General features: G+C 42.3%; 3 protein-coding genes and 2 pseudogenes across 7 annotated transcripts; all 5 read left to right on the forward strand.

The window, feature by feature from the left end:
• Window positions 1-1,525: 1,525 nt before the first annotated feature.
• nfyal (nuclear transcription factor Y, alpha, like) lies at window positions 1,526-25,453 on the forward strand. 4 transcript variants are annotated; one of them, XM_034172255.1, is made up of 10 exons: window positions 1,526-1,646; window positions 4,537-4,641; window positions 4,965-5,051; window positions 10,704-10,850; window positions 11,410-11,541; window positions 11,644-11,746; window positions 11,862-12,013; window positions 12,732-12,905; window positions 20,210-20,320; window positions 24,524-25,453. In XM_034172255.1, the coding sequence occupies exons 2-10, from the start codon at window positions 4,561-4,563 to the stop codon at window positions 24,584-24,586; spliced, it is 1,050 nt and encodes a 349-aa protein (XP_034028146.1). In that variant the 5' UTR covers window positions 1,526-1,646; window positions 4,537-4,560; the 3' UTR covers window positions 24,587-25,453. The 4 variants fall into 4 exon arrangements, with proteins under 4 accessions (XP_034028146.1, XP_034028149.1, XP_034028147.1 ...); XM_034172258.1 differs by having other exon boundaries at window positions 24,530-25,453; XM_034172256.1 differs by having other exon boundaries at window positions 4,965-5,048.
• Window positions 11,939-32,006, forward strand: LOC117512250 (heat shock 70 kDa protein 1-like). 2 transcript variants are annotated; one of them, XM_034172254.1, is made up of 2 exons: window positions 11,939-11,945; window positions 29,738-32,006. In XM_034172254.1, exon 2 carries the CDS (start codon window positions 29,761-29,763, stop codon window positions 31,678-31,680), a length of 1,920 nt encoding a protein of 639 aa, XP_034028145.1. In that variant the 5' UTR covers window positions 11,939-11,945; window positions 29,738-29,760; the 3' UTR covers window positions 31,681-32,006. The 2 variants fall into 2 exon arrangements, with proteins under 2 accessions (XP_034028145.1, XP_034028144.1); XM_034172253.1 differs by lacking the exon at window positions 11,939-11,945 and adding an exon at window positions 28,301-28,455.
• Window positions 32,007-39,482: 7,476 nt separating this feature from the next.
• LOC117512253 (heat shock 70 kDa protein 1) lies at window positions 39,483-42,209 on the forward strand. Its single transcript, XM_034172260.1, has 2 exons — window positions 39,483-39,630; window positions 40,231-42,209. Exon 2 carries the CDS (start codon window positions 40,254-40,256, stop codon window positions 42,171-42,173), a length of 1,920 nt encoding a protein of 639 aa, XP_034028151.1. The 5' UTR covers window positions 39,483-39,630; window positions 40,231-40,253; the 3' UTR covers window positions 42,174-42,209.
• An 11,693-nt stretch (window positions 42,210-53,902) lies between these two features.
• Window positions 53,903-66,880, forward strand: LOC117512254 (annotated as a pseudogene).
• On the forward strand, window positions 55,243-67,662 carry LOC117512252 (annotated as a pseudogene).
• Window positions 67,663-110,019: the final 42,357 nt, after the last annotated feature.

Below are 110,019 nucleotides of genomic sequence, written 5' to 3' on the forward strand. Positions count from 1 at the left end.
TGACCTCCCTGTTCTTACACACATTAAGTTTAAAGCTGCAGTGTGTAAGATTTAAGGGTGTTTCACAGCAGAAATGAAACACAGCATTCATAACCATCTGTTCATTACTGTATAATTACAAGCAACAATGACTTGTGTTTTCATAAACTTCAAATGAGCCTTTCACATCTACATGGCCAACTCATGGAGGCCGCCATGTTGACACAGATGGCCAAAAGGGACATACAGTATGACCCTGCATTTTGAGCATACTTTAATAAAGCCATGAGTTATTGCACACGGGATTATTAGCAAGGTTGGGTAGGATTACTTTGAAATGTAATCCAAAAGTAATCAGATTACAAGTAATCCAAATGTATGTACATACATACATGTAATCCTACCCAACCTTGCTTATTATTATGAAACAGGGGACAGGGAACAACCCTGGGGAATCCCTGTATTTAATATCAGCTCATCAGAGAAACATTATTTCAGGTTGACACAATTAAGTTGGTTGCTTAAAAAATTACTGACCCACAAATTAAGGTGGAGTTGGCTTTCTGACAACAATACACCCAATACATGTATTTTGATGTTCTGTGTTAAAAGCTGGTGAAAAGTGAAAAGTCCGTCTGTGAAAAGTGTTGTGATACAGTATGGAGCATGCATCCACTACCCCCGCTTCTATCTTTGATGTTGGAAGTTGTTTGTATTCTGCATATAACATTTTACATACATTTACTATGGGATAAGGACAATATGCCAAAGTTAGTCATTACTTTGGCTCTTGGATTCATAGGTAAAGGGATGATTGTGAATGTTTACCAGATGATATGACAATGCCAGTCACTCTGTGCACACTGTCATCGGCAACCAGAGGAGCCTGTTAAGCCCCAAAATGTGAATCAGCTGCAAATCGTGAATTATCCGCAAACCGATAACTGCAAAATGTAAAATGCAAGACCAACAGACTGAAAAACTCCTTTGTCCCTCAGGCCATCAGACTGTACAACTCCTCACTCAGGGGAGGAGGCGTAACAGGAAGACAGGGGACAGGAAGGAGAGGAACAGATCAAATCCATTGATTTATATAGCACCAAATTACAACACAAGGCAACCAGTTACTCATAAAGACCAGTGTTAATACTGAACAAGTGTCCGTTCAGTGGAACACTAAAGAGCATGAACCTGTTATATCCTCTAACTTATATAGTGAATTTTATCAAAGGTTTCGTCTCGTCAGTGTGTATATATATCCAAGAAAAAATACATTAGGTTGAGGATAGTATAATGAATGAATATATATATATATATATATATATATACTAATGTATTTTTTCTTGGATCTATTTTTCTACAACTTATACTGCTAATTATTTACGTCTTTTTTTCTACATTTTAATGTTCGAAATATACGAAATCAAATCAAATATTCACCAAACAGTCGTGGTCGGGAAAGCACTTTGAACTGAAGTGAGAGAAATAGCGACATCTGCTGGGCGGCACTGAGCCTCGCACTCTGCCGTGTCCGCTGCGTGTTTGACGCACCTCCAACCTGACTCCCGTTGTTTCATTTGCGCCATTTTGTCGGCTCACTGTTGTTGATTGGGCTTTAGCGAGCTGTACTGGAGCCAATCAGAGGGGAACCGGACAGCGAAGACACGGTAAGGGAGAGCCGATTGAAGCCATTGGTAGTTCTGTCAGCACGGATTGGTTTGTCAGGGACCAACCAAATTACCAACTCTGATAATGCCCCGAAAAAAAATAATGAAGCGACACAGTTTGATTTGGAGCGCTCTTTCTTCGGCTGCTTTAGTGCTTCTTGTTGTTCCTCATGTTGGCCTTTGTGAGGAAACGTGATGTGCTGCGCTCGATAAGCTCGAGCTGAAGCTAACATCAGCTAAAGACTCAAACAAAGGGATGGTGATAAAGATACATTTTGAGCTGGCAACGAGCAACTATCTGTAACATTATGATCAAAAGCTCACTTGTAGTTGAACAGTTCGATAACTCTGCTTTATTTCTGTACTTTGTGTTATTGGCCATGACGTTTAATTTTCTTATGCTAAGTAGCCGTGTTAGCTTCGCCACAATAACATGTCAACCCGTCAGTCAAAACCAGCGCCAGAGTCATTTCATAAAGTCGAACGAATAGCACCAGAAATGTTAAAAACCTAAAGAACCAGTCTAAGCTTTTTTCTTTGTTAACTCATGAATTAGCCATAGTGTCAGCTAAAGGTCACCCGGTGACTGGTATTCACGTTTTGAAGCAAATTCTCCTTTAGACACTGAGACCATGCCTGATTAAAAAGAGAATAATCCCATTTTCAATTCTCAGAAGATATTAGAATTATTGCGCACTGATTAGCTCATTTGGGGGGGTAAACATTGTTCTCTCATTGACTTCCCAAAAGTCAGTGTGGTCAGGTTGAGCTAAGTGTGTGCGTGTGTATTAATATATATATATGCGCGCGCACACACACACACACACACCAGGTTTGCAAATGTGGTCATACTTGCTCCACCTGACCACAGTGACTGGAGAAGTCAATGGCTTACAAAGCCTGTACTGAAAGGTACAGACGGTTGCCCAGTTCCGGATCACCTTTTTTAAAGTCCCGCTATACGGAGCCATAACGCAACTGAATATCCTTTATTGGGTACTGTTGTATTGGGTATTTGGATGTTATCTAGCTGAAGAAGTCTGGATGGGGTAGCACTTCTACTTAAAGTGTGAAGCCGCAGTATGTATGGTGCAAATATTTGCCTGAAATGGATCACTTTGCCTGCTTCTGGATCATGACACTCTGTCACTTTGGGGGCATTCCTGGCATCTGGCTGGAGCCCTTCTAATGCAGAATGATACACACTGTGTATGTGAATGAGTTTTGAACACAAAATGATATAAATTATACTTATTAAATGAGAATTTACTTAGTTTCAGAAGGCACCGTTATACATTTTTACGAGCAAAAAATTAAGTATGGAGGTGAGATTTCTCCCGAATTAAAAAGTAAAAGCCCCCACATTCATGCCCATTTGTGATGTTGAGATGACTCCCAAAGTGCACATTGCTCACAAGTACTGACACGAGGCTGCTGCTTCAGTGATCCACAACCGGCAAATTTTCACGTCAGAGATAAATGCGCACAGTAATTAAAGAGCAAGACATAACACACTGATAATTTGTACCAAAGTAAGTATTTTCCCACTCTAGAACCAATGACACCGAATGGCTAACTCACCTTTGCTACGTCTTAGAGATCGTTACTTTCAAACTTGCAGGAGTGAGTGAGTGAGAAAAAGTGCGCACACCACAGACACCGGGATGTTTTGATTCCTCTGCTGATCACAAGGACGGCTGGATCCAGTCGAGCTTGTGGTCGTTTGTAGACAAAACATCAGTCTTTCTATTGGTACCAAGTATTAGCTTATTCACGCTGATTACGAGAAACAGCGGCGCAAATACTAAGCAGTGATCCGGAATTGGCAATGATCCGGAACTGGGTAAGTGACTGTACTGTACATCTATACACCAATCGCCTGTTTTTGCGCTGTCCCGTTCCAATACAGTTTTGTCTATTTGACTCTTTTTACTTCTTATTGTCTTATTGTTTATGTACCAATAACACCAGATCAAATTCCTTGTATGTGCAAACTTAGACAATAAATTTGATTCTGATAAAAGTGGAAAAAAAAGTGGAAATACTTACAAGTATGAAGTCCTACAGGACAGTGCAATGAAAATATCTATGCAAATATATGATAAGAATATAAGATGATTGTATTGCACGGATAAATTAATATTGAGGTAATGTTTAAAGCAGAGCAGCAGTGACAATGGTACATGTATTGCACATTGTACCTTATATTGATGACTGGGGTCATTGCATGTGAAAGTTCAGGGTGGTGATGGCTCTCGGAAAGAAGCTGTTTTTTAGCCTGTCCTTGCTTTGATGCACCTGTAGCGCCTGCCAGAGGGCAACAGGTCAAACAGCTGGGAGCCGGGGTGTGAACTGTCCTTGATGATGATCTGAGCTCTGCTGAGGCACCGGGTGGTGTAGATGTCCATCAGGGAGGGGAGAGGGCAGCCAACAATCCTCTGCGCCACTTTGACTGTCCTCTGAAGCCTCGTTCTGTCTGCCTCAGTGCAGCTTCTGTACCACATGAAAACACAATACGTCAGCAGGCTCTTGATGGATGAGTGGTAGAAGACCAACAGCAGCTTCCTGTCCCGGTTGTTCTTCCTGAGGACATCCAGCCAATTCTGAATGTGCAAAAAGAATAACTAGATACAACACCTGTTTAATTTCAGAAGACTGTGCAAGGCGTGCAAAGCTACCTCGAGGTGCCGGGACTCAGGCCTTGGTCTTGGGACTCACATTTTCAATACCTAGTGTGTCCCAGGACTCAGGGGCCAAAAATTCGAATACAAACCCAGATGACCTTAACTGTAGAAGCTGGTTGCGCAATGATAAAATGGTTCATAAGATTATTCATTACTTTGCTTTGAAACATATTCTAATATGCATTTTGTGTTCCCATTATGTCAAGTGAGGGTTGTGTCTATATCAAGTCATGGAACAGTACACCACTGCCACTACGACAGCTGGGGAGCAGATCGTGGTGCAGACAGCTAATGGACAAATCCAGCAACAGGTGAGTTCAAAATTGAAGGTGGCTTTAAAAAGCTCACCCTTCCACCTCAGATTCACCATCTCCAGTTCAGGGGTGGGCAACATGAAGTGGCAACACTGTGGGTTTTTCGTCTGTCCATTTTCCTAAGCTGGTGATTTCACTCATGAGTTCTTCACCTCAACTCTCATATTTGAAATCACATGCTGAAGCAATCATTCAGACTGAAAACCCACAGACTGTCAGCCTTTCATTGCATAAGGTTGCCTGTCCATGTTGTAGCCAATTCCAGCATCAGTTTTCCCAGTAATTCCTGTTTTCAGACTGTTATCATGCCTTATCTGCAGACACAGGGCACAGTGACGGCTGTGCAGCTGCAAACAGAGTCGCCAGTGATGACGGCCTCAGGCCAGCAGGTGCAGACACTCCAGGTAGTGGTGTCTCCGCCGCCCTGTTGTCAGTCCCATGACAGTGCTGTGCGTTTGCATGCTCCAACCAGGGCTGGGATTCATGACCTGTTTCAGTACTGTTTGGTTCATCCTCCTTCAAAAGCATGTCGTACAGCTGCCTGATCTGCATGTTTCTCAGCACAGTGTGTTGTGTTTCAGCTACAGGTGTCTGATTGTGTGCTCATGGCTACCAATTGCTAAGTGTTCCTCTGGATTTAAAAACGACATTTATAGATTAATGCTTCTTCAAGAGGAGAATGCCATGGACCCTTTCACTAATTTATGCCACATCAGTTATGCTTGAGCACAAACACCCCAGTGGGTGGAAAGCGGGCACCTGCTAACTGTTGTAGTTACTTTGTTCCTCGGGAGTGTAGCAGTGAAGGATGCTTCAAGCTGTCAAAATACTTGATTTATGTGTAGTTGGCTGTTCAGAACATAGGGATGAAAGTCAAAGGTCAGTGGGTAGGACTGCATGATGTGATGAAAAAGTTGGTGTTTTAATAATGTGTGTTAGTCCAGGATAAAGTGGTTCACTTTTGGACAGGATTGATCAAATGTCAGGGCCACACCGAACCATATATTATGGTGTCAATGAATCACACAAAGTATTAATTCACATGGATCAGCAAATACATTTCTTAATAAATGTTTCTTGCATTTATGATGTATGGAGAGTTCTATTAGATGATCCTTAGGGTTTTGCATGACATGTATAGTACTCACCAGCTCGCAAACATCACGGTTGCTGTATGGTTCTCTGTCCTATTAAATGCCTTCAGAGTTCCTTTGCCATCCCCACAGAAGTAATTGTACATTTGGAGGAAGTCCACCTTGGTAAAATAGACCAGATTCTTGTCACCATGGCTACAGCCCATTTATTTGTGCTTGATCCAGAGCATAGGTGTCTCAGTACTGAGGACAGTAGTGGCTGGAGAAGGCCAAGGGGACCCACACACACACTTCACTTGACTGCAGCGATGGGCAGTTACTTTTGAGAGGTAGAGAAAGACCACTTGTCTGCATGAGTGGTTACTATCCAGGACCCAAGGAGGTTCCATGGGGTGGTGAATGGCAACTTGCAGCACCAGCATAGGCTGCTAAACTTGGTCACTTAATGGCAAGAGTTTGATGGTGATAGCCTATGGACTGGTAGCACATGAGGGTCTGCCGGCCTTGATTCCAGGCTGAGTTCAGGGTTTCACTGTCTTCCTGTGGAGTCTAGCTTGCTCTTGTGATGTTTGTGTCTTAGTTTTCTTCACATTGATCATAGGTTTGGGTGGGAGGCATAATGCTAAAGTTGGCAAATCCTTCTGCAGAAGCGACTGTATGTCTCATGCATGGTCAGCCATGCTTGTTGCCAACAAACTATTTGCCCACTAGATGTGTTTGTGCGCAGATGCAATTGACACAGGAACAAATTTGTGAAATGGTCTGATTAAAATGTGTCACACTGATTCATACTATGTCTTGCAGAAGAATGTTCCTGACTTCATCATAGAATTTTTGGGGGGATCTGTATTCAGTACAGACATGTTCACTTAGATCCCGTATGCTGGTATTATATATCACAGCAAAATGACAACAGGTTTGTCATTGTAGTGTGTTACAACAAGCTATCGGTTGCAAATTGTATTAACTTGCTCTTTCATGGACATCAGTGCCTGTCCATTTTTACACTTGAATACAAATTACCATATTTTCCAGACTATAAGTCAAGCTTTTTTTAAATTTGTTTGGCTCGTTCTTCAACTTATATTTTGAAACACCATACGGTACATCCGGAAAGTATTCACAGTGCTTCACTTTTTCCACATTTTCTTATCTTACAGCCTGATTCCAAAATGTAGTAACCCCCCCCCACCTCAAAGTTCTACTCACAACATTCTATAATGACAACTTCAAGAAAGTTTGTTTTTTTAATGTTGCAAATTTATTAAAAATAAACTAATAATGTAAATAAGTTTTCACAGCGTTTGCTCAATACTTACAGCCTCGGGTCTTCTTGAATATGATGCCACAAGCTTGCTGCGCCTATCTTTAGGCAGTTTTGCCCATTCGTCTTTGCAGCACCTCTCAAGCTCCATCAGGTTAGATGGGGAGCGTCGGTCATTTTCAGATCTCTCCAGAGATGTTGAGTCTGATTCAGGTCTGGGCTCTGGCTGGACCACTCATGGACATTCACAGTGTTGTCCTGAAGCCACTCCTTTGATATCTTGGCTGTGTGCTTAGGGTCATTGTCCTGCTGAAAGATGAACTGTCGCCACAGGCTGAGGTCAAGAGCGCTCTGGAGCAGGTTTCTGTCCAAGATGTCTCTGCCACCACCATGCTTCACTGTAGGGATGGTGCCTGGTTTCCTACAAACATGACGCCTGGTATTCACACCAAAGAGTTCAATTTTTGTCTCATCAGACCAGAGGATTTTGTTTCTCAAGCCCCCGTCACACATAGCAAGAATGTGGAGGAACCATTCCAACACGGCAAATAATGCCATAATCCGACGCAGTCGGGGAAAAGAGGCATGGTCAGCCGTGGTCCGAACGCATCTGGACTACCTTGTGCACACCTGCAGGATGCAGCCAAACATATTTCAAACAATCAGATGACACAGACTGCTGTCAGATGGCACCGACATTGGAGCTGTCACTCACCCACTCACTCACGCAATCAAACCTCTGCTTGTCCTTACATTCCCAGTGCTAAACTGACCTCTCATCAGTGTGTGTCTCAAATGACGGAGTGCGTGCGTGTATGTGCGTAGAACAGGTAGTCCGAGTGATGAGTGTGTGTCCACTCAGCTGCGCGCATATGTTCGCAATGGCTGAATGGGCCGCGTACACCTGCGTGTGTAGAACAGGTGATCAAAGCAGTGTGCGAGTGTGTGGCTGAAATGTTCGCTCAGCTGTGTGTATGTGTTCATAAATGCTGAACCAGCCACTTGGCGTGTGCACGTGGGGCGTACGTGCACACCCATGCACAGGACCTGTCCACCCACAGAGCACACAAATAGGCTGACAGCTGTCAGTGATCGCCTGCTGTTGTACAGTCCAGTGAAAAATCCGTTTAGGTGTTTGATCAGTATATACTTGCATTGCTAGATTTTATTCGTCTGGCTAGACTCTGTAACTGCTGACTGTGCTGGCAGTGTGCCAACTTCTCACATGTGTGCAACTTTCAGATGCAGCCAGTGGACCTTCTCTTTTCTCTAAACTCTTTTTTTATTGTCATTTTACTTGATACGCATCATAACACAACTCCAATTGCATTATCGTTGTGGGATAGCGCTTCGCATGGGATTTATTTATACCAGAGGTGGATTATGCTTTTGTCATCTGATCGACATTGCCAGTACACAGTGCAGCCGGGTGAAAGGGACTTGACCAGCTGTCTGTGCTGTGCTGTGGAACGCCGGGTACCGGAGGTGAGTTACATGTTTATTTATGTCGGCATTTGCTAGACAAACATTTCCACATCATTCCTTCTACAGACTTAGGAGGTGTGTAATAATGTTACAGTGGTGACATCCCTTTCAGCTGCGTTGTTGGGCGCTGCACCGAGCCTCTGACGTGTGCACAGTGCCACATACATGTTATTACATAACATTTCCTTCGCCCTTCCCGGCCAGGGTCCAGTGGAGTTGGACAAACATTGCACAACATGTCGTCAAGCTTTGCTGTGGCCGATCGATTTCAGAGCTCAATCAACCGTGATCAGATTGTTTCAGATGCTGTTTTGATGCCGTCAGAATATGTAAATTGCGGTCAGATAGTCCTCCAATTGCACATGGATTGCTGTCGGATAGGTGTCCCATCTCGACAGCGCCCGGAGAGTTTTGAACATGTGTGTCACACTTGAGCCGCCGGTCAATTTTGACCAACTGTGTCGACTTCCGCAGATGGCTGTCAGAACATTATGGAACTGAAATCCGACACTTTTCAAATATGCGCTGATTCATAATTCCGACGCCACTCTGCATGATACCGGCTGTGTGATGGGGGTGTCATGGTCTGAGAGTTCTTCAGGTGGCTTTTGGCAAACTTCAGGTGGGCTGCCATGTGCCTTTTACTCAGGAGTGGCTTCCATCCAGCCAGTGCACCATACATGCCTGATTGGTGGATTGCTGCAGAAATGGTTGTCCTTCTGGAAGGTTTTCCTCTCTCCACAGAGGAATGCTGGAGCTCTGACAGAGTGGCCATCTGGTTCTTGGTCACCTCCCTGAGTAAGGTCCTTCTACTCCAGTCGCTCAGTTTAGATGGTGTGTCCAGCTTTATAAAGAGTCCTGGTGGTCCCAACGTCTTCCATTTATGGATGATGGAGGCCACTGTGCTCATTGGGACCTTTATGTACCCTTCCCCACATTTGCCATTTGAGACAATCCTGTCTTGGATGTCTACAGACAGTTCCTTTGACTTCATGCTTGGTTTGTGCGCTGACATGCACATGGAATCAACTGTGGGACCTTATATGTAGACAGGTGTGTGCATTTCCATGTCCAGTAAACTGAATTTATCCCAGGTGGACTCCAATTAAGCTGTAGAGACCTGAGCTCAATTTTGAGCTTCATGGCAAAGGCTGTGAATACTTAGCTTCATGTGATTTCTTTTTTTTTATATATATATATAAATTTGCAAAAATCTAAAAAAAAAACTTTTTTCACATTGTCATTGGGGGGGTTGTACATTTTGGAATAAGGCTGTAACATAAAATGTGGAAAAAGTGAAGCGCAGTGAATACTTTCCAGGCGCACGGTATTTTGCATTATTATCAACAGCCACTAGATGGCATCTGACAAACTGCTTTTGTATATTGACGGAGTTACTGTCTGATCCATATTCTGGATCAGATAGTGGCGGTAATCCCAACTGCTGTAAAACAAGAAGATCTGAAAGAAGAGGATATGCTGGGTCTTAAAAAATTACTGAAACTAATAAATCATACTTTCAAACTTGAACACCACACTCTGCGTGTGGTTGCACTGTCTGGGGTAGCCAGAACAGCAACAAGGACCACAGCTAGGCTAAGGTAAGGCTGACTGTAATGTTTTAAAAATGTATAATCAGTTAAAGCTAATTTACATTTTGTGAGGTTAGCTTTTGCTTGGTAATGCAATATTTGCATTATAAATAAATAAACTATCGATTTAAATTATTGTTGCATGAAGCAGTAGCACCAAATTTCAGAAATAAATGTGGTTTATAGGCCAATGTAACATATACTGTATATTTTTTTTCTCTTCATGGCACATTTTTTGACAGATGCAACTTGTAATCTGGAAAATATGGTTTGGTTACAGTGCCTTGTCTAACTGCTTTTATGCAACTAAAGTTCAAATGATCTTCAGCTAACCTCTTAATTCAGCAGTAATATTCTGGAAAATGCACAACCATTGAATACAGAGGTAAGAACATTCTGGTTCAGTCCCTGACACAGAATGGCTTGGTTGACTGTGTACTATATATGAGCTACAGCAAAGCTGTGTAGTCTGTGATATTACTGTAAGTCATCATTGCTGCTATCCATGAGGTCATAGGTGGGGAAGTTTCTGATTTACTTTAATGTCAGGAATGTACCTGTTCCACAATCTCATGGTCCAGTCTTGACAGTGCAGCTCCAACAGTTGCTTGTGTCTCTGTGTAGGTCCAGGGGCAGCCGCTGATGGTCCAGGTCAGCGGTGGGCAACTCATCACATCATCAGGCCAACCCATTATGGTGCAGGCCATGTCGGGGGGCCAAGGTCAAACCATAATGCAGGTCCCTGTGTCTGGAGCCCAAGGACTACAGCAGGTGAGGAAAGGCTGTAGTTATTAGTTTAGATATACTTTAACAGAAACATGGGTTGGATAGAAAATATATGTTTTTATTGATTTTCCAGATTCATGGCACACATTTACCAGTTAGTGCTTTTGTAAGTTACATTATTGTTGCTAATGATAAATCCATCTGTCATATATATCTTTGTTTTAGCACAGCTGTTAGATGGCTTCACTTATGAGGGAGAATGATGCATAGTTTTTATATATTCACTTGCAGAATGTTTCTATGGTTGAGGTGACAAATTTAATTATTGTGTTATTAATTTACAATTTTAATGAGCATTTGGGGAGGTGATGGTCTAGTGGTTAAGTGTTGGGTTTGAGACCAGAGGATCCTTGGTTCAAATCCCAGCCTGATCAGAAAATCACTAATGGCCCTTGGGCAAGATCCTTAATCCCCTAGTTGCTCCTGGTGTGTAATGAGTACCTTGTATGGCAGCACCCTGACATTGGGGTGAATGTGAGGCATTATTGTAAAGCACTTTGAGCATTATTTGTAACTGTGTGTTTGTAACTGTATCTGTGTGTAGATACAGTTAGTGCAGCCGGGGCAGATCCAGTTACAGGGCGGTCAGACCCTCCACCTGCAGGGCCAGCAGGGTCAGCCTCAGCAGATTATTATCCAGCAGCCCCAGGCAGCCATCACCGCTGGACAAAACCAGGTGCTGAATTCTGTCCAGTCATGTTGTGTAACTGGACTGGCAAATCTGTTTAGTCAAATCACTATTACATAGTTATTTTTGAACTCACTTGTGGTTCTGCAGGGGCAGCAGATCAGTGTGCAAGGCCAACAGGTGGCCCAAACAGCTGATGGACAGACCATTGTCTACCAGCCTGTCAACGCAGACGGCACAGTACTACAGCAGGGTAACCACAATTTTTATGTGCTGCTGTATGTTTTCAGTTGTGTTGACATTATTAAGGGAATCACTGCTGACTGTGTGCAGAGAATAAGAATAATAATGATGGCCTATGTTTGTAGGAATGATCACAATACCAGCAGCCAGCTTGGCAGGTGCCCAAATTGTACAGGCAGGGGGTGCCAACACAAACACCACCAACAGCAGTCAAGGCACTGTGACCGTCACCCTGCCAGTCTCTGGCAACATGGTCAATGCAGGTGGAATGGTCATGGTAAGACCCTATACAGAGGTACACATCTTTGTTTTAAATAGTCTTACATGAGGGTGCACAGTGGGGGAGGTCAAACAACTTTTACAAGCATGAAGTGTAATTGTCTTTTATCTTCTTCCCTTCCTAATGACTTGCACAAGCATTATACTGTGTAGTGCTGTGGCCAAACTTGTCTTATTCTATTTACTGTGTTGGCTCAAATATGACATGTTTTTATTATTATTTTTCTTACATTTGGTTTCAAAAAATATTTTTCAAAAATAATCAGGGCTATCTTATATTCACACCAGTGTGGTAAGTGATAAATTCCTAATATACCATTCATCTGTTCAGTAATTGCATTTCCCTGTCCATAGTGCTTATACAACCCCTGGCAAAAATTATGGAATCACCGGTCTCGGAGGATGTTCATTCAGTTGTTTTAATTTTGTAGAAAAAAGCAGATCACAGACATGACACAAAACTAAAGTCATTTCAAATGGCAACTTTCTGGCTTTAAGAAACACTATAAGAAATCAGGAAAAAAATTGTGGCAGTCGGTAACGGTTACTTTTTTAGACCAAGCAGAGGGAAAAAAATATGGAAATTTTGGAATAAGACTGTAACATAAAATGTGGAAAAAGTGAAGTGTAGTGAATACTTTCCGGATGCACTGTAAGATTAATTTTCTTGTCATAGGTGGCAAGTAGTGATGCCTGTATGTCTTGGCCTCTTTCAGATGGTGCCTGGAGGTGGTGGAGTACCCACAATGCAGCGTATCCCCCTACCAGGAGCTGAGATGCTTGAAGAGGAGCCTTTGTATGTCAATGCCAAGCAATACCACCGCATCTTGAAGAGAAGACAAGCCCGGGCCAAGCTGGAGGCTGAGGGCAAAATCCCTAAAGAAAGGAGGGTAAAGCACCTTTGACATTATCTTTCACCATGTGGGTATCTTCAAACATTTACTGCAGACTTGCTAGCTCTGGTTCATGGGTCCATAGCCAGTTTTTAATGACTTGGAGTTAAGTAAGGTGGCAAAGCAACACTTCAGTCTCAGTGTACCATAGCTTACGCAAAAAATGTATGCTAATCTTTGCTAAGTGGCAACTATAGACACATAGGAGTAAATTAAAGATAGCAGGCAAATAAAACATTTGGAATTATCTAATCCCATTGAAAAGTATTTATTATTTCATCATAATGATTACAAAAAGGTATAGCGGGTACTGTCTATGGCCTAACGGTTTTGAGTTATAGGATTAAAAATGTCAGAAAGTGTAGCGATGGGCAATTTCAGTTTGCACAGGAGACACCCACAATATCTTTTTTACTTTGGGTAAAAAAAGATGGAAATTATTTGTTGATCTGATTGCATTTGAAAATGGAGTAGTTTTTACTATTTGGTATACTTGGCCTGCAAACGAAAGGGCAAACAGACACTCTAAGGATCATAAGCAAAATGCAGCATTTCCAATCCAATCCAATCCACTTTATTTATAAAGCACATTTAAACAGACTCGAGTCTCCAAAGTGCTGCACAGCAAAAGCATAGACACGCAAAATAGTAATAATAACAGTAAAATAGATAAGATAAAATAATACATAAATAAATAAAACCATGATAAAACAATAAATTTCAATAAAATAGAAATAAAATAAGACACAAGGACCGTACAACTCACGCGGTGTTAAAAGCCAAGGAATAAAAGTGGGCCTTAAGATGGGACTTAAAACACTCCACAGTGGGAGCAGATCGGACGTGTAGGGGCAGAGCGTTCCAGAGTCTGGGACCGACCACGGAGAAGGCTCTGTCCCCTCGAGTTTTAAGTCTCGTCCAAGGCACCATGAGCTGGGACTGGCCCTCGGACCTCAAAGCTCGTGCTGGAGTGTAAACCTGGAGGCAGTTGATGATATATTGCGGGGCCAGTCCATTCAAAGCTTTAAAAACAAACAAAAGTATCTTAAAATCAATTCTGAAACGTACAGGGAGCCAGTGCAGAGAAGCCAAAATTGGGGTAATATGCTCACGCTTTCTGGCCCTTGTTAAAAGTCGAGCCGCTGAATTCTGGACTAACTGCAGTCTGGAAAGTGCGTTATTTCATCAGTGTTTTATGTTTTGGTAAGCAAGACAATCGTATCAATTTGTTGTTAGCTGATGAACTCATACAGCAATACCTCCACTAGATGGCAGCATACAACAAAGATTTCCACTCTAGCTGGAAAGCCATGAAAGAAAGTTGCATCCAGGAATGTTCACAAGCAAAATGTTAATCAAAATGAAGTGGCCCCACAATAAATTAACCCACTTATTCACACTGGGAGCAACTGGGGATTAAGGACTTTACTCAAGGGCCCTTAGTGATTTTCAAATGGAAAAGCACTGTATAGATTTGTGTGTGTGTGTTCTCATGTAAAATAAGAGGATCTGGGTTATTTCTGTTACATATGTCACAGAGGTGTTAAACAAGCTATGACATAAATTCATCTTAAATCAGGAGAACATTTGTGGGACTTTGGAGATGTTATGCTTAAGAGGATTTTGCACAATATGACCATTTCATTGTTAAATCTGTCCATTGAACATTTAAATCTAGATGACAAGCATCATGAATCAAACATTTTTAAACAGGTTTAAGCCTGTCAGAGCTCAGTGTGGCTGATAGGAGACCGTAGTCTCATTTGAACCCTCTGTGATATTGTGGGATTTGACCACTTCCGAGGACCTCCATTTAATATATACACACTTCACACGGATAAATGGTGTACAGCTTTGTACAGTCAGGAAAGGGTGTTTTTTTTGTTTGTTTTTTTCCGGTTCCCGGTGGAGAGGAAAAGGTGGGAGGCGTCGTGTCAGTGTTAGCCTGCACAGCTAACCAGAGTAGCTCCTTTCCCTCACCTGAAAAACTGCCTCGACACATTTGTGCTCCGGATCACAAACAAACACACGTGTCACACACATGTCCATTTTCCCACCACATAGTCACTTTTTCTTTGCATTTTCACTTTGTTTGTGTGTAATTTGCCCAAAACCCCACTGTGGTTTGTACCCCGGAAGTAGAGAAATGACGTCATATGTGTCATATTTTACCCCTTTAGCTCCTGCCCCCAAACGAGACTGCACTGCCCTGTTAGCAATCATTAAAGCCAAACGCTTTGGTAAAGAAACAAATTCCCACAACTGAGATAAAATAATGACAGTTATTAAAGCAAGTTAACTTGGAAAGGTATTTAATGTGTACTTTACCTGCTTGTCTCGTTCAACATGAGGAAACATTAACAAGGCTGTTTTAACCACATGAACTAAGCCGCACTGTGGCTGTGCTGCTGCGTGAATTTCTTGCTGCTATTTAAAAAAATAAGTACTTCTAATCGGGTGTTTTTGTTTAAACTGTGCAAAAAGTGTCCAAAGGCACAGACATCTAACCCAGTTATTGATCTCACAAATACTTTATCTACTGACCAAGTCAGTGACATTGAAACAAAAGTGTGATCAATCGTGATTTTTTTTTTAATTAATGCTCTAATTAATTAATGTAAATTAATATGTTATTTTGTCAGCCATAATAAAATAAGTGATAATAACAAGAAATGATGTGTGATGGTGAAGCACTCACCAATGGCAGAAATGTCCAGCACAGTGAAAAACCTCCTGCCTGTCTCGTCGGTAAATCGACTTATTAGCTCGGAGTCCGAGCCTGCGAGCTTCTCAGGGGTTTCAAACGCAGCATTGATGGATGCCACAACCTCTGTTTTTCACAGTTGCATATGATGTAAAGTTTGTAAACTTGTAACATGCTGAGCACACCCGGAACACATAAAGGCTGCATTGAAAGCTCCGTTTTGTGCAAAATATTGAATATTGAGTCTGGAAGAGAAGATAGACTCAGACTCAAACAGAAAAAAAAAAAAAAAAAATCGCTCCTTTCCCCATTTGGCAGAGCATCACCCAAATCACCCTTATGAACAAGTCACTCCTGCTGAGCTCAATGAAATTGAATCCATGGAGGGAAAAGTCCCAAAAGCATGAGGAGGCGTATTCTGTAACCATCCTTTGCCAGCCCCATCTGGAAACATGGAAATGGGTGTACGAGGTGTATTAGAAAAGTATCCGACCTTATTTTTTTTTTTCAAAAACAATATGGATTTGAATCACATGTGATTGCGTCAGACAAGCTTGAACCCTCGTGCGCATGCGTGAGTTTTTCCACGCCTGTCGGTTGCGTCATTCGCCTGTGAGCAGGCTTTGAGTGAGGAGTGGTCCACCCCCTCGGCAGATTTTCATTGTCATGAAATGGCGGAATGATTTGGGCTTTTTTTCAGAAACTGTTAGAGACTGGCAGCTGGAAACCATTCGAAATATTTATCTGGCTTTCGGTGAAAATTTTACGGGCTTCACAGAGAATAAGGACTGTTACTACAGCTTTAAGGACGCTCGGCGCGCCGCGCTCTGTGCCGCCATCGAGAGCCACAAACCACCGGATCATTTCTAAATGGATGGCTCTGTGGATCCGAGACCGTCGTGTGCACTTTCTCTGGTTATCACAAGAGCTGGACATCAGCCATTTTCCGGCAGATTTCACTTTTAACAAGAGATTTTGTCATGGAAAGCCGAGCAGAGGCTTCGCGCCAGAACATGTCCCGTGAGGCTTCATCACGGCATTGCTGTGCGCCATGCGGCACCGCTGCGACGCGTGAAGCCTCCGCTCCTCTTTCCATGACAAAAACTCCTGTAACAGTGGAATGTGCTGTTCATTTCCAAACTGGACGCTGTGTTTTATCCGGGACGTCGTCTGACTAGCACAGGAATTGTGAAAAGACGTGGACATCAGCACTTTTTTGACACATTGAGACAGATGTGCGGAGGAATTCCGCGCGTTGCGGTGGTGCCGCATGGCGCAAGGCAACGCCGTGATGAAGCCTCACGGGACATGTTCTGGCATGTCCAGGCACATCCACAATTTCTCGGATAATCACTCGATGGAAAAACCACCGACAGCTGTCTGAATGCCATCTCAAAGCTGTCCTGTGAGACCAAAACGGAGGTGTTCCTTTGTCTCGCTCCATCAGCAAATCGGTCGTGACGCGCAAAGCCTCCGCTCGGCTTTCCATGACAAAATCTCTTGTTAAAAGTGAAATCTGCCGGAAAATGGCTGATGTCCAGCTCTTGTGATAACCAGAGAAAGTGCACACGATGGTCTCGGATCCACCCGTTTAGAAATGATCCGGTGGTTTGTGGCTCTCGATGGCGGCACGGAGCGCGGCGCGCCGAGCGTCCTTAAAGCCGTCCTTAAAGCCGTCCTTAAAGCTGTAGTAACAGTCCTTATTCTCTGTGAAGCCCGTAAAATTTTCACCGAAAGCCAGATAAATTTTTCGAATGGTTTCCAGCTGCCAGTCTCTAACAGTTTCTGAAAAAATTCTGATGGGAAAAAAAGCCCAAATCATTCCGCCATTTCCTGACAATGAAAATCCGCCGAGGGGGTGGACCACTCCTCACTCAAAGCCTGCTCACAGGCGAATGATGCAACCGACAGGCGTGGAAAAACTCACACATGCGCACGAGGGTTCAAGCTTGTCTGACGCAATCACACGTGATTCAAATCCATATGGTTTTTGAAAAAAATAATAAGGTCGGATACTTTTCTAATAGACCTCGTAAGTGTTAAACTTCAAACAGTTAGTGTTGATAATACATAAATTGCTTCCATCTGGTCAAACAACTGTAACTGAAACTAATCAGCTAGCTTTAGCTTAGCTTTGGTGCAGTTGTTAAAAGCAGGTTACATATTTTTTTTTCATTCACACTATGTCAAAAATGTGTCAACTCCCTGTATCCTTACTTGACCACATTTTAATATACCTAGTAATAAGTTGTTGAATACCAAAAGCATGAAAGTAGATGATAACAGCAAGTGTAAAGCAGAAAGTCATGAAACAGTCTTGTTTTAAACAGTTCATTTGATTTGAATGTAAGGACAAAAATCAATGAATACAGATCCACCACACTAAAGTTTGGATCGGAAGCTGCTATAATACATGTTCAGTAAGGCCGCAGTCACGCTACAGTAAAAATAGGATGGAAACTTCCTTGCGATCAGAATAAAATGGTGGTCGCCTGGTGATTGTAGTGAATCGTGTTGCTGCTGGCAACCCGGTCGTAAGGAGTTGTTGCTACCGCTCAATCTCCACAATGGCAGAGTCACCTGAAAACATCTGCAGGTGACAGGACTATAACTGATAGCAGAATTGATCTGATGGGTGTAATTTCTGACTAACTTGCTTCTATGAGTTATTTATTACCTTGTGAGTGATGGGTGTAAATTGCGTGGGTCAGTGTGCTTCTTTTTTAAAGCAGGTGATCTGTCCACCTGTCATACATACTGTGTTTGGGTTGGTTCACCCTTTTTCTCTGCGGTGTGGTGCATGGAGGAGTACAGAGGTAGGTTCTGGGTTGACTGTGATTTACTATCCATTTGAGATATCTCAAGACACCTCCCTCTCGCGTAGCCAAAAGCAGCATTAAACATAAGGTGGACATAAATTGAATTACAGAATATATATTTATATCAGACAGACATTCAGTCACCTTTGTAATATAACAGTAATAACAAATTTAGACAAAGCTTTGAACAAAATAAATGACATTTAAGTAACCCGTACCTGTTTGAGATATCAAAAAGAGAGACTGCAGTGAGTACTTCATACAATCAGGGTCCAAGACACCTCCCTTTACAAGAAAATAAGGTGCAAAATAAAGAAAAATTAGTACAAACGTGATGCGAATTTAACAGTACTGTAAAACACCAACTCAAGTTAGCTTACTGTATATTCAAATAAAACATTGATTTCGACTCAGATTTGCCATATAACACTTTGTGGTTTAAAAAAAAAAAGACATTCTCACTCAACTAGATGTACAAATATATCAGCTATAAAACGTGAATCAACCAAGAAAAATGTTTTATATCAGGACCAAAAGTATTGCACATCTAACCTCTCGCATAGCCAAAAGCAGCATTAACCGCTCTCACGTGCGTCGGGTCAACGTGACTGCTACGTGAGCTGTGTTCAAGTGCAAACGGACAAACTTACTGCCCAATTCAAACAGGTACTAATACAACAATAACTGATTTATGACTAATGTGCATAACATTAATGACTGATTTGGTGGGATTCGAAGCATTACTCAAAGTAAGATTATTAACCTGTTACATTCACACAAGATTAATATTACCTAAATATCTGATGTAATTTCTTTGGGTCAGTTTACAAAAGGTGAAAGGCACAGACTGCATGGATGTGCATAGTCCGTGTTGCATGCTGATGTGGCAAATTACTAAGGATTTCTGGTAATAATTATTTCACCTCACCTCCCCATATAAAGACATACAATAAGGGGTTTATCAGTCGTTCATACTGCATGCATAATACGATTTTCATGGAGGCAGAAGAGGAAATACTTTGCAGCTTTTGTGTGCTGACCACATTTCATGTTCATTATTAAGGTGAGAAACCAGACCAGTTTATAACTCAAATGATGCTGAATGAAGTGAAATCTTCATTATTTAATGAATAGTATTAATAATATATTTTAAATTAAATGAAATTTGGTCAGTGCTCTTGCGTAGTTTGTGCTACCTCTGCACAGAGTCAACATGGTGCCGCAGAAATGACAGACTGCAGCAGATTTGCCCTGTTATCCTAAATATCACAGTCATTCACTGTGTTGTCCCCATTAACTCACACACCTGTGGCAGGCGACTTGGCACCACACTCAGTCATACGGCCGTTTTATTATTGTCCGACTGCGAAACTGACTGTGGGTGGCTGCAGACCTGGCCACTGTCTTCAACATACCCATTTCAGGGATTCTTGGTTGCAATGTGATAAGGTGATGGCACACAGTTGCATTAATTTTAATTGCCCCTCCCTGAGCCTGGTTCTGCTGGAGGTTTCTTCCTGTTAAAAGGGAGTTTTTCCTTCCCACTGTAGCCAAGTGCTTGCTCACAGGGGGTCGTTTTGACCGTTGGGGTTTTACGTAATTATTGTATGGCCTTGCCTTACAATATAAAGCGCCTTGGGGCAACTGTTTGTTGTGATTTGGCGCTATATAAATAAAATTGATTGATTGCTGTCTCCAACCGCTGTTTTTCCTGGTGCAACTGATACCTAAGACAGGTTATCCATGTATTTATTTATTTATTTGTTTATTTGTGGCAGAAATACCTACATGAGTCCCGTCATCGTCATGCCATGCAACGAAAACGAGGAGATGGAGGACGTTTCTTTTCGCCGAAGGACAAGGATGACATGTCTTTGACCCTATCACAGGTAAAAGTTGTTTGTAGACAAATCATTTCACTTAAAAAATCATCGCTTGCCTTATCGATACCATATCACTCTACAACCCCTGGCAAAAATTATGGAATCACCGGCCTTGGAGGATGTTCATTCAGTTGTTTAATTTTATAGGAAAAAAGCAGATCACAGACATGACACAAAACTAAAGTCATTTCAAATGGCAACTTTCTGGATTTAAGAAACACTATAAGAAATCAGGAAAAAAAACTGTGGCAGTCAGTAATGGTTACTTTTTTAGACCAAGCAGAGGGGAAAAAATATGGAATCACTCAATTCTGAGGAAAAAATTATGGAATCATGAAAAACAAAAGAACGCTCCAACACATCACTAGTATTTTGTTGCACCACCTCTGGCTTTTATAACAACTTGCAGTCTCTGAGGCATGGACTTAATGAGTGACAAACAGTACTCTTCATCAATCTGGCTCCAACTTTCTCTGATTGCTGTTGCCAGATCAGCTTTGCAGGTTGGAGCCTTGTCATGGACCATTTTCTTCAACTTCCACCAAAGATTTTCAATTGGATTAAGATCTGGACTATTTGCAGGCCATGACATTGACCCTATGTGTCTTTTTGCAAGGAATGTTTTCACAGTTTTTGCTCTATGGCAAGATGCATTATCATCCTGAAAAATGATTTCATCATCCCCAAACATCCTTTCAATTGATGGGATAAGAAAAGTGTCCAAAATATCAACGTAAACTTGTGCATTTATTGATGATTTAATGACAGCCATCTCCCTAGTGCCTTAACCTGACATGCAGCCCCATATCATCAATGACTGTGGAAATTTACATGTTCTTTTCAGGCAGTCATCTTTATAAATCTCATTGGAACGGCACCAAACAAAAGTTCCAGCATCATCACCTTGCCCAATGCAGATTCGAGATTCATCACTGAATATGACTTTCATCCAGTCATCCACAGTCCACGATTGCTTTTCCTTAGCCCATTGTAACCTTGTTTTTTTCTGTTTAGGTGTTAATGATGGCTTTCGTTTAGCTTTTCTGTATGTAAATCCCATTTCCTTTAGGCGGTTTCTTACACTTCGGTCACAGACGTTGACTCCAGTTTCCTCCCATTCGTTCCTCATTTGTTTTGTTGTGCATTTTCGATTTTTGAGAAATATTGCTTTTACGTTTTCTGTCTTGACGCTTTGATGTCTTCCTTGGTCTACCAGTATGTTTGCCTTTAACCTTCCCATGTTGTTTGTATTTGGTCCAGAGTTTAGACACAGCTGACTGTGAATAACCAACATCTTTTGCAACATTGCATGATGATTTACCCTCTTTTAAGAGTTTGATAATCCTCTCCTTTGTTTCAATTGACATCTCTCATGTTGGAGCCATGATTCATGTCAGTCCACTTGGTGCAACAGCTCTCCAAGGTGTGATCACTCCTTTTTAGATGCAGACTAACGAGCAGATCTGATTTGATGCAGGTGTTAGTTTTGGGGATGAAAATTTACAGCGTGATTCCATAATTTATGCCTCAGAATTGAGTGAGTCCATATTTTTTTCCCTCTGCTTGGTCTAAAAAAGTAACCGTTACTGACTGCCACAATTATTTTTCCTGATTTCTTATAGTGTTTCTTAAAGCCAGAAAGTTGCCATGTGAAATGACTTTAGTTTTGTGTCATATCTGTGATCTACAAAATTAAACTGGATGAACACCCTCCGAGGCCGGTGATTCCATAATTATTGCCAGGGGTTGTATTTTGAAAACCAGAGACTTGATTTTTTTTTTTTTTTTTTTTTTTTTTTATGGATTGGGGACCTGAGCCAATTCCGCTTCTTAAAACCTCATATATATATATATATATATATATATATATATATATATATATATATATATATATATATATACACGAGGTCTGTCCAAAAAGTATTGGACCTTTTTATTTTTTGCAAAAACCATATGGATTTGAATCACGTGTGTTTGCATCAGCCAAGCTTGAACCTTCGTGTGCATGCGTGAGTTTTTTCACGCCTGTCGGTTGCGTCATTCGCCTGTGAGCAGGCTTTGAGTGAGCACTGGTCCACCCCTCTCGTTGGATTTTTATTGCGAATAAATGTCTGAACGATTTGGAGCTTTGCTGCATCAAATCTTTCCAGAAACTGTGAGAGACCTCCAGGTGGACACCATTCGGAAAATTCAGATGGCTTTCAGGGACCATTTTATGGGGATTACACAGATTAAGGAGTGCTCCAGCCGGTTTAAAGACCGCCCACAGCGTCTGAGAGCGCGGCGCACTCCGACAGGCTGACACCCCGCTGAAATAACCAGATCATTTCCAACGTGAAGTCTTTGTTGATCCGGGACGTCGTCTGACTTCCACAAAAAAGGCATAAGGCGTGGACATCTGCACTTTTTCGGCACATTCCACTGTTACAGGAGTTTTTTCATGGAAAAAGAAGCGGACGGATGCGCCACCGTGCCGCTCATTGCGCGGGACAAAACCACCTCCGTGTTGGTCTCACAGGACGGCTTTGAGATGGATTTCAGATGGCTGTCGGTGGCTTTTTAGTCGTGTGACTAACCAAGAAATTGTGCATGAGCTGGACATGCCCCAACATGTCCTGTGAGGCTTCATCACGGCATTGCTTTGCGCGGAATTCCTCCGCATCAGCAAAAAGTGCTGATGTCCACGTCTTCCGCAATTCCTGTGCTAGTCAGAGGATGTCCCGGATAAAACACAGCGTCCAGTTTAGAAATGAACGGCACATTCCACTGTTACAGGAGTTTTTGTCATGGAAAGAGGATCTGGTTGTTTCAGCGGGGTGTCAGCCTGTTGGAGTGCGCCGCACTCTCAGACGCTGTGGGCGGTCTTTAAACCGGCTGGAGCACTCCTTAATCTGTGTAATCCCCATAAAATGGTCCCTGAAAGCCATCTGAATTTTCCGAATGGTGTCCACCTGGAGGTCTCTCACAGTTTCTGGAAAAATTTGATGCAGCAAAGCTCCAAATCGTTCAGACATTTATTCACAATACAAATCCGACAAGAGGGGTGGACCAGTGCTCACACAAAGCCTGCTCCCAGGCGAATGACGCAACCGACAGGCGTGAAAAAACTCACGCATGCGCACAAAGGTTCAAGCTTGGCTGATGCAATCACATGTGATTCAAATCCATATGGTTTTTGCAAAAAAATAAAAAGGTCTGATACTTTTTGGACAGACCTCATGTGTGTGTGTATATATATATATATATATATATATATATATATATATATATATATATATATATATATATATACCAGCCCTTCCACCATTCAGAAGATTCAGACGTGTGACTATCCGAGAAATTGTGGACGAGCTGGGAATGTCACAACATGTCCTGTGAGACTTCAACACGGTGGCGCTTTTGCTGCGCCATCAGCTTCGTGCCGAAGCCATTGGCATGAATTTTGCTGCAACTCTTTTCATGGCAAAATCTTCTGTCACAGTGGAATGTACCGAAAAAGTGCCGATGTCCACCTCTTCCGCAATTTCTCAGATAGTCACACAATGGTCCCACATCACCACAGCGTTCACTTTGTAAATGATCTGGTCATTTCAGCATGTTGACGCCGCCCGGAGCGCGTGCGCTCTCCACCGTTGTGCAGCCGTCTTTAAACCGGTTGTATGGCTCCTTAATCTGTGTGATGCCCATAAGATCGTCACCGAAAGCCATCTGAATAATCCGAATGGCTTCCACCTGGCTGTCGCCCAATTTCTGGCAAAATTTGATGCAATCACGCTGCTCCAGTTGTTCTGCCATTTTCCTTGCAAAGAAAAAAGACGAGAGACTCCACCCATCCTCACACAAAGGCTGCTTACAAGCAAATGACGCAATCAACAGGCGTGAAAAAATTCACGCATACGCACGAAGGTTCAAGGTTGGCTCATGCAAGCACACGTGATTCAAATCCATCAGGTTTTTGCAAAAAATAAAAAGGTCCGATACTTTTCTAACAGACCTCGTGTGTGTGTGTGTGTGTGTGTGTGTGTGTGTGTGTGTGTGTGTGTGTGTGTGTGTGTGTGTGTGTGTGTGTGTGTGTGTGTGTGTGTGTGTGTGTGTGTGTGTGTGTGTGTGTGTGTGTGTGTGTGTGTGTGTGTGTGTGGAGAGAGAATGAATAACCTGGTTGTGTTCTGATGGTCTCAGTGAATCCTCTTTCCACCTTCTGTCATTCAGCAACAGGACGTAGGCCATGGGCCGGCAGACGAGACAGTGGCTCAGATGATCAGAGTCTCATAGCACCGTCATTTTCGGTGAAACTTCTTCTGTGAACTTCACCCAGTCTGAGACTCTTTGCTCCAGCTGAACCCATCTGTCAAACCTTCTCCTTTCATTTGTGCTGCCTCATGCCCTGCCCCGTACGCCAGATCACAGTGCCACCACTGGAATTATTTTGACAGCTCTTCATTCCTGCCCTGGTCTTCCAGACACCTGTCTATGTGGTGTGCCTGTGGTGTTCTTGTCTGACATTTCCACATAAGCACTTCAAACTGGCTTTCTGTTTTTTGTTGTCCAAGCTGTGTGAAGCGGGGAGGGCGGGGCAGTCACACAGAGGAAGTGGCAGCTGTGAAGCCATACTCAAAAAGACCCTGAGAAATTGTCACCAGTGGAGATTTGTTGGTTTAAATACTTTTGGCAAGTAGGGTTTTTTCCTTTCTTGGTTGAATTTCAGTGTTAGTTGACATTGTGGCATCAAAATGTAGTTTGAAATGCTTGTGTCCCATATATATTTTATGTGGTGTCCTTAATTTTGAAATGACTTTTTTTTTTTTTTATGCTCATGAACCAGAGGAACGTTGTTAAATTGTATGTCCACTGTACAAAGTCTTCACAAACATGAAGATATTGTACTTATTTTTTCTTTTTCTTTCCCGGTGAGTGCCTGTTTCTGTGGTTGGACACTTGTGATATGTAATGTTTACAGAAAAATGTCAGACTAGTTGCATAAATGTACACATTTCTGTCTACATAATAATTATGGCTTTTTTTTTTCTTTTTCTTTTTTAAGCTGCTTAAATACTATCTTGTAATTGCCCACCCCTTTCCCATAATGAAAACAAGGTTGAACATTGATTTGGTTACAGTTAATAAAATTTTATGGAGTGATATATTTGTGGTTAATTTATCGTTTCCATTGTGTCTTCTGACTCACTGGATAGAGTTGGTGTTAGTAATATTATCTGATAGCATAAGCCAAAAGCTGAGACCAAGAAGAGATTTGATTCCAGCTGGTTTTGTGGCTCCAAAATGATGGTGCCAATGCTCTTTCAGTTGTTCAGTGTTTGGTATTAGATAATTATCCAGATGTGCTTAGTGTGACAGATGACTGAAGCCAGAAGCCAAGTGGTTTTCTTTTCTCACATTCATTTTACACCAAATGCAAAAGCAGCTCTGATTATTGGGCTGGATTTTAATTTGAAACATAAATTGAGTTTTAGATTTTGACTTCTAATCATGGTAAAAAGATAAACATTAAAAAGCAGCAGCACTGAAGCTAGTGAAATCATGCCTTTTTGTATCATTGTTTTATGCCAGCTTCTGGAGACATGAAAAAAATCATGGAAGAATTAGTGAATTTGTCTCTGGTCTATTTGTACTTACTCAAAAAGTTCTGTTTGTGAAGGATTTCATAAAAGTCCTTTAGACTGCTGGCTTGTTTTCACTTGGGGTCACCGCAGCAGGTCCAAGGTGGATGTGCATATTGAATCACGTACATATTCATAGCCTTTGCCATGAAGCTCAAAATTGAGCTCAGGTGCATCCTGTTTCCACTGATCATCCTTGAGATGTTTCTGAGTCCACCTGAGATAAATTCAGTTGATTGGACATGATTTGAAAAGGCACATACCTTCTACATACAAGGTCCCACAGTTGACAGTGCATGTTAGAGCACAAACCAAGCATGAAGTCAAAGGAATTGTCTGTAGATCTCCGAGACAGGATTGTCTCAAGTCTTCTGGGGAAGAGTACAGGTACAAGATTTCTACTGCTTTGAAGGTCCCAATGAGCACAGTGGCCTCCGTCATCCATAAATAGAAGACGTTTGGATCCCAGGACTCTTCTGAGAGCTGGCCGCCCATCTAAACTGAGCGATCGGGAGAGAAGGAACTTCGTCAGGGAGGTGACAAAGAACCTGATGGTCTCCAGCATTCCTCTGAGCATCAATCCACCAATCAGACCTTTATGGTAGAGTGGCTCTCAGACCACAAGAAACAAAATTCTCTGATCTGATGAGACAAAAATTGAACTCTTTGCTGTGAATGCCAAGCATCATGTTCAGAGGAAACCAGGCACCATCCCTACAGTGAAGCGTGGAGGTAGCATGCTGTGGGGATATTTTTCAGTGGCAGGAACTGGGAGACTAGTCGGGATTGAGGGAAAGATGAATGCAGCAATGTACAGAGACACCCTGGATGAAAACCTGCTCCAGAGCGCTCTTGACCTCAGACTGGGGCGACGGTTCATCTTTCAGCAGGACAGTGACCCTAAGCACACAGATAAGATATCAAAGGAGTGGCTTCAGGACAACTCTGTGAATGTGCACAGTGTCCCATGTCCATGTCCTGCATGTGTTAACGCAGCGAGGCGCACATTCCGAGTTTCCTGCGTTTTCCATGCAAATAACGTTTCATCACCACTTATGGCTAACAGGGTGCTTTTTGCTGTACATGTTATTAAAGAGCTAAGACGCACATATGGATGACTTGTCATCAGTGCCCCTGCGGGATGTGAAATCGATGTCTGGACCCCTGCGTGCCTGCTGAGCAATTTTCTCTGTTCTGTGCACATGAAGCTGTTTCCTGCGATTGCCATGTACTGTATGCATATGACATGCTTTCTTGTAGACTGATGTTTCCTTTGTGTGTCCCGGCTGTACATACAACAGTGCTGTATATAAGGTCTGTGAAGTAAAGCATTTACGACAACGATACTGAACAGTGAACATGTACAATTAATGAGTGAAATAAACGGCGCAAACTTGCATTGACAAAATCAGGAAACTGTGTTTCCTTCATCCAGCACAAATTCTACAAGGGTGATGCCGACATGATCGCAATCTCCACAATGTTCTTGAGTGGCCCAGCCAGAGCCCAGAGCTGAATCCGATTAAGCATCTCTGGAGAGATCTGAAATTGGCTGTGCACCAACGCTCCCCATCCAACCTGATGGCGCTTGAGAAGTGCTGCAAAGAAGAATGTGCAAAACTGTCCAAAGATAGGTGCACCAATTTTGCATCATGTTCAAGAGGTCATGAGGCTGTAACTGCTGCTAAAGCTGCATCAACAAAGTACTGAGCAAAGGGTGTGAATACTTACGTCCAAGTGATTTCTTAGTTTTTTTTATTATTATTATTATTTTTAATAAATTTGCAAAAACAAAAAACTTTCATGTTGTCATTATGGGGTGTTGTGAAAAAAATGACTGTACTCTATTTTGAAATAAGGCTGTAACATAACAAAATGTGAAAAAAATTAAACCCAGTGAAAATGTTCTGGATGCACCATGACTCCAGCGCTGCCACATAAAATCATTTGAAGTCTCCAGATGATCAAATTGTGATTTTTTTTCTGTATAAATAATACAAATTTAAAATATATTGTTATTTTCAAAGAAAACAGTGTGACTAAAAAGTTTAATAAGTTGATTTACAATAACACAAACAATGAAGTACAAAGATACAGAAAGAAATATGAATATTATTGTGCAGTCTTAGTTTTGTGCCATTTAACTCTTTATTTTCTCGTTGATTTATTTGTCGTAAAGTCTTCTTGAAAACGTTTCAGTCCAGTTGGTTCTGGAAGTTTCTCAGAACGTCCGGAAGGTTGACGAACGTTCTGAAGGCACGTTGTGCTGACGTCATCACGTCTAACCCAGCGATTGGAAGATAGTGCAAGAGAAACCGCCTATTTGATCGGTCCAGCGCTGTAATTGGAGGAAAGGACCAGCAGAAAGCCCGAGAAGAAACCAGACCAAAATAAGGAAAATATAAAAACAGGACGATAAAGATGAGCGACATTCAGACTCAAACAGAACCATAGTTACATCTACAACTACAAGATCCAGACATCAAGAGACAAACTTCTTCCCCGTTTTCTCATCGATTAGCAGTAAGTTTTAACAATTTTTAGTCTTTGAATGTAAATTTCTCTGTTATAACTTATGCCTTTAACATGACACATGGTTATTAATGTACTTATTTCTTCTTGTTTGGTATAAGTTAACATCCCATAAGTATTATTTTCTCTGTCAGCGTCAGACCCCAATCCTCTGCAATATATGAAAGATCTTTTTTATGATAGTGTAGCTATTGTAGGTGTTTAAACTTTTAGAGTCTTTTTAGTCGTATTAATATGAAATAGCCACAACTAATTATGAATTGTGTTTCAAAAACACCAGATACTTTGTTAATTCATAATCAAACTCAATCAGACAATTATTTTTATTGAATAATCATATTTTGTCTTTATGAATGAATATTTGTGTACAATGTAGAATTTTTGCAAAAAAAAAAAAAAAAAAAGATAAAGAAAGAAAGAAGAATGTCCGTGATAGTTTACCAGATCCTCTGTCAATGTCTTTAAATGTCTTCTCCTGTCCAAATCTGATCCTCATGTGTTTTAAAACACTTTTTTAGTTTAAAGTAAGCCTCCATTAAAAAATAAAATAAAAAATAAAACTGTTGACTGACATCCTTTTGCTTGTTCAGGCACTTACAGATTTTGAAGTCAGTTAATAGCAGTAAGTGCTTTAACAAATTTATTTTACTCTTTCAATGTAGAGTAACTTCTGATTTTAACTAATGATAATAATTTATATGTTTATTAACATGACACATGGTTATTAGTGTATTTATTTCTTCTTGTTTGGTATAAGTTAACATCCGAGAATTATTTTTTTTCTCAGTCAGCTTTTAATATATCATATGGCCCTAATCCTCTGCAATATATAAACTTTAAGAAAATCTTTTTATTCATATTAATATGAAGAAGACACAGCAAATGATAAATTGTGGTTTTATAGGCAGCACCTACTTTGTTTATTCTTAATCAAACTCAGTCAGACAATACTGAATAATCATATTTTTCTTTGTGAATGAATATTTGTGTACAATGTAGAACTTCTGCAAAAAAAAAAGATGAACAAAGAAAGAAGAATGTCCATGTACGTTTTCCAGATCATCTTTAAATGTGTTTTGTCCAAACCTGATCCCCAAGTGTTTTAAAACACTTTTAGTTTCAACTAAGACTCCAGAAAAAAAACAAAAAAAAAAAACTGAAGAAAACTGTTGTTGACTGTCATCTTTTGCTTGTTCAGGCACTTACAGATTTTGAAGTCACATTTGTGAAAGAATTTTATATTTCTAAACGCATTTTGCCTTTGTGTTTTCAGGTACCATATTTAAAACAAACGAAATGTCTTCAGCTAAAGGCGTAGCTATCGGCATCGACCTGGGCACCACCTACTCATGTGTGGGGGTTTACCAGCATGGGAAAGTGGAAATCATCGCCAATGACCAGGGTAACAGGACCACTCCCAGCTATGTGGCATTCACCGACTCTGAGAGACTTATCGGGGACGCAGCCAAGAACCAGGTGGCTTTGAACCCCAGCAACACCGTGTTTGATGCCAAGCGACTGATTGGAAGAAAGTTTGATGACTCCCTGGTGCAGGCGGACATGAAGCACTGGCTGTTCAAGGTGGTTTCAGATGGAGGGAAGCCTAAAATCAAAGTGGAATACAAAGGGGAGGACAAGACCTTCTCCCCTGAGGAGATCTCCTCCATGGTCCTCGTGAAGATGAAGGAGACTGCTGAGGCCTACCTGGGACACAAGGTGTCCAATGCTGTCATCACAGTCCCAGCGTACTTCAATGACTCCCAGCGACAGGCAACTAAAGATGCAGGAGTCATTGCAGGACTGAACGTGCTGAGAATCATTAATGAGCCAACAGCAGCTGCCATCGCATATGGTCTGGACAAAAGCAAGGCAGGAGAACATAACGTCCTGATCTTTGACCTGGGTGGGGGCACCTTTGATGTGTCAATCCTGACAATTGAGGATGGTATCTTTGAGGTGAAAGCCACGGCGGGAGACACTCACCTGGGTGGAGAAGACTTTGACAACCGCATGGTGAACCACTTTGTGGAAGAGTTCAAGCGAAAATACAAGAAGGACATCAGCCAGAACAAGAGAGCGCTGAGGAGGCTGTGGACAGCATGTGAGAAAGCCAAGAGAACCCTGTCCTCCAGCTCCCAGGCCAACATTGAGATTGACTCTTTGTTTGAGGGCATCGACTTCTACACGTCCATCACCAGGGCTTGCTTTGAGGAGCTGTGTTCAGACCTGTTCAGGGGAACATTGGAGCCGGTGGAGAAAGCACTGAGGGATGCCAAAATGGACAAGGCACAGATCCATGATGTCGTCCTGGTTGGAGGCTCCACCCGAATCCCCAAAATCCAGAAACTCCTGCAGGATTTCTTGAATGGCAGGGAGCTGAACAAGAGCATCAACCCAGATGAGGCGGTGGCTTATGGAGCTGCAGTCCAGGCTGCCATTCTCTCTGGTGATACCTCAGGCAAAGTTCAGGACCTGCTGCTGCTGGATGTGACACCTTTGTCCCTGGGTATTGAGACGGCTGGAGGAGTTATGACATCCCTGATTAAACGCAACACCACCATCCCAACTAAACAAACTCAGACCTTCAGCACGTATTCCGACAACCAGCCCGGTGTTCTGATCCAGGTCTATGAAGGGGAACGAGCCATGACCAAGGACAACAATCTGCTGGGCAGGTTTGAGCTGACAGGAATCCCTCCTGCTCCTCGCGGGGTCCCACAGATTGAGGTCACCTTTGACATTGATGCCAATGGCATTTTGAATGTGTCCGCTGTGGACAAAAGCACAGGCAAAGAGAACAAAATCACCATCACCAACGATAAGGGCCGACTGAGCAAAGAAGAGATCGAGAGGATGGTGCAGGATGCAGAAAAATACCAAGCTGAGGACGAGCTTCAGAGGGACAAAATTGCTGCTAAGAACTCGCTGGAGTCGTACATCTTCCATGTGAAGAGCACCTTGCAGGATGAGAACCTGAAGGGCCAAATCAGTGAAGAGGAGAAGAAGAAGCTGATGGAGATGTGTGACGAGACCACCAACTGGCTGGAGAACAACCAGCTGGCTGATAAAGACGAGTACCAACACAAGCAGAAAGAGCTGGAGAAAGTGTGGAACCTTGTTATCAGCAGGTTGTATCAGGGAGGAGCATCTGCACGCAGCTGTAGGGACCAGGCACGAGACGCTCCACAGGGACCTACAGTAGAAGAGGTGGACTAAAGAGACCCTTCAGATGGTCTATGAACACTGGATCTATTCTTTGCACATCTGCAGTCACACAGTAAAAGGACAGGCCTCACGTCTCGAGACCAATAACCACACTACATTACAAACAGCTTCTGTCTCCATGATGGACATTTCCAAAAGACCTTTGCAGTAAACACAACTTCACATAGATTCTATTCTACACTTTACTAAAAGTGTCTCAGTCCATCCTTGGGTGTACAAGTGTTCTTATGATGACAATTTCTTGTCATGAAAGTGGCTGAAACCACAAAAATTGATTGTGTTCCATAAGAAAGAACCTTGATTCTGATTTATATTAATAAAACTCAGGATTTTTGTTTGTATATATTTGTAACATATTTTGTACTCATTGTTTTATGAGAACCTGTAATGATTTAAATGTTTCTTAACTTGATGCAGTTTGTCTCTTTTGTATTGCTGGTCACTGTAATAAAGATGACTGTAAATAAATTATTTGTCTTCTGATGATTTTTGTTCATCATTTTAATTCATTCAGAATATTGGGAGTATGGAACTTTTTGTTGCATTATTGGATTTTTCTGTGTCCTTGAAATCACATTTGAGAAATTAATATAAAAAAGCTCATCATTGTTAAAAATTTTCTACTTGTCAAATGAATGAATTTGACACTAAAAAGCACGTGGTTGCATCAATGTAGAATGTAAATATTTTAGTCATAGCCCCAACCCTGAATTTATAAACCTACATGTCATCACACTAAGCTTTTATTGTTTCACTGCACTAGAGTTTGTACTCAGGGGCTGGAGAGGGGGAGTATGTGACAAGAATAGTGGGATGTGATGAATTGGGTGCTTCCTTATAGCATGAGAATAATATAACAGCGTTTACTCTGTTGACTAATTTGCCAACATGTCCCATGATATTGCTACTTTTACTTAAGTAAAAGATCTGAGTACTTCTTCCAATACTGCTGTTTATGGACAACACTTAAAAACTTACAAAATTATTTGAATACATTTATTTTGGAAGCAGGACTTGGGTTACGGGAGATTTTGTTAGATTTTGAACACTAATATTATTATTAATAATAACATAATATTCAATCATTCATCTTCAACCGCTTATCAGGAATGGGATTGCGGGGGCAACAGCTCCCGTAATGTGGATGGAAGTCTTCCAAGCTTTCAATAACATTTTATTATTTAAAAACATTATAATATGATTTATTAGATTCCTAAACTCATAATTTATTTATTCATTAAATTATGATAATGTGTGGTCTGATCATCTGTGGTTTTGTTCTCAAAATATGAAGATGTAGACACTGATTTTATATTAGTTTGCATATTTTACTCGTATTTATCACTAGCTGTCCTGCTAGTCAGTAACTACCTGTCTGTCTATAAAACCAATAAAGAAACAGACAAGAGACATTCTACCAGAAATGTAGATTACCTTTCCTGGAAGTGTTTAGGATGAATGCAAAGGAAATTTGTATAATCCAAACAAATTAACACTGATAAAGTAGATGATTTCTGAGTTCTGTTGGAGAATATGTCATAGGATCTCAGATTTTTTTTTTTTGGTAAATAATAGGTTAATTATCACAAAACATTTAAATATGCAGGTAAACATTTAGCAAGCTGTTCTGCTCAAAAATGACTCATGTTTCACACAGACATGTCAGGAGCAGCAACACATCTGTCAGTCCCCTCGCCCCACTTCAACCAGCCCAGGAAGCCCTGATGTGAGCTGTGTGTTGAATTCCTTGATGGTGATGGTCAAGCAGATAAGCGTTAGGCTTGAGAACAGAGGATCCTTGGTTCGAATCCCAGCCTGACAAGACAATCACTAAGGGCCCTTGGACAAGGTCCTTGATCCCCTAGTTGCTCACGGTGTGTAGTGAGCGCCTTGTTTGGCAGCACCCTGACATTGGGGTGAATATGAGGCATTATTGTAAAGCGCTTTGTGCGTCTGATGCAGATGGAAAAGCGTGATATAATTGCAATCCATTTATTATCGAAAAAAACAGACACAAAGAATAAAAAATATTCTTAAATGAAAAAAAGACTGTAGTTTTTATTTATTTCAGAATTACTTTAATGGTTTAAAAAGTATCAGCTTTCACTAAAATATAATGTTTGGCCAGTAGTTTGGAACAATCAACAGGGAACATTTCTAGCGTGTGCAGACTGGGTGAAGTCAGAGAAATGTTTACATTTTTTGGAAATCAGAAGATTAAATTGCAACAACCACATAGCCTCATATATGTTTTTGTCAGTCTCGAGTATCAGTCTTGCAGCAAACAATTGAATTTAAATGAATTTCATTGTATTTTCAGTGCTTATCCTACCAAATAACTGTCAAATCACATTTTTCTTTTCACACATATGAGATTCATAGTCAAAAACATCAATAAAATGCATAGTATTATGTAAAACACCATCAAAATTTTCAATACCGGTTTTATGGTTGGGTACAGGCGCAGTAAGATTCCTTTTCATGGGGCCCAAAATCCCCGGTGGTGCCCCTGTTAGCAATAAATATATAAAATATGCAAGCTAATATAAAATCTACATCTCCTTCATAATTTAATGAATGAATAAATTGAGTTTTGGAAGTTGATAAACTTCCTTGACCCAACTCCCGCTACCACGATAAAATTTATTTAAATCATTTTGTAAGCTTTAAGTGTTGTCCATCAACAGTAGCAGTGGAAGAAGTACTCAGATATTTTACTTAAGTAAAAGTAGCAATATTTATCAAAATAATGGGACACATTTGCAAATTAGTCAACAGACTAAATGTTATTACATTATTTTCATGCTATAAAAAAGCACCCAGTTCATCACATCTCACCATTTCTGTCACATACCCCCCCCCCAAAAAAAATTAAATAAATAATGCAGAGATGGCAGCACCAAAATATCCAAATTGCAATGAATAAAAATTGAAATACAGTCTCGAGTGCAGTGAAATCATGAAAGCTTACTGTCATGATATTGAGCTTTATAGATTCTATTTAGTTTGTAACTGGGTTTCATCAATGTGATATCTGCTCTCACATTCAGCCAATGAAGAGAAACCAGTACAGGTCAGATTTTGTCAAATTCCCTTCTGGTTAAAATTCAGTAGCATTCAAGATGTTTAAAATTTATCTGTGTGATAGAATGAATAACTTCTCTAATGGTAGAATAACTGTGTAAAAACATGGAATTTCGCAAGGTGTTTCTTTTGGAATATAAATAGATTTGCACTGACCTGGCTGAGGTACGGCTAAAATATTTACAACATTCTCGATAGATATTAAATAATAAAAATACCAAAATAAATGAAGATTGTTCTGCTGTGTTTTGTGTCAAATTCTTCAGATTCTTTCATTTGAGGAATAGAAAATGTTTAACATTGATGAGCTTTTTCATATTAACCACCGTGTTAGTGTGATTTCAAGGACCCAGAAAACCCCAATAATGCCACAAAACGTCTGACTGCCTCAAAATTCTGAATGAATTAAAATGATAAACAAAAATAGTCAGAAGACAAATAATTTATTGACAGTCATCTTTTTGCAGTGTCCAGCAAAACAAAAGAGACAAACTGCATCAAGTTAAGAAACATTTAAGTCATTACAGCTTCTCATAAAAAGATGAGGAAAAAATGTTACAAACATATCAACAAAAATCCAAAAACTTTTAAGTCAGAATCAAAGTTCTTTCTTCTCCCATGTGTGTTATGACAATCAATTTTTGTGGTTTCAGCCACTTTCATTAGACGAAATTGTCATCATAAGAACACTTGTACACACAAGGATGGACTGAGACACTTTAGTAAAGTGTTTTTTTTTTATATCAACAAACAAAGCTTACAGGCTTATAACGCTTTCACAATAATTTGAGCAGCCATTTGTAAAATCAAAAAGAAACAATGCAAAAACAAACAGCCAACAACATTAAGGTACCACCGAGGTAAAAGACAAATCTATCATGTTGTCATAAAGCCATAATGCGTTCTTATTTTTACAGATTTTTAAAGAGTCCTTAAGGGAAGACATTTCTTTAAAAAAAACACTAAAGGCAGGTTTGTTATTTCCAAATTAACATTTATGTCAAAAGAATTTTGCCGTGATAAGCAGGTTATTAATTGTAAACTCTTTTTTCTTGTTTTGCAATATAACACCGAATTTTACGCCTGTATAATTCAAAGACAGGATACTCAAGTTATACTGTTTAGCCCATGAACAAAACTGTCCCAGAAAAGTTTTGTAAAAATACTGGTAAAAAAGAGATGTTCTTCTGTTTCTATATTTTTGTTACAAAAATTCATTCATTGTCAGCAATATTGAATTTGGAATGTAAAAATTCTTTACAGGGATAAATGTTGTTAATAATCTTAAAGTGAACTTCTTTGGCTTTGGGTGGGATCAGAAATTTAACATAATTGCATCTAATGCTTCTAACATCTTGACTACTCAATCCTAATAAATTCTTTCTTCTAAGAGATAAGGAAAAAAATTAATTGGTGAGGGAAGTTTGAAGAAAATTGTGATTACATGTTTGTCCACAAGGAGGCAGTATTAGACCAAAAGAGAGTGCAAAGAAGGGACAATGTGTGTTTTTAAAAGGGAACCTCTCAAAGCGCAGATAAAAGCTTGTGGGATTGCATTAATAACATCATTAAACTGTTGAACCGTCCAAACAATGTTGTATTGATGGGTAAACTCTGGAAAGTTGAGAAAGTTCCCTCTCACATCCATTAAATGCAGTATCGACCAGATTCCCTTTTCATACCAAACATTAAAATAGAATGATTTCTTTGTTATAACGATATATCTGTTGTTCCATATTGGTGTGTCATGAAGGGTGAAGTTATGTTTATATATTAATTTCCAGTATTGTAAAACTTGTTCATGAAATTTGGACAGTTTTATGGGTAATTTGGATGATTCGAAATTGCACTGTAAAAGAAATTGGATGCTGCCTACATTTGAGAATATTTTGGATGGGAGATTAAACCATAAAGAATCTATACGAGTCAAGAAATTTTGTAGCCACCATAATTTTAGGGCCCCTTTCATAGGGGCAAAATCAATTGCATTAAGGCTGTTGTGAAAGTGACGTGACACGGACCCACAACAGGGGGCGTTAATGAACGGACAATGGATAAGCCAAAAAGTAACAATTTAATGTTGTGAATCGCACAACAACGTACAGACAATAACAATATGGTGGACTGTCAATCATACACCAGGTGACGTGTGGGCAGGCTCGACGATAGAAGACGCCTGGAGAGAGAAGAGCTGGATCCCCACACAGCTTCCACCACCAACGGAGCTGAAGAACACCGGAGCCGCCAAGCCCTGCGCCCCAGGTGGCCGCTGTCTTCAGCAGTCAGACCCGGTACTGCTGGCAGAGAACAGAGACAGTCCAGATGAGTGTGAGTTCGCACACTCAGTAATCCCACAGTCTGTATTAAGTAAAGGAGGGAAAACCTCCACCTCCAATCACACACACTCGTGCAGCTCCTGGTCAACCACTTATCTGAGTTGGGATGTGAGGCGAAGCCGTCGCTGTCACACCAAACGCCAATCCTCCAGATAAGGAAACACTCCAGGAAAATGGCTGCAAATAGAAGTTCCAGTTATTACACACACAGTGTTAGTCAGCAGAGAAATTACCTGAATGGTAGTTGATTTCTCGGCGAGGAGGTGGAGTTGCAGTCCGGTCTTTGTAGTGGTGGTGATGGGTGACAGCTTGTGTTGATTGATGACAGCTGTCACCTCCAGCAAAGCCGATGCCCTCTCGTGCTTGAAGCCCGCACTTCAAGCAGGGCGCCATCTTGTGGTGGTGGGCCAGCAGTACCTCCTCTTCAGCGGCCCACACAACAAAGGCCACCTCCTCAAGAGATTTCACAATATCATTCTTCCATATATAATGATGTCGATTTTTCCAGATGAAATTGAAATTGTTTTGATTGATTTGTTTAATCACAGACTGTGGAATATTTAAAGAGTATGCACGGTAAATAATTCTAGAGAGGCCTTCCATTTTAGAGAGCATCAGTCTACCGAAGATGGAGAGATCTCTCTGTAGCCATGTGTTTAAAATAGCTTTACTCTTTTTAATAGTGTTATCAAAATTGTTTTTATGCTTTGTTCTTGGTTTTTGGAAATATTAATTCCTAAATATTTAACTTGATTTTTAACTGGTATGCTATATAGCATTGTCTGTGGGCAATCATGGATGGGCATTCATTCACATTTATCAATGTTTAAATAAAGACCAGATGCTTCTGAAAAGCGTGTTACTATTTGTAGAGCTATTGGTATTTGTGCTTCATTTTTAAAGAAAAGAGTAGTATCATCTGCAAGCTGACTTATAGTTAGTATCTTCCCCATGACATCAATTTTTTTTTTTTTTTTAAGTCTTCACAGTGTTTTACCATAATGCAGCCTTGCCGGATGCCTCTTTTCACATCGAAATGTTTACAGGTCCCAAAAGGGAGTAAAACAGAACTATTAATGTCAGTGTATAACATTTGAATTATTTCACAGAAAGAAGCCCCAAACCCAAAGTGACGTAAGGTATCCAAAATAAACTAATGTTCCACACGGTCAAAAGCCTTGCAAAAGTCCAAGAAAAGAATGAAACCCTCATCAATGTTGTCACAATAATCTAATAAATCTCGCACTAGCCTTGAATTACTATAGATAGAGCGACCTCTGAGAAAGCCAGATTGAGATTCGCTGCTAATCTGTGAGACGCCTTTTTTGAGCCTGTTAGCAATGACATGAGCAAACAATTTATAATCTACATTGAGCAATGTTATTGGTCTGAGGTTGCTCAAATATTTTTTGTCCTTACCACTTTTGGGGATCAGTGAGATGAGACCTTGTTTCATTGTGGTCATCAGGAATTTGTTTTTAGTGCATTCCTGTATAGCAAAGAAAAAAGGTCTTTTATGTCTTCCCAAAAGTGTTTAAAAAAGTCTGAGGAGAGGCCATCCTGGTCAGGAGATTTCCTTAAAGAGAGTTGTTTAACTGCATCATCCAGTTAAAACATTTCAAAGTCAGAGTCACACATATTCTTAAAGTCCAGGGAGATGGATGGAATGTTGTGTTTTATACTGTCCAGAAGAGAAGCGTCACTAATGGAGGTCGAAGGAGTGTAAAGACTAAATTGGTAGACCTCATCAGAAATTACTTTTGGGTCCATGCATTCCATTCCATTGATAATGAGACTGTTGATCAGATTCCTCTCCTGTCTTCTCCTTTCCAGACCGCAGAAATAAGATGTGTTTCTCTCGCCTTCTTTGATCCATTTGGCTCTCGATCTGAAAGCTCCTTTAGCTTTCCTTGCGCTCAGTTCATCCAGTTTGGATTTTAGATTTATGAAGGCAGCTTTGTCCGAGTCCAACATTGGGGTTTGTTTAATCATCCAAATCTTGTATTAGTTTAAGTTCTTTTTCCCTTAAGACACTTATAGCAAAGTGCAAAAAAGAATTTATGTCTATGTTTGTAGTTTTGAGTTTTGTGTCATGTGACTCTTGTCAGGAGCTTATTTCCGGTTATTTGAGTTTTGTGCCATTTATCTCTTTTTTTTCTCTTTGATTTATATGTCGTGAAATCATCTTTAAAGCGTTTCAGTCCAGTTGGTTCTGGAAGTTTCTCAGAACGTCCGGAAGGTTGTCGAACGTTCTGAAGGCACGTTGTGCTGACGTCATCACGTCAAGCCCAACGATTGGAAGAGAGTGCAAGAGGAACCGCCTATTTGATCGATTCAGCGCTGTGATTGGAGGAAAGGACCAGCAGAAAGCCCGAGAAGAAACCAGACCAAATAAGAAAAATATAAAAAGAGGACGATAAAGATAAGCGACATTCAGACTGGAACAGAACCAGAACTAGAACTACAAGATCCAGACATCAAGAAACAAACTTCTTCACCGCTTTCTCATCGATTAATAGCTGTAAGTGCTTTAACAAATTTATTTTACTGTTTAAATGTAGAGTAACTTCTGATTTTAACTAATGATAATTTATATGTTTATTAACATGACACATGGTTATTAGTGTATTTATTTCTTCTTGTTTGGTATAAATTAACATCTGAGATTTATTATTTTTGTCAGTCAGCTTCTATCATATGACCCTAATCCTCTGCAATATATAAACTTTGAGAAAATCTTTTTAGTAATATTAATATGAAATAGACACAGCAAATTATAAATTGTGGTTTTATAGGCAGCACCTACTTTGTTTATTCTTAATCAAACTCAGTCAGACAATACTGAATAATCATATTTTTCTTTGTGAATGAATATTTGTGTATAATGTAGAATTTCTACAAATAAAAAAAAAGATGAACAAAGAAAGAAGAATGTTTCCCCCAAGTGTTTTAAAACACTTTTTAGTTTCAACTAAGACTCCAGAAAAAACAAAACAAAACAAAACTGAAGAAAACTGTTGTTGACTGTCATCTTTTGCTTGTTCAGGCACTTACAGATTTTGAAGTCACAGCTTTGAAAGAATTTTATATTTCTAAACGCATTTTGCCTTTGTGTTTTCAGGTACCATATTTAAAACAAACGAAATGTCTTCAGCTAAAGGCGTAGCTATCGGCATCGACCTGGGCACCACCTACTCATGTGTGGGGGTTTACCAGCATGGGAAAGTGGAAATCATCACCAATGACCAGGGTAACAGGACCACTCCCAGCTATGTGGCATTCACCGACTCTGAGAGACTTATCGGGGACGCAGCCAAGAACCAGGTGGCTTTGAACCCCAGCAACACCGTGTTTGATGCCAAGCGACTGATTGGAAGAAAGTTTGATGACTCCCTGGTGCAGGCGGACATGAAGCACTGGCCGTTCAAGGTGGTTTCAGATGGAGGGAAGCCTAAAATCAAAGTGGAATACAAAGGGGAGGACAACACCTTCTCCCCTGAGGAGATCTCCTCCATGGTCCTTGTGAAGATGAAGGAGACCGCTGAGGCCTACCTGGGACACAAGGTGTCCAATGCTGTCATCACAGTCCCAGCGTACTTCAATGACTCCCAGCGACAGGCAACTAAAGATGCAGGAGTCATTGCAGGACTGAACGTGCTGAGAATCATTAATGAGCCAACAGCAGCTGCCATCGCATATGGTCTGGACAAAAGAAAGGCAGGAGAACATAACGTCCTGATCTTTGACCTGGGTGGGGGCACCTTTGATGTGTCAATCCTGACAATTGAAGATGGTATCTTTGAGGTGAAAGCCACGGCAGGAGACACTCACCTGGGTGGAGAAGACTTTGACAACCGCATGGTGAACCACTTTGTGGAAGAGTTCAAGCGAAAACACAAGAAGGACATCAGCCAGAACAAGAGAGCGCTGAGGAGGCTGAGGACAGCATGTGAGAAAGCCAAGAGAACCCTGTCCTCCAGCTCCCAGGCCAACATTGAGATCGACTCTTTGTTCGAGGGCATCGACTTCTACACGTCCATCACCAGAGCTCGCTTTGAGGAGCTGTGTTCAGACCTGTTCAGGGGAACATTGGAGCCGGTGGAGAAAGCACTGAGGGATGCCAAAATGGACAAGACACAGATCCATGATGTCGTCCTGGTTGGAGGCTCCACTCGAATCCCCAAAATCCAGAAACTCCTGCAGGATTTCTTGAATGGCAGGGAGCTGAACAAGAGCATCAACCCAGATGAGGCGGTGGCTTATGGAGCTGCAGTCCAGGCTGCCATTCTCTATGGTGATACCTCAGGCAAAGTTCAGGACCTGCTGCTGCTGGATGTGACACCTTTGTCCCTGGGTATTGAGACGGCCGGAGGAGTCATGACATCCCTGATTAAACGCAACACCACCATCCCAACTAAACAAACTCAGACCTTCAGCACATATTCCGACAACCAGCCCAGTGTTCTGATCCAGGTCTATGAAGGGGAACGAGCCATGACCAAGGACAACAATCTGCTGGGCAGGTTTGAGCTGACAGGAATCCCTCCTGCTCCTCGCGGGGTCCCACAGATTGAGGTCACCTTTGACATTGATGCCAATGGCATTTTGAATGTGTCCGCTGTGGACAAAAGCACCGGCAAAGAGAACAAAATCACCATCACCAACGATAAGGGCCGACTGAGCAAAGAAGAGATCGAGAGGATGGTGCAGGATGCAGAAAAATACCAAGCTGAGGACGAGCTTCAGAGGGACAAAATTGCTGCTAAGAACTCGCTGGAGTCGTACGTCTTCCATGTGAAAAGCACCTTGCAGGATGAGAAGCTGAAGGGCCAAATCAGTGAAGAGGAGAAGAAGAAGCTGATGGAGACGTGTGACGAGACCATCAACTGGCTGGAGAACAACCAGCTGGCTGATAAAGACGAGTACCAACACAAGCAGAAAGAGCTGGAGAAAGTGTGGAACCTTGTTATCAGCAGGTTGTATCAGGGAGGAGCATCTGCACGCAGCTGTAGGGACCAGGCACGAGACGCTCCACAGGGACCTACAGTAGAAGAAGTGGACTAAAGAGACCCTTCAGATGGTCTATGAACACTGGATCTATTCTTTGCACATCTGCAGTCACACAGTAAAAGGACAGGCCTCACGTCTCTGAGACCAATAACCACACTACATTACAAACAGCTTCTGTCACATAGATTCTATTCTGCACTTTACTAAAAGTGTCTCAGTCCATCCTTGTGTGTACAAGTGTTCTTATGATGATGATTTTTTTGTCATGAAACTGGCTGAAACCACAAAAATTGATTGTGTTTCATAAGAAAGAACCTTGATTCTGATTTATATTAACAAAACTCAGGATTTTTGTTTGTATTTATTTGTAACATATTTTGTACTCATCGTTTTATGAGAACCTGTAATGATTTAAATGTTAACTTGATGCAGTTTGTCTCTTTTGTATTGCTGGTCACTGCAATAAAGATGACTGTAAATAAATTATTTGTCTTCTGATGATTTTTGTTCATCATTTTAATTCATTCAGAATATTTGGAGTATGGAACTTTTTGTTGCATTATTGGGGTTTTCTGGGTCCTTGACACTAAAAACAGCAAAACAATCTTCGTTTATTGGAAGGGTAGGGGGAGATGCAGAGGGGGAGTATGTGACAGGAATAGTGGGATGTGATGAACTGGGTGCTTCCTTATAGCATGAGAATAATATAAGTGTTTACTCTTTTTTGCCAACATGTCCCATTATATTGCAACTTTTATTTAACCCCTTAAGCCTTTCTAGAGCCCTTTACAACACTCAAAGTGACCAAAGTGCTTTACAACAAAATTTAAAAACAAAACATGATAAAAACAAATATCCAACAATAAAACCATTACAAAAACAGTTATACAAAAAATGCATAAAAACATTTAATAGCATAAAATCAAGCGCCATCATGCTACTGAGTGTTAAAAGCCAGCCTGAACAAATGCGTCTTGAGCCTGGACTTAAAAAGCTCTAAGTCAGAGATGATTCTCATTTCAGGGGGCAATTTATTCCAAAGTTTGGGCCCAGCAACAGAGAAGGCCCGATCACCCCAGCGTTTAGACCTGGACCTGGGCACCTCCAGTAAAATCTGATTTACAGACCTCAAAGACCTGTTTGAGACCCGAGGATGCAAAAGCTCAGTCAAATAAGGAGGGGCCAGGCCATTAAGGGCTTTAAAGACAAACATCAAAATTTTAAAATCAACTCTAAAAGAGACTAGAAGCCAGTGCAAATTAAAAAGAACTAGGGTGATGTGCTGACGTCTTGATATGTTTGTTAAAAATCGGGCTGCAGCATTTTGCACCAGCTGGAGACGACTCAGAGATGTCTGAGGAACTCCGACATAAAGGGCATTACAATAGTCAATTCTAGAGCTGATAAAAGCGTGGATAGTTTTTTCAAGGTCAGTGTGGTTTAAAAATGGTTTAACCTTAGATAAAAGACGCAACTGATAAAAACTTGTTCTTACCACGCTGTCAATTTGTTTGTCAAATCTAAAAGAATTGTCAAATACCACCCCAAGATTTCTTACTATAGGTTTCAAAGACGCAGACAATAAACCAGAACCTAGAAGAGCAGGGTCACCACACAAAATGTAATCAGTTTTGTCCTCGTTCAAATGAAGGAAATTTTTCTGTAACCACAGCTTTATATCAGCCATGCAGTCTGACAAACGTTTGATAGCGTCATTTGTATGTGAAGACACTGGCAGACAAATCCGCAGGTTATCTGCACAGCAGTGAAAACACATGTTAAGTCTCTCCATAATGGAGCCCAGTGGTAACATATAGAGACAAAACAAAATGGGTGTTGTGAAAAGTGTAGCAACACGGACCCACAACAGAAATGAAATGAACGGACAATGGACTAAGCCAAATATAACAATTTAATGTTGTGAATGTGCACAACAGAGCAACAGACAACACAATTGAGATCAACAGTCAAATAAGTTACGGTGGTGTGTGAGCAGGCTCGAGGATAGGAGACGCCCGTCCAGAAAAGAGCCGGATCCCACACGCCTTCCACTCCACCGGACCTGAAGGCAATCCTGGAGCCACCAAGCACTGGGTCCCCAGGTGGCCACTGCCTCCGGCTGTCAGATCGGGTACTGCTGGCAGGAAGAACAGACAGGTGATGGTGGGTGTGTGAACACCCAGCAAACAGTTCAACATAAAGGTGGAAAGCACCTCCACCTCTCAATCACGGAGCTTGTACAGATCCTGAAGTAACACTTAAACAGTCTGCAAACTCAGAATAATGTCAGTCAGCACAGAAGTAAAAACGTTACCACTGTATGATACCAAAGGCTGAGACGTTTATTTATCGGTAGACGATTTCTCGGCAGTGAGGTGAAGATGCTGCCCGGCTCTTATGGAGGTGTGGATGATGATGATGATGAGTGACAGCTGGTGTTGTTGATGAGTGACAGCTGCCACTCCCGGTGCTCCGGCGCCCTCACGTGCCTGAAGCCCGCATTTCAGGCAGGACGCCCTCTGGTGGTGGGCCAGCAGTACCTCCTCTTCAGCGGCCCACACAACAGTACCACCCCCTCAACGGGCGCCTCCTGGCGCCCGACCAGGCTTGTCCGGGTGACAGGAGTAGAAGTCGGCCAGGAGGGCCGGGTCCAGGATGAAGCTCCTCTTCACCCAGGAGCGCTCTTCGGGTCCATAACCCTCCCAGTCCACGAGATACTGGAACCCCCGGCCCTTACGACGGACGTCCAGGAGCTGGCGAACTGTCCACACAGGCTCCCCGTTGATGATCCGGGCAGGAGCCGGCACCGGTCCGGGGGCACAGAGGGAAGAGGTGTGGTGAGGCTTGATCCGGGAGACATGAAATACTGGATGGATCCACAGTGAAGCTGGTAGCCTCAGCTTCAACGCGACAGGACTGAGGACCTTAATGATGGGGAAAGGGCCGATGTACCGATCCTTCAGTTTGTGAGATTCCACCTGTAATGGGATGTCCTCTGTTGACAGCCAAACCTCCTGCACGGGCTGGTATGCAGGGGCCGGGGAACGCCGGCGGTCTGCATGGGCCTTGGCCCTCGTCTGGGCTTTGAGCAGGGCAGAGCGGGCAGAGCGCCACACCCAACGGCACCGCCTCAGATAGGCCTGGACCGAGGGCACCCCGACCTCTCCCTCCACTACCGGGAACAATGGGGGCTGGTACCCCAAGCACACCTCAAACTGGGAGAGGCCGGTGGCAGACGAGACTTGACTGTTGTGTGCGTACTCGATCCAGGCCAGATGGTTGCTCCAGGCCGTCGGGTGCGCCGAGGTCACACAGCGAAGGGCCTGTTCCAATTCCTGGTTGGCCCGCTCTACCTGTCCATTGGTCTGGGGATGGTACCCGGACGAGAGGCTCACGGAGGCCCCCAGTTCTCTACAGAAACTCCTCCAGACTTGCGAGGAGAACTGGGCACCACGGTCAGAGACGACATCGGATGGAATACCATGCAGACGCACGACGTGGTGGACCAGGAGGTCTGCGGTCTCCTGGGCTGTCGGGAGCTTCGGGAGGGCCATGAAGTGGGCCGCCTTGGAGAACCGGTCCACTATCGTGAGGATGGTGGTCATGCCCTGGGACGGCGGGAGGCCTGTGACGAAGTCCAGGCCGATGTGGGACCAGGGGCAGTGGGGCACAGGTAACGGCTGGAGGAGACCCTGTGCCTGTTGGTGGTCTGCCTTTCCCCAGCGGTTGAAGAAGTATAATCCTGTTGCGAGAAGGTGGGGCGGGAGGCTTACTGACAGGTGGGGGAGCAAGAACGTCAAAAAGAATTGGCAAATGATCTGAAATGGGAGTGTCTGATATTTCTGTAAGAGACACTGTGAGCCCATGAGTGATAATCAAGTCCAGAGTGTGTCCAGCATTATGGGTTGGTTTATCCACAATCTGAGTTAAATCGAAATTTGTCAGAAGACGTATAAAGTGAGTGGCCACCTGATTGGACTGGCAACAAACGTGGATATTAAAATCTCCACAGATTAGAATGTGATCATATTTGGGGACCAACTCAGCTAAGAACTCACTTTTACGTTGTCATAAAAGAATCAAATTGTATTTTTTTTATTCATATATTAATAATAATAATCGCAACAACAACAATAATAGTAATCACTGCTTCGATTGGTTCAAGGTTCAAAGCAAAGCTGCGTGGCAGAAAAGTTGATTACAGACCCGCTGCAGGTCTGTAATCAATGTAGAGAAATTATCATTTTCCTGACAAACACCCCCCAAGTGCGCAACTGCACTTGCGAACAACGCTGTGCGCCACACCGAAAATAAACTGGGCATGTATTGTAGGCCTAAACACTAGTCACACCAAATCCGGATAGAGTACAAAGTCCTCAGTGGTCCCTCGTTTATCGCGGGAGTTACCTTCTCCGCATTCACACCACACCGGGCGCTACGCGAGCGACTGCAGCCACAGGTTGCCATGTAATCCCTATGTAAGGATGCGTATTGGCGCCAAACGGCACAGCGCGACGCGAGTGAAGCGATTTTGAGCATTTTGCCCGTTTGTGGCGCGATATTGCATCATGTCACGTCGTGTTGCCCTCCTCCCCAAGTTGAAAATCTGAACTTTTTCGTCTTGTCGCGCCGCGATGACCAATCAGGGACTGAATATGTAGTGATGTGGAGATGTCTGGAGTTTGACTGAAGATGTGAACATGTCCTGTCTCTGGTAGCAGCCTGTGAGCAGGACTTATGTCTCTTTTGTCCTTTATTTCACATCATGACAGTTTTTGGAGCGAGCAGCAGCACCACAGCAGCGGGGAGAGGAGTTTCTTTTTCTTTACGTGCACGCGAGGGTCCATGGAGATTATTTTACTTATTAACTACACAGATGTATAATAAAGCAAATGGTGACTGGTTTCTAAAGACAATTATGACAGAGTTTTTTTTGGGAAAGAGCGAGGAGCAGCAAGCAGCAAGCCGCAGAGTTTCTTTCTTTCTTTTTTTTTACGTGAGCGCGCGAGCGAATCATCTGTGCGGAGAATATTTTATTAATTAACTACACAGATGTATAATAAAAGAAATGGTGACTGGTTTCTAAACACAATTATGACAGTTTTTTGGGGGAAAGCGAGCTGCAGCAAGCAGCGGAGTTCTTTTTTTTTTATTGTTTACATGTGTGCAGGTGAACGGGACAGTTGGTCCTCAAACTGGGTCCCGTAGAGGCGGAAGGACCGCGGAAAGCGGCCGTCATCCAGACGCAGCTCCTGCAGCAAATAATGATACTCTCTGTATTGGGAGCTTTTCACAACAACTCGCTCCGTGTGATCAAGGTCCGTCATGATGACTTGACGCTGAGCGGAATGGAAGCTCCTCCTATTTGATGACGCACCGAGGCGAATTTTCGCAACGAAAGTCCACCCAAGCAGAGCGACACACCGGGCGAAGGAGGCGCGTCCGTCGCCACGCGACCCCCGTGAATTTGTAGCGTCTGATTGCGCCCGGTGTGCAGTCCCGTCGCCAGATCTCAGTCTTAAGGGGGCTTATGAAATCCACCAGGTGGGCACCACTATTAATAGCTTATTTTTGCTTATTTTCACTATTCACGCAGCCCTAATCCCTCACAATGATCATCACATTAACCATGACCGGACCAGCGCGCTCTCTCTCTCTCACACACACACAAACAAACAAACACGTGCGCACATGTTCGCACGCACACACAAGTACAAATAACGTATTAGATCACACACAGCATCTCGAACTAAACAAACAAAAAAACACCACAGCGGGTGCATTTCAAAGCAACCAACGGACGGTGGCTACCAATTGCCAACACACACACACACACCACCACCAACTGAGCGTGCACATGACGTATTAGATGACAAGCATCTCAAACTAAAAAAAAAAAACACCACGGCGGGTGCATTTCAAAAGCAACCAACAGAGGGGTCGCATAGCAATAGTACCAATTGCAACACACACACCAGTGGTGGATGTTGGTCCTTCAAGGAGGAAGCTCAATTTCGGCCTACGTCAGAAAATGTGTTGGTTTATTTATACGTAAATTCTACCCTCCGTTCCTTTTCAAGAAACTACGTTTTATTTGTTACAGCACTTCCAGTCAGCCAGCTCACTTTGTCATACCAGGACAAGAAAAGGAAAAGACCTGTTACTTTTCCCCACCTTTTGCACCAAATTAATCTGAGGAGTTGATCGGCCCTGCTGTTAACTCTAAGTTTTTCTTCGTAAGGAGACTATCAAATGGCTTCGCCAAAATCCGGTCCACAACATTCAAACTGTCTGCCATTATGTGCAGCTTGCTACCTAGCTAGCTCGCTAGCTGGGACTGGCGCGAGGCTAGTGTGAAGTTTGTCCGCCTGTGAGAGCTTTGTGACGGTGGAGGAGCTCAGCAGCACCCGCTGCTCGGTAGGGACAAATACTGCGATAGAAGTCAGTCTCCAAACACAAGCAGCTACAAAAAAACCCCACCAGAAATAGAAGCTCGATTTGTCGCTAGTCGTTTTAACAAAGAAAATGCCGCTAAGAGGATTAGGAAAGTCTCCGTTCAACTCAGAACAGAATGAAAATTAAAAAATCTGCCCACGGATGTTTACAACCAAAGATCGCTGATTCGCTCATTTCGCTGTCAATCAAAAAGGGATTCAGCCTCAGACAGATCATCCAATCATCATGCAGAAGCTGAGCGTCCGGGCCAGCCCACTGCCCCATAGACCCCCAGACACGCTGAGCGTCCGATGGGCGGGACAAAGCCAGCATTTATCCAATGACTCGTCTCGTTTCGCTGCATGCTTTGTGTCGCTATTGAGTCTGTCACACTGTTTAAAGCACTGTGAAGCTGCGGGTTTGAGTGAGAGGAAAGCCGCGTCGTTACCAGTGATAAGAAGCTGATTCTGAACAAAGATGAGCGCGTTGTAGCGCATATTTAGTCAGTGACATGTACACACACAGTATATATTTGATCACCTTATTTTTTGACAATTTAGGAGAAGCTGAGCTTCCCTTGCAGTCTTAGAGCAAATCGCCTCTGACACACACACACACAATAAAAATTTGGACCTACTTTGAGTAGAGTGCCAGCGCTGTCCTCTCTTTCGTCCACTCTGTGTCAGGGCAGGATCCACGGAGGTAGAAATGGGTCCAGGGTTTTCTTTGCCAACGACATCATGTGTTGGTTTATCCGAAGTTACCGTGTTGGGGTTTAACCAGTTACGTATATCCACAATTTAGGAAAAGCACAAAAACTAGCTACTGTCTGCTGGCAAAACTCACACTTCGTTTCAGCATAACGCGGTAACTGACTGTTGCTGGGCAACACTGACGTGATTACATACGTAGACAAACTTTCCAACAAACTCACACGGTTTAATATATTTAATGTCTTAGTGATTATGCAACACTGGCCGTTTTAACCCAAAGCAAGTACAATAAAATGAAATTAGGATTTTATTTATCTGAGATCTGTGACTGTGATCTGCCTTGGGTGGGCGGGCCGGGGCGGGCCCAAGCATATCAGTGGGCGGGCCGGGGCGGGCCCCCACTGATACTCTTGGGCCCGCCCACAGCGACGGGTGTGCCGGTGTGAACGCGGCGGAATTCCGCGAAGTAGCGCTATTTTTTACACTTAGATGTTTAAGGCTGTAAAACCCCTCACGTTTTTCTTCTGTGCAAGAAGATTATAAACAGACACACGCAGAACACAATGCGCGGCGCTCCCTTCACTCACTGCCTCCGGGGGGTACGGATGCGAGACCCGCAAAGAATCCAAGTCCTCTCTCGGTGGCCACGGAGCTCTGCGGCTACGGTCAACATCCGAATCAAAACAGCGAGCGTAGCCTCTGGACCTGTTGCCAGATTTGGCGCAATTCCGCTCAGCAGACAAGAGGGCGGCGGTGTGATTGGCAGTGAGAGCATCGCGGTGATTTTTTTTTTTAATATATATATATATATTTTGTTTAGTCAAGAGAGGTGGCGGATCACGGATCCAGTATAAATAGCTGGCGAGCCAACGTCAGAGGTTCCGGAGCGCGCGTCCGAGGTTCCGGAGCGCGCTCCGGCTTGCTCCCCCTCAAATTAAGCCCTGCTTGGAGGTATATCCTGCAGTCTCGCATCCAATTTCTTCACTTGGTCCCCAGTGTAATATGCCTCTGCTTTGTTTGTTGATCCAGCCAAGTCCCCACAAATGTCTAGTAACTCCTAAGAAAGCTGTGTGCTGTGATTCGAACAAATGCATTTCACAGAGTCATAATGTGGTAACTGCATGACAACTGAAGGCCCCTTCACACCTTGATGCCCATCCCTGTTCTCTGTGACTCTATTGACAATCTCCTCTGATCATTGTGGGTTCTTGAGAGTGCTTCACCATTGTATGGTAAGTACGAATAGGAGGACCATTTCCATTTGCTATTGGTGTGCCTTCCTGCTTGCACCAGTCGCATCCAAACTTCCCATTGAACTGTTTGGAATTCCTCACTAAAGCCCTGGCAGGTGCATCCGCTGACAGACAAAGAGCAAAAATCCTGGTTTGGCCAAAAGGTTAGTGCAAACCATCTGCTCCCAATGCCCTAAGTTCAGTAATTCATTTATTCTGTGTAGGCTCTCAGTTGTCCAGGTGGTTTCCATAGTAGAGAAGCTTGAAGCTCTCGCATCAAGCAACCCAGTCCAGTCGAAGATTCAAGCTTCTCTACTATAAATTTCATTTACCAAACAGAAAAATTGGAGGATTTGAAAATAGAACTCCATCAGTGTTGAACAATAATGACAAGTCATTGGGACCTATTACGCCATCATGAAGAAGGTCTTATAAAGTTTACCATGAACAATGTCATTTATGTTAGTTTCTCTCAAGAGTTTCATCAATAGTTTGATTTTCAAGTGCAGCTGCCACTTCTGGTACTTTTATCATTCTTTGCAGTTGTGTTTTTGACAGCATCCTGAGAAAAACTACCTTCGGCAATCAAGATGTCTGCACTGAATTCATTGCCAGTTTGTACAATTCCTGTCAATTTCTCTGGGCCCAAGATATGCAGCCTCCATGCAATAATAGTGAACCTGAAACCTGCTAGAGCATAGTTATTTTTAATGCACAACAGAAACTTGAGCACCATTGATTATCATGAGATAAGCAATCTGTACACCAAAAAAAAAACCCAAAAACATCATACACCAACAAGAACATGATTTACTAGCATACCATGGCAATTATAACAGCACAGACTAACGCTGCATTTACACATAATGACAGCAAGTCACGAATGCCACTAAGTACACATTCTTGGCCGCTGATCATGAATTGATGATTTGAGGCAGAGGCGTCAGTTGTCCTCAGGAACTGCTGCAACCTGTTACCACGATTACGATTATTGGCACGTGTTGCTGCCGAATTATCAGGAACCATTACTCACGGTCAAGAATAATGTTCCGCGCTACTGCGCAGACCAGCGCATCATTACTTTCTGTCACATTGTGAATGAGGCGAATTGTCTCTACACACACCCCCATATTCATCCATCAGCTGCTGAACAATTCAGATCATTCCAATTTGCTCCTCAAAATCCACAGCAGAAGAACTTTTTGACTGCATGCTTAGTTGGGCTCTGTGCCATGGAGTGATGCAGAGAGGAGGAGGAGACGGACAGAGCCAGATGTGGGCTCCACACAGCTCTCGTCTCGCTCGTCTCGCAAGATGGATCAGTGCGCTCAGATGTGACCTCCACCACATGAAGCGAAATGAGGGTGGTGCGTGACATTCGTGGAAGATTTGTTGACAGTCAAAAACATGCTCCATGAAAATCATGCACTATTAAGAAACCTATTCAAATGCATTGTCACGTTAAGAATGTCAGGAATGCGCCAAGAATGGTGCAAATATGACATTCGTAACACGTCCTGCCTATGTGTAAACGCAGCATAACTCCCTTATATGAAACAAATTAGTCAGTACAGATGATGATTGAATAAAAAAAAACATACGTCGTACATTGAATCTTCAAAACTCTTGTACAGCACATACTTTGATGTAGGAACACTGTTTGGACAGTGTATATTCATCAAAGAAGATCATCCAAAGCACTATCAGAAAGACATGCTGCAAGACTTAGGACACTATTAGCAGTAGACTCTGACTTGGTAATGGGTGCATCTGGATAAATTGGAAGATTTCCATCTTCAAGCCTAATCCCTAAAAAAGGCAAAAAAACGGTGACCATCAGAAAGGTGTAACATTAGTCGTGGGGCTGATATCAGAAAGAGCCTTCGATAAACATATGGCTGCACTCATCAGACATGGACTGTTTCTAGTTGGTTGAGCCTTAATTTTTTTTATTATATGAACATTCATTCCGACACTATTAGATAGGCTAGCAGTGACCACTCACTGGCTACCACTATGCATATATTACCATCATGTATGAAGAACAGTCTCACAAAAATATTTGCCAATAATATAAATTTTCACATAAACAAGACTCCTAAAGGACCACCCAGGAACATGCTCTGATAATAAGATAGGATTCTGATTCACAAATTTGGAGAGGTCAAAAATATGAAAAGTTCATGAATGGATGGATACTTATGAGGAAAGTCAATATATCAGTTATAACAGAGCTAAAAGATGTTTTCATATCAATATATACATACCGTATTTCCTCCATTAGAAGTGCATACGCTTAGGTAAATGGCAGATGTGTTTCTATGGTCAAAATAAATAAATATAAATATTTTTAAATTCCTGTATACAAAGAATGAAATTTTTGGCCCAGGTGCGCTTGTAATAGAGGAAATACAGTAGTGTTCAGAATAATAGTAGTGCTATGTGACTAAAAAGATTAATCCAGGGTTTGAGTATATTTCTTATTGTTACATGGGAAACAAGGTACCAGTAGATTCAGTAGATTCTCACAAATCCAACAAGACCAAGCATTCATGATATGCACACTCTTAAGGCTATGAAATTGGTATTATATATATAATATATATATTAGTAAAAAAAGTAGAAAAGGGGTGTTCACAATAATAGTAGTGTGGCATTCAGTCAGTGAGTTCGTCAATTTTGTGGAACAAACAGGTGTGAATCAGGTGTCCCCTATTTAAGGATGAAGCCAGCACCTGCTGAACATGCTTTTCTCTTTGAAAGCCTGAGAAAAATGGGACATTCAAGACATTGCTCAGAAGAACAGCGTAGTTTGATTAAAAAGTTGATTGGAGAGGGGAAACTTATATGCAGGTGCAAAATATTATAGGCTGTTCATCTACAATGATCTCCAATGCTTTAAAAATGACAAAAAAAAATTTCTGTATAAATAATACAAATTTAAAATATATTGTTATTTTCAAAGAAAACAGTGTGACTAAAAAGTTTAATAAGTTGATTTACAATAACACAAACAATGAAGTACAAAGATACAGAAAGAAATATGAATATTATTGTGCAGTCTTAGTTTTGTGCCATTTAACTCTTTATTTTCTCGTTGATTTATTTGTCGTAAAGTCTTCTTGAAAACGTTTCAGTCCAGTTGGTTCTGGAAGTTTCTCAGAACGTCCGGAAGGTTGACGAACGTTCTGAAGGCACGTTGTGCTGACGTCATCACGTCTAACCCAGCGATTGGAAGATAGTGCAAGAGAAACCGCCTATTTGATCGGTCCAGCGCTGTAATTGGAGGAAAGGACCAGCAGAAAGCCCGAGAAGAAACCAGACCAAAATAAGGAAAATATAAAAACAGGACGATAAAGATGAGCGACATTCAGACTCACAACAGAACCATAGTTACATCTACAACTACAAGATCCAGACATCAAGAGACAAACTTCTTCCCCGTTTTCTCATCGATTAGCAGTAAGTTTTAACGATTTTTAGTCTTTGAATGTAAATTTCTCTGTTATAACTTATGCCTTTAACATGACATGGTTATTAATGTACTTATTTCTTCTTGTTTGGTATAAGTTAACATCCCATAAGTATTATTTCTCTGTCAGCGTCAGACCCCAATCCTCTGCAATATATGAAAGATCTTTTTTATGATAGTGTAGCTATTGTAGGTGTTTAAACTTTTAGAGTCTTTTTAGTCGTATTAATATGAAATAGCCACAACTAATTATGAATTGTGTTTCAAAAACACCAGATACTTTGTTAATTCATAATCAAACTCAATCAGACAATTATTTTATTGAATAATCATATTTTGTCTTTATGAATGAATATTTGTGTACAATGTAGAATTTTGCAAAAAAAAAAAAAAAAAAAGATAAAGAAAGAAAGAAGAATGTCCGTGATAGTTTACCAGATCCTCTGTCAATGTCTTTAAATGTTTCTCCTGTCCAAATCTGATCCTCATGTGTTTTAAAACACTTTTTTAGTTTAAAGTAAGCCTCCATTAAAAATAAAATAAAAAATAAAACTGTTGACTGACATCCTTTTGCTTGTTCAGGCACTTACAGATTTTGAAGTCAGTTAATAGCAGTAAGTGCTTTAACAAATTTATTTTACTCTTTCAATGTAGAGTAACTTCTGATTTTAACTAATGATAATAATTTATATGTTTATTAACATGACACATGGTTATTAGTGTATTTATTTCTTCTTGTTTGGTATAAGTTAACATCCGAGAATTATTTTTTTTCTCAGTCAGCTTTTAATATATCATATGGCCCTAATCCTCTGCAATATATAAACTTTAAGAAAATCTTTTTATTCATATTAATATGAAGAAGACACAGCAAATGATAAATTGTGGTTTTATAGGCAGCACCTACTTTGTTTATTCTTAATCAAACTCAGTCAGACAATACTGAATAATCATATTTTTCTTTGTGAATGAATATTTGTGTACAATGTAGAACTTCTGCAAAAAAAAAAAGATGAACAAAGAAAGAAGAATGTCCATGTACGTTTTCCAGATCATCTTTAAATGTGTTTTGTCCAAACCTGATCCCCAAGTGTTTTAAAACACTTTTAGTTTCAACTAAGACTCCAGAAAAAAAACAAAAAAAAAAAACTGAAGAAAACTGTTGTTGACTGTCATCTTTTGCTTGTTCAGGCACTTACAGATTTTGAAGTCACATTTGTGAAAGAATTTTTATTTCTAAACGCATTTTGCCTTTGTGTTTTCAGGTACCATATTTAAAACAAACGAATGTCTTCAGCTAAAGGCGTAGCTATCGGCATCGACCTGGGCACCACCTACTCATGTGTGGGGGTTTACCAGCATGGGAAAGTGGAAATCATCGCCAATGACCAGGGTAACAGGACCACTCCCAGCTATGTGGCATTCACCGACTCTGAGAGACTTATCGGGGACGCAGCCAAGAACCAGGTGGCTTTGAACCCCAGCAACACCGTGTTTGATGCCAAGCGACTGATTGGAAGAAAGTTTGATGACTCCCTGGTGCAGGCGGACATGAAGCACTGGCCGTTCAAGGTGGTTTCAGATGGAGGGAAGCCTAAAATCAAAGTGGAATACAAAGGGGAGGACAAGACCTTCTCCCCTGAGGAGATCTCCTCCATGGTCCTCGTGAAGATGAAGGAGACTGCTGAGGCCTACCTGGGACACAAGGTGTCCAATGCTGTCATCACAGTCCCAGCGTACTTCAATGACTCCCAGCGACAGGCAACTAAAGATGCAGGAGTCATTGCAGGACTGAACGTGCTGAGAATCATTAATGAGCCAACAGCAGCTGCCATCGCATATGGTCTGGACAAAAGCAAGGCAGGAGAACATAACGTCCTGATCTTTGACCTGGGTGGGGGCACCTTTGATGTGTCAATCCTGACAATTGAGGATGGTATCTTTGAGGTGAAAGCCACGGCGGGAGACACTCACCTGGGTGGAGAAGACTTTGACAACCGCATGGTGAACCACTTTGTGGAAGAGTTCAAGCGAAAATACAAGAAGGACATCAGCCAGAACAAGAGAGCGCTGAGGAGGCTGTGGACAGCATGTGAGAAAGCCAAGAGAACCCTGTCCTCCAGCTCCCAGGCCAACATTGAGATGACTCTTTGTTTGAGGGCATCGACTTCTACACGTCCATCACCAGGGCTTGCTTTGAGGAGCTGTGTTCAGACCTGTTCAGGGGAACATTGGAGCCGGTGGAGAAAGCACTGAGGGATGCCAAAATGGACAAGGCACAGATCCATGATGTCGTCCTGGTTGGAGGCTCCACCCGAATCCCCAAAATCCAGAAACTCCTGCAGGATTTCTTGAATGGCAGGGAGCTGAACAAGAGCATCAACCCAGATGAGGCGGTGGCTTATGGAGCTGCAGTCCAGGCTGCCATTCTCTCTGGTGATACCTCAGCAAAGTTCAGGACCTGCTGCTGCTGGATGTGACACCTTTGTCCCTGGGTATTGAGACGGCTGGAGGAGTTATGACATCCCTGATTAAACGCAACACCACCATCCCAACTAAACAAACTCAGACCTTCAGCACGTATTCCGACAACCAGCCCGGTGTTCTGATCCAGGTCTATGAAGGGGAACGAGCCATGACCAAGGACAACAATCTGCTGGGCAGGTTTGAGCTGACAGGAATCCCTCCTGCTCCTCGCGGGTCCCACAGATTGAGGTCACCTTTGACATTGATGCCAATGGCATTTTGAATGTGTCCGCTGTGGACAAAAGCACAGGCAAAGAGAACAAAATCACCATCACCAACGATAAGGGCCGACTGAGCAAAGAAGAGATCGAGAGGATGGTGCAGGATGCAGAAAAATACCAAGCTGAGGACGAGCTTCAGAGGGACAAAATTGCTGCTAAGAACTCGCTGGAGTCGTACATCTTCCATGTGAAGAGCACCTTGCAGGATGAGAACCTGAAGGGCCAAATCAGTGAAGAGGAGAAGAAGAAGCTGATGGAGATGTGTGACGAGACCACCAACTGGCTGGAGAACAACCAGCTGGCTGATAAAGACGAGTACCAACACAAGCAGAAAGAGCTGGAGAAAGTGTGGAACCTTGTTATCAGCAGGTTGTATCAGGGAGGAGCATCTGCACGCAGCTGTAGGGACCAGGCACGAGACGCTCCACAGGGACCTACAGTAGAAGAGGTGGACTAAAGAGACCCTTCAGATGGTCTATGAACACTGGATCTATTCTTTGCACATCTGCAGTCACACAGTAAAAGGACAGGCCTCACGTCTGAGACCAATAACCACACTACATTACAAACAGCTTCTGTCTCCATGATGGACATTTCCAAAAGACCTTTGCAGTAAACACAACTTCACATAGATTCTATTCTACACTTTACTAAAAGTGTCTCAGTCCATCCTTGGGTGTACAAGTGTTCTTATGATGACAATTTCTTGTCATGAAAGTGGCTGAAACCACAAAAATTGATTGTGTTCCATAAGAAAGAACCTTGATTCTGATTTATATTAATAAAACTCAGGATTTTTGTTTGTATATATTTGTAACATATTTTGTACTCATCGTTTTATGAGAACCTGTAATGATTTAAATGTTTCTTAACTTGATGCAGTTTGTCTCTTTTGTATTGCTGGTCACTGTAATAAAGATGACTGTAAATAAATTATTTGTCTTCTGATGATTTTTGTTCATCATTTTAATTCATTCAGAATATTGGGAGTATGGAACTTTTTGTTGCATTATTGGATTTTTCTGTGTCCTTGAAATCACATTTGAGAAATTAATATAAAAAAGCTCATCATTGTTAAAAATTTTCTACTTGTCAAATGAATGAATTTGACACTAAAAAGCACGTGGTTGCATCAATGTAGAATGTAAATATTTTAGTCATAGCCCCAACCCTGAATTTTAAACCTACATGTCATCACACTAAGCTTTTATTGTTTCACTGCACTAGAGTTTGTACTCAGGGGCTGGAGAGGGGGAGTATGTGACAAGAATAGTGGGATGTGATGAATTGGGTGCTTCCTTATAGCATGAGAATAATATAACAGCGTTTACTCTGTTGACTAATTTGCCAACATGTCCCATGATATTGCTACTTTTACTTAAGTAAAAGATCTGAGTACTTCTTCCAATACTGCTGTTTATGGACAACACTTAAAAACTTACAAAATGATTTGAATACATTTTATTTTGGAAGCAGGACTTGGGTTACGGGAGATTTTGTTAGATTTTGAACACTAATATTATTAATAATAACATAATATTCAATCATTCATCTTCAACCGCTTATCAGGAATGGGATTGCGGGGGCAACAGCTCCCGTAATGTGGATGGAAGTCTTCCAAGCTTTCAATAACATTTTATTATTTAAAAACATTATAATATGATTTATTAGATTCCTAAACTCATAATTATTTATTCATTAAATTATGATAATGTGTGGTCTGATCATCTGTGGTTTTGTTCTCAAAATATGAAGATGTAGACACTGATTTTATATTAGTTTGCATATTTTACTCGTATTTATCACTAGCTGTCCTGCTAGTCAGTAACTACCTGTCTGTCTATAAAACCAATAAAGAAACAGACAAGAGACATTCTACCAGAAATGTAGATTACCTTTCCTGGAAGTGTTTAGGATGAATGCAAAGGAAATTTGTATAATCCAAACAAATTAACACTGATAAAGTAGATGATTTCTGAGTTCTGTTGGAGAATATGTCATAGGATCTCAGATTTTTTTTTTTTTGGTAAATAATAGGTTAATTATCACAAAACATTTAAATATGCAGGTAAACATTTAGCAAGCTGTTCTGCTCAAAAATGACTCATGTTTCACACAGACATGTCAGGAGCAGCAACACATCTGTCAGTCCCCTCGCCCCACTTCAACCAGCCCAGGAAGCCCTGATGTGAGCTGTGTGTTGAATTCCTTGATGGTGATGGTCAAGCAGATAAGCGTTAGGCTTGAGAACAGAGGATCCTTGGTTCGAATCCCAGCCTGACAAGACAATCACTAAGGGCCCTTGGACAAGGTCCTTGATCCCCTAGTTGCTCACGGTGTGTAGTGAGCGCCTTGTTTGGCAGCACCCTGACATTGGGGTGAATATGAGGCATTATTGTAAAGCGCTTTGTGCGTCTGATGCAGATGGAAAAGCGTGATATAATTGCAATCCATTTATTATCGAAAAAAACAGACACAAAGAATAAAAAATATTCTTAAATGAAAAAAAGACTGTAGTTTTTATTTATTTCAGAATTACTTTAATGGTTTAAAAAGTATCAGCTTTCACTAAAATATAATGTTTGGCCAGTAGTTTGGAACAATCAACAGGGAACATTTCTAGCGTGTGCAGACTGGGTGAAGTCAGAGAAATGTTTACATTTTTTGGAAATCAGAAGATTAAATTGCAACAACCACATAGCCTCATATATGTTTTTGTCAGTCTCGAGTATCAGTCTTGCAGCAAACAATTGAATTTAAATGAATTTCATTGTATTTTCAGTGCTTATCCTACCAAATAACTGTCAAATCACATTTTTCTTTTCACACATATGAGATTCATAGTCAAAAACATCAATAAAATGCATAGTATTATGTAAAACACCATCAAAATTTTCAATACCGGTTTTATGGTTGGGTACAGGCGCAGTAAGATTCCTTTTCATGGGGCCCAAAATCCCCGGTGGTGCCCCTGTTAGCAATAAATATATAAAATATGCAAGCTAATATAAAATCTACATCTCCTTCATAATTTAATGAATGAATAAATTGAGTTTTGGAAGTCGATAAACTTCCTTGACCCAACTCCCGCTACCACGATAAAATTTATTTAAATCATTTTGTAAGCTTTAAGTGTTGTCCATCAACAGTAGCAGTGGAAGAAGTACTCAGATATTTTACTTAAGTAAAAGTAGCAATATTTATCAAAATAATGGGACACATTTGCAAATTAGTCAACAGACTAAATGTTATTACATTATTTTCATGCTATAAAAAAGCACCCAGTTCATCACATCTCACCATTTCTGTCACATACCCCCCCCCAAAAAATTAAATAAATAATGCAGAGATGGCAGCACCAAAATATCCAAATTGCAATGAATAAAAATTGAAATACAGTCTCGAGTGCAGTGAAATCATGAAAGCTTACTGTCATGATATTGAGCTTTATAGATTCTATTAGTTTGTAACTGGGTTTCATCAATGTGATATCTGCTCTCACATTCAGCCAATGAAGAGAAACCAGTACAGGTCAGATTTGTCAAATTCCCTCTGGTTAAAATTCAGTAGCATTCAAGATGTTTAAAATTTATCTGTGTGATAGAATGAATAACTTCCTCTAATGGTAGAATAACTGTGTAAAAACATGGAATTTCGCAAGGTGTTTCTTTTGGAATATAAATAGATTTGCACTGACCTGGCTGAGGTACGGCTAAAATATTTACAACATTCTCGATAGATATTAAATAATAAAAATACCAAAATAATGAAGATTGTTCTGCTGTGTTTTGTGTCAAATTCTTCAGATTCTTTCATTTGAGGAATAGAAATGTTTAACATTGATGAGCTTTTCATATTAACCACCGTGTTAGTGTGATTTCAAGGACCCAGAAAACCCCAATAATGCCACAAAACGTCTGACTGCCTCAAATTCTGAATGATTAAAATGATAAACAAAAATAGTCAGAAGACAAATAATTTATTGACAGTCATCTTTTTGCAGTGTCCAGCAAAACAAAAGAGACAAACTGCATCAAGTTAAGAAACATTTAAGTCATTACAGCTTCTCATAAAAAGATGAGGAAAAAATGTTACAAACATATCAACAAAAAATCCAAAAAACTTTAAGTTCAGAATCAAAGTTCTTTCTTCTCCCATGTGTGTTATGACAATCAATTTTTGTGGTTTCAGCCACTTCATTAGACGAAATTGTCATCATAAGAACACTTGTACACACAAGGATGGACTGAGACACTTTAGTAAAGTTGTTTTTTTTTATATCAACAAACAAAGCTTACAGGCTTATAACGCTTTCACAATAATTTGAGCAGCCATTTGTAAAATCAAAAAGAAACAATGCAAAAACAAACAGCCAACACATTAAGGGTACCACCGAGGTAAAGACAAATCTATCATGTTGTCATAAAGCCATAATGCGTTCTTATTTTTACAGATTTTTAAAGAGTCCTTAAGGGAAGACATTTCTTAAAAAAAACACTAAAGGCAGGTTTGTTATTTCCAAATTAACATTTATGTCAAAAGAATTTTGCCGTGATAAGCAGGTTATTAATTGTAACCTCTTTTTTCTTGTTTTGCAATATAACAACCGAATTTACGCCTGTATAATTCAAAGACAGGATACTCAAGTTATACTGTTTAGCCCATGAACAAAACTGTCCCCAGAAAAGTTTTGTAAAAATACTGGTAAAAAAAGAGATGTTCTTCTGTTCTATATTTTTGTTACAAAATTCATTCATTGTCAGCAATATTGAATTTGGAATGTAAAAATTCTTTACAGGGATAAATGTTGTTAATAATCTTAAAGTGAACTTCTTTGGCTTTGGGTGGGATCAGAAATTTAACATAATTGCATCTAATGCTTCTAACATCTTGACTACTCAATCCTAATAATTCTTTCTTCTAAGAGATAAGGAAAAAAATTAATTGGTGAGGGAAGTTTGAAGAAAATTGTGATTACATGTTTGTCCACAAGGAGGCAGTATTAGACCAAAAAGAGAGTGCAAAGAAGGGACAAGTGTGTTTTTAAAAGGGAACCTCTCAAAGCGCAGATAAAAGCTTGTGGGATGGCATTATAACATCATTAACTGTTGAACCGTCCAAACAATGTTGTATTGATGGGTAACTCTGGAAAGTTGAGAAAGTTCCCTCTCACATCCATTAAATGCAGTATCGACCAGATTCCCTTTCATACCAACATTAAAATAGACATGATTTGCTTTGTTATAACGATATATCTGTTGTTCCATATTGGTGTGTCATGAAGGGTGAAGTTATGTTTAATATTAATTTCCAGTATTGTAAAACTTGTTCATGAAATTTGGACAGTTTTATGGGTAATTTGGATGATTCGAAATTGCACTGTAAAAGAAAATTGGATGCTGCCTACATTTGAGAATATTTTGGATGGGAGATTAACCATAAAGAATCTATACGAGTCAAGAAATTTTGTAGCCACCATAATTTTAGGGCCCCTTTCATAGGGGCAAAATCAATTGCATTAAGGCTGTTGTGAAGTGACGTGACACGGACCCACAACAGGGGGCGTTAATGAACGGACAATGGATAAGCCAAAAAGTAACAATTTAATGTTGTGAATCGCACAACAACGTACAGACAATACAATATGGTGGACTGTCAATCATACACCAGGTGACGTGTGGGCAGCTCGACGATAGAAGACGCCTGGAGAGAGAAGAGCTGGATCCCCACACAGCTTCCACCACCAACGGAGCTGAGAACACCGGAGCCGCCAAGCCCTGCGCCCCAGGTGGCCGCTGTCTTCAGCAGTCAGACCCGTTACTGCTGGCAGAGAACAGAGACGTCCAGATGAGTGTGAGTTCGCACACTCAGTAATCCCACAGTCTGTATTAAGTAAAGGAGGGAAAACCTCCACCTCCAATCACACACACTCGTGCAGCTCCTGGTCAAACCACTTATCTGAGTTGGGATGTGAGGCGAAGCCGTCGCTGTCACACCAAACGCCAATCCTCCAGATAAGGAAACACTCCAGGAAAATGGCTGCAAATAGAAGTTCCAGTTATTACACACACAGTGTTAGTCAGCAGAGAAATTACCTGAATGGTAGTTGATTTCTCGGCGAGGAGGTGGAGTTGCAGTCCGGTCTTTGTAGTGGTGGTGATGGTGACAGCTGTGTTGATTGATGACAGCTGTCACCTCCAGCAAAGCCGATGCCCTCTCGTGCTTGAAGCCCGCACTTCAAGCAGGGCGCCATCTTGTGGTGGTGGGCCAGCAGTACCTCCTCTTCAGCGGCCCACACAACAAAGGCCACCTCCTCAAGAGATTTCACAATATCATTCTTCCATATATAATGATGTCGATTTTCCAGATGAAATTGAAATTGTTTTGATTGATTTGTTTAATCACAGACTGTGGAATATTTAAAGAGTATGCACGGTAAATAATTCTAGAGAGGCCTTCCATTTTAGAGAGCATCAGTCTACCGAAGATGGAGAGATCTCTCTGTAGCCATGTGTTTAAAATAGCTTTACTCTTTTTAATAGTGTTATCAAAATTGTTTTTATGCTTTGTTCTTGGTTTTTGGAAATAGTAATTCCTAAATATTTAACTTGATTTTAACTGGTATGCTATATAGCATTGTCTGTGGGCAATCATGGATGGGCATTCATTCACATTTATCAATGTTTAAATAAAGACCAGATGCTTCTGAAAAGCGTGTTACTATTGTAGAGCTATTGGTATTTGTGCTTCATTTTTAAAGAAAAGAGTAGTATCATCTGCAAGCTGACTTATAGTTAGTATCTTCCCCATGACATCAATTTTTTTTTTTTTTTTAAGTCTTCACAGTGTTTTAACCATAATGCAGCCTTGCCGGATGCCTCTTTTCACATCGAAATGTTTACAGGTCCCAAAAGGGAGTAAAACAGAACTATTATGTCAGTGTATACATTTGAATTATTTCACAGAAAGAAGCCCCAAACCCAAAGTGACGTAAGGTATCCAAAATAAACTAATGTTCCACACGGTCAAAAGCCTTGCAAAAGTCCAAGAAAAGAATGAAACCCTCATCAATGTTGTCACAATAATCTAATAAATCTCCGCACTAGCCTTGAATTACTATAGATAGAGCGACCTCTGAGAAAGCCAGATTGAGATTCGCTGCTAATCTGTGAGACGCCTTTTTGAGCCTGTTAGCAATGACATGAGCAAACAATTTATAATCTACATTGAGCAATGTTATTGGGTCTGAGGGTGCTCAAATATTTTTTGTCCTTACCACTTTTGGGGATCAGTGAGATGAGACCTTGTTTCATTGTGGTCATCAGGAATTTGTTTTTAGTGCATTCCTGTATAGCAAAGAAAAAAGGTCTTTTATGTCTTCCCAAAGTGTTTAAAAAAAGTCTGAGGAGAGGCCATCCTGGTCAGGAGATTTCCTTAAAGAGAGTTGTTTAACTGCATCATCCAGTTAAAACATTTCAAAGTCAGAGTCACACATATTCTTAAAGTCCAGGGAGATGGATGGAATGTTGTGTTTTATACTGTCCAGAAGAGAAGCGTCACTAATGGAGGTCGAAGGAGTGTAAAGACTAAATTGGTAGACCTCATCAGAAATTACTTTTGGGTCCATGCATTCCATTCCATTGATAATGAGACTGTTGATCAGATTCCTCTCCTGTCTTCTCCTTTCCAGACCGCAGAAATAAGATGTGTTTCTCCTCGCCTTCTTTGATCCATTTGGCTCTCGATCTGAAAGCTCCTTAGCTTTCCTTGCGCTCAGTTCATCCAGTTTGGATTTTAGATTTATGAAGGCAAGCTTTGTCCGAGTCCAACATTGGGGTTTGTTTAATCATCCAAATCTGTATTAGTTTAAGTTCTTTTTCCCTTAAGACACTTATAGCAAAGTGCAAAAAAGAATTTATGTCTATGTTTGTAGTTTTGAGTTTTGTGTCATGTGACTCTTGTCAGGAGCTTATTTCCGGTTATTTGAGTTTTGTGCCATTTATCTCTTTTTTTCCTCTTTGATTTATATGTCGTGAAATCATCTTAAAGCGTTTCAGTCCAGTTGGTTCTGGAAGTTTCTCAGAACGTCCGGAAGGTTGTCGAACGTTCTGAATGCACGTTGTGCTGACGTCATCACGTCAAGCCCAACGATTGGAAGAGAGTGCAAGAGGAACCGCCTATTTGATTCGATTCAGCGCTGTGATGTGGAGGAAGTACCAGCAGAAAGCCCGAGAAGAAACCAGACCAAAATAAAAAAATATAAAAAGAGGACGATAAAGATAAGCGACATTCGACTGGAACAGAACCAGAACTAGAACTAACAAGATCCAGACATCAAGAAACAAACTTCTCTTCACCGCTTTCTCATCGATTAATAGCTGTAAGTGCTTTAAACAAATTTATTTTACTGTTTAAATGTAGTAACTTCTGATTTTAACTAATGATATTTATATGTTTATTAACATGACACATGGTTATTAGTGTATTTATTTCTTCTTGTTTGGTATAAATTAACATCTGAGATTTATTATTTTTGTCAGTCAGCTTCTATCATATGACCCTAATCCTCTGCAATATATAAACTTTGAGAAAATCTTTTTAGTAATATTAATATGAAATAGACACAGCAAATTATAAATTGTGGTTTTATAGGCAGCACCTACTTTGTTTATTCTTATCAAACTCAGTCAGACAATACTGAATAATCATATTTTTCTTTGTGAATGATATTTGTGTATAATGTAGAATTTCTACAAATAAAAAAAAAAGATGAACAAAGAAAGAAGAATGTTTCCCCCAAGTGTTTTAAAACACTTTTAGTTTCAACTAAGACTCCAGAAAAAAACAAAACAAAACAAAACTGAAGAAAACTGTTGTTGACTGTCATCTTTTGCTTGTTCAGGCACTTACAGATTTTGAAGTCACAGCTTTGAAAGAATTTTATAGTTCTAAACGCATTTTGCCTTTGTGTTTTCAGGTACCATATTTAAACAAACGAAATGTCTTCAGCTAAAGGCGTAGCTATCGGCATCGACCTGGGCACCACCTACTCATGTGTGGGGGTTACCAGCATGGGAAAGTGGAAATCATCACCAATGACCAGGGGTAACAGGACCACTCCAGCTATGTGCATTCACCGACTCTGAGAGACTTATCGGGGACGCAGCCAAGAACCAGGTGGCTTTGAACCCCAGCACACCGTGTTTGATGCCAAGCGACTGATTGGAAGAAAAGTTGATGACTCCCTGGTGCAGGCGGACATGAAGCACTGGCCGTTCAAGGTGGTTTCAGATGGAGGGAAGCCTAAAATCAAAGTGGAATACAAAGGGAGGACAACACCTTCTCCCCTGAGGAGATCTCCTCCATGGTCCCTTTGTGAAGATGAAGGAGACCGCTGAGGCCTACCTGGGACACAAGGTTCCAATGCTGTCATCACAGTCCCAGCGTACTTCAATGACTCCCAGCGACAGGCAACTAAAGATGCAGGAGTCATTGCAGGACTGAACGTGCTGAGAATCATTAATGAGCCAACAGCAGCTGCCATCGCATATGGTCTGGACAAAAGAAAGGCAGGAGACATAACGTCCTGATCTTTGACCTGGGTGGGGGCAACCTTTGATGTGTCAATCCTGACAATTGAAGATGGTATCTTTGAGGTGAAAGCCACGGCAGGAGACACTCACCTGGGTTGAGAAGACTTTGACAACCGCATGGTGACCACTTTGTGGAAGAGTTCAAGCGAAAACACAAGAAGGACATCAGCCAGAACAAGAGAGCGCTGAGGAGGCTGAGGACAGCATGTGAGAAAGCCAAGAGAACCCTGTCCTCCAGCTCCCAGGCCAACATTGAGATCGACTCTTTGTTCGAGGGCATCGACTTCTACACGTCCATCACCAGAGCTCGCTTTGAGGAGCTGTGTTCAGACCTGTTCAGGGGAACATTGGAGCCGGTGGAGAAAGCACTGAGGGATGCCAAAATGGACAAGACACAGATCCATGATGTCGTCCTGGTTGGAGGCTCCACTCGAATCCCCAAAATCCAGAAACTCCTGCAGGATTTCTTGAATGGCAGGGAGCTGAACAAGAGCATCAACCCAGATGAGGCGGTGGCTTATGGAGCTGCAGTCCAGGCTGCCATTCTCTATGGTGATACCTCAGGCAAAGTTCAGGACCTGCTGCTGCTGGATGTGACACCTTTGTCCCTGGTATTGAGACGGCCGGAGGAGTCATGAACATCCTGATTAAACGCAACACCACCATCCAACTAACAAACTCAGACCTTCAGCACATATTCCGACAACCAGCCCAGTGTTCTGATCCAGGTCTATGAGGGGAACGAGCCATGACCAAGGACAACAATCTGCTGGGCAGGTTTGAGCTGACAGGAATCCCTCCTCTCCTCGCGGGGTCCCACAGATTGAGGTCACCTTTGACATTGATGCCAATGGCATTTTGAATGTGTCCGCTGTGGACAAAAGCACCGCAAAGAGAACAAAATCACCATCACCAACGATAAGGGCCGACTGAGCAAAGAAGAGATCGAGAGGATGGTGCAGGATGCAGAAAAATACCAAGCTGAGGACGAGCTTCAGAGGGACAAAATTGCTGCTAAGAACTCGCTGGAGTCGTACGTCTTCCATGTGAAAAGCACCTTGCAGGATGAGAAGCTGAAGGGCCAAATCAGTGAAGAGGAGAAGAAGAAGCTGATGGAGACGTGTGACGAGACCATCAACTGGCTGGAGAACAACCAGCTGGCTGATAAAGACGAGTACCAACACAAGCAGAAGAGCTGGAGAAAGTGTGGAACCTTGTTATCAGCAGGTTGTATCAGGGAGGAGCATCTGCACGCAGCTGTAGGGACCAGGCACGAGACGCTCCACAGGGACCTACAGTAGAAGAAGTGGACTAAAGAGACCCTTCAGATGGTCTATGAACACTGGATCTATTCTTTGCACATCTGCAGTCACACAGTAAAAGGACAGGCCTCACGTCTCTGAGACCAATAACCACACTACATTACAAACAGCTTCTGTCACATAGATTCTATTCTGCACTTTACTAAAAGTGTCTCAGTCCATCCTTGTGTGTACAAGTGTTCTTATGATGATGATTTTTTTTGTCATGAAACTGGCTGAAACCACAAAAATTGATTGTGTTTCATAAGAAAGAACCTTGATTCTGATTTATATTAACAAAACTCAGGATTTTTGTTTGTATTTATTTGTAACATATTTGTACTCATCGTTTTATGAGAACCTGTAATGATTTAAATGTTAACTTGATGCAGTTTGTCTCTTTTGTATTGCTGGTCACTGCAATAAAGATGACTGTAAATAAATTATTTGTCTTCTGATGATTTTTGTTCATCATTTTAATTCATTCAGAATATTTGGAGTATGGAACTTTTTGTTGCATTATTGGGGTTTTCTGGGTCCTTGACACTAAAAACAGCAAAAACAATCTTCGTTTATTGGAAGGGTAGGGGGAGATTGCAGAGGGGGAGTATGTGACAGGAATAGTGGGATGTGATGAACTGGGTGCTTTCCTTATAGCATGAGAATAATATAAGTTTTACTCTTTTTTGCCAACATGTCCCATTATATTGCAACTTTTATTTAACCCTTAAGCCGTTCTAGAGCCCTTTACAACACTCAAAGTGACCAAAGTGCTTTACAACAAAATTTAAAAACAAAACATGATAAAACAAATATCCAACATAAAACCATTACAAAAACAGTTATAACAAAAAATGCATAAAAACATTTAATAGCATAAAATCAAGCGCCATCATGCTACTGAGTGTTAAAAGCCAGCCTGAACAATGGCGTCTTGAGCCTGGACTTAAAAAGCTCTAAGTCAGAGATGATTCTCATTTCAGGGGCAATTTATTCCAAAGTTTGGGCCCAGCAACAGAGAAGGCCCGATCACCCCAGCGTTTAGACCTGGACCTGGGCACCTCCAGTAAAATCTGATTTACAGACCTCAAAGAACCTGTTTGAGACCCGAGGATGCAAAAGCTCAGTCAAATAAGGAGGGGCCAGGCCATTAAGGGCTTTAAGACAAACATCAAATTTTAAAATCAACTCTAAAAGAGACTAGAAGCCAGTGCAAATTAAAAGAACTAGGGTGATGTGCTGACGTTCTTGATATGTTTGTTAAAAATCGGCTGCAGCATTTGCACCCAGCTGGAGCGACTCAGAGATGTCTGAGGAACTCCGACAAAAGGGCATTACAATAGTCAATTCTAGAGCTGATAAAAGCGTGGATAGTTTTTTCAAGGTCAGTGTGGTTTAAAAATGGTTAACCTTAGATAAAAGACGCAACTGATAAAAACTTGTTCTTACCACGCTGTCAATTTGTTTGTCAAATCTAAAAGAATTGTCAAATACCACCCCAAGATTTCTTACTATAGGTTTCAAAGACGCAGACAATAACCAGAACCTAGAAGAGCAGGGTCACCACACAAAATGTATCAGTTTTGTCCTCGTTCAAATGAAGGAATTTTTCTGTAACCACAGCTTTATATCAGCCATGCAGTCTGACAAACGTTTGATAGCGTCATTTGTATGTGAAGACACTGGCAGACAAATCCGCAGGTTATCTGCACAGCAGTGAAACACATGTTAAGTCTCTCCATAATGGAGCCCAGTGGTAACATATAGAGACAAAACAAAATGGGTGTTGTGAAAAGTGTAGCAACACGGACCCACAACAGAAATGAAATGAACGGACAATGGACTAAGCCAAATATAACAATTTAATGTTGTGAATGTGCACAACAGAGCAACAGACAACACAATTGAGATCAACAGTCAAATAAGTTACGGTGGTGTGTGAGCAGGCTCGAGGATAGGAGACGCCCGTCCAGAAAAGAGCCGGATCCCACACGCCTTCCACTCCACCGGACCTGAAGGCAATCCTGGAGCCACCAAGCACTGGGTCCCCAGGTGGCCACTGCCTCCGGCTGTCAGATCGGGTACTGCTGGCAGGAAGAACAGACAGGTGATGGTGGGTGTGTGAACACCCAGCAAACAGTTCAACATAAAGGTGGAAAGCACCTCCACCTCTCAATCACGGAGCTTGTACAGATCCTGAAGTAACACTTAAACAGTCTGCAAACTCAGAATAATGTCAGTCAGCACAGAAGTAAAAACGTTACCACTGTATGATACCAAAGGCTGAGACGTTTATTTATCGGTAGACGATTTCTCGGCAGTGAGGTGAAGATGCTGCCCGGCTCTTATGGAGGTGTGGATGATGATGATGATGAGTGACAGCTGGTGTTGTTGATGAGTGACAGCTGCCACTCCCGGTGCTTCCGGCGCCCTCACGTGCCTGAAGCCCGCATTTCAGGCAGGACGCCCTCTGGTGGTGGGCCAGCAGTACCTCCTCTTCAGCGGCCCACACAACAGTACCACCCCCTCAACGGGCGCCTCCTGGCGCCCGACCAGGCTTGTCCGGGTGACAGGAGTAGAAGTCGGCCAGGAGGGCCGGGTCCAGGATGAAGCTCCTCTTCACCCAGGAGCGCTCTTCGGGTCCATAACCCTCCCAGTCCACGAGATACTGGAACCCCCGGCCCTTACGACGGACGTCCAGGAGCTGGCGAACTGTCCACACAGGCTCCCCGTTGATGATCCGGGCAGGAGCCGGCACCGGTCCGGGGGCACAGAGGGAAGAGGTGTGGTGAGGCTTGATCCGGGAGACATGAAATACTGGATGGATCCACAGTGAAGCTGGTAGCCTCAGCTTCAACGCGACAGGACTGAGGACCTTAATGATGGGGAAAGGGCCGATGTACCGATCCTTCAGTTTGTGAGATTCCACCTGTAATGGGATGTCCTCTGTTGACAGCCAAACCTCCTGCACGGGCTGGTATGCAGGGGCCGGGGAACGCCGGCGGTCTGCATGGGCCTTGGCCCTCGTCTGGGCTTTGAGCAGGGCAGAGCGGGCAGAGCGCCACACCCAACGGCACCGCCTCAGATAGGCCTGGACCGAGGGCACCCCGACCTCTCCCTCCACTACCGGGAACAATGGGGGCTGGTACCCCAAGCACACCTCAAACTGGGGAGAGGCCGGTGGCAGACGAGACTTGACTGTTGTGTGCGTACTCGATCCAGGCCAGATGGTTGCTCCAGGCCGTCGGGTGCGCCGAGGTCACACAGCGAAGGGCCTGTTCCAATTCCTGGTTGGCCCGCTCTACCTGTCCATTGGTCTGGGGATGGTACCCGGACGAGAGGCTCACGGAGGCCCCCAGTTCTCTACAGAAACTCCTCCAGACTTGCGAGGAGAACTGGGCACCACGGTCAGAGACGACATCGGATGGAATACCATGCAGACGCACGACGTGGTGGACCAGGAGGTCTGCGGTCTCCTGGGCTGTCGGGAGCTTCGGGAGGGCCATGAGTGGGCCGCCTTGGAGAACCGGTCCCACTATCGTGAGGATGGTGGTCATGCCCTGGGACGGCGGGAGGCCTGTGACGAAGTCCAGGCCGATGTGGGACCAGGGGCAGTGGGGCACAGGTAACGGCTGGAGGAGACCCTGTGCCTGTTGGTGGTCTGCCTTTCCCCAGCGGTTGAAGAAGTAATAATCCTGTTGCGAGAAGGTGGGGCGGGAGGCTTACTGACAGGTGGGGGAGCAAGAACGTCAAAAAGAATTGGCAAATGATCTGAAATGGGAGTGTCTGATATTTCTGTAAGAGACACTGTGAGCCCATGAGTGATAATCAAGTCCAGAGTGTGTCCAGCATTATGGGTTGGTTTATCCACAATCTGAGTTAAATCGAAATTTGTCAGAAGACGTATAAGTGAGTGGCCACCTGATTGGACTGGCAACAAACGTGGATATTAAAATCTCCACAGATTAGAATGTGATCATATTTGGGGACCAACTCAGCTAAGAACTCACTTTTACGTTGTCATAAAAGAATCAAATTGTATTTTTTTATTCATATATTAATAATAATAATCGCAACAACAACAATAATAGTAATCACTGCTTCGATTGGTTCAAGGTTCAAAGCAAAGCTGCGTGGCAGAAAAGTTGATTACAGACCCGCTGCAGGTCTGTAATCAATGTAGAGAAATTATCATTTTCCTGACAAACACCCCCCAAGTGCGCAACTGCACTTGCGAACAACGCTGTGCGCCACACCGAAAATAAACTGGGCATGTATTGTAGGCCTAAACACTAGTCACACCAAATCCGGATAGAGTACAAAGTCCTCAGTGGTCCCTCGTTTATCGCGGGAGTTACCTTCTCCGCATTCACACCACACCGGGCGCTACGCGAGCGACTGCAGCCACAGGTTGCCATGTAATCCCTATGTAAGGATGCGTATTGGCGCCAAACGGCACAGCGCGACGCGAGTGAAGCGATTTTGAGCATTTTGCCCGTTTGTGGCGCGATATTGCATCATGTCACGTCGTGTTGCCCTCCTCCCCAAGTTGAAAAATCTGAACTTTTTCGTCTTGTCGCGCCGCGATGACCAATCAGGGACTGAATATGTAGTGATGTGGAGATGTCTGGAGTTTGACTGAAGATGTGAACATGTCCTGTCTCTGGTAGCAGCCTGTGAGCAGGACTTATGTCTCTTTTGTCCTTTATTTCACAATCATGACAGTTTTTGGAGCGAGCAGCAGCACCACAGCAGCGGGGAGAGGAGTTTCTTTTTCTTTACGTGCACGCGAGGGTCCATGGAGATTATTTTACTTATTAACTACACAGATGTATAATAAAGCAAATGGTGACTGGTTTCTAAAGACAATTATGACAGAGTTTTTTTGGGAAAGAGCGAGGAGCAGCAAGCAGCAAGCCGCAGAGTTTCTTTCTTTCTTTTTTTTTACGTGAGCGCGCGAGCGAATCATCTGTGCGGAGAATATTTTATTAATTAACTACACAGATGTATAATAAAACAAATGGTGACTGGTTTCTAAACACAATTATGACAGTTTTTTGGGGGAAAGCGAGCTGCAGCAAGCAGCGGAGTTTCTTTTTTTTTTATTGTTTACATGTGTGCAGGTGAACGGGACAGTTGGTCCTCAAACTGGGTCCCGTAGAGGCGGAAGGACCGCGGAAAGCGGCCGTCATCCAGACGCAGCTCCTGCAGCAAATAATGATACTCTCTGTATTGGGAGCTTTTCACAACAACTCGCTCCGTGTGATCAAGGTCCGTCATGATGACTTGACGCTGAGCGGAATGGAAGCTCCTCCTATTTGATGACGCACCGAGGCGAATTTTCGCAACGAAAGTCCACCCAAGCAGAGCGACACACCGGGCGAAGGAGGCGCGTCCGTCGCCACGCGACCCCCGTGAATTTGTAGCGTCTGATTGCGCCCGGTGTGCAGTCCCGTCGCCAGATCTCAGTCTTAAGGGGGGCTTATGAAATCCACCAGGTGGGCACCACTATTAATAGCTTATTTTTGCTTATTTTCACTATTCACGCAGCCCTAATCCCTCACAATGATCATCACATTAACCATGACCGGACCAGCGCGCTCTCTCTCTCTCACACACACACAAACAAACAAACACGTGCGCACATGTTCGCACGCACACACAAGTACAAATAACGTATTAGATCACACACAGCATCTCGAACTAAACAAACAAAAAAACACCACAGCGGGTGCATTTCAAAGCAACCAACGGACGGGTGGCTACCAATTGCCAACACACACACACACACCACCACCAACTGAGCGTGCACATGACGTATTAGATGACAAGCATCTCAAACTAAAAAAAAAAAACACCACGGCGGGTGCATTTCAAAGCAACCAACAGAGGGGTCGCAATAGCAATAGTACCAATTGCAACACACACACCAGTGGTGGATGTTGGTCCTTCAAGGAGGGAAGCTCAATTTCGGCCTACGTCAGAAAATGTGTTGGTTTATTTATACGTAAATTCTACCCTCCGTTCCTTTTCAAGAAACTACGTTTTATTTGTTACAGCACTTCCAGTCAGCCAGCTCACTTTGTCATACCAGGACAAGAAAAGGAAAAGACCTGTTACTTTTCCCCACCTTTTGCACCAAATTAATCTGAGGAGTTGATCGGCCCTGCTGTTTAACTCTAAGTTTTTCTTCGTAAGGAAGACTATCAAATGGCTTCGCCAAAATCCGGTCCACAACATTCAAACTGTCTGCCATTATGTGCAGCTTGCTACCTAGCTAGCTCGCTAGCTGGGACTGGCGCGAGGCTAGTGTGAAGTTTGTCCGCCTGTGAGAGCTTTGTGACGGTGGAGGAGCTCAGCAGCACCCGCTGCTCGGTAGGGACAAATACTGCGATAGAAGTCAGTCTCCAAACACAAGCAGCTACAAAAAAACCCCACCAGAAATAGAAGCTCGATTTGTCGCTAGTCGTTTTTAACAAAGAAAATGCCGCTAAGAGGATTAGGAAAGTCTCCGGTTCAACTCAGAACAGAATGAAAATTAAAAAATGCTCCCACGGATGTTTACACCAAAAGATCGCTGATTCGCTCATTTCGCTGTCAATCAAAAAGGGATTCAGCCTCAGACAGATCATCCAATCATCATGCAGAAGCTGAGCGTCCGGGCCAGCCCACTGCCCCATAGACCCCCAGACACGCTGAGCGTCCGATGGGCGGGACAAAGCCCAGCATTTATCCAATGACTCGTCTCGTTTCGCTGCATGCTTTGTGTCGCTATTGAAGTCTGTCACACTGTTTAAAGCACTGTGAAGCTGCGGGTTTGAGTGAGAGGAAAGCCGCGTCGTTACCAGTGATAAGAAGCTGATTCTGAACAAAAGATGAGCGCGTTGTAGCGCATATTTAGTCAGTGACATGTACACACAACAGTATATATTTGATCACTTATTTTTTGACAATTTAGGAGAAGCTGAGCTTCCCTTGCAGTCTTAGAGCAATCGCCTCTGACACACACACACACAATAAAATTTGGACCTACTTTGAGTAGAGTGCCAGCGCTGTCCTCTCTTTCGTCCACTCTGTGTCAGGGCAGGATCCACGGAGGTAGAAATGGGTCCAGGGTTTTCTTTGCCAACGACATCATGTGTTGGTTTATCCGAAGTTACCGATGTTGGGGTTTTAAACCAGTTACGTATATCCACATTTAGGAAAGCACAAAAACTAGCTACTGTCTGCTGGCAAAAACTCACACTTCGTTTCAGCATAAACGCGGTAACTGACTGTTGCTGGGCAACACTGACGTGATTACATACGTAGACAAACTTTCCAACAAACTCACACGGTTTTAATATATTTAATGTCTTAGTGATTATGCAACACTGGCCGTTTTAACCCAAAGCAAGTACAATAAAATGAAATTAGGATTTTATTTATCTGAGATCTGTGACTGTGATCTGCCTTGGGTGGGCGGGCCGGGGCGGGCCCAAGCATATCAGTGGGCGGGCCGGGGCGGGCCCCCACTGATACGCTTGGGCCCGCCCACAGCGACGGGTGTGCCGGTGTGAACGCGGCGGAATTCCGCGAAGTAGCGCTATTTTTTTACACTTAGATGTTTTAAGGCTGTAAAACCCCTCACGTTTTTCTTCTGTGCAAGAAGATTATAAACAGACACACGCAGAACACAATGCGCGGCGCTCCCTTCACTCACTGCCTCCGGGGGTACGGATGCGAGACCCGCAAAGAATCCAAGTCCTCTCTCGGTGGCCACGGAGCTCTGCGGCTACGGTCAACATCCGAATCAAAACAGCGAGCGTAGCCTCTGGACCTGTTGCCAGATTTGGCGCAATTCCGCTCAGCAGACAAGAGGGCGGCGGTGTGATTGGCAGTGAGAGCAATCGCGGTGATTTTTTTTTTTTAATATATATATATATATATATTTTGTTAGTCAAGAGAGGTGGCGGATCACGGATCCAGTATAAATAGCTGGCGAGCCAACGTCAGAGGTTCCGGAGCGCGCGTCCGAGGTTCCGGAGCGCGCTCCGGCTTGCTCCCCCTCAAATTAAGCCCTGCTTGGAGGTATATCCTGCAGTCTCGCATCCAATTTCTTCACTTGGTCCCCAGTGTAATATGCCTCTGCTTTGTTTGTTGAATCCAGCCAAGTCCCCACAAAATGTCTAGTAACTCCTAAGAAAGCTGTGTGCTGTGATTCAGAACAAATGCATTTCACAGAGTCATAATGTGGTAACTGCATGACAACTGAAGGCCCCTTCACACCTTGATGCCACATCCCTGTTCTCTGTGACTCTATTGACAATCTCCTCTGATCATTGTGGGTTCTTGAGAGTGCTTCACCATTGTATGGGTAAGTACGAATAGGAGGACCATTTCCATTTGCTATTGGTGTGCCTTCCTGCTTGCACCAGTCGCATCCAAACTTCCCATTGAACTGTTTGGAATTCCTCACTAAAGCCCTGGCAGGTGCATCCGCTGACAGACAAAGAGCAAAAATCCTGGTTTGGCCAAAAGGTGAGTGCAAACCATCTGCTCCCAATGCCCTAAGTTCAGTAAATTTCATTTATTTCTGTGTAGGCTCTCAGTTGTCCAGGTGGTTTCCATAGTAGAGAAGCTTGAAGCTCTCGCATCAAGCAACCCAGTCCAGTCGAAGATTCAAGCTTCTCTACTATAAATTTCATTTACCAAACAGAAAAATTGGAGGATTTGAAAATAGAAACTCCATCAGTGTTGAACAATAATGACAAGTCATTGGGACCTATTACGCCATCATGAAGAAGGTCTTTATAAAGTTTACCATGAACAATGTCATTTATGTTAGTTTCTCTCAAGAGTTCATCAATATTTTGATTTTCAAGTGCAGCTGCCACTTCTGGTACTTTTATCATTCTTTGCAGTTGTGTTTTGACAGCATCCTGAGAAAAACTACCTTCTGCAATCAAGATGTCTGCACTGAATTCATTGCCAGTTTGTACAATTCCTTGTCAATTTCTCTGGGCCAAGATATGCAATGCACTCCATGCAATAATAGTGAACCTGAAACCTGCTAGAGCATAGTTATTTTTTAATGCACAACAGAAACTTGAGCACCATTGATTATCAATGAGATAAGCAAATCTGTACACCAAAAAAAAAACCCAAAAACATCATACACCAACAAGAACATGATTTACTAGCATACCATGGCAAATTATAACAGCACAGACTAACGCTGCATTTACACATAATGACAGCAAGTCACGAATGCCACTAAGTACACATTCTTGGCCGCTGATCATGAATTTGATGATTTGAGGCAGAGGCGTCAGTTGTCCTCAGGAACTGCTGCAACCTGTTACCACGATTACGATTATTGGCACGTGTTGCTGCCGAATTATCAGGAACCATTACTCACGGTCAAGAATAATGTTCCGCGCTACTGCGCAGACCAGCGCATCATTACTTTCTGTCACATTGTGAATGAGGCGAATTGTCTCTACACACACCCCCATATTCATCCATCAGCTGCTGAACAATTCAGATCATTCCAATTTGCTCCTCAAAATCCACAGCAGAAGAACTTTTTGACTGCATGCTTAGTTGGGCTCTGTGCCATGGAGTGATGCAGAGAGGAGGAGGAGACGGACAGAGCCAGATGTGTGGCTCCACACAGCTCTCGTCTCGCTCGTCTCGCAAGATGGATCAGTGCGCTCAGATGTGACCTCCACCACATGAAGCGAAATGAGGGTGGTGCGTGACATTCGTGGAAGATTTGTTGACAGTCAAAAACATGCTCCATGAAAATCATGCACTATTAAGAAACCTATTCAAATGCATTGTCACGTTAAGAATGTCAGGAATGCGCCAAGAATGGTGCAAATATGACATTCGTAACACGTCCTGCCTATGTGTAAACGCAGCATAACTCCCTTATATGAAACAAATTAGTCAGTACAGATGATGATTGAATAAAAAATAAACATACGTCGTACATTGAATCTTCAAAACTCTTGTACAGCACATACTTTGATGTAGGAACACTGTTTGGACAGTGTATATTCATCAAAGAAAGAAGATCATCCAAAGCACTATCAGAAAGACATGCTGCAAGACTTAGGACACTATTAGCAGTAGACTCTGACTTGGTAATGGGTGCATCTGGATAAATTGGAAGATTTCCATCTTCAAGCCTAATCCCTAAAAAAGGCAAAAAAAACGGTGACCATCAGAAAGGTGTAACATTAGTCGTGGGGCTGATATCAGAAAGAGCCTTCGATAAACATATGGCTGCACTCATCAGACATGGACTGTTTCTAGTTGGTTGAGCCTTAATTTTTTTTATTATATGAACATTCATTCCGACACTATTAGATAGGCTAGCAGTGACCACTCACTGGCTACCACTATGCATATATTACCATCATGTATGAAGAACAGTCTCACAAAAATATTTGCCAATAATATAAATTTTCACATAAACAAGACTCCTAAAGGACCACCCAGGAACATGCTCTGATAATAAGATAGGATTCTGATTCACAAATTTGGAGAGGTCAAAAATATGAAAAGTTCATGAATGGATGGATACTTATGAGGAAAGTCAATATATCAGTTATAACAGAGCTAAAAAGATGTTTTCATATCAATATATACATACCGTATTTCCTCCATTAGAAGTGCATACGCTTAGGTAAATGGCAGATGTGTTTCTATGGTCAAAATAAAATAAATATAAATATTTTTAAATTCCTGTATACAAAGAATGAAATTTTTGGCCCAGGTGCGCTTGTAATAGAGGAAATACAGTAGTGTTCAGAATAATAGTAGTGCTATGTGACTAAAAAGATTAATCCAGGGTTTGAGTATATTTCTTATTGTTACATGGGAAACAAGGTACCAGTAGATTCAGTAGATTCTCACAAATCCAACAAGACCAAGCATTCATGATATGCACACTCTTAAGGCTATGAAATTGGGATATATATATATATATATATATATTAGTAAAAAAAAGTAGAAAAGGGGGTGTTCACAATAATAGTAGTGTGGCATTCAGTCAGTGAGTTCGTCAATTTTGTGGAACAAACAGGTGTGAATCAGGTGTCCCCTATTTAAGGATGAAGCCAGCACCTGCTGAACATGCTTTTCTCTTTGAAAGCCTGAGAAAAATGGGACATTCAAGACATTGCTCAGAAGAACAGCGTAGTTTGATTAAAAAGTTGATTGGAGAGGGGGAAACTTATATGCAGGTGCAAAATATTATAGGCTGTTCATCTACAATGATCTCCAATGCTTTAAAAATGACACAAAAAAAAAGAGACGCGTGGAAGAAAACGGAAAACAACCATCAAAATGGATAGAAGAATAACCAGAATGGCAAAGGCTCACCCATTGATCAGCTCCAGGATGATCAAAGACAGTCTGGAGTTACCTGTAAGTGCTGTGACAGTTAGAAGACGCCTGTGTGAAGCTAATTTATTTGCAAGAATCCCCCACAAAGTCCCTCTGTTAAATAAAAGACATGTGGAGAAGAGGTTAGAATTTGCCAAAGAACACATCAACTGGCCTAAAGAGAAATGGAGGAATATTTTGTGGACTGATGAGAGTAAAATTGTTCTTTTTGGGTCCAAGGGCTGCAGACAGTTTGTGAGACGACCCCCAAACTCTGAATTCAAGCCACAGTTCACAGTGAAGACAGTGAAGCATGGTGGTGCAAGCATCATGATATGGGCCTATATATCGCATACCAGGTATCATGGATCACTTTGGATATGTCAAAATACTTGAAGAGGTCATGTTGCCTTATGCTGAAGAGGACATGCCCTTGAAATGGGTGTTTCAACAAGACAATGACCCCAAGCACACTAGTAAACAAGCAAAATCTTGGTTCCAAACCCACAAAATTAATGCCTCAGATGTGAAGAAATCATGAAAAACTGTGGTTATACAACTAAATACTAGTTTAGTGATTCACAGGATTGCTAAAAAAGCAGTTTGAACATAATAGTTTTGAGTTTGTAGTGTCAGCAGCAGATGCTACTATTATTGTGAACACCCCCTTTTCTACTTTTTTTTTTACTAATAGCCCAATTTCATAGCCTTAAGAGTGTGCATATCATGAATGCTTGGTCTTGTTGGATTTGTGAGAATCTACTGAATCTACTGGTACCTTGTTTCCCATGTAACAATAAGAAATATACTCAAAACCTGGATTAATCTTTTTAGTCACATAGCACTACTATTATTCTGAACACTACTGTATGGTACATGTATGTTTGAAGTAAGAAAATATTTTAATTTGTTTTTCTTTTATTAAGGTTAAGTTCATGAAATGAGTAGACAATGTCCTAATTCCAGCCCAGTCTCACGTTTTTTTTTTTTGTTTTTTTTTTTTGTTTGTTTGTGTTTTTTTTTTTTTTTTTCGCACTCCCGTGACAAAATGAGTCAAATTTTCGTGACTGGGTTTTTTTAACTCACTATTCCTAACCCTACTCCCACCCCCACCCTAACATAACCATAACCTAATCTTACTCTTTCCCCCCACCCTAACCATGACAACCCCAACATCTCCCCACTTCACTTTTAATTTCGTGCAGCCATCATGGAATGAATTAGAATGAATTCGTGCTGCCGTGACAAAAATGAGGCACTTTTTGTCACAATATCACAAACCAGTAGATTAATGTATATTTCGTGCTGCTGAATCACGACTTGCCGTGAGACCAGGTTGCCTAATTCATACAGTTACAGTGCATCAAAAAACCAAAGGCCATATTTGCTCTATTAGAAGGACATGTGCTTACGTAAATGACAGAAGCAATTTTATGGTAAAATAAGTCATATGTTAACATTTCTATATGCAATAAATGCAATGTTTGGTTTGATATTTTGGTTTGATCCATTTCTTCATTTTGGCCTGAGTCTCCACCCTTGTCTTGCCCCAAATCATCCTCACCTTCCTTGTTGCCATCAATATGCCAAGAGTTATCATCTTCAACGTTATGATCAGATCCAACATCACCATACCACGTCTGCTGAATCTGCTTGGTCTACTTCATTGTCAACATCATGCTCGGTTCCACCGTCCACTAGATCATCCTGTTCTAAAACCACCCCACTTTCTTGAGAACTACTACATTGAAACACAGCTCTATTTCTGATGTGCACTCGATCATTCATTGGTAAGTCAGTTTCAGGTTGTTGAACATCAATGCCACAGAGGTTACAATCAATCCCTTCGTCAGTCCTTGGATGCTATAGGACAAAAATATAGGATACATGCAGCTTTTGCAACATGAATTTAAAGTATGCAGAGAAGTGGCATTCAGTATTTTTACTCTTGATTGGTGTTTATTTAAATTTAAAAACAATTTCTCATAGAATTAAAAAGGGAAAAGTCACTATACATTATCTTCAAGCAAATAGAAATATTGTTCAAAATGGAAACAATTCTAATAGTGAAAACAGCCATGCTAATTTTATTTCAATTTCAACTGCTTATTCTATACATGTTGTACATCATAATATAGCCAACATTCAGGAATCTACAAATTAACCATATACATGCCAGATGCATTATTTCTAACCCTATACAAGCCAATCAAGTGGTCAATGCACCATGTACGAATAAACAAATTATTCTTAGTATTTGTTAACTTTATTTTTTTCATCAATATCATATTCTGATATCCATATCCTGATCATGTGTAAAAACATTATGCTTCTTCTACAAAAATCTGTTAGTTTAGGAACTGATCATTAGATCTTGGGAGGGGGTGTGGTCAAGAAAGGAATTTTTACCTCCGCCAAGGAGGTTATGTTTTCAGTCGAGTTTGTTTGTTTGTTTGTCTGTCTGTCTGTTTGTCAGCAGGATAACTCAAAAAGTTTTGAACGGATTTTGATGAAATTTTGTGGAGTGGTTGGAAATGACAAGAGGAACAAGTGATTAAATTTTAGTCGTGATCCGGATCACGATCCGGATCCAGGAATTTTTTTAACAATTCTTCACCATTGCAGGATAGAGGGAATTTTTGACATTCTAGTTTCTAACTCCACAAAAACAAGGCAGAAAGGCTTGAAAAAAAATTAGGGTGTAACATAGTCAAATGTTCTATCAAACAACAAAGTTTGGTGATGATCGGATCCGGATTCCGGATCTGGTGATCCAGAATATGCAAAAATATAGGGAAAATAGAAAATGTGTCAGTGTGAGGTGACAAATGAAGCTAGAGATGCACAACTAACACCAAATTGTAGCTGAATCTGTACTGATTCAGTAAGGTGTCATCAGATTTGATGTAGCTTCAAATGTTATGGCGCTAGATCCAGAAGAAAACCGCCATTACTGAAAAATCGTTTTTATACAATAACTTTTGAACTAATAAAGACATAAAAGTGATTCCAAGTTCTAGTGGTATGTTTTCATGGTCAAGGATGTCAAATATAAAGGAAAGAAAAGTGTATGTATCATACACTCAACAAAAATATAAACGCAACACTTTTGGTTTTGCTCCCATTTTGTATGAGATGAACTCAAAGATCTAAAACTTTTTCCACATACACAATATCACCATTTCCCTCAAATATTGTTCACAAACCAGTCTAAATCTGTGACAGTGAGCACTTCTCCTTTGCTGAGATAATCCATCCCACCTCACAGGTGTGCCATACCAAGATGCTGATTAGACACCATGATTAGTGCACAGGTGTGCCTTAGACTGCCCACAATAAAAGGCCACTCTGAAAGGTGCAGTTTTGTTTTATTGGGGGGATACCAGTCAGTATCTGGTGTGACCACCATTTGCCTCATGCAGTGCAACACATCTCCTTCGCATAGAGTTGATCAGGTTGTCAATTGTGGCCTGTGGAATGTTGGTCCACTCCTCTTCAATGGCTGTGCGAAGTTGCTGGATATTGGCAGGAACTGGTACACGCTGTCGTATACGCCGGTCCAGAGCATCCCAAACATGCTCAATGGGTGACATGTCCGGTGAGTATGCCGGCCATGCAAGAACTGGGACATTTTCAACTTCCAAGAATTGTGTACAGATCCTTGCAACATGGGGCCGTGCATTATCCTGCTGCAACATGAGGTGATGTTCTTGGATGTATGGCACAACAATGGGCCTCAGGATCTTGTCACGGTATCTCTGTGCATTCATAATGCCATCAATAAAATGCACCTGTGTTCTTCGTCCATAACAGACGCCTGCCCATACCATAACCCCACCGCCACCATGGGCCACTTGATCCACAACATTGACATCAGAAAACCGCTCACCCACACGACGCCACACACGCTGTCTGCCATCTGCCCTGGACAGTGTGAACTGGGATTCATCCGTGAAGAGAACACCTCTCCAACGTGCCAAACGCCAGCGAATGTGAGCATTTGCCCACTCAAGTCGGTTACGACGACGAACTGGAGTCAGGTCGAGACCCCGATGAGGACGACGAGCATGCAGATGAGCTTCCCTGAGACGGCTTCTGACAGTTTGTGCAGAAATTCTTTGGTTATGCAAACCGATTGTTTCAGCAGCTGTCCGAGTGGCTGGTCTCAGACGATCTTGGAGGTGAACATGCTGGATGTGGAGGTCCTGGGCTGGTGTGGTTACACATGGTCTGCGGTTGTGAGGCTGGTTGGATGTACTGCCAAATTCTCTGAAACGCCTTTGGAGACGGCTTATGGTAGAGAAATGAACATTCAATGCACGAGCAACAGCTCTGGTTGACATTCCTGCTGTCAGCATGCCAATTGCATGCGCCCTCAAATCTTGCAACATCTGTGGCATTGTGCTGTGTGATAAAACTGCACCTTTCAGAGTGGCCTTTTATTGTGGGCAGTCTAAGGCACACCTGTGCACTAATCATGGTGTCTAATCAGCATCTTGATATGGCACACCTGTGAGGTGGGATGGATTATCTCAGCAAAGGAGAAGTGCTCACTATCACAGATTTAGACTGGTTTGTGAACAATATTTGAGGGAAATGGTGATATTGTGTATGTGGAAAAAGTTTTACATCTTTGAGTTCATCTCATACAAAATGGGAGCAAAACCAAAAGTGTTGCTTTTATATCATCAGCCTGTTTCAAGCTTAAAACCTCCACATCTCAGGCTCTGTTGATCCAGGACGTCGTGAGAGAACAGAGAAGTTTCAGAAGAATTCGGTTTCAGCATTTTATCCGGATATTCCACTGTTAAAGGATATTTTTTTAATGAAAGACGTGCGGACGGGTCCGCGCGTCGGGACGCAGCCGACGCGGCGCGGCGGCACAGGAAAAACACCTCCGTGTTGATAACCATTTGTTAAAATCCAGTTGGCTTTTGATGGCTTTCAGTGGCGTGAGTATATGAGAAATTGTTTATCAGCTGGAGATGTTCCAACTTGTCCTCAAGGCTTCCAACAGAGGTGTTTTTCCTGTGGCGGAGCGTCGCGGCGGCTGCGAGCCAACGCTGCAATCCGCCCGCACGTCTTTCATTAAAAAAATCTCCTTTAACAGTGGAATATCCGGATAAAATGCTGAAACCGACTTCTTCTGAAACTTCTCTGTTCTCTCACGACGTCCTGGATCAACAGAGCCTGAAATGTGGAGGTTTTAAGCTTGAAACAGGCTGATGACGCCGCCTGAGAGCGCTGCGCGACGTCTCGCACCGTGAAAAGTCCTTAAAGCGACAGAATCACCTCAAAATCTCTCATCAGCTGTTAAAATTTTCACTGAAGACCAGCTTAATTTTTCGAACCATGTCCACTTCGATGTGTCTCACAGGTTTAGAAAAAATTTTGATCAAACAAAGCGCCAGTCTCTCAGCAACTTCTCAGACAAAGGAATTCCGACGAGGGGCTGGACGACTCCTCCCACAAGGAGTGCTCACAGGCGAATGACGTCACCGACAGGCGTGGAAAAACTCACGCATGCGCACGAGGGTTCAAGCATGTCTGACGTAAAAACATATGAATGAAATCCATATAGTTTTTGAAAAAAATAAAAAGGACCTATACTTTACGGACAGACCTCGTAAATCCACATTCCTTTTTATGTTTTACACTGAATATTTTGCTATATATACAAAATGCAACTTTTTTGTTGTGTGGGCCGCCAGAAGAGGAGGTACTGCTGGCCCACCACCAGAGGGCGCCCTGCTTGAAGTGCGGGCTTCAGGCACGAGAGGGCACTGCCGCCACGGACACAGCCGGGGGTGACAGCTGTCACTCATTATCTCTTGACAGCTGTCACCCATCTACACTTCATCATCCCACTCCATAAAGACCGGACGTCATCTCCACCTCGTTGCCGAGATATCGTCTACCTTAGGAGGTAACCTTCTCAGCCTGCATATCCAGATAAGTGGTTACTCAGACACTGCACGAGTGTGTGTTAGAGGTGGAGGTGGAATTCCCACCGTTGTTGTTACTGGGTGTTCACACACCCACATCTGATTGTCTCTGCTCCTCGCCAGCAGTACCAGATCCGACACGCGGAGACAGTGGCCACCTGGGGTGTTTGGGATTTGGCGGCTCCAGTATTCTCCGGGTTCGGCAGCGGAGGAAATCGTGTGGTTCCGGTTCTTCTCAGGACAGACATCCTCTATCCTCGAGCCTGCCCACACGTCACCTTTGCTAATTGACTATTGTACATATTCTGTAATCTGCTGTGTTTGGTTGTGCTTTTCACAACAGTAAAGTGTTCATATTTGACTCTTTCATTGTCCGTTCATTTATGCCCCCTGTTGTGGGTCCGTGTCACTACACTTTCACAACAGGATATCTCGGCCAGCGTCATGGACTCCGAGGGGCCTCACCCAGCCATTGAACGGCCAATGGGAGAGCAGGGTGCACAGGCGTCTGCAGGAGGCGTGATTGGTGAGTTGCAGCACATCCTCACCGCCTTTACGGCTCGGTGGATCAGATGACCGAGCAAAACATCCTCCTGAACCGCAGGGTGGAGGCTCTCTCCGCACAGGTGGCAGCGAGCGCTCAGGGCGCTGCTGCAGCTCCTCCTCCTGCCGACCCTGTGCAGGATATAAACGTTCCACTGGTCGTTCAACAACCCCTCCCACCATCCCCTGAAGCATACATAAGCCCCCCAGAGCCGTACGGAGGTTGTGTGGAGACGTGCGCGGACTTTCTCATGCAGTATTCGCTCGTCTTTGCACAACGTCCCGTCATGTACGCGTCTGATGCTAGTAAAGTAGCTTATGTAATTAATCTGCTTCGAGGAGAGGCACGCACTTGGGCTACGGCGCTTTGGGAGCAAAATTCATGGCTCCTTCATACATACACTGGGTTTGGGAGGGAGTTCAAAACCGTGTTTGACCACCCTAACGGGAGAGACCGCTTCAACTGTGCTGCTGTCAATGAGACAGGGACGCCGGCGCGCAGCCGCTTATGCAGTCGACTTCCGCATTGCGGCTGCGAGGTCCGGCTGGAATAACGCTGCGCTCCGCGCCGCCTTCATAAACGGACTGTCGTCGGTCCTGAAGGAGCACCTGGTGGCCAAGGACGAACCGCGGGATTTGGATGGACTTATTGATCTCGTTATACGGTTAGACAATCGGTTGGAGGAACGCCGTCGGGAGCGAGACGAAGGATGTGGCCGGGCATGCGCCGTCCCTCTCCCTTCCGGGTCTGAAAAGGTTCCGCCCTCCCCACGCTCCACAGCCGCAGCGCTCCGTGGGGCAACAGCACCCCCTGCTGGTGTTGCTAGGGAAACGTGCAGGGCCAATATAAGATCAAATGACAGAATGAGGAGGCTGGTCCACGGGGAGTGCTTTTTCTGCAGCTCAAAGGAGCATATACAGAGAAACTGCCCCAAACGGCCAAAACGACAACACTCGCCTTTAGAGACTGGGCTAAAGGGGGGTCATAACATGCACGTGGGACACACACGTATTGCCACACGACTCCCAGTTACAATCCTGAGTGGGGATTTAACCCTTCAAGCCCCAGCACTGGTGGACACGGGGTCAGAAGGGAATCTGCTGGATAGCAGATGGGCTAGGGAAGCAGGGCTCCCTCTGGTGGCGCTTCCTTCACCATTGCAGGTGCGGGCACTAGATGGCACCCTTCTCCCTTTAATCACGCACAAGACACAACCAGTAACTCTGGTAGTGTCTGGGAATCATCGGGAGGAGATCGAGTTTTTTGTGACTCCTTCTACCTCCCGCGTGATTTTTGGCTTCCCTTGGATGTTGAAACACAATCCCCGGATTGATTGGCCGTCTGGGGTGGTGGTTCAGTGGAGCGAAACCTGCCATCGGGTGTGTTTAGGATCCTCGGTTCCTCCCGGTTTACAGGCTAAGGAGGAGGTCAAAGTCCCTCCCAATCTGACAGCGGTGCCGGTTGAGTACCACGATCTTGCTGACGTCTTCAGCAAGGATCTGGCACTCACCCTTCCTCCGCACCGTCCGTACGATTGTGCCATTGATTTGATACCAGGCGTGGAGTTCCCGTCCAGCAGGCTGTACAACCTCTCACGACCTGAACGCGAATCAATGGAGACCTACATCCGGGACTCATTAGCTGCCGGGTTGATCCGAAATTCCACCTCCCCGATGGGTGCAGGTTTCTTTTTTGTGGGCAAGAAAGATGGCGGACTCCGTCCATGCATCGATTACAGGGGGCTGAATGAGATTACGGTTCGCAATCGATACCCGTTGCCCTTGTTGGATTCCGTGTTCACCCCCCTGCATGGAGCCAAAATCTTTACAAAATTGGATCTTCGGAATGCGTATCACCTGATTCGGATCCGGAAGGGAGACGAATGGAAGACGTCATTTAACACCCTGTTAGGTCACTTTGAGTACCTGGTCATGCCGTTCGGCCTCACTAACGCCCCCGCAACGTTCCAAGCTTTGGTAAACGATGTCTTGCGGGACTTCCTGCACCGATTCGTCTTCGTATATCTGGACGATATTCTCATCTTTTCCCCGGACCCTGAGACTCATGTCCAGCATGTACGTCAGGTCCTGCAGCGGTTGTTGGAGAACCGGCTGTTTGTGAAGGGCGAGAAGTGTGAGTTTCACTGCACTTCTTTGTCCTTCCTGGGGTTTATCATCTCCTCTAACTCCGTCGCCTCTGATCCGGCCAAGGTTGCGGCGGTGAGAGATTGGCCCCAACCTACAAGCCGGAGGAAGCTGCAACAGTTCCTCGGCTTTGCAAATTTCTACAGGAGGTTCATAAAGGGCTATAGCCAGGTAGTTAGCCCCCTGACAGCCCTGACCTCTCCTAAAGTCCCCTTCACCTGGTCGGATCGGTGCGAAGCCGCATTCAAGGAGTTGAAACGACGGTTCTCGACTGCACCAGTGCTGGTGCAGCCCGACCTTGGCCGCCAGTTTGTGGTCGAAGTGGACGCCTCTGACTCAGGGATAGGAGCCGTGCTATCCCAGAGGGAGAGACCGATAAGGTCCTTCACCCGTGTGCCTATTTTTCCCGCAGGTTGACCCCAGCTGAACGGAACTATGATGTCGGCAATCGAGAACTCCTTGCGGTGAAAGAGGCTCTTGAGGAGTGGAGACACCTGTTGGAGGGAGCGTCTGTGCCATTCACGGTTTTCACTGACCATCGGAACCTGGAGTATATCAGGACCGCCAGGCGGCTGAACCCCAGGCAAGCCCGCTGGTCACTGTTCTTCGGGCGTTTTGACTTCCGGATCACCTACCGCCCCGGGACCAAGAACCAGAGATCGGATGCCTTGTCCCGGGTGCATGAAGATGAAGTCAAGACTGAGCTGTCGGATCCACCGGAGCCCATCATTCCGGAGTCCACTATCGTGGCCACCCTCACCTGGGACGTGGAGAAGACCGTCCAGGAGGCCCTGGCACGGAGCCCGGACCCCCCGGAACAGGGCCGAAGAACAGACTCTACGTCCCACCAGAGGCAAGAGCTGCTGTCTTGGATTTCTGTCACGGTTCTAAGCTCTCCTGTCATCCGGGGGTGCGAAGGACCGTGGCAGTGGTCCGGCAGCGCTTCTGGTGGGCGTCCCTGGAGGCCGACGTCCGGGAATATATCCAGGCCTGCACCACCTGTGCCAAGGGCAAGGCAGACCACCAGAAGGCACAGGGACTTCTTCAGCCACTTCCTGTGCCTCATCGCCCCTGGTCCCACATCGGTCTGTATTTTGTCACGGGCCTCCTGCCGTCCCAGGGCATGACAACCATCTTCACGATAGTGGACCGGTTCTCCAAGGCGGCCCACTTCGTGGCCCTCCCGAAGCTCCCCACGGCCCAGGAGACTGCAAACCTCCTGGTCCACCACGTCGTCCGTCTGCATGGGATACCTACCGACATCGTCTCTGATCGTGGTCCCCAGTTTTCCTCACACGTCTGGAGGAGCTTCTGCCGGGAACTGGGGGCCACTGTGAGCCTCTCGTCCGGGTATCACCCGCAGACCAATGGACAGGCAGAACGGGCCAATCAGGAATTGGAGCAAGCCCTGCGCTGTGTGATGTCCGCCCACCCGACGGCCTGGAGTGAACATCTGGCCTGGATCGAGTACGCACATAACAACCAGGTGTCCTCTGCCACCGGCCTCTCCCCATTTGAGGTGTGTTTGGGGTATCAGCCCCCGTTGTTTCCCGTGGTGGAGGGAGAGGTCTGTGTGCCCTCGGTCCAGGCCCACCTGCGGAAGTGCCGTCGGGTGTGGCGCTCCGCCCGTTCTGCCTTGTTAAAGGCCCGGACGAGGGCGAAGACCCATGCAGACCGCCGGCGGTCCCCGGCCCCTGCTTACCAGCCCGGGCAGGAGGTGTGGCTTTCCACGAAGGACATCCCCCTCCAGGTGGACTCTCCAAAGCTCAAGGACAGGTACATTGGACCGTATGAAATCCTCAAAATCCTCAGTCCTGCCGCAGTGAAGCTCCAACTCCCACCTTCACTGCGGATCCACCCAGTTTTTCACGTGTCAAAAATCAAACCCCACCGCACCTCACCTCTCTGTGCTCCCGGACCGGCGCCGCCTCCTGCCTGGATCATCGACGGGGAGCCGGCTTGGACAGTGCACCGGCTCCTGGACGTCCGTCGGATGGGCCGGGGGTTCCAGTATTTGGTGGACTGGGAGGGGTATGGACCCAAAGAACGCTCCTGGGTGAAGAGGAGCTTCATCCTGGACCCGGCCCTCCTCGCCGATTTCTACCGCCGTCACCCGGACAAGCCTGGTCGGGCACCAGGGGGCGCCCGTTGAGGGGGGGGTCCTGTTGTGTGGGCCGCCAGAAGAGGAGGTACTGCTGGCCCACCACCAGAGGGCGCCCTGCCTGAAGTGCGGGCTTCAGGCACGAGAGGGCGCTGCTGCCACGGACACAGCCGGGGGTGACAGCTGTCACTCATTATCTCTTGACAGCTGTCACCCATCTACACTTCATCATCCCACTCCATAAAGACCGGACGTCATCTCCACCTCGTTGCCGAGATATCGTCTACCTTAGGAGGTAACCTTCTCAGCCTGCTTATCCAGATAAGTGGTTACTCAGACACTGCACGAGTGTGTGTTAGAGGTGGAGGTGGAATTCCGACCGTTGTTGTTACTGGGTGTTCACACACCCACATCTGATTGTCTCTGCTCCTCGCCAGCAGTACCAGATCCGACACGTGGAGACAGTGGCCACCTGGGGTGTTCGGGATTTGGCGGCTCCAGTATTCTCCGGGTTCGGCGGCGGAGGAAATCGTGTGGTTCCAGTTCTTCTCAGGACAGACGTCCTCTATCCTCGAGCCTGCCCACACGTCACCTTTGCTAATTGACTATTGTACATATTCTGTAATCTGCTGTGTTTGGTTGTGCTTTTCACAACAGTAAAGTGTTCATATTTGACTCTTTCATTGTCTGTTCATTTACGCCCCCTGTTGTGGGTCCGTGTCACTACACTTTCACAACACTTTTATTCCCTTTTCCTCGGATACTGTATTTTCTCTTCGAAGCTCAGGCAATATCTACATGTTCATGGTAACAGTAGATCATATTTTTAACATTGGCATTGTTCTCCCCAGGTATCTTGAAAACAGTTTTACCATGCTTCAATTGAATGTATTCCTATGCTAATTAAGGTTATTGTTATAAAATAATTTGTGTATAATTATGCAAATTAGCCGCCATGCTATCCCAAAATCCTGGGGAGAACCCCTACCTGATGAATGCCTATTCTGCATATACTGTCTGATGCAATCCCTACAGAACAATAGGTACAGTTGGGCCTACGTCACTTCCGCGTAGTTACGGCCGCCATTTTGGGTCACTGCTGAAAACAAACTGTACGCGCACTCACAACCATTGTTGATATAGTCGTCTTTACCACTGTTTATTCGCAAAGGCCTGTTGATTTGGTCATGCCAAATGGCGTAGGTAAGTGGTGTAGTAACGAGTGAGCCGCTGAAAACTGCTGTCGCGTTCATTTCCTACTTGACATCCATTGTGCTGTCATTGTTCTGCCACATTTTTTTCTACTTAATATGCACCAGTTTTCACAGCGAATGCCATGATCGTGTGTGGAACGCTGCAGCTGCAGCCAAAGCAGAAATGTGAAGCGTCTCGACCAGCTACGCCCCAGGCCAGTGAGGACAAAATCAAAGCTTCATTTCGGCTCACCTCCTGCAGCTGCCTCTCTTGGTGAACCTGCTACAGAAGTAACCTCACCCAGAGAGTTCCTGCCTCCAGCTGACCTGAGTGACCAGGAGGACTTGCCTTGTCCAACGTCACATGATTACGTTGACTGGAACAGGTGTCCTAAAATGGAAGAGTTGGAAAGCCTGAAAGTGGAGAACTCACAGCTGAAAACAGAATGCATTCCTGCGAGACGAGTGGAATGAAGAGGGAAAAAAAACGCACTTATTGATCTTTTAACTTATCATGGTTGGTACAGCCAACTGCAACACACGATCGTGGTATTCTCTGTGAAAACTGGTGTATATTAAGTAGAAAAAACTGTGGCAGAACGATGCGAGCACGATGGACGTCAAGTAAAAAATGAGCGCGACAGCGGTTTGTTTTCAGCGGCTCGCTGCTTACTACGCGTGTTGCTATGTGCGCGCGCATCAGGGACCATGATGTCTGACTACCTATACTAGAAAATGCATTCCCCCTAGATTACCCATACACATGTAGAATATAGTGTGAAGCTAAAAGGGCGCTACGTGCTACGCTTTATGTTCGAGACTGTGTTTTTCTTCGTGAAAGAAATCTTAATATTTTTGCATGCCTCGCTCTTTTAGTCCCTTTTTCCCAACCCCCACAATGCTACTATAAGCCAGTTTCGACTTTTCAGCAATGCAGTGGCTGCTGGGTAAGGGCATATAAACATTGCACATTCCCAGGATCATGGCGGCGAAGTACGATCAAGTCTGTCTGTAGAAATGGGAATGATTACAGCAGTTTCTTTGTGCAAAGGGTTTATCAGTGACGGGGAGAGTGGAAGAGCTTCGAGCTTCAGTGTGCCGGTAAAACCCACGGAAAAAGAGAACCGACTCCGTGCAGATCAGTTTACTGACAGTCGCCAGTGTCGTCTGACTCGGTCCACTCGCCGACCTCCCCAACAGTCCACTCGGTAAGTTAGTGCATTTATAAGAGCTATATGAATCTTATCACAGGCTGGCACTTCTAATATCTATATTTTTTATTTTCCTTCTGCACGTGTGTGTCGTGGCTGACGTCACCCAGAAAACTGCACACCGATAGGAAGCTCGTCAACTTGCAAACAAAAATCTAAATATCATAAAGTTCATGACATGCTGAGAACAGTCCTCACTCCTGCTGAAGTTAATTCAAAGTGATTAAGAGAAGTTTAAACAGACGGCACTGTTAGACCAGTTCAAGTCGAGTTTAAGTTAAAGTTTGCTGGCTGGTGCAAAACTGATGACTGCTTAAAAAATGTAGGAGTGATGAGTGTTCATTATGTTCATTTGTCTCAATATTTACATTTTGATTATAAATTATATTTTTATCCATTATTACTATTTCCATTTTTATTCACACATTGTATACATTTGACCACACTTTCTGTCTGACATGCAATGAATGAAAGAATGAAGTCAAATAACGTCTATTATAGCATATACTTTTATTTTATTCAGGAGAGCAGAAAGGAATCCATCACTGGCCACCGTGTATGTCCTGTGACATCATCTCATCAGCGGAGAGGAGAGGGACCTGCAGACAGACTCCTTACAGACTACAGAGAAGGAAAAGCAAACTCATACTTCAATTCACAGTGGTTGAAGGAAGTGTATTACCATCTATCTCGATTCTGTTTACTGCTTTTTAAAACCAGGCTGCAAAGTTTGGGTGTGTCTCATAAAGAAGACGGTGAAGGTTGTCAGTGGCTGCTGCACTTGTTTTGCTTGGATTTCCAGCCAAATGACTGAGAACTGTATTATAGATGCTCATGTACAACTATAATATTTAAATCCAATAATATGAACATTATTGTTGGGAAAGTGTAGGTACACGGACCCACAACAGGGGGCGCAAATGAACGGACAATGGAGCAGGTCAAATAACAACACTTTACTGTTGTGAATGTGCACAACAAATACAACAGATAACAATAGACAAGAGTCAATTCACAAAGGTGTCGTGTGGGCAGGCTCGAAGATAGGAGACGCCTGTCCAAAGCAGAACCGGAACCACACGATTTCCTCCGCCACCAGACCCCAGGAATACTGGAGCCGCCAAGTCCCGAACTCCCAGGTGGCCACTGCCTCCGCGTGTCGGACCTGGTACTGCTGGCGAGGAACAAAAAGCAATTAAATGAGGGCGCGTTTGCACCCAGGAATCCGTATAGCAGGAATGCTACCTCCACCTCTCGTTGGAAAAGTAGTCCACACTAACAACGCACAAGTCACAAAAAAATACTGTCAAAACAGTCAGCTGAGGTACGTTACCTTCCAGGTAGACCGATATCTCGGCAAAGAGGTGGAGGCGTCGTCCTGCTGATATTCCCCTATTGATCAGATGATTGGTAACAGCTGTTGCAGGTGATGCGTGACAGCTGTCACCCTGGCTGCTCCTGTGAGGCGGCTGCGCCCTCTCGTGCCTGAAGCCCGCACTTCAGGCAGGGCGCCCTCTGGTGGTGGGCCAGCAGTACGTCCTCTTCTGGCGGCCCACACAACAATTATAATGACGGTGTTCGGTTGACCAAGGTCTCATCTGCTCAGTCTTCATGCAGATCTCTCCCCTCCAATCACCATATAAATAATAATTTAAAAAACTTCTGAAAATTAAATGTTTCTGACTTTGTATACAGTGCTAATAAGAAAGCATTAACTCAAGAGTTGCACTGAAAAGGGGCCCCAAAATATCTCTTGGACTGGGAAGCACTACCTGTCACATTCAGTATGCCAAGTAAGTATGAAATATATTAAAAAGACTAAACTTTGTGGGATAAGTGCATTTTTAATGAATGTATCTTGTAGTCACATTTAGTCACTAATACATTTTCTGTTCATTACTGTAAACTGGCCAATGCCTGTGTAGTAAAACCTGCCATTTCAAAATTGCAAGGCTGAATGTCTTTTAAATAACACTGCTCATCCTATACTATTCTTATGAGAAACATATCTATATTTTTTGGTTACATATGCTGTCATTTGTTAATTCGTATAGTGTGTAAACTCTCAGACAAGTGGGGGCAGCAAATTGAAAAGTGCTGCACAGACTAACACAGTGTCATCCAGGACTGGAACAAGAGGAACTGGCCCATTTCATCCTCCCAACAGCCCGGTCAACGTGAATCCTGGCATTTGCAGTTTTTCTCGTCTTTGCAACATCAGCAGCAGTTTGCTGATCAAAGCCTAAGCTGGGAGGAGGGATGTGCAGTTTGGCACAGAGCATCAAAAGTTCATATCATTTCGGGGGGGAAAAAGTGAAAAAAATTAGACTTTTCTTAACCCTCTTATATTAACCCTACATGGTTAATCCCCCCAAAAAATCCACCTTTTTGCAATGTAACTACAGTAAACACCAGGATTGTAAAAATTTTTGACCTCTAGTCTGAAGGTGAAAGAAACTTCTTATTTCAATGACAATGTTACAAATGTGACTCTCATTGTATTGACAATAAAACATTTTAATTTCTCGTCTGTTTTTTTTTTTTTTTAGATATACGAGTATATTAAAATTGTAATAAAGGCTCAGCCCGCCTCCATTGTAGTCACGTGAGGTTATGTTCGTGGTCTCGCGTTGTTGCTGATTTTGATTTAGCTCCATAGTTTTCTCCTGACGTGTGGTACAATACAGAAGAGCAGTCCAGTGAAATAAATGCCTTTCACCGCCTACAGCTAATGTTCTCAGCACTGAGTTAATGACAAAAAGTAAGTGTGTGGTTTGTGTGTAACATGCAGTTAATTTAAGTTTAGACTGTCTGTGTGACTCAGTTAGCCACGCTAGCAGTTAGCTTTGAGTTCCGGTCCAGTCGCAGTCATTATAATGTACAAGTAGGAGCCTGTAAACGAGTGTTTGCATGTTACAGAGTTATCTCACGCTATAACGCGTCTACTCTTCGTTATGTTTATGGTGAAATGAGTTACGGTGAAAGTTGTGTCTATATGGTCCTCTTGTTGTAGTCATTTTTTAACGCCACTAGATGGTGCTATGTCACTACTTTCTGTAGTGATTTACTGGTTTGGAGTTTACATGCCATGTGCATACCAATGAGTGACTGCATCTTACTTGTTTCTAATGGTTGAGAGTTGTAATGTTTTGAACTAATTAATATTATTTGGTTTGTTATTTCAGACTCACTTCTTCACCCCATCACCCTCCTTAACTGTAAATATTTCTGAATATGTTCATGAATATGAGCTGGAGTAAAGCCTGCTGAAGGACATACTCGGAGTCTAGTGTTCTGACCGACACACCATCGTGTCTACAGTTAGTCTCTAAACGAACTAGCACCCTGCTATCATAGCCTCACTAACAAAAATTAAAAAAAAGCTACCTTTATGATAACCTAGTATGATGTGTGCATAAGTGAAAAGCTGATGCATACAAAGAGAAAAATAGCCATGACATAATTAACAACAGTAATCATAAATATATGCAACAGTTTAAACAGTTTAGTTGTAATAAGGAGAGTGTGAGAACTACAGACTTTCACAACAAAAACAGGTCTCGCACGGTGAAGTGTTCACAGCCTGATCATTTTGCTGTTTTGTTTCCAAACACTGGGAGTGGCTCGTCATAGAACAGAGCTGATGTGGTCCAACTACTGACTTTAGAAATGTTTACATACCGTTTTCTGTCCACACCATGACTTCTTTTGGCTCTTTAAGCAGTTATGTTGCTTCAAAAACACTGTCTTCTTATCAGCGTGAACGACGTCGGCAGTCTGTTTATTAGAGGTGGGCGGATCGATCCTAATATTGATAATATCGATACCAACGCTGGTATTGATATTGAACGATCCTCATGTAAAAAGATCGATACTCAAGCTTTTTTTCTCTCCCACGCGCACTGACTGCTGCGCACGCAGATTCATCAAAGTCTGCTCTCTGTCTGTAAGAGCAGTGCAGCGCTGTCTCACACAACACGGAGCAGCGCACCCTTGTATTGTGTTTTGTCAGCCCTCTACTGCAGGAGATTTTGTTTTAAGTTGTGTTGAGTGATATTTTTTAAACAAAAATGTTGATTGTGATAAAGTATTTTGTTGTCATGTACAATGTTTGGCGAAATTCTATCTTAGGTCTTTTGGATCCTTTGGATCTATGAAGCTTAAATATGAAAAAGTATCGGTAACGGTATCGATATCGGTGATACTGGGCCTGTATTTATTTGGTATCGGATCAATGCCAAAATTCCCGGTATCGCCCACCTCTACTGTTTATATGCATTGACCTGTGAACCGGAAGTGTTGGGAGCTACTCGAATCTACCACCCCACCCCCCCAACCCGATTATTACTGACACCGTCTAAACAATAAAAATAAGGCAAAACAGGTCTCTTTTGTACTTTACGGGAGCAACCAACTGAAGAGTTGGGATCAATTGTTTCACCACCTACAATTCTTCTCTTTCGTCGATTACATTTCGTTTGTTTCGGAAGAGAGATATATAACATTGTTGAAGCATGTAAACCCAAATATGGCCGTCGGGTTGTTGTTCTTTTTCTTCTTCTACCTTATTAACCTTATTCAGCCCCGCCCACTTTTACAGCAGAGGCATTTCCGTTTTGGATTAGGACTTCCAGTGAGCGGTGTTTTCAGTACAGAACAACGGAAGATATTACATGGCTAGAAATAAAAACCTTTTTAAAAAGCTCAAAGGGATCGACTCTGGCTCACCCACGGGTCATAACAGAGTGGGAAGGTGACATGAAAAAGTGGCCCTCGATTATTTTTAACTACTTTGTGTTGTCACTCAGCGTGGACAGTTTCGCTATGAGGAACTACGATCAAGTTAAAATACTACCAGACAAGTAGTACCACCGTAATGCCAAGATTACGTAATGTTAATATATGTATGGTGTTATTTCATGCAGTGTTTGGTTGTATCAAACGCCAGAAAATGAGTAAATAAGACAGCAGCTAATGCTACAAACATAGCTTACCCGCTTGTCTCACTAGCATCCGCCGTGGCTTCTTCAACGGACTGTTATAGTCCAATAATTTCTCTGGGTAAAGATCCAGTGGTGTGGGTTTTTTCTCCATAAAATGAAAATAACAGACAGGGACAGAGAGTTTGGGTGGATTTTTCAAATTCAGCGCCTTTATCCAGCACCGGAGATCCTCGTATTTCAATGGAGGAGGGAACAAGTTAAATGCTGGTCCGGCACCTACAAACTGAACAATTAATGCAGCTCATGTTTGGAAACTTCTATTGTACTGTTTTGTTTAGTTTTTTTCAAAACTTATTTCAACAAATGTAATAACAAACAGTAAACAAACAAAAACAAGGTCACAATAACGTTCTCAGTATTATCATGAGAAATAGAGATTTAAAAAAAACATGCAGATACCAGCCAGTGCAGCCATGGCTTTCCACCGGGGGGCGTGCCTGTTCTGAAACCTGCGCCATATGCTCCCAACCAGGGTTGCCTTGGTCTGTTCAGAGTACAGGTTGGAGGTTTTTTTTTTTTTTTTTTCTTAACTAATTAAGAAGAAATTGAATTACAACATCTTGTAGAGGAGACAAATATTCAAACAAAAACAGACAAAAATAACAAACAAACAAGAGCAAATTCAAAAGGGACATTACCCAGTGACAGATAAGGAGCAAGGTCCAAGGTCATTTCATAAAAGTAACATAGAGTTTATATCCTTGTGGATTTTACACGCCAGCTTAGATTTCACTTTTTGGAGAGACAAGAAAAATAATTTAAAGTCATTAACAAAACCTACAAAGGAGGGCTTATTGTTTCTCCATTTACAACAGTGAATATAATATTTACCCATGAGTATGACAATATTTACCACATCAGAAATAGAAGACCTTAGATTGTCCATATAAAAAAGAATGTGAGAGATGACAAAAGGTAACATATCAGTTATTTTCACAGATAACTACTCATTGATATCCAGCCAAATCTTCCTAGATACAGGGCATAAATAAAACATATGTTCTAAGGTTTCCTCAGCTACATTACAGAAGGCACAAGGCTCTACTTCAAACCCAAATCTTCTTTTAAGGAAATCAGCAACTGGATAGATTTTATTTATTATTTTAAAGTGAGTTTCTTTTACCTTAGGTGAAACAGGCCACTTCACAAATTTTGTGTGAGCCTTTTCCATAACTGACAAGGACACTTCATCAGTTATTCTGAACAAGGCTCCGTTGAAGTTATGGAATAGCTCTACTTTAAAGGCTACATCACATTTCTGATTGTTTATGTGAATTTCATCTATAATTCATTCATTCATTCATCTTCTACCACTTAATCCAGTTATGGGTCGCGGGGGCTGGAGCCTATCCCAGCAGTCAGATAAATGAGATCTAGCATTAGAATTCTTCTTAATATTTTGTATCAATCTAATCAAAGGCAGGGGGATAGCCTTGCAGATTTTGTTATATTCATACTGAGAACATTTTAACTTATATTTAGATGAAAAGACACTATGATTCAAAAATTCACCATCCTCATCCATTATATCGGTAACAAACAGGGGCAAGATGGCGCCAGCGTGTACCGGCAGTCGTCTACCTGCTCTGCGTTTTCTGTTGGTTATTGCTGTATTGTTATTTATTGTGTGAAAGCATCACTGGATTGCTAGTGTATGATCGCCAGGCACCCACTGATCTCAAAATTTCTCACGAGCTGGTTCTACGGAACAGTTTTGGGGACCAAACATCCAGACTCCCTCTTCCCTTGAGCTCTGTACCTGCTTACCTGCTGCGCTCACCTGTTTTCACACGGAGGAAGCGACCCAGAAAGCGCGGGAAACGCGGAGGTGTCCTTGTGAAAATTAAGGCTCACTGGAAGTCCAACCGTGGAATTGTCCCTCTCTTCAGGACTCCTGGATTCCCAGTAATTAGAAGATCGTATGGGTTATGATGGATCCAGCCCGTGTTCCCTGCGTGTTTGGACACCGGCCTGCCTCATCTACCGCTTGCAGCACCTCAGCTCAAACGCCGGGCGAAGCGCCGCTGGGTGGATTTTGGCGCCCTCCGGCTGCTGTGTCACTGCTCCTCGCGGGTCTGTGAAACTGTGTCATTACGCCTTGGCCTGTTGAATGCTAGATCGCTAGCTAACAAAACGTTTTTATTGAAAGATTTCTTTACATCGTGCAAACTGGATATAATGCTGCTCAAGTCGCTCGAAGTCGGTGAGCCTTCACCTTTCTCCGAGCTTTTACCCCCTGCATGCCTTTACTTTAGTACGTCTCGGATGACTGGCAGAGGCGGTGGGCTCGCTACTGTATATAAAGAAAGCTACACCTGTCGGCAGATACCGGCAGATCTGTTCTCCAGCTTTGAACTGCAGACTTTTGTGATAAGCTCTGATATTCCAGTCCTGTGCGCACTGGTGTATCGCCCTCCAAATCCAAATAAAGACTTCATTCAGGACTTTACTGACTTTGTGGCCAGCTTATCATTGAATTACAATCACTTTATGATTGTTGGGGATTTTAATATCCACGTCTGTTGCGAATCCAAGCCGATGGTTAAAGACTTCTTGGATTTGATTGACTCTTTTAATGTGACTCAGTCTGTGTCAAGCTGTACGCACGAGAAGGGGCATATTTTGGACATTGTGCTCTCTTTCGGTCTTAATCCTAATGTAATTGAGATTTGTGAAACCCACTTCTCTGATCACTTTGCTGTTTTATTCTCTGTAGCGTTGTCTTGGAGCGTGGTCAGTCCGTGCGCCATGGCGCGCCGGGTGCGCACATTCAATACTGAGTCAGCCGCCCTGTTTTCTGATGCTTTTCATGAAACGTATAGAAACGACTCAGATAACGCAACTCCCGACGAACTCCTTTCTTATTTTAATAGTGCGTGCACAAAGGCTTTGGACTCTGTGGCTCCTTTACGGCTGAAGCACTTAAAGCCCATGGCACAGCCTTGGTTAAACGAGCGCACTCGTGAACTCAGGCACTCTTGTAGGTGTGCTGAGCGACAATGGGGAAAAAAGATAATCTTCACATTTCCTTGCAAATACTGAGGGACAGACTGTCTGAGTATCAGAGTGCAGCTAAAGCTGCTAAAAGTAGATTCATGTCAGATCTTGTGTCCTCAAACTGTCATAAACCTCAAGTGCTTTTTAATACTCTGAATTCGCTCATAAATCCTCGTGCGAGCAATATTGCTGTGCCTTCGGCCAGCCTTTGTGAAGATTTTCTCTCTTATTTCAGAGATAAAACCTCTGATCTTAGATCATCTCCTGTATCTGAGGTGGAGTCAGCAGATCCATCCATGTGTTATGCTGTTTTTGATTGTTTTAATCCTGTATCTATTTGTGAGCTGACTAAAATTGATAATCATCTTAAGTCTTCTTCCTGCACTTTGAACATTGTTCCAGGTCATTTGTTTAAAGATGTTTTTCAGTGTATTGGTCCATACCTTGCTGAACTTGTGAACGCTTCTCTATCAAGTGGCTGTTTTCCGTCAGCTCTTAAACATGCTGTAGTCCAGCCGCTCATCAAAAAGAACAATTTTGACCCAAATGTGTTGTCCAACTATAGACCGATCTCTAAATTGCCATTTGTGTCTAAAGTCTTAGAGAAAGCTGTTTGTTTATTTATTCATTTCGAGCAGGTTAATACAAAAGAAAAATGTATATATATATATATATATATATATATATATGCATTTAATTTATCATTTAGCTCGAAAAGGAGTGCGAAGAAGAAAACTTATTAAATCCCACCCCATCATTCATTTTAACACACACACACACAAATCACAATGACTTCCAAGTCAGATCAACTGAAAACAAAAATTAAAAAACAAAACATAAAACAGCAATTTATACATATTCAAGATTATTGTTAGCAACAAAAAGGTAGATACCAGCAATGGTAAGGACAAAAATACCAAAATGGTAACACGAGCGTGCGGGGGAAAAAAACTGCCCCCCCCAAAAAAAATAAAATAAAACCGGGGTGGGGGGGGGGGGGGTTGTCCTGACGGGGGAGTTCGTGGTTACGTTACGGCAGAGCGCCCCCCCCCCCCCCCATCTCACCTCTCGCGTTAGGTGAGCAATGCAGGGGGAGGGGGGAATCATTCAATGTTTGGACGAGGAGGTGGTCGAAACGGAGTAAGACATAATCATGGATAGGAAACGATCAAAGCCATCAGGTGCCTAATTTCGAAAGAAAAAGAAAGAAGAAAAGGAGAAACGAGCAAAGGAAAAAGGTATGTATTGATTTATGTATTCCCGCAGCTTCACAGTGCTTTAAACAAAGCATGCAGCGAAACGAGACGAGTCATTGGATAAATGCTGGGCTTTGTCCCGTCCATCAGACGCTCAGCGTGTCTGGGGGTCTATGGAGCAGTGGGCTGGCCCGGACGCTCAGCTTCTGCATGATGATTGGATGATCTGTCTGAGGCTGAATCCCTTTTTGATTGACAGCGAAATGAGCGAATCAGCGATCTGTTGGTGTAAACATCCGTGGGAGCATTTTTTAATTTTCATTCTGTTCTGAGTTGAACCGGAGACTTTCCTAATCCTCTTAGTGGCATTTTCTTTGTTAAAAACGATTAGCGACAAATCGAGCTTCTATTTCTGGTGGGGTTTTTTTTTGTAGCTGCTTGTGTTTGGAGACTGACTTCTATCACTCTTTCTGACTTCTATCGCAGTTTCTGTCCCTACCGAGCAGCGGGTGCTGCTGAGCTCCTCCACCGTCACAAAGCACTCACAGACGGACAAACTTCACACTAGCCTCGCGCCAGTCCCAGCTAGCGAGATAGCTAGGTAGCAAGCTGCACATGATGGCAGACAATTTGAATGTTGTGGACCGGATTTTGGCGAAGCCATTTGATAGTCTTCCTTACGAAGAAGCCATGGCTGCTGTCATGGCTTCAGCTCTCAATGGTTTGCAGGCCAAAGTTAAAGCAATAGCCCCCAGTGCAATGTTTGTGCATTGCTATGCACACAGACTGAATCTGGTTCTGTCTCAGGGGGCTAAATGCTTATCTGAGTGCAGAATATTTTTTGCGTCACTCTGGGTTTGCCACATTTTTCTCAAAATCCACAAAGAGGATGTCTTTTCTTGAGTCTGCAGGCTGCTCAAGGTTGCCCAGAAATGCTCCTACTCGATGGAATTTCACATCACGGATAGTGAGCACTGTGGCAAACAATTATGATGCCCTCCTGCAAACTTTTGTATATAGACTGTTTTCCTCTTACTTCTTTTGCACTTCTTATTTATGACAAATTATTGTGGTTTGCCATTTTTGCCTCTAAAGAGTGTTAACTTCTTCACTTGTTGCTTCCTGTTACTTATGATATACAATAGTGTTTGTTATTTCTTCTTATGTGTACAGTAATGGGTACAGAATTTACCTCTGTCGTTAGTTCATTTATTTATGATACATGATTGCGCTTTACCATTTTTTCCACTTTAATTTATAGGGGTTTTTTGTACATTTTTTGTCACTTCATGGTATTCTGTAATATACAGATTGTTTAACTTCTTTTGTTATTTATATGGTGCGACTTTAATGGAGGTTTAAGTCTTGTTCATTATGGTGAATGGTACTTTATGATAATGCAAAGTGCACTCTGTTGGTAAAACTGAATGACGTGCAATATTTTGACCATCGGGTGGTGCTGTAGTGCAGGTGTGCTTTCTTAAATACCTGTACTGTACGTAGTTGTGAAGTCACTGAGTCTTTTGTTTTTTTATATTCAAAAACTTTATTGAAGTAATTATTGTTTATCTTTGTGTTTGTTATTGCAGTAGACATTAAAACTGGAAATTTGTTCTTGAAAATAGCTGTTGTGAGTTAATTTGTGGGATTGTGGGTGTTCTGGACAAAGTTAGTGTTTTCATGGGTGGTGGGGCGGAGGTGGTGGCCACGTTAGTGTGCGCACAGGGGGGGGCGCACGCAGGGGGTTTCACCCGGGGAGTAAATCACTCTAGGACCGCCACTGGGTAGAGTATATCACATACCAACAATTATAAGGAATCGTAAGGTACAGCACAACACTGATAAAGAACAGTACATTAAATTCCATTCTCTCTGTATACAGACCAAACCGCATTATTATATGAGGACTTGAATTTGTGAATGTTTCGGCAGAGCCTCTGCTGTAAATCCAGAGCATTCCACAGTTTCACCCCACAAACTGTCACACAAAAACTTTTTTGAATAGTTCTAACATTAGGCAGAACAAAATCACCATAGCCTCTCAAATTATGAATGTTCTCTTTAAGAGCAAAACATTTTTGCAAGTTCGGTAGTTGATTATTAAAAGCTTTAAAGAGCAAGATGAGTGTATTATATTTTACAAGGTCATACAATTTTAATAACTTGGACTGAAAAAAGAGATCATGAGTATGTTCTAAGTAGCTAACTTTATGAATGATACGCACTGCCCTTTTTTGCAGTAAAAATAACGGATTTAATGAGCATTTGAAACTGTTGCCCCATACTTCAACACAGTATGTAAAGTAGGGGAGCACCAAGGAACAGTATAACATATGCGGTGCGTCATGATCAAGATACTGTTTAACTTTATTTATAATTGAGAGGCTCTTGATGAACTTTCCACGATAATTTAGTATCCATAATTACACCTAGGAATTTATTCTCAAATACATTTTCAATTTGTACACCATTAATAATAACTTGAAAGTATGGATTGCTTTTGTGATTACCAAAAGTCATTACTTTTGTTTTGTTTAGATTTAAAATTAGTTTGTATCCATCCATTTTTTTAGTTTATTCATTTCCACATTCACCGTATCCATAAGCTTATTAAAATCTGAGCTACTATAAAAAATACTGGTGTCATCAGCAAAGAGAATTAATTTTAATGACTGTGATACATTAAATATATCGTTTATGTACAGATTGAACAGGATTGGACCTAATACTGACCCCTGTGTGACACTACAGGTAATGCTAAGAAGTTCAGATGAGTAGTCACCCATCTTCACAAACTGTACTCTTCCAGTCAGGTAGTTTCTGATCCAGTTCCCAGCTAATCCTCTGATCCCATAATTCTCTAATTTGCTTATTAAAATAGAGTGATTGATTGTGTCAAACGCTTTTTTTAAATCGATAAAGATAACAGCAAGCTTATTTTGATCCAGTGCATTTGTTATGCCTTCTACTGCGTCAGCTATTGCCATAGAGGTGGTTCTATTTGACCTAAAGCCATACTGGCTTTCATTTATTAATTGATGTTTGTTGATGAAGCTTACAAGTCTAGCGGAGAATAATTTTTCCATAATTTTTGAGTGACATTGGTCTGTAATTGGTGAAACTGTGTTTATTCCCACTTTTGAATAATGGTAATACTTTTGCTATTTTCATTTTACTTGAGAAACAACCGGACTGGAATGACAAGTTGCAAACATGGGTGAAAGGAGTTACAATATAATTGACAACGCGCTTAACAAGTGACATATCAATGCCATGACAATCAGTGGAATATTTGCTTGTACAATTGAGAACTATCCTTTTGATTTCTTGTTCATTGGTTGAGGAGAGAAACATTGAGTGAGTATTCTTAATCATTGTTGCATTAAATTGACTTTTGGGTTGGTATGGAATCTCAGCAGACAACTCTGGACCAACATTCACAAAGAACTTGTTAAATTTGTTAACTATATTGATCATGCAGTGATTGTCACCACTGTTATCAAAATGATTGGGATATTATGATTTTGTTGATCCCCATTTAATAATATCATTCAATATGTCCCATGTTTTCTTTATGTTTGATTTATCAAATAGTTTTTGTTTAAAATACAGCTGTTTAGCAGTTCTAATTATATCAGTTAATTTATTTTTGTAAATTTTATATCTTTGTTCTGCAACTTTAGTTCTAAGCTTAATAAACATTTTGTACAGATATTGCTTTTTTTACATGCATTCAATATGCCTTTTGTAAGCCAAGGACTATTTATAAATTTTTTTTTCTTTATACAATATTCTTTAACTGGACAATAATTACTATACAGGGAAACAGACGTATGCAGGAAATTGTCATATGCTGTATCAACATCTATTTCAGAAATGACTGAGCTCCAATCCTGTTCTTTCAAACTGTTGATAAAAGCATTAATGGTTTCATCAGTTCTTATTCATTTGTAAGTAATTTTCCTTTCCTCATAACTTTTCTTTAATTCACAGTCACACAGAGGAAACACGGGCAAGTGATCTGTGATGTCACATATTATTAAACCACTTGTTGCTGGAACACCCATAATATTGGTAAAAATATTATCTATTAATGTAGCACTGTGTGAGGTTATCCTGCTTGGTTTGGTTATTGTAGGGAAAAGAGACAAACTGTACATTGTATTAGAAAAATCATCTATTGCTTTCAGTTTGGTAGGATTCAGCAAGTCAATATTGAAATCACTGCAAATGAATAACTGTTTTTGGCTAAAAGAAGAAAACCTTTGTTCCATAATTGCAGTGAAAATTTAAATATTTGAGCCAGGTGATCGATACACACAACTTACGGTCATATTTTTCCTTTTCCCATTACAGATTTCAATGGTAATACATTCCATAATCCCCTCTATTGTGAAAGAAAAATTTGATAAAGCTGTAAAATGTACAGATTTGTGGATAAAAAGTGCTACCCCACCTCCTGATTTGCTTACTCTATTCATACATTTGAGCTCATAATCATCAAGACAATGGCATATCTCTATCGTTGTTAATCCAGGTTTCTGTAATTGCAATAACGCTAAAAGGAAAATTAAATTTAAACAAAAACTCTTTGATAGAGCTGAAATTGCTATACATACTTCTACTGTTAAAGTGTATTATGGACATTTTCCCCTCAGAATTTATATTGTTAAATTGATCTTGTGTAAAATAGTTACAGTCACCAACCAAGGTAGAAAGACAATTATTATCAGGGTCTATCTCAGGCTGATCAAGTATACTGCACTCCATGTAATTAAACGTTTCCAGTTCCATTTGTTTGTGTTGGAGAATAGTCTGTAATATACACAAATCCTTGTGGTTTGGTGATGAAGGCATGTTTGGAGTTGTCATATTATTCAAAAAGTCTCAGGACAATGTTAGTTTTGTATTACCTTATCAGAACCATTTGTCAGATGTATTTGTTGAAATCCTCCATCTTCCTCACCACCAACACTCTGGCTTCCTCAGGGCTCCCGTTCAGTTTTATGAAGATCTTACAGTTGGAAAACCACGTGTGTTGTATCTTTTTAAGTTTTTGGAGTTGTCTAGCCTTTCTAGCAATATCAGCATTCCTTTGTGTTAAATCTTCATTGATGAAGACATTAGTTCCTTTCAGTTTGCGACCTTGTTTTAACAGTGCGACTTTGTTTTTCCGATTGGCAAACCTCAGAATGACAGCTGCTGGTCTCTCGTTGTTCCTGGAGGGCAGCGGGTGACAGGCTTCGATGTGCGCCAGGTCCATCTCTATCCCCTTCTCCTGGAGGAACGATGCCACCTGTTGCTCCACTGACCGCGACTCGTCCTCGCTGGGCAGCCCGCTAATAGCGTCGGCAGCCACCGCTCGTGCATATGAGCGTGGCTTGATTTTAATCCCAGTGATGATCAGGTCATTCATGCGAGTATATTGCTCTAACTCGTCCACACGCCGCTCCAAATCCTCAATGCGCCGATCCTTCTCAGCGCTCTGAATGCGTAGCAAGTTCACCTGTTCCAACAGAGACAAGCTTGGTTTGTTGTTCTCTGACTGCAGTCATTTTCCTGGTCAAAAAGTCGAGGGAAGTTTTTATGTCCTCAAACTTTTTTCTTTTTTTTTTTGGCATTTTGACGTGTAGCCACGACAAAGTAACACAAAGAACAAAGCACCAAAGTCACTTTTTTGCTCAGTAATATTGGTCGATAATAGCTAGCTATCAGCTAGTTGGCAGCTAGGCTGCCAAATCGGCTCCGTGTAGCAAGCAACCAGTCCGTGAAATTATTCTGAAAACCAGACTTTACCGGGCTCAGTGGACCACAGTGTCCTTGTGACTCGCCTCGAGATGCACATAGGTATTAAGGGTTCAGTGCTAAATTGGTTTCGGTCCTATCTTTCCAACAGAAGTTTTTCTGTTAATGTAGGACAGTACTCTTCTTCTGTGTCTCCTCTTAAATATGGCGTGCCCCAGGGCTCAATTTTAGCACCACTTCTCTTTGCTTTGTACATGATCCCTCTTGGGTCTGTTTTTAAAAAGTACAAAGTCTGTTTTCATTGTTTTGCAGACGACATTCAGATTTACCTTCCTGTAATTTCGTGTGATACCCAGACTGCTGTAAAAATACTACAGGACTGTCTGACTGATGTACAAGTCTGGATGAGAGCTAATTTTCTGAATCTTAATAAAAATAAAACTGAGATTTTAGTGTACGGGCAAAGCAACCCTCTACAAGGACAAGACAGTGTTATTGGTCCTCTGTCCACTTTTTGCCGCCCTTTTGTAAAAAATCTAGGGGTGATAGTTGACCCATTGTTCAGATTTGATAAGCACATCAGCTCTGTCATCAGGGCCAGCTTCTTTCAGCTGAGGACTCTTTCCAAGATTAAATCTTATTTTACTCGAGTTGATTTTGAAAGAGCTATCCATGCATTTATAACGTCACGTCTGGATTATTGTAATGCTCTCTATGTTGGGCTGGACCAGCGCTCCCTACAGCGCCTGCAGAGTGTACAGAATGCTGCAGCCCGCCTTTTGACTAAAACAAAGAAGCATGAGCACATCACCCCTGTGCTCTGCACCTTACACTGGCTCCCTGTCAGCTTTTGTGTTAAATATAAAGTTTTGCTGATTGTTTTTAAGTGTCTGCACTGTATAGGCCCGATGTATCTGAGTGAGCTCTTGCAGCCGTACACTCCACGTAGGGCTCTGAGGTCAGCTGACCAGCTTCTCCTGGGTGTTCCTAAAGCCAGGCTTAAATCCAGAGGTGATAGAGCCTTTTCTGTGGCAGCACCACGACTCTGGAACGATCTTCCGCCGACTGTCAGGTCCTCAGAGTCTGTGGGACAGTTTAAGTCCAGACTGAAAACTCATCTCTTCTCCCAGGCTTTCAACACTGGCTAAGTGGTGTATGCTTTACTCTGCTATTTTGCTCTGTATTTTTAGATTATTTATTTATTTTATTCTTTTCCTTTAATATTTTACACTTTTGTATTGCTACTATTGTGAAGCACTTTGGTCAGCTGCAGCTGTGTTTTAAATGTGCTATATAAATAAATTTGAATTTGAATTTGAACAAACCAAATGTCTCTCTCATACCAATCCTTCTTAAAAAGTGATTTTCTATTGATGTTAATAACTCTGTTATTCCATAAGGTTGCTCCGTGAGGCGAAAAATTAAAAAATTAAAAATTAAATAAAATTAAATTAAATTAAAATTAAAAATTAATTATGAAATTTTGAAAGTTTCAAAGGAATCTTACTGATATCAAAATCACATTTTAAAAGAAAATCAAATCTTCCAACTTTATTGAACAGTGATCTAGGTATGTGGAACCACATAGAATCAGACTGGGCCAAAAAGGTTTTAATCCATTTAACCTTCAGAGTCCCAACCATTGTTTCAAAATCTGGAGCTCTGATACCACCTTCTTTATGCTCTTTAATAAGCTGTGATATTTTAATGTAATGTGTTTTATTCTTCCACAGAAACTGAAAAATAATAGAGTTGGCTTTTTTAATATAGTTGGGAGAAATATAAAGTGAATGACAAGGGTAGATCAAATTTGAAATGCCATTTGCTTTGGAAAGAATCACTCTGCTTTTGATACAGTTGAGCATTCCTTCCTATTAAAAGCACTTAATTTCCTAGGTTTTGGAGAAAGTTTCTGCAATATAGTACAGATGTTCTATACTGATATATACAGTTCTGTTGCCCTGAATCCCGGAATGACTCCTAAGTTTAAGGTGTTGCGGGGCATCCGACAAGGATGCCCTATCTCTCCTAAATTATTTATTTTGACTACTCAACTATTAGCACTGCTCATTAATAATAGTCAGGATTTAATTGGTATTACGATTTTTGACAAAGAATTCAAAATTAGCCAGTTTGCTGATGATACAGCCATCTTCCTCAAAGATAAATTTCTGGTTGAAAAAGCTTTAAGCATAATTAATATTTTTTCTAATGCATCAGGGCTAATCCTTAATACTAAAAAGTGTGAATTGCTTCCTTTACATACATGCACAGATTCTTCTGTTGCTTCAATTAGAGTCGAATCTGAAGTTAAATACCTTGGACTAACAATGTCCAAAAACATACTCAGAAGAGAGGACACCAATATCTCTGTCCGAATATCAGATATGAAAAGAAAATTTAGCCGATGATTATCCAGAGACCTAACCATTTTTGGCAGAGTGATACTTCTATCGTACTGTGTCCCCACGGAGATAATCATTGACGCAGTGGCAAACCAGAAATTGCTTGCCAAAATGACGCTGCCCACCCTGACTTCCTGAATAAGGTGAATGGGTGATTCTTAGACTACGGGCACTTATGTCCTTTGATCATATTGTATGAAAAACAGAAAAAAGGGGAAATTTCACACTTTTATAGTTATCTTTACAATGAAAATGTGTTAAGAAATTTGTTCTAGTAGTCTATGACTTTTTCACCTTTTTTCAGCATCATTATATGCAAATATTGCCATTTTGTGCTTGTCCCACACCCAGACTTTGATCTTCAATGATAAAAATGAATGGTAAAGAAACATTGTTTGTAATGTTTTAAAATATCTCTGAATAAAATATAATTGGGGTATTCAATGTCATACAACTGTTGTGATTTTTTTTTAAACAAAATGTAGTTGTCCCACACTATTGCCATAATTTCCACCACAACACTGTAATGTCCCTTTAAACAGTTTGT

Source organism: Thalassophryne amazonica, chromosome 6, assembly GCF_902500255.1.
Source record: "Thalassophryne amazonica chromosome 6, fThaAma1.1, whole genome shotgun sequence".
Classification (NCBI taxonomy): Eukaryota; Metazoa; Chordata; class Actinopteri; order Batrachoidiformes; family Batrachoididae; genus Thalassophryne; species Thalassophryne amazonica.

Coding starts and splice junctions, on each gene's coding strand:
- LOC117512250 (XM_034172254.1), top strand. CDS start 29,761: ATGTCTTCAGCTAAAGGCGTAGCTATCGGCATCGACCTGGGCACCACC.
- LOC117512253 (XM_034172260.1), top strand. CDS start 40,254: ATGTCTTCAGCTAAAGGCGTAGCTATCGGCATCGACCTGGGCACCACC.
- nfyal (XM_034172255.1), top strand. CDS start 4,561: ATGGAACAGTACACCACTGCCACTACGACAGCTGGGGAGCAGATCGTG. Junction 11,747..11,861: donor CGGCACAGTACTACAGCAGG/GTAACCACAATT, acceptor CTATGTTTGTAG/GAATGATCACAATACCAGCA. Junction 12,906..20,209: donor AAATCCCTAAAGAAAGGAGG/GTAAAGCACCTT, acceptor TATTTGTGGCAG/AAATACCTACATGAGTCCCG.